The sequence below is a fragment of the Gracilinanus agilis genome, chromosome 2 (assembly GCF_016433145.1).
Source record: "Gracilinanus agilis isolate LMUSP501 chromosome 2, AgileGrace, whole genome shotgun sequence".
NCBI classification, from domain to species: Eukaryota; Metazoa; Chordata; class Mammalia; order Didelphimorphia; family Didelphidae; genus Gracilinanus; species Gracilinanus agilis.
In genome coordinates, this window is record NC_058131.1 from 468,976,648 (window position 1) to 469,092,381 (window position 115,734).

A 115,734-nucleotide genomic window follows, 5' to 3' on the forward strand; every position below is an offset into this window, starting at 1 on the left:
GAAGGAAGGAAGGAAGGAAGGAAGGAAGGAAGGAAGGAAGGAAGGAAGGAAGGAAGGAAGGGAGATAAGAAGAGAAGAAAATCTCTTATTCTGTTGATTTTGTTTCTCTTCAGGCTAATGAAAAATTAGCAATTATAAAGGCACAAAATAATGATCTTCTAGCAAAACAGAAACTCCTTCAGGACCAGTTAAAAAGTGTTCAACTTGAAGAACGCGACTATTATTTAGCACAGATCACAGCCCAAGAAATGTATGTTTTAATTTATAATTTACAGTTGACTACTTCAGTATGCTGCCACCAAGCGGTGGTAATTCATCAAGGTTTAAGTGGTCAGGAACCCCATGCTTTTCCTGAGATTCAAGCTGGTGATTATCCATTCAAACCCATTCCAGTTTTCACCTATAAACTTTATAATAATGCTATGAAATACTAAATTTTTAGCCCCACTAACATGTTATGACCAAAGTCTCATTGTCTGTTTAGTACATTTTCTTCCCCTAGAGCAGGTCAACCAGCTTTAGAACTAGACTGTTTTATTTCTCAGCTTTGTTCACCAAAACTCCCCCAAACAGTTACCCTTTGAAGCAAGAACTGGGGAGTTAAAAGCAAAGGCCTCTTAGAACAATATACAGTAAGCTTAAAAAAACTTATGTACAAACACATACACCCTGGAGGTGGGGAGGAATATTCTATTTATTGTTTGCAACTTAATTTTTTTTAATTTACAAAAGATAATAATTTTCCAATCTCTCTGATCAGAATAAATAGAAGCCCAATCAGAAAATGCCTTCTCAATTCTTATAATACTAACAAGAACTTATAAGTCATAGTAGAATTATGAAAGCAATAGACATTTTTCCTTTATCTCTTGCTTTATTTTTTTCTTTCTGTGATTTGGAATGTCAAAAGAATTTATTGAAAAGCCTCCTCAAATATAGAAGAAATAATAAAGGATCAGAAAGACCTTTCGGTTTTCTGTTTGCATATATTCATTTGACCAGATATCATGGATTACTGAATACTTTACACTTTTGTGGGGTAGGGGGTCTTATTTGGTGAGTGAAACTTTCTTCCTTTTGAGGAGTCAAAATGCCTTTTTAAAACTTTAAATCACTAAAATACAGGTGTTTTTCCCCCTGATTAGAGTGGACAGAATAGAAGAAACTATCCTAGAGAAAAAAGCCTTTTTAAGCAAAAGAGTGACTGACATCAAAGCCCTAGAAGAAGGGATAGATAATCTCCGGAACCTCTATCTGTATGTTACCTTTTAATTTTTCTCTTTAAACTGTGGTGACTTGGTTTATCTTGTTCATTTTTAAGTGTCGATAATAATAATAGCTAACTTTTATACGGTTCTTATCATGTGCCAGGTACTAAGTGCTTTACAGTTATCTCATTGGATCCTCACAACCCTGGGAGACGGGTGAGGGTATTGTCACCATTTTCCCAATGAGGCAGAGATTTTCCTGATTCCAAGTCTAGCACTCTCTCCCCTGGGCCCTCTTTCATCACAGATTTATGTCAGACCACAAAGAACTATAGAAAAGCATGTCTTTCTGTTTAACCACTTTGACAAAGTTATAGATTAATTCATTCCTTTTTTTGTTAGCATGGATATGAGTGCTCATTAAATGCATCTGCTATGGAAACAGAGGCTCAAGGTTTCATGAATGATGCACACTCATAGTCTCATTATTAGGATGTTACCCTATAATTTTATTTCTGCCCCAGCATTTCAGCGATTAAATTTCCTGTTCTCAGGGGCATTAACACTAGTTATCAGGTGTCAGTTGTGTGTCGCCAACCTATGGCTTTCAAAATATGACAAGTTCTTAATATTTGAAATGATTCCAAGATGGTACAGTAGACAGTGTACTCAGAAAGATTTGAATTCGAATCAGGTCTAAAGTCTCAATTTTCCCATCTGTAAAATGGGGCGACTAAGTGGCAGAACAGATAAAGTGCCTGGGCCTGAAGTCAGGAAAATTCATTTTCCTAAGTTAAAATTTGGCCTGAGACACTTACTAGCTGTGCAACCCTGGGCAAGTCATTTGCGTCTGTTTACCTCAGTTTCCTCATCTGTCAAATGACGCAGAGAAGGAAATGGCAAACCATTCCAGAATCTTTGCCAAGAAAACTCCAAACAGAGAAACAAAGAGTGAGAAACGACTGAGATAAACATTAATGACTGAATAATAAGTAGTATTTTGAAAAAAAAAAAAGAAAGCTCCCAACGTTTTTGTGAGAATCAAATGAGATAATAATTATAATGTGCTTTGCCCACATTAAAGGGTCATAAAAATAAATCCTATTGTTAGATTATCATTGTTATTAGATAGCACCTCCTTTTTCTCCCCATTAAGTTTTCAGTAAGTCAATTTCTTTATTGAACAACTGGAATTTAACTTTCATTGAAATTCCAAACTTTTAAAAATTTGTTCAATTGTTTCTAACTATTCATGATTCAATGTGAGTTAGTTTTTTGTTTGTTTGTTGTTGTTTTTTTGCAAAGACACTGTAATAGTTTATCATTTCCTTCTCCAGTTCGTTTTACTAATGAACAGGCTTAAGAGACTTGCCCAGGATCACACAGCTAGTAAGTGTCTGAGGTGAAATTTGAACTCACAGAAATGAATCTTCTTGACTTCAGGCCTGACACTCTTATTAGTTGAGCCACTTAGTTGTGCAGATATATGGAAGATGCTTTTATTGCTGCTGTTCAGTCCTTTCAATGTCTGACTCTTGTTTTCTTGGCAAAGATACTGGGGTGGTTTCTCATTTCCTTCTCCAGCTCATTTTACAGATGAAGAAACTGAGGCAAACAGGGTTAAGTCATCTGCCCAGGTTCCCACAGCTAGTAGGTATCTGAGGTTGAATTTGAACTCAGGTCTTTCTGACTCTAGGGTCAGTACTGTACCCACTGTGTATTATACAGAAAAATTCTTTACCCATGCTCTTGAAGAATGTGTCCACTCTACAAGGTGAAGGTAGATGCTTAGAAACCACTCTGAAATACTTTCAGGACTTTATTCTATGAAGTTGAGTTCTTTCTCAGTGCATTATTTCCCATTTATTGAACTAGTTTCTTGCATCAGAAATATCTGGTTATATTCTATAGGACAATTGTCTCTGGAATGAGATTCCTGATTCATAGACATGATCCTAGATGATCTACTTTTTGAAGGATGAAACTATCAATCCAGGGGAACAAAATTACTGACTGGAAGTCTATTGTGATAATTCAACCATGAACTGATGCAGCTGTTGGACTGGGGTGGTGGCAAGGAGAATAAGATAGGAGAGATAGCTCAAAAAGTTGATTGATAGAACTTGAGAGTACTGGATATGGAAAATCTGTTATTTCCAAGCCAGTTGCTTTTCCTGTGAGATACTTCACATTTTCTTCTATTTTTTTTTATTTTTTTGATTTTGTTTTATTGTTTCTTGATGTCTCATGGAGCTATTAGCTTCCACTTGTCCAATTATAATTTTTGAGAACTTATTTTATTTAGTTAGCTTTTGAAACTCCATTTCCATTTGGCTAATTATACTTTTAAGGTAGTTGTTTTAGCAAATTATTCTATGCCTTTTTCCATTTTCATGCTTCTTTTACCAAATTGTTGACTCTTTGTTCATGATTTTCCTACATGACTCTCATTTCTTTTCCCAATTTTTCCCTATCTCTCTTAAATTATTTTTCAAAATTTTCTTTGGACCTGAGCTTAATTCATATTTTTCTTTGAGACTTTACCTGTAGTTATTTTTTTAATTTTACCTTCTGCTTAGAATTAGTGCTAAGTACTGATTCCAAGGCCAGAAGAGTGGTAAGGGAAATGGAGTTAAGTGATTCATCCAGGGTCACATAGCCAGGAAGAGTCTTAGGCCAGATTTAAACCCAGGACCTCTCATCTTCAAGCCTAGCTCTCCTTCCACTAAGCCACTTAGCCGACTCTTTCCCGTAGTTATTTTGACTTTGTTGTCCTCTTCTGAATTTGTGTTTTGATCTTCCCTGTCACCATGGTAACTTTCTATAGTTAGATCTTTTTCGTATTTTTGTTTTTGTTCATTTTCAAAGTCTATTTCATGACTTTTAACTATATGCTAAAGTTGAGCTCTGCTCTGGGTTTGGAGAGGGCACTATCCCAAGCTTCAGATTTTTGTGATACTATTTTCAGAGCTATTTCTAGGGAGCTGTAACTTTTCAGTTCTTCCAAAATGGCATGATCTAAGGAGAGGTGTGTTCATTGTTCTCCTGATTTATGCAATGTGTATCTATGAGCAAGAAAGAATACTTTTTTATGCTCTGGAACTTTGTCAAGCGTTCTTACTTCCTGAGTTGTGAGCTCTAGTGTGCTAGTTCTCCTCCTCACCCTGGGACTGTGACCCAGGCTTGTGACCCAGATTCCATTATAGAAAATACAACAGAGTCCTGCACCCATGACAGCAAGGTGCCCCTGTCATCTGACATCCTCTTACTGTCTACGAACTGAGAACTTTGGAAGTTGCCACAACAGATTTAGTTGCCCCCAAGGTCTGCCCTGGTTTTCTGTGGTATAACCTGTTGCTAGCTAGCTTGGGCATCTCCTGTACTGAACTGTGAACCTTTTGAGATAGACCTTTCCTGTCAACCTTCTAAGTTGCCTTGGGCTAGAAAATTGTTTCAACCTGGTTCTGCTACTCTAGAATTCATTTTGAATCCTTGTTTTAAAGTTGTTTGGAAAGGAATTTTGGAGATCTCAGATACATTCTTGCCTTTATTTTGCCATCTTGGCTGCGTTCCATTTTTATTATTATTAAATTAAAAATATTCCATTTTATTTCAGATCAACAGTAGAATCCTATCGTAAACAAATAGATTTTATGAAAGGAAATTGGATAAGAGAAAGTCAAAAAAGGTAAATTTATGTTTAAAATTCATTTTGTGGAAGGTAACTTAGCAATTCTTGATGAGGACACAGTAACTTGTATACTCATAAGGGAGAAAACAGTTATTACTTACTGGAGTTCAAAAAGTCTAATTTCACAAAATGAAATTCTGTTTATCTCTAAGTCTTTTTATGTCCTCTTAAAATAATTGAGATTATCAGATGTAAAGAGAATAAATACTCAAAGAACCTTAATAAGTACTCAATTAAAATGCATACATTTGTGGAATGTTGATAGTGTGTTCAGAAAGTTATATTAATATATGAATGCCAATGCTCCTTGAGAAATATCCCATGTAGTTCCTCAGGGATCATTCTTTGTTGTGGTTCCATTCAATATTTATCAGTGATTTGTGTGAAAGCATAAGTGGCATGCTTCTCAAATTTAGAGATAACACAAAGCTAGGAGGTTTAGCTAACCTATTCGTTGACAGAATTGGAATTCAAAAAGTTCTCGATCAGATAAAATGAGAGAACAACACTCAGAAGTTGAAATTTAATTAGGATAAATGTAAATTCCTCTTTAAAAAGAATAAACTACATGTACAAGATAGGGGAGCCACAATGAGATAACAGTTCTTATGAAAAAGATCTAGGGGTCTTATTCAATTATAAATTCAACATAACATTACAATCTTTGTCTGCCTTAATAGAAATATGTTGAAGAGAATAAGGGCTTTGATAGTTCCCTTGTACCATGGCCCAGGTAGATCCCAAATAGAGTATAATATTCCAATCTATAGACTTTATTTTTAGAAAGATATTGGAAACCTGGAATGCAAATAGAAAAAAGCAACCACTATCTTGAGGGAACTGAAAAGGATGCCATTTGAATTATCCAGTAGAAGGAATTAGAAATTTTTGACTTGGAGAAGAAGAGATTTGAGCAAGGTAGAAACACAAAGGACTATATGTAGAGGAGTATTTACTTCTTGAGTCAATGAATACATCCCACCTATAGCCTACAGGTCTTGGCCCTTATCAGCATCACCCCTTTCACCTATACTGTTAGTAAGTCTTTAGGTTGCTCTTCTGTTTTCAGAACACAACTCTTAAAACTCTAAAACATATTCTAAAGAATATATCCTTAGGAGGAAGGTGGATGGCTCAGTGGATTGAAAGCCATGCTCAGAGACGGGAGGTCCTGAGTTCAAATGTGCCCTCTGACACTTCCTAGCTGTGTGACCCTGGGCAAGTTACTTAACCCCATTGCCTAGCCCTTACCACTCTTCTGTCTTAGAACCAATACACAGTATTGGTTCTAAGACAGAAGAAAAAAAGAATATATCCTTCATGTCTCACATTGGCAATGATAAAAAAAAGAACTCCCTTCCACTGATTTATAAACATTAAACCCAAGAATCCTAATCCCAGCCCTGGCCATTGACTCATGGATCTGAGGGACATGATAGAAAGGAAATTCCTTGTCACTGGCATGAGGTTCCAGCACTCAACCCTTTCTACATTCAGTAAAGGCAAGAAATCCTGTTCTCTCAGGTGCAATAGCAAATAGTCCTAGTTCTACCCCTGGTCTGTGGCTTTTGGACCTAAAAAGAACAGGCTTCCCTACCACTGAAGTTCAAGTTTCAGTGGTCCAGCCCTTGCTTCCTCAAGAGAAAACAAAGAGGGTAGCAGTGAGGCTGCCTATTCTATCTTGTCTGGTGAAGTGCAGTTGTCAAGAAACTTAAGTCAGCTTTGGTTAGCAGCTCATGCTCTGGAGGGAGGTACTGATGATACACAGGTCCAGTTGGCTTCTGAAAGGAAAGGAGGCTTTATTAGCAAAACAATGACCCTTTCTACTTTCAGAGCCTAATGGGAGATGTAGACAAGATCCAGAGACCAGAAGGCAGGCAGCAGAACCTAGAGAAAAGTAGAGTGACAGAGAGAAAAGAAAAATATTTAGAGGAGCTGTGGAGAGGAGAAATTCTGTTCAGGGAATTAGGTAATATGTATGGGAAGAAAAAGCTGATTCCTGAGCATCAACTGAGGGTAAAAAACCCTCATACTTTCAAGGAACTGACAGTAATTTCTCAACTAACCAAGAATTTGTAGGAAGGTTTTTTTTTCAATTTTTAAAAAATATCTATTAATATTTATTTTTTAGAAAAGTTAACATGGTTACATAATTCAAGCTCTTACTTTCCCCTTCACCCCCCGAGCTCCTCCCCCCCCCCATGGCTGATGTGTATTTCCAATGGTTTTAACATGTGTCATCGATCAACACCTATTTCCAAATTGTTGATAGTTGCATTGGTGTGGTAGTTTCCAGCCTACTTCCCCAACCATGTCTGCCTCAACCCATGTGTTCAAGCAGTTGTTTTTCTTCTGTTTCCACTCCTGTAGTACTTCCTCTGAATGTGGGTAGCGTTCTTTTCCATAAATCCCTCAGAATTGTACTGGGTCATTGCATTGCTACTAGTACAGAAGTCCATTACATTCTGTTTTACCACAGTGTATCGGTCTCTGTGTACAATGTTCTCCTGACTCTGTTCCTTTCACTCTGCATCAATTCCTGGAGGTCTTTCCAGTTCACATGGAATTCCTCCAGTTTATTATTCCTTTGGGGGCAGCTGGGTGGCTCAGTGGATTGAGAGCCAGGCCTAGAGACTGGAGGTCCTAGGTTAAAGTCCGGCCTTGGACACTTCCAGCTGTGTGACCTTGGGCAAGTCACTTGACCCCTATCGCCCACCCTTACCACTCCTGGGCTAAGGATGGTCCCTAGCCCGGATGAAAAAGGAGGAGGTTTGGGCGTGGGGCTAGCAACCCCACCCTGTAAAAACTACATCTGCTAAAGAAACTGCAACCTAAAGTAGAGGCAGCTGGGCTAGCTCAGTGGATTGAGAGCCAGGCCTAGAGACGAAAGGTCCTAGGTTCAAATCCGGGCTCAGACACTTCCCAGCTGGGTGACCCTGAGCAACCCATTGCCTACTGGTTGTGGCCCTATGCTCCTGAATGGAGTCCCAGGATAAAAAAAAAATTATTCCTTTGAGCACAATAGTATTCCATCACCACCAACATTTAGCACGATTTGTTCAGCTATTCCCCAATTGAAGGGCATACCCTCATTTTCCAGTTTTTTCCCACCACAAAAAGCCCAGCTATAAATATTTTCATACAAGTCTGTTTATCTATGATCTCTTTGGGGTACAAACCCAACAATGGTATGGCTGGATCAAAGGGCAGGCAGTCTTTTATAGCCCTTTGAGCATAGTTCAAAATTGCCAGCCAGAATGGTTGGATCAGTTCACAACTCCACCAGCAATGCATTAATGTCCCAATTTGGACACATGCCCTCCAGCATTCATCACTCTCCCCTTCTTTCATTTTAGCCAATATACTAGGTGTGAGGTGTTACTTCAGAGTTGTTTTGATTTGTATTTCTCTAATTATTAGAGATTTAGAACACTTTCTCATGTGCTTATTGATACTTTTGATTTCTTTATCTGAAAATTGCCTATTCATGTCTCTTGCCCATTTATCAATTGGGGAATGGCTTGATTTTTTATACAATTGCTTTAACTCCTTGTATATTTGAGTAATTAGACCCCTGTCAGAGTTTTTTGTTATAAAGATTTTTTCCCAATTTGTTGTTTCTCTTCTGATTTTGGCTACATTGTTTTTGTTTGTACAAAAGCTTTCTAGTTTGATATACTCAAAATCATTTATTTTACATTTTGTAATTTTCTCTAACTCTTGCGTAGTTTTAAAATCTTTCCTTTCCCAGAGATCTGACAAGTAAACTATTTTGCGTTCACTTAGCTTATTTATAGTTTCCCTCTTTATATTCAGGTCATTCACCCATTCTGAATTTATCTTGGTGTAGGGTGTAAGATGTTGATCTAAACCTAATCTTTCCCATATTGTTTTCCATATTTCCCAGCAGTTTTTGTCAAATAGTGGATTCATGTCACAAAAGTTGGGCTCTTTGGGTTTATCATACACTGTCTTGCGGATGTCACTTTCCCAAAGTCTGTTCCACTGATCCTCCCTTCTGTCTCTTAGCCTGTACCATACCATTTTGCTGACCACTGCTTTATAGAACAGTTTAAAATCTCCCTTCCTTCACATTTTTTTTCATTATTTCCCTTGATATTCTTGATCTTTTGTTATTCCAGATGAGCTTTCTTATAGTTTTTCCTAATTCAGTAAAAAAGTTTTTTGGTAGTTTGATAGGTATGGCGCTAAATAGGTAAATTAATTTGGGTAGAATGGTCATTTTTATTATGTTAGCTCGTCCTACCCATGAGCAATCAATGTCTTTCCAATTGTTTAGAGCTAGATTTAATTGTTTGGAAAGTGTTTAGTATTTGTTTTCTTATAATTCCAGTGTCAGTTTTGGTAGATAGATTCCTAAGTATTTTATATTGTCTAGGGTATTTTCAATGGCGTTTCTCTTTCTACCTCTTGCTGCTGTGATGTGTTGGAAATATATAGAAATGCTGATGATTTATGTGCATTTATTTTGTATCCTACAACTTTGCTAAAGTTGTTGATTATTTCTACAAGCTTCTTAGTTGATTCTCTAGGATTTTTTTAAGTAGACCATCATATCATCTCTAATTGCTACTGCTAGTGTTTCTAGTACAATGTTAAATAATAGAGGAGATAATGGGCATCCTTGTTTCACTCCTGATCTTATTGGAAAGGCTTCTAATTTATCCCCATTGCATATGATGCTTGTTGATGGTTTTAGGTATATACTGTTTATTATTTTTAGGAAAGAACCTTCTATTCCTATACTTTCAAGGGTTTTCAATAGGAATGGGTGCTGTATTTTGACAAAGGCTTTTTCAGCATCTATTGAGATAATCATGTGACTTTTGTTTGTTAGATTGTTGATATGGTCAATTATGTGGATGGTTTTCCTAATTTTGAACCATCCTTGAATCCCTGGTATAAATCCCACCTGATCATGGTGGATGATCCTCTTGATCACTTGCTGGAATCTCTTTGCTAATATTCTATTTAAAATTTTTGCATCTATGTTCATTAGGGAGATTGGTCTATAGTTTTCTTTCTCTGTTTTTGATCTACCTGGCTTTGGAATCAGTACCATATTTGTGTCATGAAAGGAATTTGGTAGGACTCCTTCTTTGCTTATTATATCAAATAATTTGTACAGTATTGGGATTAGTTGCTCTTTGAATATCTGATAGAATTCACTTGTGAATCCATCAGGCCCTGGCGATTTTTTCTTAGGGAGTTCTTTGATGGCTTGTTCAATTTCTTTTTCTGATATGAGGTTATTTAGGTATTCTATTTCTTCTGCTGTTAATCTAGGCAATTTATATTTTTGTAAATATTCATCCATATCTTCTAGATTGCTATATTTATTGCCATGTAAATGGGCAAAATAGATTTTAATGATTGCCTTTAATTCCCCTTTCATTAGAGGTGAGGTCAACTTTTTCATCTTTGATACTGTCAATTTGGTTTTCTTCTTTCCTTTTTTTATTAGATTGACCAGTACTTTGTCTATTTTATCTGTTTTTTCAAAATACAAGCTTCTGGTCTTATTTATTAATTCAATAGTTCTTTTACTTTTGATTTTATTAATTTCTCCCTTGATTTTTAGTATTTCTAATTTAGTTTTCATCTGGGGATTTTTAATTTGATCACTTTCTAATTTTTTAAGTTGTATGCCCAATTCATTACTCTCTGCCCTCCCTAATTTGTTCATATATGCACTCAAGGATATAAATTTCCCCCTGAGTATTGTCTTGGCTGCATCCCACAGAGTTTGGTAGGTCTCTTCATTGTCATTCTCTTCAATAAAATTGTTGATTGTTTCTATGATTTCTTCTTTGACTAGCTGGTTTTAGAGAATTGTATTATTTAATTTCCAATTAGTTTTTGATTTGCCTCTCCAGGTGCCCTTACTAATTGTTATTTTTATTGGATTATGGTCTGAGAAGTTTACATTTATTATTTCTGCTCTTTTTATTTGTTTGCAATGTTTCTGTGCCCTATTACACGGTCAATCTTTGTGAATGTACCATGTGCAGCTGAAAAGAAAAGGTCTATTCTTTTTTGTTCCTATTTATTTTTCTCCACATATCTATTAAATCTAATTTTTCTAGGTCTTCATTTATCTCTCTTACCTCTTTCTTATTTATTTTTTAGTTTGATTTATCTAGATCTGAAAGAGGGATATTTAGATCTCCCAGTAGTATGGTTTTACTATCTATTTCCTTCTTGAGATCTGCCAGTTTCTCCTTTACAAATCTGGTTGCTATGCCATTTGGTGTATACATATTGAGCAATGTTATTTCCTCATTGTCTATACTGCCTTTTATCACGATGTAATTACCTTCCCTGTCTCTTTTAATCATATCTATTTTTACTTTGGCTTTGTCAGAAATCATAATTGCCACTCCTGCCTCCTTTTCTCATTTGAGACCCAAAGGATTTTGCTCAAGCCCTTTACCTTAAACATATGTATGTCCACCCACCTCATATGTGTTTCTTGTAGACAACATATGGTAGGATTTTGGTTTCTAATCCACTCTGCTATTTGCTTCCTTTTTGTGGGCGAGTTCATCCCATTCATATTCAGAGTTATAATTATCAGTTGTGTATTCACCAACATTTTGGTATCCTCTCCTAGTTCTACCTCTTCTTCTTACACTATTTCCTTTTAAACCAGTGGTTTGCTTTATGCCAGTAACCCTTCTCCCCTTCCTTGATTTACTTCCCTTTCTACCCCTTCCCTTATTATTCCCCTCTATTTTTAAGGCCTAATGAGTTCCCTCCCCCATCTTCTCCCCTCCCTTTTATGACCTCCCCACTCCTCTGCTCACCTTGGTTTATCCCTTCTGACTTTCTCAGTAGGGTTAGATAGAGTTTTATATCACAATGGATAAAGCTACTCTTCCCTCCCTTACTGAGAGTAAGGTTTAAATATTACCTCTTAATGCTCTCTTCCTCTCCTTCTTATAGTAGTATTCATCCCTTCCCCTTCCCATGCCCTCTTTCTGTGTAATAGAATATCTGATTTTTCTTATTCATTCAAGTTTCTCTTGGTGTCCTCTACTATTCACCTCCCTCTTTCCCACTCCTATATCATCTTAGACCATTTAGTATTCCAAACTCTCCCTATAAATAATTCTTCTAATTACTATAATAGTGAATAGAGTTCACTACAGAGAATTATACATAACATTTCTCCACATAGGAATACAAATAATTAGATCTTATTGAAGCCCTTAAAGAGGCAAATTTAAAAAATATGAGTTTTCTTACTTTCCCTTCTGTTTCTTATTTACCTTTTCATGTTTCTCTTGATTTTTGTGGTTGGATATCAAACTTTCCATTTTCCTGGACTTTTCTGTGCAAATACTTGGAAATCTTCTATCTTGTTGAATGCCCAAATTTTCCCCTGGAAGTATATGGTTAGTTGTTTTTTTTTAAAAAAATTTTTTAAACCCTTGTACTTCGGTGTATTGTCTCATAGGTGGAAGATTGGTAAGGGTGGGCAATGGGGGTCAAGTGACTTGCCCAGGGTCACACAGCTGGGAAGTGGCTGAGGCCAGGTTTGAACCTAGGACCTCCTGTCTCTAGGCCTGACTCTCACTCCACTGAGCTACCCAGCTGCCCCCTATATGGTTAGTTTTGATGGGTAGGTGATCCTTGATTGTAGACCCAGTTCCCTTGCCTTTATGAATATCATATTCCAAGCCTTGCGGTCTTTTAGCGTAGAGACTGCTAGATCCTGTGTTATACTGATTAGTGCTCCTTGATATCTGAATTGTCTCTTTCTGGCTTCTTGTAAAATTTTTTCTTTTACTTGGAAGCTCTTGAATTTGGTTATTATATTCCTGGGGTTGTCTTTTCTGGGTCTAGTGTAGAGGGTGATCTATGGATCCTTTTATTTTCTATATTGCCCTCTTGTTGTAGAACTTCAGGGCAATTTTGCTGAATAATTTCTTTTAGTATGGAGTCCAAATTTCTATTTCTGCTTTTTCAGGAAGACCAATGATTCTCAAATTGTCTCTTCTAGACCTATTTTCTTGGTCTGTCACTTTCTCATTGAGATTATTTCATGTTTCCTTCTATTTTATCTTTTGACTTTGTTTTATTTGTTCTTGCTGTCTTGAGAGATCATTAGCTTCTAATTGCTCAATTCTAGCCTTTAGGGACTAGTTTTCCTTTTCAATCTGGTCATTTCTGGTGTTCAGTTTGCTTATCAGTTCATTTGATTTCTGAGCCTCATTTTCCAATTGCAAAATTCTGCCTTTTAAACTGTTATTTTCTTGCCAGATTTTGGTTTCCAATTTGCTTACCATTTCGTTTGATTTTTGGGCATCTTTCTCCAATTAGGAGTTTCTGTCTTCTAACCCATTAATTTCCTTTTGAGCTATTTCCTACTTCTCTTGCCAAATCTCTTCCATCTTTCTCATCATCTCAGATTTGAATTCTTCAATAGCTTGTGACCAGTTTTCATTATTTTGGGAAGGTTTGGATATGATTACTTGTTTGTTCTCCTCTGCTGTTTGCTCTTTTGTCTGGATTTTATCTGTGTAAAAGTTGTCGAGTGTTACAGATTTCTTCTTGATGATTTTTCTCTTTTGGGGTTCTTGTTTCTGGCTTGCCATTGTTAGAGCTGTGCCCTCTCAGGTTTATCCTCACACTAAGGGTCTATCTGCTCTCTTTAGGCTCCTGAGGTCTCAGGTCTAGTTGTTCTCAGGGTCAAGCCTCCTGGTGGTCCCCTTGCTTGTTCATCTGCACGAAGCTCCTTTAACAGACTCAGGGTGCTGCTTCCCCAGTTTTGCACCCCTTCAGCACTGGCTTCCCACTCAAGGTCCTCGCCTGAGCTCAAGATCCGAGTCCTCTCCTGTGCTCAGGATTTGTGTCTGGGCTTTTGTCCGCGCCCACACTTGTGCCTGCCCTCAGGGTCTGTGATCAAAGTCTGCTTGTGTTCTTTAGCCTCTTGGGGTCTTAAGTCTTGCTGCTCTCAGGAGCAGGCCCTGGTGACCCCAGGTAGCTGCCAAGGACTTAATGCATGCCCCAAACTTGCTCTAACTCTTGTATGCTGGCTTTGGCATTGTAGGTGGTGTGGAGTGGGGGAGGGGGTTGCTCAGCTCACATTTTAGTGAAAGCTGTTTCACCCCTCTATAGCATGGAAATGCCCCGATTCCCCGTACCTCCAAAGGTGCGCCCTGTTGTGGGGTCCCTTTGTTCCTCTGGATTTGTTTTTATGTCTTCTTGAGGAGTCCTGTATGTTTCGGTTAGGAGAGGTTAAGCATCTGCTTTTTACTTTGCCACCATCTTAACCAGGAAGTCTTCTGAAGGAAGGTTTTTTTATAGGGTTCTTCATAGAAATCCCCCTCCCTATCTATATAGTGATGGGGCTTATCTCCATGCACAGGGTAAGTGAAGGAATGTTCTGAACTTGGCCATATCAGTGATGATGGCCTTATGTCAAGACACAGTGTAGGCAAGAAGAAAAAAGGAGGAAAGGAGGAAGAAAGAAGAAGGAGGAGGAGGAGGAGGAGAAGGAAGAGGAGGAGGAGGAGGAAGAGGAGGGAGGAGGAAGGAGTAAGAGGAGAAAAGGAGTAAGAGGAGGAGGAGAGGAGGAAGAGGAGGGAGGAGGAAGGAGTAAGAGGAGAAGGAGTAAGAGGAGGAGGAGAGGAGGAGGAAGAAAAGGAAGAAGGAAGAAGAAAAGGAAAGAGAGAGAAAGAAACCAGTTCAGCTTATATAAAACTGAGAGTGCTCTAGTCACAGCCAGGCTTCTGAGTTCCACTATCCTTTCTAGGGGGGGCCTCCAAGTAATATTCTAAGACTTTGCTCTTGGACAAAGGCCAACCTTCTTTCCTTATTTCTATTGCTTGACTTTCCTCTTGAGCTATATTAATTCAATTTAATCAGTGGTAAATTTCTGATCTTCACCTTTCCCTATGTTCTTGCCACCCCAGTTGCACATACTTCCCAACTTCTAGGTTGAAGCATGTTCTAAAAGTTGCATATAGATGATGCCTGTGTATTTTAAGTTAATTCTACCTACTCTCCTTATGTAAAAAGTATATGGTATGGGGCAGCTAAGTGAATTTAAACTTAGCTTCAAATACTTCTTGCAGTCACTTAACCCCAACTGCCTAGCCCTTGCTTACCACTTACTTAATTAACTGATACTTAGTTTCAATTCTAAGACAGAAGGAAAGGGTTAAAAATGGAAATGCTATGAATTTTTGTTGTATTGTGATAGGTGTCTTCTGTCATGCATAAGGAATATAGAAATATGTATTGCATAAAATTGTTGGTATAATCATACTATTTACCATCTGGGAAGTGAAAGGAGTGAAGGAGAAAATCTGAATTACAAAATGTCAAAAACAATTGTCAAAAAATTGTTTCTTTGTGTGACTGAAAAGATATAAAAAGTTAATCTTTTTTAAATTTGTGGTCATTTCCGAGCTCTTCCAATTAAAGGGAATGTATTAATTTCCCCCATATTTTTGTTTGACTTAATTTGTTCTTCTCAATTAGCACCTTGTACTACTTTTTTTTAATTTTTGCAATTGTTATTTTTTGAAGAGAGTGTGCATCAGTAAGAGTAGATATTGACACCACAAGTTATTTTTAATTATAGTGCCGTGACAATCACAAAGCAATGCTTTGCTTTGCATTTTTTCTATTAAAACAAAAGTGTCCATTTAATTCATCCTGCTATATGTGCTTACTTCCAGTGTTGTAACTCAATGGAAAATATTCCATATTCGAAAAAAGCATGAAGTGTGGAAAAAAGAAGAAGAATCCAACATCCAAGACATCATTTTAAGAATTGAAGAAGTTGAAAAGAAGCGAGCTGAAATATATGAAGAGGTGGGGGAACTTTTTGAAAAAATTGTTATTTTAGAAAAATGAGATGTACTTCAAAAAATTTCTTGTTGATCAGTTAAATAACTATGATAACTATTACCTTTTCCAAAATATATTTTTCTGTTAATCCCATGCTTATTTTCTTAGGAAAAGTATCTATTTATTCTATCTCTACAATGGAAATTTACCAGAAGATAAAAGAGTCTGCTCAAAAATATGTGTATATTCACATATCTTTGCATCACTTGATTGGAAAACCATTTAGAATTTTCAGCAAGAGCAGTCTCTGAAAATGTCTTTGAGAGTTTGAGGAGAAAAATGATTTACCTGAATTCTTTGCATGGCCCCAAAAACCTTGTTCTGTAGTAGTAATAATTAAAATGGAAGCTAGCACTTATATAGCAAGTTAAGGTTTACAAAGTGCTTTACAAATATTGTCTCATCTCATCCTTAACAATTGTGAGAGGTAGATGCTATTATTTTCACCTCTATTCTATGAATTCTTGAATCACACACTAAGTATCTGTGATAAGATTTGATCTTGGGTCTTTTTAACCCCAAGACCAGTATTCTATCTAGCTGCTTCCAACTATAAGTCTTAGAAGAAAAATCCCTACCTATTGTTGCTGAGGACACGTACAAGGCAGATGGTAGATTTGCTATAGACAGAGACTACTCTTCTGAACGCTCTTATTTCCATTGAAAGTATCACCATCCTTTCATTCACTCAGTTCACAATCTTGACTCCTGACCCAACATTATTCCACATTCAGTCTAAGTCTTTTTATGATAGCTTCAAGGCTTCACTCCTACCTGTGAGCTGATGGGAGCCAGGTCTCTCATTTGGATTGTCCTTCCTCCTCACCAGCACTGGTACAGTCATCTCCTAATTGTCTGCCTTTCCTCAGATCTCTCCCCTCTCCAAACTATCCTCTACATAGCTGCCAACATGATCATCCTTAAGCAAAGGTTACACCATGCCATCCCTATACTCAGTTCATTATACATTATTCGCTTCTGCATAAAGAACTACAGCTGCCAAGGAGTCCAGTTTGAGTGAGCCTAGACAGGTTACACTGAAACCAGAAAGTGGAAGCTTGGAAAGGGGCAGCTCCTAAGGAGATGGGTTCCCGGATAATCCTTTATCCTGAAGCTGTGCCCTCTTCTTTGTTAGGTCAGATAAACAAGATATTACATTTCTCATCTCTGTGCCTTTGCAAAGACTCTTCTTGCCCCATCCCTGCAAAGTGTTCCTTCCTCCACCTTTTAGAATTCCTAGTTTCCCTAAAAACTTATCTCAAATATTGTATCTTTTATAAAATGACCTTTTCTATTGTCAAGCTTTTAGTGCTTTGTCTATCTTTAAAAACAACCCTTACCCTCCATCTCAGAATCAACACTAGGTATTGGTTCCAAGGTAGAAGAGCAGTAAGAGCTAGGCAGTTGGATAGGTGACTTATCCAGGGTCACACAGCTAGGAAGTGTAGCCTCCTCTCTTTTGTCCTCACCAAATAAAATCACCTGGCACTAATTTTACATATGTTTTGTTTATTTCATATTCATATGCAAATTGCTTAAGGGCAAGGAATATTCTTGTTTTTCTCTATGTCCTTAGCACCTAACAAAATGCCCAATGCTATAAAGGCTTAATAAATGCTTGATGATTGATTCATTGATGATAAAAAATAAATTAAATAAATACATTAATAAAGATAAATAATGATGATAATAAAAAGTTCATTCCAGCAAACACATTTGCATATCTGTTGGAAAATGTTATTTATATGTAAATGTTAATTATAGATTCTCATTCTTTCATTTTTTTAATAATTAGAATGTGGTGTATGAGACAAAAACCACTAAACATGAAGAAATTATCGAGGAACTTTATGAAGAAATAAAAGAAGAAGAAGAAATATTTTCAAAACTTGAGGAAGATGTATATGAAACAATAAAAATAATGGAGGTAAGTGTAATTTTAAATGAAAAAATAACTTGAAATGTTCCCCTAATGTAACCTTTATCAGATATTTAAGATGTCGACAACTAGCAACTTGCAAGCCTACTTTCTTTTCTTTATGACATCTCTGACAAGAATATTTTTAATTTTATCCTTTGATTTTTAAAGTTTGAGTCAAATTTTTACCCTCCCTCCCTTGCTCCTCCCTGTAATGTCACACAATCTGATATAGATTTTAATTTTACCCTTGTAAGTATAAAACATCTTTCCATATTAGTAATTTTGCGAAAGATAACTTGAACAAACAAAATAAAAATGATAAAACAAAGTAAAATATAGTATGTCTCAGTCTACATTCAGACTCACTCCATCAGGGCTTTCTTTGGAGACAGAGGGTGTTTTGTTTTTTTTTTATCATGAGTCTTTGAGGATTTTCTTGGATAAATGCATTGCCAAGAATAGCTAAGTCATTCATAAATTGTCATCAAATAATATTGCTATTACCATGTACAATATTTCCTGGCTCTGTTCACTTTTTGCATCAGTTCATGTAAGTCTTTCTAACTCTTTCTTAAATCATCATAATTTTATATAGCAAAATAGTATTCCATTACAATCATCAGGAATTCCTCAATTGATGGACATTCCCTCAGTTTCCAATTCCTTGCTATTGCAAAAAAAAAAAGTTCCTATAAATATTTTTGTAAAAACAGGTCCTTTCCCCCTTTTAAAAATCCCTTTGATCTATTAATGGTTTTGCTGAGTCAAAGGATGTGCACGATTTTAAATCTCTTTGAGCATAATTCCAAATCACTCTCCAGAATGGTTGGATCAATTCACAACTCTACCAGAACTGCATCGGTGTTCCAATTTCCCCACATCCCCTCCAGGACTTACTATTTTCCTTTTCTATCATATTAGCCAGTCTAATAGGTTTGAGGTGATATCTCAGAGTTGTTTTAATTTGCATTTCTCTTGTCAAGAGTGATTTAGAGCATTTTTCATGCAATTATACATAGCCTTGATTTCTTCATCTGAAAACTGCCTATTCATATCCCTTGGCCATTTAGCAAATGAAGAATGATTTATAGTCTTATAAATTTGACTCAGTTCTCTATATATTTGATAAAGAAGACCTTTATCAGAAAGACTTGCTGTATATTTTTCCCAGCTTTCTCCTTTTCTTCTAAACATAGTTGCATTGGTTTTGTTTGTGCATACCCTTTTTTAGTTTAATGTAATCAAAATTATCCATTTTCATTCTATAATGCTTTCTATCTCTTGTTTCATCATAAATTCTTCCCTTATCTATAGATATGACAGGTAGACTATTATAAGCTCTTCTAATTTGCTAATGGTAGTGCCTTTTGTGTCTAAATCATGTATCCATTTTGGCCTTATCTTTTTAAGTCTCTTCCATACCTTTTTCTAGTTTCCCAGTAATTTTTGTCAAAGAGTGATTTCTTGTCATAAAAGATTAGGTTTTTGGGTTTATCAAATACTAAATAACTATGGTCATTTGCTACTGTGTATTGTGTAGCTAATCTATTCTGCTGATCTAGCATTCTATTTCTTAGCCGGAATCAGATTGTTTTAAGGATTATAGTTTTGTAATATAGTTTGAGATCTAGTGCTCATAGGCCACCTTCTTACACTTATTTTTTTTTCATTGATTCCTTAGATATCTTTGACCTTTTGTTCTTTCAGATGAATTTTGCTATTATTTTTTCTACTTCTGTAAAATTATTTTTGGACAATTTGATTGGTATGGCACTGAAAAAGTAGATTAATTTAGGTAGGATTGTAAATTTTCTTATAGTGACTCAGCCAACCCATGAGCAATTAACATTTTTCCAATTGTTTAGATCTGACTTTATTTTTGTGAAGTATTTTGCAATTGTGCTGGGTTTGTCTTTGCAAGTAGATACCTAAGTATTTTAAATTATCTACAGTCCATATAAATGGAATTTCTTTTTCTATCTCTTGTTGCTGATCTTTGTTGGTAATATAAAGAAATAGATCTGATGATTTGTATGGATTTATTTTATACCCTGCAACTTTGCTAATGTTGTTAATTATTTCAATTAGTTTTTTTCATTGAATCTTTAGGATTCTCTAAGTATGTCATCATATCATCTACATAGAGTGATAATTTTGTTTCCTCATTGCCTATTTTAATTCCTTTAATTCCATATCCTTCTCTTATTGCTGTAGCTAGCTTTTCTTAATACAATATTGAATAAAAATTATGATAACGGGCATCCTTGCATTCACTTCTGATCTTATTGGGATGGCATCCATGACAAATAATGCTAGCTGATGGTTTTAGATGTATACTATTTATCATTTTAAGGAAAGTACCATTAATTCCTTTTAGCTTTATTTATTAGTTCAATGGTTTTCTTACTTTCAGTTTTATTAATCTAACCTTTGATTTTCAAGTTTTCCAATTTGGTGATTAATTGGGGATTTTTAATTTTTTTCCTAATGTTTTTGGTTGCATTGATCTATTCTTTCTCTAATTTAATGATGTCAGCATTTAGAAATACAAAATTTTCCCTAAGTACTACTTTGACTATATCCTATAAATTTTAGTATGTTGTCTCATTGTTAATATTCTCTTCAATGAAATTACCAATTGTTTGTTTCTATGATTTGCTCTTTGACTCACTTATTCTTTAGAATTAAATTGTTTCATTTCCAATACATTTTTTGATTTGTCTTTTTCCCTAACACATGGTTATTTTTCATGTAGGTGCCATACATTGCTAAGAAAAAATATATCCTTTTCAATACCAATTCAGTTTTTTCCAGAGGTCTATCATATCCAAATTTTCTAAAATTCTATTCACCTCTTTAACTTTTCTCATTTATTTTTTAATAGATTTATCTAATTCCAAAGGGAAAGTTGAGGTTCCCTATCAGTATAGTTTTACTGTCAATTCCCTCATGTAAGTGATTTAAATTTTTCTTTAAAAATCTGAATGCTATGCCACTTTGTGCATATATCTTTAGTATTGATTGATGTTCATTTTCTATAGTAAAAGTGATGATTTTTAAAGCTAAAAAGTTATTAGTTTTTCAGGTTAGTCATTTAAATGTGTAGTATGAATCTGAATATTTAAAGTTATTTTAAATAGCAGATTTTATACTATATATGATTGATACTATTTTTATTGTTCTCAAGTTCAATGCCCTCTTGTACAGTTTATTGAATATCATCTAAACTAATCTCATCATTTTGCAGTTGAGGAAATGTATAACCAGAGGCAAGTGACTTGACCAAAGTCATATCTTGTAACCATTTTTTAAAAGGAAAAATATACCGAAGAGGAGGAAATTACCAAAGAAAAGGAAGCAGAATTGGAAACATATGTCCCAAAAGTAAAAATGATCGAAGACACTTATGAAGAAAATGTCAAAGAGTATGAAGAACTGAAACATCATGTTTCAGGTACACTTTAATTGTTTAGCATTTCAATAATCAAGTTATGGTACAAATTTCATTGGTTTTAAAACAGAAGAATTATGTTAGAATTATGAAAGCAAATAACAATTATTTCTAAAGGGCAAGTGGTGCATAACTAAATGTGTATAGGTACTGACCATGCCTTGACTCTGAATGTCTTTAAGTATTTAGGATGCAACTCATCAAGGAATAAATAGAATTAATCCTCAGCTGCAGTTATAGTTTTATTTCTTGTTATTCTCTTCTAATCCTCATTCTTAACATTGTTAATGCTGGTATTCATTTTAATTTTTTTAAGAACTTAAACAAAGTCTTTAAAAGTATCTTTTGTCAGCTTCCTCCTCCCCCATGTCCTAAAGACACATGTTCCTTTATCAATACATTTAAAAAACATTTTTTCATTTCCACACTTGACTTTGTAAACTATACCTTAATTTTTATGTGGCTATTCATATTTCATAAAACATCACCTTTTATCATTATAACCATTATTGCTTGTTTTATTCATGATTCTATCATAGCTATATATTATAGCAATATAACATGTACTGTATATTCTATTAAATAGATATTTTACACATTATATATAATGTGTTATGTAATAATACAGGATAACCCTATAGCAAATATATTATTAATCATTAATTATACTAAAATAAAGCATTGTTAAGAGTCATTCTGAAACTTAAAGAGTCCTGGGTTCAGATTTGGCCTTAGACACTTCCTGCCTTTGTGACCCTGGACAAGTCACTTTATCTCCATTGCCTACCTCCTACCTTAGAGCTGATACTTAATCGACTCTAAGATAGAAGATGAGGAGTTTTTTGTTTTGTTTTTGTCTAGTTTTTAGAGGGATTTAGGTGTCATGATGAACAGACGGCTGGACCTGGAATCAGAAAAATCTAAATTCCAATCTAGCCTCAGACATTTACTGTCTGTGTGATCATGGGCAAGTCACTTCACCCCTGTCTCAAATGCTTTAACTCTAAAATGAGAGAAATAGCGCCTACCTCCCCAGCTTATTGTGAGGATCAAGAGGGAGAGAAGTTGTACAACACTTAGCACAGTGCCTGGCACATGTTGTTGATGTTTAGTCACTTTTCAGTCCTAATTCTCCATGACTCCATTTAGTGTTTTCTTGGCAAATATATTGGAGTGGTTTGCCATTTCCTTTTCTACTTTGTTTTATAGATAAGGAAATGGAGGAAAATAGGGTTAAATGATTTGCCCAGGATCACCCAGCTAAGAAGTGTCTACGGTCAGATTTGATCTCAAATCCTCCCGAGTTCAGCTTAGGCACCTTATCCACTGTGCCACCTAGCTGCACCTAAGTGCCTAGTGCATAGACGATGCTACATAAATGCTTATTCCCTTCCCTTAAGTCTTAGGTTATTTCTAATGGAGGAGAAGGTCCAACCTTTTTTACCTAGGATTACATTGAAGGCGTGCTAGAAAAGAAGGAACTTACCATAAGAGCAGGTGTGGGTATCCCAGAAATGACCAGGATTGGAGCAAAGTTCTCATCTGGGGCAAGAATGGAGCCAGCTAATAGAGAAAGGGTGCATGTAGAAATATGGAAGAACAAAACATGAAGCAGAAAGAAAGAAAGAAAGAAAGAAAGAAAGAAAGAAAGAAAGAAAGAAAGAAAGAAAGAAAGAAAGAAAGAAAGAAAGAAAGAAAGAAAGAAAGAAAGAAGAACCTACCATATGGAAATTAATTCAATATATTCAGATTTAAATCTGTAGAAATCCAAAAAGGGTCCAGCCAACTTTTAGTACTACCCTAAATTGTTCTTTGTGATTCTAATCTAGTTTCCACTTCACATTTGAGTTTCACCTTCTCATATACATCTTTATTTAGTCCCCTGGAGGGAAATCCTGCCTCAAACACCATTTTAGCAAACATAAAGTTCACAAAGCTCTGCCGTACATTTGTTGTCTCATTTGAACCTCACAACAATCCTGTGAGGTAGGTGCTATTACTGTTCCCATTTTATAGAAGAGAAAACCAAGGAAGTTGTCATTTAAGGTGGTATGGTGGGTAAGAAGTCTCAGAAAGACTGTAATTCAAAATTTCAGCCCTTTCCCTGGTGTTCAAGGAATATCTAGTCCACATTATAAGACTCCATGAACAGTTTTATTTCCATCCTATGAAGTGCTTTTCACTTCCCTGAACTTGAAGGAAAGGAAATGGAGCACATTCCTTTACACCCCTCTTGTTCTATGATTAGTCAGAGACTGGAAGATGTAGGTGGCACTGAGACATTGCCAAGTTAAGTGACATGAACTCAGCCTTGATTATCATCACAAGAAGAAAGCTAAAGGTGAATAACAAGGCAGTAGAAAAAAGAAAAAAGGACATGAGAGGGGCAGCTGGGTAGCTCAGTGGAGTGAGAGTCAGGCCTAGAGACAGGAGGTCCTAGGTTCAAATCTCAGACACTTCCCAGCTGTGTGACCCTGGGCAAGTCACTTGACCCCCATTGCCCACCCTTACCAATCTTCCACCTATGAGACAATACACCGAAGTACAAGGGTTAAAAAAAAAAAAAAGGACATGAAAACAGGCAAATGACAGTAAATTGGAAAAATAAAACATTAAAATTTCCCATAATATCCAGAGTTCCCAAGTAGTCAGACTTACAGATATGAAATTGATACCCCTAAGTGTATGACATACATAAATAACTGTGTTTGTGGGTTTGTTTGTTTTTTTTTTTAATAGAACAGACTCAAGAACAATTCTCATTGAAACGTGGCATCTCCATAATGAAAAAGGAAACAGTCATATTTGAAACTGACAAGGTAATTTTTTATAATTGACTCTTTTCCTATTTTTATAGAAATATTGGTAGTATAAATATAGTACTGTAGCATCTCTTTCTTTCTGGCATTGTCAGGGAATAAAATATTACACAAAAATAAATTTTTCTGGGGCAGCTGGGTAGCTTAGTGGAGTGAGAGTCAGGCCTAGAGACAGGAGGTCCTAGGTTCAAACCCGGCCTCAGCCACTTCCCAGCTGTGTGACCCTGGGCAAGTCACTTGACCCCCATTGCCCACCCTTACCAATCTTCCACCTATGAGACAATACACCGAAGTACAAGGGTTTAAAAAAAAAAAGATTTGTGGGTTGCTACAATCTGGCCTCCAAATAAGTAGGATGGTACTGTACTATTTTTATAAAATGATGATATATTATGAAATATCATTTTCAGGAGAGTGGGAATAGGTTGGTTATCCTATATGACTTCTTTATGTCCCATTCGCCTCCAACATTTTGAGGCCAAATATAAGTTATTAACTGCCTGTTGCTTGCCAGTTGGCTCAAGAGCCCAAACAGCTGTATGTCACCCTATGGGTGGCTTGGTGTAAAAGAAATGGGACTGAATGGGGAATCATGAAATTTCAACCACCTACCCATGGACTTAGGCAGCTTCATGTACCAATGGATTGAGCCTTGGGCTTAGAGTAAGAGTGACCTCAGTTCAAATGTAGCCTCAGACACCAATTAGTTATGTGATATCAGGCAAGTCACCATCTCAGTTCAGGATCTTCATCAGGAAAATCAGAGATTTGGACTCAAAGGCTTCTAAATTTGTGGTCCTGCAGCTTTGGGAAAATCTTAAATATTTTGAATCTTCTCTCTTTCCATTGGAAAAAGCCACAATGAGAAAAGCAAGGCATAATATGGGGAGAGAAATGTTTTCCTCTTCTCTCAAGATTATAAATAATGATCTGCAATTTTACCAAGAGGTGTATGGATGGAGTTGACTTAAAAGGAAGTCTTAGAAAACTACGAAATAAAATCAGTGTTTTTGATGGATATATTCATGTCCACAATGACTGTTAGAATATTATTATGACTTTAAAAAGTGTTTTTTTTGGATCAGGGCAATAATTGTATTGTCATAGGGACCTCCCAATAAAGAAACTCCCTCTAGCTTTGCAACTGATTATTTTAGAGCATTCCTTTGTATGCTTGAGTTGATAGGTTGAGTGAAATGCAGAAAATGAACATGTGCCAGAGAAAGGGCTCTAATACAGAGCTGTCTGACTCCTAGGGCAGCTTTCCATCCATTTGGTACCTTTTGTTATTGTTCAGTCATTTGGGGGTTGTAGCTGACTTCCTGTGACCACATTTGGGGTTCCTTGGCAAAGATACTGGAGTAGTTTTCCATTTCCTTCTCTAGCTTATTTTACAAATGAGAAAACTGAGGCAAACAGGATTAAGTGTCTTGCCTAAGGTCACACAGCTAGTAAATGTCTAAGGTCAGATTTGAACTCAGGTCCTCCAATTCTATTCTGGGGACTCTATCTTCTGCATCACCTGGCTGGTTAGTTACCAATCAAAAAAAATATAGCAATTTATACATTTTTCCTTCAAGTAAAACTCAACTTTTTGGGACTCAACCTGAGGAATCTCATACATTTTTTTTTCTTTCTTTGTACTTACAAATCAAATTTTCATTTGGTAAGTCAGAGTTTCTCTGCTTTTGCATACTTTTCACTGATTCTTATATATGCCTATACCTCCTTTTATATTTTAAGAAAAAGTAATTGTGGGCCTATTTACAAACAGGGACGTCTGAAATCCTTATTGAAGAAAGGCCGACAAGAGGAATATCAAAATTTTGACACTCGTTACTCCGCTTTAAAAGTGTCAGAAAGACAAGTTTATGAAATAGAGCAAAAATATAAACTTTTACTTCTGGAAAACTACAGATTAAGAAAAGTAAGTATAAGGTAGGTCACTTAAGCAGTGGGAATAGAGAAGGAAGGCACTGAATTGAAATAAGAGTTTTAGATGCATTAGTTAAAAAATCTTGAACCCTTGGACTCTATCTCCCAGAATTCTTTCCTCATCCCAAAATTCCTTTTCCCTTTTCAGTTATGTGCGTCTTTACATTATTGTTTATATAATTCTGTAACTCCTCCCCCTCGCTCTTTTTTTCTGTGTGCACTGCTGGGAAAGCGGACTTTTTACTCTTGCTTTTTGTGTTAGTTATCATTAATAAATCTTGTTAAATATAATATTTTGGAGATATTGTATATTAACGTTGAAGCTTACATACACAATACTTCTGCATGTCTTAGAAGAGGGTTTTAAAAAACTGGCCCCTTTGGGTTACTATCCACCAGATCCTTTGAGGCTTTGTTCACCACTTATCATCTTAAGTTATTGAAGCAGCACAGAAGACAAAGAGCTTGGCCTGGGATAAAGAAGACAAGTTCAAATCCAGTTTCAGACACTTAATCATTCAGACACATTTATTAGCTGTGTGACTCTGGGCAAGTCACTTAACATCTGTCTGCCTCAATTTCCTCATGTGTGAAAAGACAGGAGAAGGAAATGGCAAACTACTCCAATATCTTTGCCAAGAAAAGAATTGGACACTACTGAAAAAACTGAACAACAACAAAAATTCTAAATATAATAGAACATGCTAAATGTTTTTTTTCAAAGAGAATAGGCATAAGTTGGTAGTTTTTAATATCTTGGTCTGTTGGTGACAAAGTGAATAGCACATTGTTATGAGCATCAAATGAGATCTTCAAATTTGTAGATCAAATATTTGTAGAGCCCTTAACACAGTGTCTGGCATATAGTAATTGCTTTCCCTTCTCTCTCTCTCATGAAATGGAATGAATTACCCAGTATTCACTAAACCCAGGAAACATAAATTACCTAGGAAAGAATTCCTTTTTTGATAAGGATTTTTGGGAAAACTAGAAAGCAGTCTAATAGAAATTAGGCTTATATTGACATCTAATAGAATATAGGGCATCTAGGTGGCAGTGCATAGAGTGATGGGCCCCGAAACAGGAGACTCGTCTTCATGAGTTCGAATCCAGCCTCAGACACTTAATAGTTGTGCAGGTCACTTAACCCTCATTGCTTAGCCCTTACCACTCACAGCCTTGGAGGCAATACACAGTACTGATTCTAAGATGGAAAGTAAGCATTTAAAGATAAAAAGAGACAGAGAGAAAGAGAGAGAGGGACAGGGGTAACTCCCCAACAATATACAACTAGCTTTGCCAAAACAAATTGTAATAGCAAAAATGAGAAGAAAAAAAATCTTTTAATATTCTTCAGTTTTTAATACATTTTTTCAAGGTGCACAATACATAATTGTCTGGTATCATATCTAGCTATCCCAGTCCAAACCCCATCTACCTGAAGACCACCATGAAGACCTGGAACCAGAATTAAAAATAAGACTGGTTTGATGAAAATGATGGGAAATTTAGAATCTACCAAATGAAAAACAAGAATTCCACAGGGTTTACCAGCAGGAGAGTTTGTCCATTCCTAAGAAGGCAGTGTTTACCTCCATCAAAAACAAAATGTAGATGAAGCTTAGAGAGATATAAGATTCTTGGCTCTGTTCAAAGGCAGATGAAATTCAGTTTTGTGCTGATGGTAACTCTCTAAGCTTCATCTACATTTTGTTTAGAGATCTGAAACTGGACACCCACAAAGAAAACAGGTTCTCAATGCAGTCATTCTGATCCCCATGAAGGAATAAAGTTAGGCATAATGGACTTTTGGCAGTTACTGAATAGGAATAAAAAGGAGTATACATATTAATTAGCTGTGCATATCACCTTTCTGAAAATAAACCATGCTTTAGATTATGAAATCTCACAAATGCAAAGAAAATTAAATTTTTACAGACCATAGTGTGATTTAAAAAATATATTAAATAAAGAGCTCCTAAAAGATTAAAATTAATTGGAGACTGATGAATAGATAGCTCAGAGAACAAACCATAGCACAGAATAAAAACATATGATTTATCACTTGTTTATATGGGCATATGATTTGGGGTTTTGGTTTTAAAAGACTATTAGAAAAATGAATAATATGGAAATAGGTATCAAGTGATAACACATGAAAAACCCAGTAGAATTGCTTGTCAGCTCCTGGAGGGGGGAGGGAAGAAGGGAGGGAGAGAAAATGAATCAACTTTGGGAAAATCTTTAAAAATAAAAAATGATGTATTATTCACAAGGCAACCACAAAAAATAAATGATAGAAAATTAAGCTAATTCCATTAAAGAAAATGACAACAATTATATATGTGCCAAGATGTTTGAGACAGAGTCAAAAGAGTCCTTAGAGAAAATTGTATATCTCTAAGTATTTTCATCAATAAAAGAGAAAAAGAGTAGGTCAATGAATTGGGCATGCAGCTAAAAAAACCGAGAAAATCAACAAATTTTGAAATCTCAACTTTTTAAAATTCTTAAATCTACATCTGGATAAATTACAGTTTATTAATAGTCTTCCTAATATGTGGTACCTAGAACAAAACTCCATTCTCCAAATATGGTTTAACCAGGGAAGAATACAGTAGTACTCTCAGCTCTCCTCCAACATGAGTGGAAGTCTTATCCCTTCTTTAACATATCCAAATCCTAAAAATCAGAAATAATCAAAATGTTAAGTAAGAACCCTTTGAGTTAATAAATAAAAAAGAGATTTTAAAAATATGTCATTATCTAATTTGATCTATAGAAAGAGAAAAAATCCAATTTCAAAATGAAAAAAGGGAATTCAAAACAAATGTAAAAGAAATAAAATTATTAGAAAATATCTTGGCCAACCATGTGTCATTAAAACTGACAATTTAATTGAAACGAGTGAAATTTACAAAAATATGAAATGTCCAGATGAATAGAATAAGAAAGAAAACTTAAATGACCCAGTCTCAGAAAAAGCAGTTGAAACTATAAGATTCCAAAGGGGGAAAAAACAAACCAGATATAATTATGAGCCAATTGTTTCAAACATTTAAAGAACAATTTATTCCAATATTATATAAGCTGCTTCAAGAATAGGAAAATAAATTGTCAAATTTCAAATGTGGTCTCGATACCTAAACTGGGTAATCCATACAAACAAGGAAAATGACAGGACAACATCCCTAATAAATACTGATATAAAAATTTAAATAAAATACTAGCACGGAGAATACAGCAATATATCACAAAGATTGTACAGTATGACCAAGTTGGATTTATGCTAGGAATTCAGGACTGGTTCAATAATGAGAATTATAAGCATAATGGAAAAGGATGTCCATCAGTTGGGGAATGGCTGAACAAATTGTGGTACACGATAGTGATGGAATCTATTGTGCTATAAGGAATGACGAACAGGATGATTTCAGAAAAAGCTGGAAAGATCTTCATGAACTAATGCAGAGTGAAATAAACAGAACCAGGAAAACAGCATACACAGTAACAGCAGTATTGTGGAATGAGCAACTCCTAGACAGCTATAATTGGCTATACAATGATCTGGGACCCTTTTGAGGGTATGAAAAAGGATGCTGTCCAGCTCTAGAAGATCTGTTGGAGTCAGAATGAAGATGAAAGCATGTGATTTTTAAATGTTTATTTGGGTTTATGTTTTGGGGTTTGGGTTTTATAAGATTACTTACAAAAACAAATAATATGGAAACATATTGTCCATGAAAATACACATATAACCCAGATTGAAGTGCCTGCCAGCACTGGGAAGGGGAAGGGGAAAGGGAGATAAGTTTGATCAAATAACTTAGGAAAACCTGTGTGCAAAATTTGTTATTGTATGTAATTGGTTTTAAAAAAAAAAGTTTTTTTTTAAAATAAGGATGATCAACCACATTGATAACAAGAACAACAAAATCATATGATTAATATAAAAAGATACAGAAAAAGCTATTGACAAGATACAACAGTGATTCCTTTTTTAAGTACTACAAAATATATGGGCAAAATGATCTTTTATCAATATGATAAGTAATATCTTTGTTGTCTTGTTCAGTCATCATGCCCAACTCTTTGAGACCCTATTTGGGGTTTTTGTCACAAAGATACTGTACTGGTTTGTCATTTCCTCCTCCAGCTCATTTTACAGTTGAGGAACAGAGGCAAAAAAGGGTTAAATGACTTGCCTAAGGTCACACATTTAAATCTGAGGTCAGATTTAAATTCAGAAAGATGAGTTTTGTTGACTCCAGCCCAGCATTCTGTCCATAATGCCACCTGGATGCTCTTAAAGTAAAGTTTACACAATACCAAAAATTAGCATTCTATATAATAGGATAAACTAGAGTTCTTTCTAATAAGATCAGGAGTAAGTCAATGATGTCCACTATCACCACTACTAATTGATATAATGCTAAGAAATCCTAGTCATAAAAATAAGACAAAAGAAAGAAATTTAGGGAATAAATATGGGCAAGAAGGAAACAGAAACACCTTTTCTGCTGATGATTGTGACCCTTTATGTCAAGAACTCTAGGGAGTCAACAAAACATCAGTTGAAATTAATAACTTCAGGGAGCAGCTGGGTAGCTCAGTGGATTGAGAGCCAGGCCTAGAGATGGGAGGTCCTAGGTTCAAATCTGGCCTCAGACACTTCCCAGCTGTGTGACCCTGGGCAAGTCACTTGACCCCCATTGCCCACCTTTACCACTCTTCCACCAAGGAGTCAATACATAGAAGTTAAGGGTTTAAAAACAACAACAACAACAACAAAAAACAAACAAACAAAAAAAGAAATTAATAACTTCAGCAAAGTTGCAAGACATAAGTCCACATAAATATCACAATTTCTCTGCATGTTATCGACAAAACTCAACAAAGATAGAGAAATGTCAATTAAAATAATTACAAAATGTATAAAATACTTGACTTCTATGAATACTAGTATAAAACACTCTCCACACAAATAAAGACAGATTAAGTAGAGAAATATTAATTACACAAGCCGCTATAATAAGAAACAATTTATTATTACCAAACTACCAACGGATGATTTGGTAGAGCTAGGAAAAATAATAATAAAAGTCATCTGGAAGAATAAAATCTTAAGAATTTCAAGGGAGATTAACTAAAAATAGTAGGAAGGAAAGAAGCCTAGCAATTCTAGATCTCAAACTATACTATAAAGCAACAATCATCAAAATGATTTGGTACTGATTGAAAAACACAGTTTGATTAGTGGAACATAATAGTATGTATAGTAGCCTAATGTTCACTATACCCAAATATCCCAGTTATTAGGATAAGAATTCACTATTCAGTAAAAACTGCTGGAAAATTGGAAAGCAGTCTGGCAAAGACTCAGTGTGCAGACAATGTCATGCCATATACAAGATAAACACCAAATGGATAAATGACTTAGACCTAAAAGGATGACATATTAAACAAATTAGAGGAGCAAGGAAGAAATGGCCTTTCAAATCCTTGGATAAGGAAATAATTTATGACCAAACAAGGGCTAGAGAAGATCACAGAAGACAAAACGGACAGTTTTGATTACATAATATTTTTAAAGTTTTGTATAAACAAAACTTATGCAGCTAGTAGGGAATTAGAAAGGAAATATAGTTAAATGGGAAAAATCTTTGTGGCAAATTTTCTGATAAAGATCTCATTTCCCAGACATATAAGGAATTGATTCAAATTGATAAGAACAAGAGCAAAATTATTTTAAAATTTTTTTCCCATGGTTACAGGATTCTTGTCTCCCTCCCCCTTCTTGAAATTGACAAGCAATTCCACTGGGTTATATCCATGCATTATCACTCAAAATCTATTTCCTTATTACTCATTTTTGTAATAATCTTTTAAAACCAAAACTCCAAATCCTATATTCATATAAAAAATGATAAATCATATGTTTTCTTCTGGATTTCTACTCCCGTGGTTCTTTCTCTAGCTGTAGATAGCATTCTAAGACCCATTTCAGGCTATGAGCTCTTAGTTTTCAAAGGGAGGAATACAAATTATTCGCATCAATATGAAAAGATCTTCAGAATTACTGATAATGAGAGAAATGCACATTAAAATTACTCTGAGGTTCCACTTCACATAAAACCTGGCTAAGATGACAAAAAAAGTAGGGGGATAACAAGTGTTCAACGGGCTGCGGGAAAACAAGCAGGCTTTCTGTCCTGGGACCCAGTGTTACAAAGTCTCTCTCTCTCTCTGGATATTTGTGGGGCAAAGTTTCAGAGTCTCTCCTTCCCTCAAAAATGAATTGCCTAGGGGGCAGCTGGGTAGCTCAGTGAACTGAGAGCCAAGCCTAGAAATGGGAGGTCCTAGGTTCAAGTCTGATCTCAGACAGTTCCCAGCTGTGTGACCCTGGACAAGTCACTTGACCCCCATTGCCTACCCTTACCACTCTTCTGCCTTGGAGCCAATATACAGTACTGACTCCAAGACGGAAGGTAAGGGTTTTAAATTTTTTTAAAAAATGCCTAGAATGCCAAACTTGCTAGTTATGACTCTGAACACTTATGTCACTTCAAAGTATCCAGGTCCTGCATACTATTTAATCAAAGCTATTATTAATCAAAGCTTATGCCTCAGTTTTTAGTGTTTTCTCCATGCCTGGGATTTACTTATTCATATATATATTATGCCCCACAACCCAGTAAAATGAAACTTCTTTGATAGCAGAGCCTTTATTTTTTTTCTTTTTTTCCCCACTTCTTCTGGTAATGCTTAATAATGCAAAGCACTTTACGTATCAATCAATAAAAATGTATTAAGCACCAGCTATGTGCTAGGCAGGGGATACAAAAAAGAGGCGAAAGACAATCTCTGCCCTCCATGAGTTTATGATTTAAAGGGGAAGATAACGTGAAAATAAATGTTTATGAAACAAGCAATATTCAGAATAAGAAATAATTAACAAAGGGAAAGTCCTGAAATTAAGAGGTTGGGGAATTACAGGTAGGTAGCCCAATGAGTAGAATATCAGGACTGGAGATGAGAGACACTGAGTTCAATTTTTCCTTTGTGACAGTGGGCAAGTCACTTAACCCTGTTGCCTAGCCCTTACTACTCTTCTGCTTTGGAACTTGCTAAGAAAGGAAGTAAGGGGGTAGGGAAGACAGAGACAGAGAGACAGAGAGACAGAGGGAGGGAGAAGGAGGGTGATCCTTATAACAGCCCTAGGAAGTGGGTGCTGTTATCATCCCCATTTTACAGACAAGAGAACTAAAACTGAGAAAAAATAAATGACATGCTCATGGTCAAACAACTAGTACAGTTGTCAGATAATATTTCAAGACTCTTCTTTCTGGTTCCCAAAACAACATATCCATTTGCCCCATCTAATTTTCTAATGCTTAATAAATATTTGTTAAATCAAAATGGGTAATGAAAAATTAATCCTTAATCTGGATGTTCCACTATATTTAAAATGCATATTTTGTCCCCAGGCTATTACAGAACTAAAAGTAGTAATAGATGATTTTAGAGACGAAGGAAAAAATCTTATTGAAATAACAGCCCAAAACAATGCAGAACTGGTTGAGCTGGAAGGTAATGGACAATTCATTATAAAGATTTAAATAAACATTTAAGTTCTTTAGAAGAACTACTTTTTTAAGATTAGCAATGTGACCTTATTACTTTCAATATTTTTTTAATTTTTTGAAAAATTTCTCTTAGAAAAATATGCAATGAAGTGGGAAGAACTTCTTGAAGAAATAAAGGTGAGTTTTTATCTTCATTTACTTTAATATCATTCTGTTGCTTTATATACATCTTTCAATAATGCAAGTCCATAGTTTCTTTACAGCTTAATAGATAGTCTTCATGAACTACTATGCCCAAGAAAATCTGCCACCTGAGGGTAGAATTCAGATAAAAGCATAAGGTCCTTGAAAGAAGGGACTTTTTAATTTTTGTATCTATATTTTCAGTGCTTAGCAATATGCCTTGCACAGATCAATGCCCCCCACCAAAGTTTTCTGAATTGATTGAATGGTCAGAATTCTAGTGATGACCCTTTAAATTTACGTGTAGGTAGGGGTGAAATCCTTCACTCAAATGAGTTTAATCACAGAAGTCTTTATTGATTGAGTCAGCCAAGAAAAAGCAAAATATATGAGAATTTGAATAGATCATTGGGGCTTTGCATCACTGAATGAAAGCAGATGATGTCATTCAGAAAACATCTACTGATTGGTTGAAAGAATCAGACATTCCTCTAGGCTACACACAGTTTAGTGTCTCTCTGCAGCAACAGTAATCCAGTTCAATAGTGGTAGAATACAGTGTCTAAAGATTCCTGAGAAAGAATTGTCCTTGGGGATATGAGAAACAAGTTTCTCTCCTTGGCTCCCCTCACTGATCAAGTGACAATCAAATAACAAACTATAAAGTTTGCTAAGAAAGTCCACGAAAGCCATACAGTATCCCCAGAGTAGTAGTGGCTGATAATAGCCCCCTCATTAAAAGGGAAATGAAACATCAAGGACAAATTAGACCCAATGAAGAAAAAAATAGCTTTGGGATTCAACCAAGGGATTCTCCTCAGATTCCAAGTTCTCTCCTAGGTGCGGGATTGGTCCTTATATAGTCCAATCCCATGCCAGGGAGTAGAGGGGGCGTGGTCTCCCCTAGAATGAGATTAGTCCATTAAGGCCACGCCAGGAAATGGGGAAGGGGGGGGGGTCCGCTCCCCCAGCAGGAGATTGGTCCATTTAAGACCAATCTCATGCCAGGAAGCAAGGGGGAGGGACCCCTGGGGCACACTGGGGAATGTAGTCTCCCCAGCCACAACACTTCAAAACCCACACCTGAAATAAATACTAGATTCGTTTTAAGCAGTTAAGTCCATAGTATATCTACCCAATGCCCAAGTGGTACCAAACTTTGATTTCATCTAGATTTTCACCCAGATGCTCTTAATCTGGGAATAGTACCTCCAAAGTTGGCCTCCTCCCTCTCCCCGTTCAGTGTGGTAGGAAATTCCTAGCCCTCATTTCTAATATCCCATTTTTACAAAATTCAAGAGACTTCTAAGAATATTATATCTAAACCCACTATAAGCGCCAAGTAGCTTCAGAAAGTCACACATAAATAAATATTAGAATCACAGTTACATTTCTCAAGAATCAGTGTTCCCAAAAGCTCAATAAGTATTCAAATGAAATATATATATTCTACTTTTGAACTACATTCTAGGCATGATGTATCCTCATTAGCTATGGATTAGTCTTTGCCTAGACTCTAAAGAGCATAGGGCCTTTGAACTGACCATTTAGTTATCAATACCCACTTTGATCCAGAATTCCTTTGTCATTCTACACCCCATTTATTCTCCACCAGGTATCCACATCTCACAGTAGCCACCATTGCTAACACTGCTTCGGTTTCTATGAATCTGTAGCAAGTTTCATTGTATAACATATAGCACACCATCACTAGGAATCATAGTACTATTGCCACTGTCAGTATCCTCCCAGTGCAAGCAAAATAGAGAAGGAGGCAACAGTGGAACTATGGGAATTGAATGGGGAAACAAAGACCCACCTTTCCCTCATATTTTTGAAATCCATTGGCCTCATTTTACTGGTAATGCAAATGAAACCCAAGAATAGAGGTTAAGAAATCTGGCTAAAATAATAGTAGTTAGCAGCAAAGTCATGCTTTTATAACTCAAAATTTAGTGATTTATCCACAGCATCTTTGTTCCAATCCTCCCTTCCCTCTCACTATAAGAATGGAGAGAAGCAGTTGCATATGAGGGATAGTATGGATGTAGAATAAAAAGACTTGGCAATGAGGATGAGCTAAGGATGATCCCAAAGTTGTAAAGTTAATGACTAGAAGGTTGGTGATGACCCAGGGCCCACTCCAAGTCAATCAATCATCTACTAACCCATTTTCCTGTGCCCTTCAGAATCTCAGCTCTATTCTTAAATTCTCAAATTCAAAGCACCAATCCAAAGGATCCGCAGATTGCCTCCAGGAACAACACTTGCTTCAAACTCCAAGATTCAACAGTTCCAATGATAAATAGATTCTGCAAGTTATCAAGAGAAAAACTCCCATTGTTATTGTTGTGTTGTTTCTTCATTGTATTATCATATATTGTGATTTATGTTTCCTCCGCATCGGAAGGTCTCTTGATCACTTGCAAAGTAAATGGAATAATATATTCTGAAAAGTAAAGGAATTCAAGATGAAACCCCATATGGCATAGTGAACATGATAATCCATTTTTTAAAATGGACATTCAATAAAAGAAGCATCTAAAGCAATTCTACAAAGAAAAGAAGATATCTGATTTGCAAACATCCCAAATACTAAAGAACAGTGTAAATCAATACAATTAGGAAGGAAAGCACAAGTAATGTAATAAGTTATTATTTCATATATACTTCATCTACAGCTATTTTAAAAACCTAGAAAAACATCTATGAGAATTAAAAAAAAAAGAAATCTCAACATAAGGATCATTTAGATAGTTCAAAGGAGATAAAGATGGAAGTAGAACTTAAAGAAATAGAAGTGAAAGTGGAGAAACAGCCCTGAAACATTATTGAATAAGCCTTAGTTCCCTATCTCTTTATGGTAAATCAATTTATTTTGTGGAATTAAGCTTCAAAACGGGAGGGTACAATAAGAAGGGAGATAGAAAATGAAGCTAGATATGTAATGTTCCCTAAAACAATTGTCTGGAGGAAACTTGCATACTCTACAAAATTATGGAGCCCATTTTTCAGAGCTCTATGAAAAAAAGGTTTAGACATAGAAAGGGGGAGGTAGAGTGAGGCCACCTACTGATCCCCTTTCCAGTATTCTCTAAAATCCAAATTGATTTCAGAGTTCACTTGAAGGTATATTAACAAGAAGTCCTTCAAACCTGAGTTAGAAGAAAGGTATTTGTGAGGACGTAGAAATTAAGCAAGTGCAACACAGAGGATAACAGTCTCCCTCTCACAGATGATCAAGAACGGAACAGACTGAAAATAGAACAGCATTCCAGCTGGAATCTATTGGCTATATTCTGCCCTGATGGCTTGATTTGAGGACCATCCAGCAGCTAAGTGGTGCAGTGGATAGAGTGCTAGGTCTAAAGTCTAAAATCAAGTCATTTTCTTGAGTTCAAATCCAGTCTCAAACTATGTTTGTATGTAACCTGGGATAAGTCATTTAACCCCTTTTGCCTTAGTTTCCTCATCTGTAAAATGAGCAAACCACTTCAGTATCTTTGCAGAGAAAACTCCAAATGGGGTCACAAAGAACTGTAAGAAATGGAACAATGGCAAAAGTCAAGCCCTAGGAAGCTAGGAACAGAATTCTAGTTAAGCAATTATATATGAAAACAAATATAGTTGAACCTGCCTTGGAAATTTCCTCCTGTCCTTTTCCAAGGGGACTGAAATCCACTTTTCTGTTTATTCTCTAACTTTACTCATTTCTTAAGGGAGATAAATATGGAGAGGAAGCCAGTCGTGCTGTTTATGCCTCGCTCTATCCTTTGGCAATTGCACAGTGTCCTCCGTTTTTAAAACTGTTATTGGTGTAGATAATATTGTTTTAAGGTTTTCTCCCTTATGCGTGTGGTAATGTATTAAAGTATAGATGACTTACTTGAATGCTATGAGTAAATTGAGAAGAGCAAAGGGAATAGATTTAAAGCATCAATATCAATATTTTACTGGCATTTTGGATTTTGTCAGTGCAAAATTATTTTCTGGAGGAGAAACTCAAGCTGGAAATGAGAACCACTCTGCTCCTGGGCTCAGATTATATTTACCCAATTTGTTCTTTGATCAGTATTCAGAACCCATACTCACTCTCTATGAAATCCTCAATTCCTTGGTTCTAGGACCCAGACCTTTTGAGTCAGGCAACAGAGAAGGCACTTATTCCTGCAACCATCTCTAATGTGAGGGTGTCCTAGGAGCCCATTCTGCCATGATGCTCTGTCTCATCCTCCATCCTTCTATCCCTGGTGCCTGAAAGCTGCTTTCCATTATCTCCAGCCTATTCAAGGCTAGCCCTTTCCTCAGTATCTGCAGACCTCCATGACTTTCTTCCTAGGCTATCCCAGGCTAGCGAAAGGACTCATTGTGACTTAGTTATCCCCTTTAGAATTCATTCTGGTGCATTTTCTAGATTGATGTGAAGGAAGTGTGCTAGGCGAGCCGGGCAAAAATTCTTCTTGCTCTGCTGTCTTGAATCTGCCTCTGCATATCAACCATGTACATCAAATGATTAATAAGAAGTTTTGGTTCAATTTCTAATTATTTTGGAAGTCATTCTTAGTTGTTTTTAGGGAGGATGATAATGTAGCTTTAATTAGGCTAGGAAGAGCCATAATGGATTAAAAAATTTCTTCTTGAAAAAATGTCACATTTTATGTCACTTTTGATATTATGTATTGCCTTGATCTCTTTTGACTTGTTTTAAGTAGAGAACAGTTTTCCATGTGAACATCAAATACTCATGTTCTCACTATTCTAAGATCTATTATATTTTTGCATTATATAAAGAAACAAAGAGTGTAGAACTGTGACAAAGTTCTTTCCATCATCAGCAAAGTCAACATAAAAAGTGCTCTTAACATACCTGGAACTTTTTTCTACTTAAATAATTTTTCCTGTAAGTTTGTATAGATTGTTAAGAGATAAAAGTGGTAACATTTTATATAAACTTTTAAGTGGTCTTTATATATTTGAGAAGTCTATGGTTTTTTTTTATCACAAATTATTTCTTCGATTAGGAAAGGGGAGATCAGCTCTAAGGGGAAGGTGGTAAAATAAAATTATTTTTATTATTACTGTTATTATTATAGATGTTTGATGACGAAAATCAGTATACGCTGAATGACATGATGAGGCTAGTAGGAAAGCTCTGTCAAAGAGATATCAAACTGGAAATTATTTGTCTATGGCTCCAAAAACACATTGCGAATTTGACTTACATAATTGATTATAAGGAATCAAAAACTAACCTCAAGTAAGTAATGTTCTCAAAGTTTAATTCTGTTATTTATACATAGGCCTCTGAGTAAAAATAAGTAAATAAGCAAGAAAGGCAACTATCTAGGGGTGGTGATGAAGGCGATAAAGAGGGCCAAGTGTTATGGAGGCATAATGGACACATCATTTTTTTCATTGTTATAAAGGTCTATATTTTTCATTCTTCATGGCACAAAGGTCTTTATTTTGTGACATGTCCATTGACATAATACAGAGAGGCTTCAGATTTTTCAGAGCCTACAGTAAATATGGTTTTCAAATCTTGCCTAGGGCACACTACTCTTTTCACTTTATATCTCCAATCTAACTCAAGCCTCTGACAAAAAGCTCTGAAATGTTCATTATATAATAACCTGTCATAAATTCCTGATTAGAACCTTAAATACAATTGAAAAATTAATATTCATTTCTTCAATGGAAATTCTTAGCCAGCATTGCCAGGAAATGAAATCTTTCATTTTTGCAAAATTCAAGATAACTGAAAAATGCCAAAATATTTTCAAATTAATTATTTTTAATGAATATATTTTTAGAAAGAAAGGTGGAAAGAAGAAACAGATGGTCAATAAAATTGTGAAAAAACGTGAGTAAAAAGTTCATTACTAACAGAGTTCATTAAATAAGAGTCCATCAGATAATTAAAGAATGTAAGTTTCTTGAGAACAGGGACTACTTTGTTTTGGGCTTTGCATCCTGAGAAGCTAGCATAGTGCTTGGCACATAGTGTAGTACCCTTAGTTAATTCTTGTTGTATGATTGACTGAAAAATGGATTGCATTTTGTGTCCTAATATCTTATGTCATCTATAAGATAACATCCTCAAAAGAAAGACCTATCAAATTAGATTGCTTTATATTTTGATACTTCAATAAATCAACAAACATTTATTAAATGCCTACAAAGTGCCAGGCACTGTGCTGAGTGCTAGGGATACAAAAGGAGGCAAAAAGATAGTTCTTGCCCTCATGGAGCTTTCAATCTAATGGGGGAGACAAAGTTCAAATATATACAAACAAGTCACATATAGAAAACATGAGAAATAATTACTGGAAAGCACTAATATTAAGAGGGAGTTGGGAAAGGATTCTTGTAGAAGGTATAATTTTATTTAATTTTTAATTTTTATTTAACTATTTTTCCATGGTTACATGATTCATGTTCTTTCCCTCTCCTTTTTCCCTATCCCTTCCCAGAGCTGACAAACAATTCCACTGGGTTATACATATTTCTATATTATTCATTTTTGTAATAATCTTTTAAAAATCAAAACCCCACATCCAATATCCACATAAACAAGTGAAAAATCAGTTTCCTAGAAGATATAATTTTAGCTGGGACTTAAAAGAAGCCAGGGAAATCAGTAGGCAAAGTTGAGGAGAGAGTTCCAGGGATGAAGAAAGCTAGAGAAATGCCCAAAACAGAGACAGAGTGCCTTATTTGTCTGGAAGCTAGAGGGTAATTTATAATAAAATTGGGGAAAGAGTGAGAGACAGAGACAGAGACAGACAGACAGAGAGAGAGAGGAGAGGGAGAGGGAAAGAGATTGATTCTCCAGTAGAATGGCACATTCCTGGCCCACTAAGTAGGTTTTAAATGCTTGCCAAATTTAATTGAGCCTGAGCAACACACAAGGCCTGGGGAAAGAATGGAATCTATGGTGGGAAGTGACTATTGTTACTTAAAATTTGTGATGGAAGGAAGTTAAGTCTGTTATACACTTTCAATTTGAGGAAAGTGGATTTCAAATACTTCAGAAAGAGAATCAATAAGAGCAAAGTTCTGGGGTGGGGGAGAGTTAGCACAAAAGGGATGGGGAACATCAACTAGAATTCTGAAAGATGGAAACAAGCCCAATGAGGAGGAAATGGGAAAAAAAAATAAACTAAAAGGATGTATGGGGAAGTCTGTGACTTCAACTTTTTTAAAGACATACAAAATGGAAAGAAAGATGATGAAACGTGAATAAAAATAGTGTTAGGAACATTCAAACTCAGAACAGTTAGACTTGAGAAATATGCTAAGAAAAACAAAAAGGGTTTTCTAAAAGTTACCTTGAAGGCAAGAAAGGCAAAAAAGAGTTGTAAGTGCTGCTCAATTATGGTAAAAGGCAATGGAGAGAAGACACAATTCAACATTATTTTGCTTGTTTTCTCTGCCAAGAATGATCTTAGTCTGGAAAGGACTAAAAAAATGTATTAGAGTTCAAATCTAAGAAAGTAGTAAGAGCTTCTAACTTTCTTAGTTTGAATTCAAGTTACATTTGGATAAACATTTGGATAAACCCTACATAGTGGTAGTAAAAGACCAGGCAGAAACAATTGCTGACTCACTGTTAGTAGTCAAAGATGGACACTGAGAAAGGAGCTACAGGATCACAGATAGGCAAATGTCTTGATCCTCCACCACCTGTTACCTCAAGAGAGAAGTCTATAAGGCTAGTGACCTTATCATTATTAAAGGGATGGTTTATGAGCATCTGGAAATGGTGCAGGTATTAGAAAGGACTTCATTAAAAACATACTGCCAATGTAAACTCATTTCCATTTTTGACTGGTTTACGGGAAATCTGGAGGAATTTAGTCTATCTAAATTTTAGCAAAACAGTCTCATATAATTCTTATCAAAGGAGAGATGGAAGCTAAAAGATAGTTGCATGGATAATTAAGTTTGGGGGCTAATTTGGATGGCAAAAGTCAAAGTAATCAGATGAATTTCATCTTCCACTGGAGCACTTCAGGGATCTATCTCTCCTTGGACTCGGTTTATTTTATGTTTCCTCACCATAAATCATTTGTATAAAGGCTTGTTTAGCAAAACAAAAAGCACAAAATAAAAAGCTTGTTTAGCAAAATAAAGATAGCACAATGTCTTAAGGGGTAAGCTAATATATGGGACCAGTCAGGACTCCAAAAGATTTTGATTCTGATATTGTATGACAATGGGTCAAATGAAATTTAATAGAGACAAATATAAAATTCTACACTTGAATTCAAAACATTAACTACAAAAATAAGAAGGAAAAAAAACTATTCTAGAAGAATTCATTTTTAACAAAGACAATCAAAACTAATGTCAGGCCCTCTAAACAACAATCAGACCACATCTGGAGTACTGTATTTAGGTCCTGGCGCTAGATTTTAAACTAGGACTTTTGTAAGCTGGAGTTTCCTGATAATCCTGGTTCCTGGAAATAAGTTGTGCCCCAAATTCTGGCCCTAAGAGGTTCTAAAGGATAATCAGGGGAAAAGTTCATGAGAAATATAGTTCTGTACCATCCCAGGCAAACGAAAACAGGGTGAAAGCATAGGAAAGTAATTTTCTAGGTATCTTTTTATATCTATGTAGTGGGGATAGAAGGGAGAATCTGGCTTTTAAAGGCAAATTGTAATTATTTTTTGCTTCAGTTTTCTTTTTTACAAATGGAATTGCAAATGAAAAAATTAATTCAACCTAGGACCAAAGCACAAATGTAAAGTGTTAATGAAAAGCATAGTAACACAATTATTACATTTAAAGGTACTAGGATTCAGTAAAGATCCAATGCATTTTTTACCACAACTGGAAAGATCACAGGTAAGATATTTGATTAATATTAAGTTATTCCTTTATATCTGAGCTAATAAACAAGTGATTTTTTTTTGGCCACTGCAAGTTACTTTAAAATAAAAATCAGATAATTTCATAGAACTGACCTAACATTGTGAACTTATTTTCAAGGTAAGTTTGATATATCCCATTTTCAGGATTTTTATGATTTACGTTTGGAAAATTAAAATTACTGATTGTAACCAAAGCAAGTTTTACATTTCAAGAAATCTTTAGAAAATCATTTGCATATAAATTTTCCATTAAACTTTTTTTGGTTGATGTTGGAACTAATATGAAATATAATCAATGTAGACAATTATCTTTTCAATATATTTTGCATTTATTAATCATTATCAGATTTCAATATATATTGCCAGTCTCTAGACAAATCACAATTTTAAAGGATACAGATAACTTTTTAAATATTTAGAATATATCTAAAACTGTTGAATGAGGTGTTCAGGTTAATTATTTGCCATTGATGACTAACCCAGATTTGGCTTTTTAGATTAGAATATTTACAGAAAAAGAGACAAAGAAAATATGTTCCAATAGGGTAATCTTGCCTCATTTTGATCTAAGGACAAAAACAAAACAGAGCCAAATCACCTAGTATACACTACACTACCAAATTCAAACTGCATCAACAAAGCTAACAAAATAGTGCTCTTTCAATGCCCTTGATATTTATGAGACTCTAGAGAGACTATATAAAATTTTCCTTAAAAAAAGCAGAAACAAGAACTCTCTAAATTGTAGAACTCTTAGTCTTTTTTTTTTTTTTTAAACCTTTACCTTCTGTCTTAGAATCAATACTGTGTATTGGTTCTAAGGCAGAAGAGTGGTAAGGGCTAGAAAATGGGGATTAAGTGACTTGCCCAGGGTCACACAGCTAGGAAGTGTCTGAGGCCAGATCTGAACCCAGGACTTCCTGTCTCTGGGCCTGGCTCTCAATCCACTGAGTCACCCAGCTGCCCCCGTAGACCCCTTAGTAAGTTTATGGATTCTTTCTCAGAATGTTTTCAAATGCTTAAAATAAAATATATAGGAATACAAAGGAAATGAAACAGTGTAAATAAAGATGTTGAGTTTTTTTCTCACCCAAATTCATGGACCCCTTTAAAATATTTGGGGTTCATAGACCCCAAATTAAGAACCTCTACAATATCAATAAATATTTTCAAAATTTTTTTAATGTGAACTGCTAAAAATTATACTTTGAGTTACAATCATTAATCCTAGCTGCTGTCCCCACCACCCACCAAGGAGACAACTATAAAGAAAAAAAAGTCTATTTCTAGTCTTAAAACTTGGATATATGCAAGAAGGAAAATTTTTAAATAAATATTAGTCTCTCATTTAACTTGATAATGATTAGGATGTCTTTAAAATGATAAAATGAGGAACAGAGACCTTCCCATTATTTTAAATTCATCATCTTGGGGCAGCTAGGTGGCTCAGTAGATTGCAAGGCAGACCCAGAGACAGGAGGTCCTGGGTTCAAATCTGGCCTCAGGCACTTCCTACTTGTGTGACTCTGGGCAAATCACTTAACCCCCATTGCAATAAGTAAGGGTTTAAATAAATAAATTTATCATTTAAAAATTACTTCCAGGATAGCCAGGCAAGAAAATTCTTAATGACTGCAGTTGAAATGACACAAAATTCCAGAACATTTATTTTAGAATTTTCACTAAATTCTTTAATTTTTTTTTAAAGGAACAATAATTGCAGCATTTCTTCGATAAAGCTATCTAAACAGAAAACCTGTTCTATATTACTATTTTATTCTTTGTGTTATGTCAAAATACTGTAATTGGTGAAATAAATAACTAAAAAAACCATTTGATTTTATGTTTTATATATTTCACCATCAACTTACATACACATTCAGTTTTAGTTAACACACAATTCTAAGAGTAGAATATCATTCTGTATAATAACAAAAAATTAGCTGGAAACATACAAAGGGTCATTGTTTGCCTTTTTCAGTGTAACTGAAGCAGTGGTACAACATAGTGCTTCATCATAGAATTTTAGTGTAATATTTCCAAATATCATTTAGATTGCTTGCTTGATATTTTCCCAGTCCAGTCCACAAGTTTTGCTGGCTATCAGGAGGCATGAGCTCTTTCAGAGGATGTACCAGAGCATGACAGAGAGGCACGTGCACACATTTACATTTGATTCTCCAGCTTGTTTTTATCAAGAATGCTTCTTGGGTTTCTTGGCACATGTTGCATTTAACTTAATGTCCATTGGCTCCTTCTGAAAGTATCCTTGAAGGTTCAGTATACCTTGCCGTAAGTATGTAAAAAAGTGCAGGGGCCGGCACCAAAGCCAAGAGAGGCAAGTCTTGCTCTAGTTTATCTACTCTGGAGATGGAGATTATCCCATAAGCATGAAGCAACCAGTGGCTGAAGAGAATAATTAGCCTTTTCTTTCTGAGAAGAAGATCTTTGAAGGACTACATACAAATAAAACAAAAAAGAAATGCAGATATATATTTGACTGATATAATTTAACATACTATCTGAAGTTCAGAATTCAGAAAACTATAACCTATGTGATAAAGGATACAGAGTAGAGATTAGGACAAAATTTGGGGGGGGGGGAATGGGTTTTGCTTGATTATACAGGTATGTAAAAGGGTTTTGTTGTTCTTGCTTTCTCAATTTGAGAAATGAGGTGTTATGGAATGAGAGGGAGAGAAAGCAGATCTTAATGAAAAAATAAAATTTGATCCAAAAAAAGGGGAAAATCAATCTCCCTTTGGCATAGATACAGATTACAAACACCTTGAAAATCACAATTATTAAGAAAGCAAATGATTTCTTCACACCTGGGTAAACTGCAGCCATAAGTACTATGAGGGAAAAAAATAGAGGCACAACTTCATTCACCTTTCCCACCCTTGAAAGCCTACTAACTATAGAAGAAACTAAAATAACACATGAATATTACATCTTTTGTTTTAACTATATCACAATACGCTTTAGTACAAGACTTCCCAGCGAGCCAGAAATTATAATATTTTAAATTCCAAATAGGTTCTGAAAATAAGTTTTCACTCAAATTCTAAATGTCTAGAAAGCTAAAATCATTAAACTTAAAAAGACTATAATGTTCATGATGATTAAGGTGCTGAAAGATATCAAGATTAGGGACAGGGACTGGATCTATGCTATAATAATATGGGAAACTCCTGAATAAGAAAATTTCCTTTACTGATTTAGCTGAGTACCTACTCTGCAACTTATATTTTTAGAGTTGCCTAAAATACTGAGAAGCTGTGACTTCCCCAGCCAGTATGTGTCAGAGGCTTGAATCCAACCAAGTCTTCTAGGCCAGACTAAGTAATATTCAAGATAGTTGTTGTGTTAGATAATATTTGATCATACACTAATTAGTTGAAAATTGGTAACTATATACAGCATGTATGACAAATACAAACCCAGAAATAGATTAAGAAGAAAAGGGATGATCCATGGAGGGTATAGAGTAATGCCACAATTTTCTAAAGACTAGAATTCAGGCAATGTCAAACATCCAGAACTATAATGAACTGGGAAATTAAAAAAAAAAAGAGACTCTAGTCTATTTTCAGAAAAACTGCAAACTCCAAGACTGCTATCCTCTGCTTCCAGAAGGAGAGCTGCCATTGGTAGATAATGGTTCTAAAAGCTAACAAGACATGAGAAACCCCTAAGTACTAAGAAGCAGCAGTTGAGTTGGGAAACATTGACTGGGGAGTGAGCAGCAGACATTCATGTGGCTGAGAAAAGGGGAGCCGGCCCCAAGGAGATCAAAGATGGCATCTTTGTGATATCTGAGGATGGAGACCTACCTATCCTCACTCTGAAAGGAAACTCATTTTAATAGTTCCTGTGTCACTCTATGTATCATAATCAAGATTCATAATGACAACTCTGAGTATTTAAAAAAAAATGTTCAACCAGGATGGCAGTAGAATGATGAATCTCTTAAGAGCAATTACTAAAATTGAGGAAAATACAATCTGTTTTGAAGAAAAGACTATGTAAATTGAGAAAATTTTAAACTAAGTACTGAAATTAGTATTTTCCCTGTCCACAGTGGGAGGGAAATAAAAGATCTTGACCAAAATAGATTTAATGCTGAAAAGGAGTCTCAACTTCTATGTGACCACATTTCATCTGTGGTCTTGGATTACAGAGGTATGTGTTAAGTTCTAGTTAACCAGAATATTCTATTTACTGGAGCATCCTCTCCAGCTATTTTGGATGAATATGATTTCATAGTATTTTCTATCCTAAACTTACTAATAAGCAAAAGCTACTATAATGTACTGTGCTAGTATCTTTCAGCTGTTTATGTTGTGTAAAAAAAAAAGCTATAAATCATACATTCCATACAATCTTTAAAAACAGGTAAAAATGATCTTACCTCTATTTCTGAAGCAGACATATATACAGCCAGGGTCACCAAGGACAACACCAATACAATATATGGAAAGGCATAATCTACAAAGCAAATTTAATATTGTTTAAAAAAATTTTTAATATCATTTTAAGTATATTTTACCAGTACACAAAAAAATTAGATGATTATTTCACAAAGGCTGTCTAGCCATTCTATAGCTAACTTACCTTGGAAAAAGTTTGTTTACCAATGTGCTTTAAGAAAAGCAAATGACTATGCCTAAGGACTATAAAACTGTGCAGACCCTTTGACCCACCAATATCACTAATAGGTCTACATCCCAAACTAGGTCTATATCCCAAAGAAATAAAAAGAATAAGGAAAAGAACCTATATGTACAAAAAAAATTTATAGCAGGTCTTTTTGTGGTAGCAAAGAACTGGAAATTGAAGAAATGCCCACCAGCTGGGAAAGGGCTGAATGAGTTGGGTCACATGATTGTGATGAAGTACTATTATGTTTTAAGGAATGATGAGCAGAATGCTTTCAGAAAAGCCTGAATTGATGGAGACTTATATGGACTGATGCAAAGTGAAGTGAGCAGAACTAGGAGATTACTGTATATACAGTGACAGCAATATGGTACAATGATCAACTGAGAATGACTTGGCTATTCTCAGCAATATGATCCAAGATCTTTCTGAAGGACTTATAATGAAAAATGGTAACCCTGAGGAAGAGCCCAGATGGTGGAGAAGGTACACAGAACTGCCTAATTGCTACCCAATTACTCACCAACAACTTTAATTAAATGCCTCCAAACAAATTCTGGATTGTACATGTTAAATCTCTTTTAGATTGCTTATCTCAAGGAAAGAGGGAGGAAGTAAGAGAATTTGAGACTCGATTTTTTTAAAGTTGGAAATTATTTTTACATATTAGGGATAAAAGAAAATATATAAAAAAAAATTTAATTCACATACATCTATATAAAGGTGGGGCTCTTTAGCCACATTTGACAAGAATATCAAAGGCCTATACTAATATATAAATATAGAAAGCTGCTTGAGGAGGGGGTTTCTTCTGCTCTTCAAAAGGAGAGATTGCTATCTCCTAGTGGAGGGCACCTAACTTCACTATTTTTCTACAGGAATTTGCCAATCTATGAATACTAATACAAATAATACACAATTTCATACTATACAACACTATCTCCACTATTTAATAAGACTATGAAGGAGGCAAAAATAATTAAAGCAACTAACAGTTTTAGTAATGTGGCAATATGTATTATAAACCCAAAGAAATCGTGAACATTTCTGTATATCAATAACAAAAACCAGGAAGACATGAGAAAAAGAAATTACATTAAAAACTACAAAATGCATAAAGTACTTGAGTTTTAATCTATCAAGGCAAACAACACACTACAAAGAAATAAAGGAAGACCTGAATCATTGTGAAAGCATTATTTATGGTTGGACCATGTCGAAATTATAAAAATGACTATATGACCTAAATTAAAGATTTAAGTGTTATACTAATCAAATTTGTGTTATACTAATCAACTTAAAAGAACTGGACAAAGTTAATAACAAATTTATTGAGCAGAATAACAAATAAAATCTCAAAAGAAAATAACAAAAAAAGCAGGAGTTAAGGGAGTCTAGTATTATCAGATCTCAAATTATATTATATGGAACTAATAATACAAGTTAGAAAATAAAAAAGTAATTCAGAGAATAAGCCAGAGAAACAAGATCCAGAATCAGTCCGACAAAACCAAAAATATATACTACTAAAGGAAATTCTCCTTATTGGATAGGTGTTGATTAAGGAACTTTTTTTTTTAATTTTGGCATCAAATATCCCTGATCAAACTGTAACTATGATACAAAATATGGAGTTGTAAACTGATCTCGTCATTCTGGGAAACAATGTGTAATTATGATTAAAAAAAATCATAAAAATATCCATCCTTTGATCTCACTGCTGGGCATATATCCCATGGAGATAAAAGAATAAAAAAGAAATAAAGGTTACACATGCATAGCAGTTGGGTTTGTTTGTTTGTTTGTTTTTTTGTGAAAACAAAGAACTGGAAACCAAGAATATTCCCTTCGATTGGGGAATGTCTCAACAACCTGTGGTCCACTGATGTAATAGAACATTACTGTGCCATAAGAGATGATACACAGAAAGAATTCAAAGAAGAAATATACAGAATGAAGTTATATTTAATGCCCCCAACAATGCAAATGGAAAAAACAAAAACACCTCCCACAAAAGAAAGAAGCTAAACTCTGTAATTATAATGACAAAATATGACAAAATAGAAGAAGAGATGAGAAAATATGTCTCCCTTCTTAGCAGTGTGGAAGATTGCATATACTGTCACTCGGTTGATATGTCAGTTAGTTTTGCTGAACTGCTTTCCTTCCCTTTTTTAATTCTTTTTTATAAGGGATGGCCCACTAAGTAGGAAAAGGGGCAAAGAAATATATTAAAAAATGAAGATGTAAAAACAAAATATATCAACAAAAAATATTTTTAAAGTAAGATTGGCAAACTATATAACAAGGTAATACAATACAAATATATAACATCAAGTCATTCCCTCATAGATAAGTGATCAAATGATATAAAGTTTTTGAAGAAATGTAAACTATATGAAAAAAAATGCTCTATATCACTATTAAGAGAAATGCCAAATAAACTCTATGGGTTCACCTCTGTCACACCTTAAGTTCTAGCCAACCTATAATAAAATCACTGAGGCAGAAATCTGAACCAATAAACATTTATTAAAGGGATTTGGCCTCCTTTAATGAATGGGACCTTGGATCATTCTTATGATCTGAGATGCTCCCTTGCTTCCCAGCACAGATTTTATAACCTTCAGGTCCCAGACAGTTCAGATGATGTACTACAAAAATACAAATTCTTACTGGTGGAACCACAGTCACATCTATGGTTTTGAGACAATGGGCAAGCAGATCTCTACCAAAGCCCTAGCAATGGGAAGAAGTTGGACAATCCAGTGAGCAGAATGCCATCCAATGTTAGGCAATCAAAGGGAATGACGAAGGGTTCCCACAATAACTTGGAGACTTTCCATGAGTGGTCATAAGAGGGGCAAGATAAGGATCATCTCCACTCACAGGAAGGGCAGAATGTACTCTCATCACTGATTAAGGGGTCACAAGATGGGCAATGGAATGTTCAAGTTGGGTGAGGGAAAAATGTCAGAGGATGGAGGTCTGGAGATCCAGATGATCCCCTTTACTCATGTTGGCATTACTCATTAGGCCACACGAGTGCAGGTCCTCTAGTTGGACATTTCTGGGGTTCAGCAAGTGCACACATGACTCTTAGTATACAGTCTTAAATCTTCTTCTCATGGCCTTAAGTCTCATATAAGAAAGAATCCCTTTAATCTGAAGTGAGTATAATATAGATCAATATCTATATGATTGGTCTTGATTATATATCAATATGGGTATGCCAAGCAATTAACTTATATAATCACACTAAACAGTAATATTGACCAGAAATAAGCTAAATTATGGATAGATAATGGGTCAGTAAATTAATTATTTTTCATACCTCACATCAAGAAAGTTGGCAAAGATGATAAAATGTGGAAATGGTCAACACTGTAGAGGCTATGGAAAGGCAATTGCACAAATACACTGCTGGAAGAGCTGTAAGTTAGTCCAATATTTCTGGAAACAATTTGGAGCTATATGAGAAAAGTGATCAAATTATTGATACTCTGACTCATTAATACCAATGCTGGACATATATATCTCAAGGATGTCAAAGTCAAAAATATTTGCAAAAGTACTTCTTGTAGTAATGAACAACTAGAGACAGAGGGAATGTCCATCAACTGGGGAATGAGTAATTAGTATATCAGTGTAATGGAATATTGTAGTGCCAGATGAAAGAAAAGATAAAAAGTATTCAAAGAATATGGGTAAGACATAATACCCAAAGAATATGTGTGTGTGTGTGTGTGTGTGTGTGTGTGTACATAATACCCCAAAGAAGTAATGCAGAAGAAAGAAGAATAGACACAATAATACATCCGAAATGAGTATTGCAAGAACTATTCTTGATTCTAGAGAATTTTTTATTAAATATATTTCCCTCTCTTCAGTAAAAAGGTGGACTAAAGGTGCAAAACAGCATATATGTTGTCAGATATGGTTAATGTGCTGATTTTTTTTAAAACCCTTATCTTCTGTCTCAGAATCAATACTGTGTTTTGGTTCCAAGGCAGAAGAGCAGTAAGAGCTAGGCAATGGGGGTTAAGGGAGCTAAGTGACTTGACCAGAGTCACACAGCTAGGAAGTGTCTGAGGCCAGATTTAAACCGAAAACCTCCTGGCTGATATCTGATAACTTTTTTTTAAATTATAAGAGTTGGTTCTATAGGGGAAAGAATATTGGAAAGTGATGATAATGTAAACCAACCAAAATCCCCAAAACATTTTAAAAATAAAAGTACTGGTGACTAGATTTCAAAATCTAATAAATTAATATTAAAATTTAAGACTTAACAATTCTGAATAGGTATAAATTAAGACTACTTCTGGAAAATCAAGAATACTTATACATGTGGAAATGTTTATTTCAATTACTATTTATCTTCCAAATGAAAAAAGGTTTTGATTAACAGTTATTGCTTCCTTTGATATTTATATTATTTTCAGGGACTTAAAGACAAGTTTTAGCTATGTTTCTAAAATAAAATAAACTTGCATTTTTTATCAAGGTGTTTAAAACAAACAAGTACACTGACATTTATTATGTATTACATGTACACATTAAAAAAATGTATTTCACTAATATCCCACTTACATAGAAGGCCTCCTCCAACTGCTTGAATCACAGTTAAAATTGGAAAGAAGTAAAGAGCTGCATAAATACTTTTAAATCGATCAGACTTCCCTAAGCCACAGGCAATCTTCTTTACCAGAAGTGGTCGGAGCAGCATCATTAATACCAAGCAGAAGGCATAATAGATAAATACAATGGTATATCTATAAGATAAAATTTAAATCAATAAAATTTTTAGAGAAAAGATAGGTAGGTGCATAATAAATATGAAATAAAATCTACGAAGTAAAATTTCAAGTGAAAACTATTAGTTTAAAAAATTTCACAGATATTTTCAAATCAAAAAGTCTAAAAAAGTTTAGAATATACATTAAAAGTTCAATATTTGATGCGAGGATCATGTTTCCAGATCTTCTGTAAAGGCTGTACAGAGTCTCCTAGATTGGATAAAAGGCTGGTTTATATGATCTTATATAAGATTTTAGCTAATCTTGTATAAGGATTATAGGTAAGTAATATGTTTGTCTGATTAAAAGAACCAGAGGGTCACTTACTTCTACTTGATCTGTATCTTGGTAAAGCTCTACAGATGATGCTTCCCTTATGTTTACCATACGCTTATTTGCAAGTTCTAAGACAAGCCTTTCAACACTGGATAAGTTTTATAAGTTTAAAAGACTGATTTTCATGTGTAGTTTATAAAATTGATCTTGAAATCTTAGTAACATTTTGTATTTCTACACAATCCTCAATTTATTGGGTCTTCCAAAATTTCAGGGTCAAAAAAGTCCTTTAAGGCTTAAATAAAAATGAATCTGAATACTTGCAGTTTTAATAGCTTATTAAATTACTTAGTGGATAATAACTGCATGAAGCTATCAGAAATTGTTCTATCACTAATAACCACCTAACAAATTCTTCTAAATTTCAGGACCCAGTAGTAGGAAGATCCTAAAACATTTCTTTGGGTTATTTGGATTTTGTTATATATATATATGTAATCTGTATGGCTATACTTAACACCTTTAAAGGGTCATGTGATTTATCTTCATTATATTTATATTTTATTTATTACCACTTACACTTTTCATCTCTATTTCCCCCAAATCCATTTCAGGCTGGATTTATTTCTTTTAGTATGAAATAAAAACCTAAACTTACTATAATTCCTAGAACCCATAGACCAGGTTAGCCTATTTTCTTCACCAAGTAAAACATAACATCCATTATGAACTTCAAATCCATATTACCAAAATATTGTCATACAAGTTCTATATTTTAAAGAAGTATTTTAATGAAAATTAAACATTTATTATATCATAGGACCATATATTTAGAGTTGGAAGGACATTTAAAACAAATCTTCTCCTAATCAATCTTTAACTTTCATAGTTGTTTATGATCTTTGAATAGGGACTTTGATATTTGTGGTAACTTCAGTGCTTAGTACAGCACCTGACACATGGTCAGCATTTAGTAAATGTTTCTGCTTGACTGATTTTAACTAGACCTAATCACTTACCTTCTACTCAAAAATTGTCAAGTGATTCCCCAATGTCTACCCATTATAGTTCACATTTCAAAGGTAGGCATTCAAGACTCTTCAGAATAGTTACCAGCCTACCTTTCTAGCCTTTTCTCCTATTTGCCTTTATATGGTCCCCATTCAAATCAAACTGAACTAGTTGCTCTCTCCTAAACATAACCTGTGTTTTTCTGCCTCTAGGATTTTGCTCCCATGAATGTCTCTGTTCTTTTGTTCTCCTGTTGAAATCCTGTTGTTCCCAACTCTAAGAATTCATGAAACCCTTCAGATAATGTCTACAAAGTAAAGCATTTTCCTCCCAGAACTTGCATGAAATGCTTTGTTTGTACCTTTTGGATACATTTTTATATTATTTTACACTGTAATAATGTTTGTGTCATATTGTCCTCCTACAATATAAACTACAGGTAAGTAGGAATTGAAAGTTATCTGAAATTTTCTTCTCTGGCATCTAGACTAGTGTTCTATATATGTGGTTGGGGTTTAATAAATGTTAAAGTGAAATGAAATAACTGAATCAGGAAAACCTCTATACTTACAGTGGGTAGACAGCTTCATGAGTACAGTGTATTGTGGTAATATAATCAGGACTTGGGTTGTAGAGCATCGTGTACCAGTCAGAAAGCATTAATACTCTACAAGAACGAATCTGCAGAACACCAACTGGATCACTCACAAGTAAGGTAACAATAGCTGCAACACTGCATTCAAATAAGGCAGTTACATGTTGAAATAATGCACTGGAACTAAAGGGAGAAAAAAAAATAGCAAGAAATTTATAAAGCTATGTGTAGCATTTATAGAATCTGATTTCCAGAAACCTTTATATCAAAGAAAATTTTATACAACAGAAGATGCACATGTGAAATTTGGGAAGAATTTTAAAACAATTTACTAAAAAAAGAGATATTCTTCCCAGACTTGATACTAGTAAATGGCACAATTTAAATAAACATTTACATTGAAATTACCTTTATACCTTTAACAGGATAAGACTCTCATCATTAAAAAAAATTTTTAATGCGAGTTTCTAGTCCATATTTTAAAATATAATTCATTGTAGAACAACTCATTTCAAGCTTAGTTAAATGGATTCAAAATTCACTGAACTAAAAGAACTAGAGTATTAAATAATGACTTTATATTAACTGTGAGAGAAATATGTTCTGTTCTGACCCTATTAAATATTTTTTATCAATGTCTTGGATCAAATTTACAGATAACACAAAGCCGAGTGAGCAAGGTGTTAGATGGCAGAACTAAAAAGATCTTAATGGGCTGAAACAAATCAAATCTACTACATAAAATTTAATAGGGATGATTATAAAGTCCTGCACTGGTGATTCACAATACACTGAATCAACAATGTGAAATAGCTGCCCAAAAAAGCAAATGCAATTTTAAATGAATAAAAGCGTGGTACCCAGAATGAAGGAGGTACCTTATTATATCCTTGTCAGATAACACCTGAAATAATATATCCAAAACTGATTCATATATTGACAAGTGGGGAGGTGTCCAAAAAAAAAAAAAGAAGTAATTAGTATAAGGGGACTCAGAACTATGTCACATGAGGATTATTTAGATTAATTAGGAATGTAAGGCCTGGAAAACAAAATATTTGGAGAAGATAAAGATAGGAATATTATCTTCAGTTGTCTGAGGGGTATCAAGAAGATTCATAACTATTCTTCTTGATATCAAAGGGGAAAATCAAAGGAAAGTTGTGCAAAAGTGCTTCAAGAACGGGGCAGCTGGGTAGCTCAGTGGATTGAGAGCCAGGCCTAGAGACAGGAGGTCCTAGGTTCAAATCCGGCCTCAGACACTTCCCAGCTGTGTGACCCTGGGCAAGTCACTTGACCCCCATTGCCTACCCTTACCAATCTTCCACCTATAAGTCAATACACAGAAGTTAAAGGGTTTAAAAATAAAAACAACAACAACAACAAAAAGTGCCTCAAGAAGTAGTAATTTCACCAATACTACAGATGGATGAGCAAATGAGATGACCACCTATTAAGGATGTCATAAAATGGGTTTACATTAGACTCGACAACCTCTAATGTCCTTCTTGTATAATTAGAATTTGCTATCCAGGGACTCTCTCTCCCAGCATCCCATTTATGTATGTTACATAACTAACGTAGGGAAGATATAAGTTTTGTGTAGCTCCGCCCTCTCTGGCTCTGCTCCTGGCAACATGGCTGTGGCAGCTGGGTGAGTGCCAGGCAGGAGAATTTTACTAATGTGGCTTTACTCAGGCTTTTACTTTTGTTCTTGTATTTCTTCTACCTCAAGTGATTACTAATAAATCTTATAAAATACTTGGAGTTATTGGATATTAATTTAAATTTTACATTCCAAACTTGAAGATTCTATGATAAGGATGCTGCTTCAATACTTTTGGAATCTGTACTTTTTAACATTATAATTTTCAATGATTCAAACAACAACTCCTGTATGAAAACAACTTTCAGGTTATAGTGGGTGGTATCAATAGTGGGTGCTGTCCGAATGATGATGATGATGATGAGCTCTTAGTTAGGCTACTCCTCAGACAATATAGAATCCATTTCCAGTTCTATCCTCTTAAGAATTTTGAGGTTAACAGAGCCTGCCAGGGTTTATGTTCAATATGGAAACAATTTCAGTGGAAAATAAAGATGATAGCATTGAATAAATAAACTAAAAAAAAATTTTTTTATCATCTTAAACTTCCTTTTTGCCAACTAGTGCTACTCATATTTTTAGATACAAAATTGTAACTTCCAATAGTGGTCAAGTATGTGCTGCAACATAAAAGCAGAGGGATTTTTTTTCCCACAAAAAGGTTCAAAAAGTGATCCTTTCATTATTTATATGATAAATATCAACATGACAACTACAAAATATATACAACATGTTGTAAAAGGGAATTCTTTGTTCTTTTTGAGTTCATACTTGTGAAAAGGGAATCCTTTGTTCTCTCTGCTTAGTTAACACTTTTGTTGGCAATAACTTTGAATCAATACAAGCTTGAACTAGGTGGGAGAAGCTTGAAAGTCAATAAGTTCACACCTTACTTGATGCTAGGTGAGAACAAGCCAGAAACTTAAAGAGTTCACACACTCAGGAAGGTGTGATTCCAAAGGTGAGAACTCAGACAATTTGGAAGCTGTGATTGGCCCTTGTGAAAAGGGGCAGGGACAGGAAACCACCATAAAAGCCATAAAAATCCCTGAGTAGGGTAGGCTGGTGAAAGAATCTGGTGAAGGAGGCTAGTACAGAGTGAATTCCAAGAAGAGAGTCACTCCAAGAAGGAGAGAGTAAGCTCCAAGAAGAGTCATTCCAAGAAGGAAGTTGGCTTCAAAAAGAAGGTTGGCTCAAAGAAGAAAGCAGGCCTCAGGAGTCACTTTCAGTTCCAGTCACTGTCTTGGGTGAGTGGATAGCTGGTTTTCCCTTCCTGTCTTCTGGAGATAGTTTAATTCTGATTGAAGTTAATAAGTCCTGGCTAAGCCAAGCACTGGAACAATATTTAGTTAGATAGGTTAATGTCTTTTGTATTTCTCTACTTTCACCTCATTTATAAATAAAAGATTTATAATTTTCATATATGTAGCCAAACCATTAATTTTAACACTTACAATGTATAAGTTCATTTATGGGAGAACATGGATAAGAAGGTATGGCTAAGGTGTCATCAGCATGTAGCAATATAGAGCATACCAAAATCAATAAGATCAAAAATCCATAGATATAACATTTATTTTACAAAAACTTAAGAAAATATTTTCTTTTTAATAGAGTCATGCTTAAAAGGCCAAGATGGAATGAGGAATTTTTAAATGCACATAAAATTGTTAAGATTAAAATTCTCTGGAGGATGTTCCTTAATTTATAATTATTTATCAAATAATAAAAAGTGGGCCAAAAAAAAAGAAGGAATCAGTCACATGTAGCCAACTGTTTTCCCTTCCACGAGCTGGCCCAAAGCACAGGTATTCACTCTGATTACCAAGGAAAATAGTCCCTACTTCCACCCAGTACAACAAGCTTTGTTTCTACTCTTATTCAGAAAAGGGGTGGGGGAAGAAGCATATTGTTGCTTCAATCTTAAGATTAAAATTTTTTCCCCTTTAAAATCCAAAGATTGTCTTCAAGTATCAAAAAAAAAGGGGTATAGGCTAGTGTTAAATTTCCACAAGGTTTTTTTCTATATACTACACTGTTCAATCTTCTACATTTTAAAGTCCTGCAATCACCAGCACCACAAAACAGTAAATGTACCCCTAGAAAAACATTTTAAATAAAGCTCATTTCCTCCATTAAATTAATCTGTTTTATAGATATCTTAATTTCCGATTTTTCTTGAATTTATAGTGGTTTCAAATAGTGACATCTCTACCAAAAAAATCTAGAAATATTCTATTCAATAAAGATTTATAAAGGCCTTCCACATCACATCTAAGAAAGTAAGCCAGTGTACCAGATACCGTTGATACAAAAGCAGAAAAAAAAATTCCTAAATAAATTTGAGAAGGGGAGAAAGCATAACTAAAATTGGTAAATGTTTCTAGCAGGAAACTTGAGCCTGCTAACAAGTAGAGATGAAGTGGAGCTACATTTCAAGTATGGGAGACAGCTTGTGCTAACGCATGTAGGCAGGAGGAATTGGATTGCTAGTAAGGTTATTGAATAGCAAGTAGGCTAATTTTGCTGATATACAGAGGACTTGAAGGAAAGTAAAGTGAAATAAGTCCAAAAGGATAAACTAGAGCCAAATTAAAAATGCCATGCCAAGGTGTTTGTATTTTAACTAGAATGAAGTTAAAGATTCTAAAAAGCAGAGTTACGGTTAGCACACATACCAGGAATGGAAAAGAGCTTATAAAGGAAGGAGGCAGGAGATGGGCCTCCCATCTTACCCCTCTTCCTCTTTTTCAGCTGGTCTCTTGCCTCTACACAAGTTAACCCCAACCCAACAATGCATGCCCACCTAATTTCTTACCACTATTTCCACGTTCTCGATCTCCTTAATTGTTAGTGTTTTTTCCCTTCTTTCAGTGGGAAGAGGGAGCTACTGAAAATATATACAAATATATATATAATGTATATATAAATATATACAAAAAATACAAGGGAATCAGGTCCATTTGGTCAGCTCTTAGACTTGTGCTTTACAAGATTTTTTTTGGTCAGCTTTAACACATTGTAGAGGAGGGCAGAATAGAAGCAAGGAACTCAATGAGAAGGCTATTACAATAGTTAAGGAGTATAATTCAATCAAGACAAAGTTTAAAAACCACTGAACTGCACAATGGGAATGGTGGCATGGTTTAGTGTAAAGCATGCTGGACTTAAGAGTTGGGAGGTCCCTGAGTTCAAATTCTCCCTTATTTCAGACCTGGCAATTAACCTCTCTGCCTCACATTTCTCATCTGTAAAATGAGGATAATTATACCTTAGGGAACCTCATCCTTACAATGAGAATGAAATAATATACACAAAATGTTTTCCAAACCTTAAAGTTCTACATAAATGTATGCTTCATATTTGTATTACTATAAACAAATACTAATTATTTAAAATTACCATTCCAGTAAATTAAAATATTTGCCAGTCATGTGATTATAAGCATTAAGTCCAAGCAAGTTCTGTACTATAATGAGATACTACATATGGCCATAAAAACTATCTCCTTTAATACCCTCAAAAGTAAAACAAAAAATGTTATTAAAAATTAATCCAGCTTTGGATGGCTATAACTATCAATAATTACTAAATTATATTGGTACTTATAATTTGAAGATAAATAACAAAAGATATTTCATTTGAATGCTATAAGATCTTCTAGAACAGGAATTTTTAACCTTTATTTTATCATGGACCCCTTGAGTTCTCAGGTAAAGCAATATGGCTCTCTTCAGAATAATGCATAAAGTACATAAGATTACAAGGAAACCAACAATATTGAAATAGTCAACATTTTTTAAGGCAAATTTCATGGATGCCAGATTCAGAATCCCTGTCCTGGAAGATCCTTTTCCCATCCAGATAATTTTTATTGATAAGGAGTATTAGCTAACCTCTTTTTGCCTGAGTACCACTCAATGAAGAACCAATGGAGAACAAGAGGAAGCAGGGCCATAAATCCGAGGTAGAGCCAGTCATAAAGTTCTGGAGACTCTGTACATGGCTGACAATATTTCTGAGTATTCGTTCTCTGTCCTCTTGGGCACACCTGAAAAAAATAAAAACTTTTTATTTATAGAATTATTTTGGGAATATTACAAAAGCATAAAAATATTACTTTATTTCAGGCTAAACATTTAATTATTCTGCAGCCTTCAGAAACTTAGAAAAGACATTCTTAAGCATAAATGTGCTTCCTTCATGGAACCTGAATAGGATTTTTCATAACTAAATTATTAAATATTTTATAATGAATGGACTCCATTTGGTAAGGTAGTTGACAAACAATGGAAAACCTACTTATTCACTTTACTAAAATAGGGGTAATCTGAAGGCATAATGCTAATAATATGACAAATAATTAAATAATTGGAAATGACTATAAAAGATGATTTAATATGTGCTTAGTAAATATAACTCTGCCACAAAGAAATGCACCATTCTGCAGATAACCAATATAAAGTACGGATTTTTATATCAATTAACTTCTAATAATAGTGGAAACTTTTAAGTAAGGTAGAAAAACAAAATTCTACTTTTGAAAAGATTTTAAAAGCAATGAAAAGCAAAAACTTACCCCACATTCTCCATATATTTCGGTTGAACCATTTTTATATATTAGTGTCTTTCCACAATAAAGTCCAAGGCATGCTGGTTGAATATCAATAGCTTTTTAAAAACAAATGCCAAAACAGTAACCTATTATTAAACATACTAATGAAATAATAACAGTGAAGCATTTTGGTGCAAATATTAGAATATATTTCAATGTCCCCTCACTATATCACTATTTCCTTTAGTTGAATGCAAACTATACAGGCATAGAATGTCTTCTAGACAGCTTTGGTGGTGATGAATGTGTAGAACAAAGTCAGTACTCCTGGTAACACCTTGTCAGCCACCCTTTTAAGTGTACCTGCTTCAGAAGTCAAAGGATTCTGACAAAATATATATATATTAGATATATATGTGTGTGTGTATATATATATACATAACACACACACATATGTAAAGAGCTTTACAAAACTTTAAAGCATATGTAAATGTTGTTCATGTCTGACTCTTCATGACCTCATCTGTGGTTGTCTTGGCAAAGATACTAGAGAGGTTTGACATTTCCTTCCCCAGTTCATTATACAGATGAGGAACTGAGGCAAACAGGATTAAGTGACTTGTTCACAGTCTTACAGAAAGTAAGTAACTGAGCCTAGATTTGAGTTCTGTGTTCATGACTATTGGCTGCCCACTACGCTTACAGTCAGAGGCCATAAGGACCATGACATAGATCTTTCAATCTTATTTCTATGCAATTTAAAAATTTTAGATGAGATATTCCTGTCTGAATATAGCCTTCTTTTAGGACAACTGAGCTATGTAACTATTAAGTATTTAATAATGCACATAGTACAATAATATCTTTTCCCCTTTCTCTACCACATAGCACAGATTCTACCATCTTAAATGCACTATGTGTCCTGATTTGCCAACCTCTTCTACTGTGCCCTCTAGAAATCCCAAACCATATTAAACTTACTCCTTTTTTTAAAGAGGAAAGAGAAGATAAAAGAAAAGGCGGATTAGAGGCAGAGGATCGAAGTAAAACAAGACTTTTGTAGAGAGAGGATAAAAAGAGAAGAAAATGGGATGAAGGGAAATACACAGTAATCATAAATGTGAATGAGATAAGTTCATCCCATAAGACCAAAACAGAAAGCAGAATAGATTAAAAACCAGAATCCAAAAATATGTTGTTTACAAGCAACACACTTGGAAGACACACACAGAGCTAAAGAACTGGAGCAGAATCTATCATGCTTCAGCTGAACTAAAAAAAAAAAAAAAACCAAACAGGAGTAGTTCATGATCTGAGACAAAGCAAAAGCAAAAATAGAACTAATTAAACGGGATGATCAGCCTTTTCTCAACCTCATCCCTACTGACCTTTATTTACATTATAGGCTACCTTCTTTGACGGGATACTTTCCCCTCTAGGTTTTCAGGACACTGCTCTCTGTTCTCCTTCTACCTGTATGACCACTCCTCAGTCTCCTTTGCTGTATCTTCTAGGAGGTCATGCCTACTTATATGTGTGTCCTACAAGAATCTTTCCATAACCCTCATCTCTTTACTATCTTTGATTAGTGATCTGATCAGTTCCCAAATATTATCTCCATGTAGATGATTCCCAGATCTACACATCTAATCCTTATCTCCTTCCTGAATTCCAGGTTCATATCACTTCATTACTGGAAATCTCAAGCTGGACACTTCATAGACATCTCAAACTCCACAGTCCAAAACAGAACTAACTCATTTCCCAATTCAACCCATATTAAAGAGGATTTTAGGTACCTATTCTGTGATCTATAAAGTCTGTGATTTGCATGCTGTCTCCCCATAAGAATAGGGCACAGGTGGTGTTTTTGTATCCCAGGGCTTAGCCCATAGCCTGGCATATACTAACTGCTAAATAAATCCTTGTTGAATGACAACACTGGCTTCATTTTGTATTTTAAAAAACAGTTTCCTTTATTGTATTTTTATCATCATATTCTACAGCTGAGTAATGAAATGAATGTGGTGTTGGACCTGGAGTCAGGAAGCATTCAAATTGTCTAAGTCTCAGGGTTCCTTGTCTGTAAAATGAGGATAATAAACAGCACCTACTTTATATGGTTCTTGTGAGGATTAAATGAGATAGAAGATAAATGTGATTATTTATTAAAATTATTACTTGTTTTTTAACTTGTTCTCTACCCCCCCCCCGGGCAACCTTAACAGCTATAAAAATATTTTCAACTTCAAAATCATTTCCCTGAACCCCTGAAAACTTTAAAGTGCTGTACAAATATTATTAATAAACTTATTAGAATCAGTGCTACATAAACATTATTGATAATAAATTGTACAATATTTAAATTTTTGCACTCTACCCCAATCCATGCAAACCTTAAAGCGCTACATAAATATTATTACTAGTAATATTTATTAGATACGGCATTTTAGTTTTGAAACTGCCGTTCTCAACCCCCACACATACACAGATCGCCTAGTAAATGAATTTACTTATTTAATTTTAATTCAGTTCAGTTTCACCCGCTTCCTCCTCTGCTCAGGTTGCATCCCACTATGGACCCCCAGGAATCTCTGCCTCTAGAAGGGCTTATTCTCTGTGCAGCTGGTGCAACTGATGGTCCAAGTGGGGGGGAGGGGAAGGAGAGGAGCGCGAGCCTCAGGATCAGGCCCGAGTCCTGTCATCCTCCTCCTTCCCTGACCTCGGCCCACGGCCGCAGGGAAGAGTGGGGTGGCGGGCGAAGATACAGTCACCGCAGAGAGCTATGGTCACTCACCCATTTGGCCTTTTGGACTGTGAACCGAAACCAGCCAAAAGGCTGCACCAGCTAGGATGATTACATCCGGGAAGCAAGAGCTCCCAAACCCGGTAACTGTGGCTGCAGCTTGACTAAAACCCCACCCCCTGCCTACGGCGGCCAGTACGGAACTCTCACCCATAGGCCTTTCGGAATCTGGACCCGGATCTGCAGAAAAGTAACACCACCAGGACGATTACATCCGGGACTTCTGAGCTCCTATGACTCCTCCTCTTGGTAACTGTGGCGATGTTAAAGCCCCGCCCCCTACCTCTTCCAGCGGATTTTGGTAATTCTTGATTTCAAAGCTAATCCTCCCTTAGTTCACTTGAATTCCAGGGCTTGTATTCTGTTGTGTGACTTAATGGAAGTCTTGCGGGAGATTCCCCAGCTACCCCCTCACGCTTCGGGCACTCCGGTGCTATCGGTGCTGGACATGCACACGGGCGGGGAGCCCCTGCGGATTGTGCTCGCGGGATGGCCCGAGATGGACGGCTCTACCCTGCTGGCCAAACGCCGCTATGTGCTGGAGCACCTGGACCCGCTGCGGCGGCGCCTGATGCTCGAGCCGCGAGGGCACCGGGACATGTACGGGGCGCTGCTCGTGCGCAGTGAGCTGCCGGATGCGCACCTGGGCGTCCTGTTCCTGCACAACGAGGGCTGCAGCTCCATGTGTGGTCACGGCGTGTTGGCCTTGGGACGCTTCGTGCTCGATTACGGACTGGTGCCCCCGCCCCCGCCCGGTGCCCGCGAGGCCACAGTCCGCCTGCATTGCCCTTGCGGTATGGTCACTGCCTTCGTGGAGTGCGAGGGTGGCCACAGCCGGGGACCGGTACGCTTCCACAGCGTCCCGGCCTTTGCTCTGGCTACAGGTAACCCCCATCTCCCTGCTGACGCCCCTCGGGGCCCGGGGCCTGGGGTGAAGAAGAGGAACCGAGTAACCCTATTAACGAAGACTTTGTCGCTTATTAAAATGCTTATTTTGATTAAAGTGATGATCGAATGCTTACTAATTGCCATGCACAACACAGCTAACCTGCAGCCTAAGGAAATTAACGAAATATAATTATTATATAAAATGTAATAATCATATTAATAATATATAAACAACCACAAAACGCAAGGCGGTCTAGAAGTACTCCTTGCTTGTTTGGGAGGCCTGAACAAAGTTATTATATTGCTACACTATAAGCCAGCACCTAAAAATGAGGTCTTAACCTTGAAGTCCTTGAATTTGATGGGGGGGGGGGGGTTAATTATATTTTGACAACTTTAAAAAAGTATAATATATTTAATCTGATCAAAATTAAAATACCAACTAGTATGTGCCAGACACTTTACATTTGACCCTCACAACAATCTCATGAGATAGGTACTATTATTACTCCCATTTTACTGATACGGAAACTGAGACAAAGGGGTTAAGTTCATACAGGTAGGAAGTGTCTGGGTCCAGATGATTTCAGACTCAGGTACTCTACTGCTCTATCTTATTACTTCTAATATAAAGGATTTCCTTTATAACCTGAGGTTTTTTTTATGCATTTAAAAAATATCTTGAAACAGGTTATAGCCTTCACCAGATTGCCAAAAGAATACAGAGATAGAAAAAGTTTTAGGAACATCAGCAGTAGCCTACAGAACACTAAATGATAGTAAGAGCAACGTAGCAATTATCTGAATTTCATAAAAAAGATGAGATAACAAAACAACAATAACCCTTCCAAAGTCCAGCCAAACATCCATGCCAATGAAGAGAGGGAAAAATTGGGAAATTGGTGCCTGAAAGATATAAAACCACTTGTGGGTTTCACAACAGTCAAAATAAGGCCCTGACTTAAGGTAGAGTGGTGGAGAGAAGGAAGGTAGGGAGGAGGACAGTTCTAGAGAAACAAAAGTGGAGGGAATAGTTTCAGCCAGTAAAGAATTTACTGTCTATTAGAGGAAAGAAATGCACATAAAAATTGTAACAGAAATGGTATATGATTAAGTGTCATATAAAAAAAACATTCAATGACATAGAAGTTCTATAACCTTAAGTTGGGAAAACTTTATAAAGGAAATGGGCCTTGAGCTGGGATTTGAAGGACTAACCAGTTATATATAGAAAGAGACAAGAAAGCAAAATGCTACATCTTTGCTGGAAAGCAAAGTTGGGAATGACCTATATGTGTATATTCTGTGGAAGAGTGAGACCAACCTAACTAGAACAGAAGATACCTATTAGAAAAGGATAGGTAAATAATGGTTCAGCTCCCTAATAGAATTTATTTTGGAAATTTTTCTGTAAAAAATTCTGAGAATTCAACATGAAAAATAGAAAGACTATATAGATCTGTGTTGTCAGACCTAAGATACCATCTGCTGGAGGGGGTTGATCCCTGTCCCCTCTCTACTTGTGCCTGAGGACATTTCTCACATGACCTGCTCCTCTGGCCAGTGCCCAATGGGAGTGCTTCCTCCCTCCCCTGTCTGGGATAAGATTTAGATTGCATCTTGCCACCAACTCATCCAACTAGCAAGCCCCTTTATTTACCCCTCTAAGATATCTACAAGATTGGTGGTATTGGTACAGTACCTGTTGGCCTTGTGGAAACTGGTGTCCTAAAACCAGGAATGGTGGTCACCTTTGCCCCAGTCAGTGTTAAAACTGAAGTAAAATTTTTTGAAATGCACCATGAAGCTTTGAGTGAGGGGATAATGTTGGCTTCAATGTCAAGAACGTGTCTGTCAAAGATGTCTGCAGTGATAATGTGGCTGTTGATAGCCCATGGAAGCCATCAATTATAAAGATCATCCACCTAACTTTTCCACTCTATGAGCAGAAAGTAGGAGGAAATCCAACATTTTAAAAAGTAGCATGGAATTATGGGAAATGCAGTGTAGGAGTCTTTTGATACTGGATTAGTAGTTAGAAGACATGCGATCCACTGAAAACTAAAGGGATGCCCATCAATTGAAGAATGGCTGAATAAATTGTTTTATCAATGTAATGAAGTATTATTGAACTATAAGAAATGATAAAAGAGACAGTTTCATGATTCTAGAATATGGAAAAATGGCATTTATAAAATTAACTTCTATTATATATATCTTGTATTTTATTAAAGAATATAATAATTACAGACTAAAGAATTAAAGAATATAATAAAAACATGTTTATTTCAAAGTTAGTTTTCATTAAGTCTTAAACTAGTTTCAAAGGGTCACTTCTGAACTTTTTCCAAAATTAAGATTGGGGCTTACTTGTTTGGGACTTGTAGCCCTTTATTCATAGACTACCCCTACTTGAAAAAAATATTCATGATGTCAAAAATAAATATTAGCCCTATCTTTTGGTATTAGAATAATGTAATTTAACAAACTTCATTATGAGATAATGACAACATATGCCAGAGGCAAACTTCTTTGTTTCTTATATTTATGACACTATCTCTCCACTTTTACTATGCTTTTTCTGTATTCTTCCTTCCCTTTGTACTTGGTTGCCCTTTCTGGCTAGCTACTTTTTCTCTGTGAGTCTAGAATAACATGTCAAAGCTGAAAGGGATTTTATAAGTCATCAAGAGAACACTTCCCTCATTTTACAAATGAGGAAACTGGGACCTGGAACAGTGAACTGATCTGCTCAAGTTTAAAAAGCCAACAAAATATTGTTTTGGGGTTGATAATATCAGCTTAATATAGTGCTTCCAATATGTCAGAAACTGTGCTACCTTATTTTTCAATTATCTCATTTGATCCTAACTACAGCTCTGAGAGGTTGGTATTGTTATTCCCATTTTACAAGTAAGAAAACTAAAGTAAGAAGAGTTGTAAATGACTTGCCCAGATTCCAGGTCCAGACTGCTGAATTTTTCTTGCTTTGATTACCTTCCTCTCTCTCGTAGTAGTTATAACAGCCTGAAAGTCAGAGATTGTACAATATCTGCAGTCAGGATTCTCATGGGAGTAAGGTCAGTCTTAGTCCCCCCTAGATCAGAGGAATCTATCTGAACATAGAGCAGAATGAACAAATGCATGTAAAACTGAATTAAATTGAGCCAGAACTTTTATTAACCTCTGAAGTAGAGTAGAATTGGCCCATCCAGTTAAACTCTGGAGCACACCATTTCAAGAGAAGAATGTTACGCTTGCAAATAAAGTACGCTAGCTACACTCTCCAAACTTCCAATGAGTCTAAGCCTATCCAAAAGCTAGCAGATAAAAGGATTATCTGCTTATACATATCCTCCTTTCAATTTACTAATAGTGGAAGACACTCCCTCAAGATTAAGAAATATTCAAATGAGCAATGAAGCTACTTTATTTAGCCATTCCTGTTTTTCAAAAGTACTGCTACAGAAGCCTCATATTTTCTCTGATCACCAGCAAAGGAACTTATATTTCTGATTTGCAATGGAGTCATAGTATGAGAACTGACCAAGTGAAAATACTATCTATAAAACCCTACCTATAACACACTTAGACCACTAATAACTTGAGCTACTACATAACCTATAAAAGGTAGAATTTGGAACTAACATAAATATATGCCTATGAAATTACTTTTTTTTTTAAAGTTGACACCTTGGGGGATCATAAAATTCTTAAATTGAGATATGATTTAGAAATAACTACATGATCGTGTCTGAACCTAATTTAAACTAGAAACATGAAGATTAACAGGTACTGAAGGACTTTTATACCACTTAGAACTTCTTCATTTTGAAAGTGGGTTTCCAGTTTTATATTGCCTTTTAAAGTGACAACAGGTATTTCTGAACCTCTGAAAAGGACTTATTGTAAAAATCCTGAATGCAAAATGTTTTTCTCTTAAACATTTTTAGATCTGATAGTGGATGTTCCTGGAAAAGGAAAGGTTGTGGTTGACATTGGATATGGCGGTGCATTTTATGCATTTGTTAATGCTAAAAGACTTGGACTAGATGTCTGTTCTTCAAAGACAAAGGATCTTGTAGATGCAGCAACTGCGGTTACAGAAGCAGTGAAAACACAGGTATGTAGCATGCATATTGGTAGCTTTCTTCAGACCTTCAAGAATCCATGATTTTTTCAATATGGGCATTCCTTTGACTCATACATATCACAATTCCTTCATGCTTTAACAGGGAGTCTTTGTCAATTGTTCTAGTGGTCAAAAAATTCATGACTCTATGGCTAACCTGATGATACAACTGTGCTAAATTCCTATTTTTTGATTCCTCATCATGGTATAAAGGTGATGCTGGTATTTTGAAGTGTAATATTAAAAATTAATATTATGCCAAATGTAATATTTAGAAATTGGTTTAGAAATATAATATTCATTTTAAAAAAAGGTTGTTGTGGTTGCCATTTATAAAGTAGTTAACCCTTAAGTCACAAGGATGATAGTATCTTTTAACAATTTAATTTTAATATAAATATAGCCTAAGAAAGAAATAAGTAGGGAAGGAAATATGAAAAATATTTCCTAGCCTACCATCCTAATCTTACCAGCCCACAAGAATGTCTTCTGCCCACACCACCAAGGCTGAATCACAGGAAGACTGCTAGCCAAAGACCTCCAGAGAAGACCCACCTCTCCTCTACAATCTCATTTTTTTTAATTCTTCTTTCTCCACATCACTTCCTTTCTCTGTGCATTGGCCTACTACATCTTAGGAACCAATCAAAGTCTCTCTGTTTGGAGCATCCCAGCCAAGTTATTGGGCTGGTTTGAATGAGCAGAAAGTTCATGACCCTGGGAGGAAAGGGATTCCCTTTACACAATCCCCCCTGTGATTCTTTTGGGAGATGAGCATGTTGAAATCTCCCAGATTTACATGCCTAGTCTCCCCAACGAATCATTTCACATAACCAGCTTATATCTCTAAATATTTCTTAATGGAGGTACATACAATATTGCACTTTCTAAGAAGAAATTGTAATAATTTGGGGATAAGAGGGAAATAAAAGAGAAAGAGAGTAAAACCAATGATTGGTAGGCGCATTGACAAAAAACCAATTGGGGGCAATCCCCTTTGGCATAAGAGTTTACATTCAGAGTAAATGTGTTCAACCCCCTTCAGTTCTATTCACTACTTACCAAAGTTCATTCTGAATCTTTTGATGCAGTGTGTGGTTTCTGCAGGCTTCTTTATGGTGCCTTCTTCAAAAAGTTCACTTTCTTGATTCAGAGAGTTAGCAAGCTTCTTATCCTGAAATTTCTCTGAAAAAAATTTTTTTTAATCTTAAATTTTATGAAAATTATACAATCCCCGCCCCCAAGGAGGATGTTGATCAGCACCCAGATCAACCCAGGATACGTGCCTGAGTTATAGGGTATTTAAAACAATTGTCAAAAGAAAATCTAAAAACATTAAAAAAAACAAATGAAAGAGAAAAAAATTAGATTGGAGGGGGGGAATCAAGTTGTATGTAAAAATTCTGAGTATGCAAGAATAAGCCCATAACAGGTCCTTAAATCAGAGTCCAATTAATGTGATTTATGTCCCACAAGCCTATAGGACAATTGTAACAATATAGTACTTGCCCATTGGTAGCCAGGACTACAGAAAATTGCCATACTATAAAGAGAGAAAAGGTACTAGATTTTGAAGTAAAAGGGAAGTGTAATTCTCTGGTCTGATTTTACCTTTGTTCTCAGGGATAGGGGTGCCAAAATGGCAGCCAAACTGAGGTGCTTGTCAGAAATCTGGCATGGGGAAACTCTGCATATGAGGTTGTCAAACAGCCACTTCCTCGAACCTCAAAACAAGTCCTCTATCTTGGTGCATATTCTCATTAATCCCACCAGGATTGGTTGGTCTCTTTGACTTTGTGCTTCTCAGCACTATACAGAGTTTCTTATGTGATCCCTTCTTCTGAAATCAGACAAAATTATTAGTAACAGTCCCATGATATTTAACAATTAATGGCAGGTTTCTATAGTCTAAAGTTTTGGGGTATGCATTGATATTAGGGCTAATGGATATTTTTAACTTATCCTTCAATATAAAAAAACATTAATACTGGTTACATGTACTTTAAGTACAAAATATAAGAGAAGAAAGAAAATTCAAATATCTTATTGCAAATAAAAGGAAGAACAATAATAGAATAGAAAAAAAATTTAAAAATTCATAGTTCACATTCCATGGTAATGTGTCAGCCAAAACAGTGTCCAACTTGCCTATGGACTTTTGTAATGATATTATCTCTGGTAAAATCATAGGAGGAGAAAAAATAAAAAACAATTGCATTACAGGATACAGTTAATCAGTGTCGATAGAAGATCCCTTTTTTACATGTGAGCAATGAATCTAAGAGTCCTTTTCACAAATTTTGATAGCTATTGGAGTGGTTAATAGGACATGGAATGGACCTTCCCAGGCAGGCTGAGTTCCTTCAGTGCACTGGAAGTTCTTTGTGTACACCTTGTCTCCTGGATGTAGGCTATGGAGCAAGAAGTCTATAGGTCCTGCTTGTACAGCAGCTCCGGATTCATGGAGTTCTTGCAAATTTGATCTGTAAGTCCTGCATATGTTAAGTCCTGTATATAAGCTCCCTCATCCCCATAATGATGTATATGTAGGAGAAAAAGGCTTAGCCTGTATAGGGCTCAGATGGTGAGATGTGTAGATCTCTCTGGTCCTGCTTCAAAGATAAAAGAGAGCCCTTAGAGGGAGAACTTCAGGCCATTTTAAGTGAGTCTCAGAGGTGCACAATTTTCCAATCATAGTCTTAAGATCTCTATTCATTCTCTCAATTTGGCCTGAGCTCTGGGGATGATATGGTACATGGAATTTGGGAGTGATCCCCAAACAAGAATAAATCTGAGACAAAACTGAATTGGTAAAATAAGTTTCCCTGTCTGAATCAATTAATGCTCACAGGCCAAAGTGAGGAATAATCTCTTTTAAGAGCACCTTGGCAACACAAGCCTCTGTGGTTTGGGTGATAGGAAATGCTTCCGGCCATCTGGTCATCTGATCCACTATGACCAGACAAAATTTATAATGTCTAGCCTTTGGCATCGTGATAAAGTCAATTTGTAAATGCTTAAAAGGTGTGTAAGCCAGAGGACATCCACCAAAAGTTTTGCCACGAAAGGCATATTGGTTATAGACTTGATAGGTGGAGCAGGCTGCACACAATTTAGAGGCTATGGGAGTTATACCAAAGGCTCTCCATACTCTTTTAACAGAGTCTAAAATGCCCTGGGTGCCAAAGTGACCATTTTTGTAAACAGATAAGCATATTTGGTGATAAAAAAATTCTAGGGATGTAAGGTTAAAATTTAAAGGTTCTACTAAATATATAAAAATGTGGTCCCTGAAAATATATTACTCAAGTCAGAATGACTTTTTATGGTAGTTTATTCACAAAAGGAGAAAGAGTGAAGGGCTTCAGAGGCCCCAGCAAAAAGGAGGGCCCAGAGATAAATTAAACAAGGGTTCTAGCCATGAGGCCTCCTCCAAGATGAGGGGCCTCTCTGGAGACTAGTACCTCCAGAAAAGCCAGGAAAAGGAGTCAGCCTTTTTCACTCACCCACATGGTAGTTCTAAGGGAAAATTCAAGAGCAGTCCAAGGCCCCAAGCTGGAGCTCCTTCAAGGTCAAGTTTGAAGGCAAAAGAGCTGGTCACAGGACATTTCTCCCACTTTTAAAGACCATTCCTTTCATCACTTCCTTTGCCTTTCTTCCACTTTACATGGATCAATTGCAGCTTTAGCTTTACTTAGGACTTCCCAGAGGGCAGGGAGTGGGTTTCTGATTTGTCACCCACCATAGCACACGTAGGTCACAGACCTCCCCATACTTAAGAATAAGTGCGGTATATACACTTCTGGTGATTAAATCTAAAAGTGGGAGAGGGGAGAGTTAATTCCATCTTCACTGGGAGTAGGGGTTTTCCTTCAGATAACACTCATACTCCATTGATCTGTTTTGTTTTAAACTTCTGCTTCCATTTTTCTACTTCCTGTTCATTATAAGAAAGGGATAAATTTGAGTCGTTACTAGTTGCGAAAGTTAAAATTAATTCAGGTCCTTCAGAGGCAGTGAGCTTTGCTTTCGTATCTGCCTGGTAGTTCCCTCTAGAGACAGGGTCAGTTTCACCTGAATGGGCAGAGCAATGAACTACAGCTAGGGCTTCAGGTAGCTGAAGAGCAGAATGCATTTCATTAATGATCTCTGCATTTGCAATACATTTTCAAGCTGAGGTTAAAAGCCTCCTTCAGAGTTATAACATACCCACTACATGACATATTCCAAATGCATACCTAGAGTCTGTGTAAATTGTTGCCTTCTTTTCTTTGGCAATTATACAGGCATGTTTTAGAGCTATCAGTTCTGCACCTTGAGCATGTATATTTGAGGGCAGTGAAGCTGACCTCACAGTGGCAAATTCTGTGACTACAGCAGCAACACTGTAGCGTTTGCCATTCCTCATGAAAGAGAACCATCAGTGAATAAGACTAAGTCTGGGTTATCTAAAGGAGAGTCTAGGAGATTATCTCAAGGCATTTCAGCCACGGACACTAAAAATTCAGAACTGTGCAATGGTTCTCCTGAAACTGGTAAATCTGGAAGCAGGGTTGCAGGATTAAGAACTGTACAGCGTTTTAAGGTAATATTTTCATTACCTAACAAGGTTACCTCATGCCTTGTAATTCTTTGATCAGAAAATGCCTGTGTTCTATGCCTTAGCAACAAATGCCTCGACTTCATGTGGGCATGTTATGGTTAATGGGCATCCCAATACTAAATTAGTAGATTTAGTTACTAACAAAGCTGTGGCAGCTATGCCTCTAAGACATGATGGGACTCCTGAAGCTACTGGATCCAGCTGGACCAAATAATAAGCAACTGGAAACTGAACAGGTCCTAAAGTTTGAGTTAAAACACCTAAAGCTACCCTAATCTGTTAATGTACATAAAAAGTAAATGGTTTTTTGTAATCTGGAATATCTAGACCAGGGGCAGGCAGGATAGCCTGTTTTAATTTTGAAAGAGCTGACAGGTGTCCCACCTCTAAACTAAGTGGTTCATGGACTGAATTTTTTTGTCAGAGTTATAAGGGATTTAGTGACTTCCCCATAGCAAGGGATCCACTGTCTATAAAATCCTTTTGCTCCTAAAATTACCCTTAACTGTTTCTTAGTGGAGGGGGTGCTCAATTTCTGAATATTTTCAATGAACTTAGGGGAAATGGAGTGGGTACCAGCATTTAAAATAATCCTTAAATATTCCACTTTGAGGAGACACCACTGAAACTTTGCCTTTAAGACCTTGTGGTCTCTCTTATGTAGCTCCAAAAGAAGATGTTTGTTTTCTTCCCGGCAAACTGTGGCATTTGGTGAGGGCAAGAACAAATCATCCACAAATTGTACTAAACAGCTCTCCTGAAAACTAATATTTTCTAAATCCTGTTTTGAAATTTGTGAGGCAAGGTAGGGCTATCCATGAACCCTTGTGGTAGCCGGGACCAGGTCTTCTAGGAACCTTTCCAGGTAAAGGCAAATATATTCCTGGAATTTTCATGAATAGAGATAGAGAAGAATGCTGAGCACAGATCTATCACAGTAAAATATGTAGCTGTGCTGGGAATAGAGGAGATAATTGTGGCTGGGTTGGGAACCACAGGATATCTTTTTATGACATGATTATTTATAGCCCTTAAATCTGTACAAATTGATATACAGGTTTTCCATCTGCCCCTAATTTCGGCATTTTTACAGATAGAATAGGTGTATTATATTCATCTTTGCATGAAATTATTATTCCTTGCTCAATTAATGAACCTACCACTGGGGTAATTTCCTCAATTGTCTCTTTTGATAGGGGATACTGAGGAATGGAAGGATATAGACCTCCTTTTGTCTTAATTTGAACAGGAGCAGCTGATTTGAGTAGGTCTACATTGGAAGAAGATGTGGCCCAGAGAGACTCAGCTGGGATTTCAAAGGTGGGAGGTTCCTTCACCTCCTAACTGTCTAAAAGAAATACAGGAAGCTAATTTAAGGATTCCTCAGGCAATTCTAGCATCATAGAGCCATCTTGAGAACATGTTATTGTGGCTCTAAGTTTGCATAAAAGATCTCTTCCTAAAAAATTTATAGGGGAACCAGGCATTAAAAGGAAAGAATATTCCACCAAGAGGGGTCCCGAAGACACCATTTGAAGGGAAAGCTTTGGCATCTTTAGAAGTGCTCCTGATACACCTACTACATTTAAAGAACCAATAGAATTGCATTCAGAATCAGGTTTATTCACCAATACTGATCTGGAAGCTCCAGTATCTAAGAGGCAATCATAATATGTGTTCCCAACCTTCAGGGTTACATGAGGTTCATTATTATGGGGGGACAGGGAGAGAATTGACTGGGATAACTGGTGTTAAAACATCAGGGTCTGGGAAATCAAAAGTTTCACTCTCTGATTCCAGAGCCCTTCCCCCGCCCTCCCCCCCACTTCGTAAAGATTCTTGGCTATTTTTCTGGGGTCCCTCACACTGAGGGGGATTTCCACTCTGAGAATAGTGTGGATGAGCCCCATTTTGGGTATTTTGGTGCGAGTTATCATTTGCCTCATTCAAATTGTTATTTCTATAATTGTTATTATTTCTAAAGTTGTTATTATTTCTATTTGCCTGATTCTACCTCCTACAGTTCATCATTACATGACCCCTTTTTCCACAGAAGTAACACATTAATGGTTGATTTGTGGGTTCCTGCAAAGGGGCTATGACCACTCCTTGATTTGCTTTTGCTTTTTCAATTTTTTCAGTTGAAGTTTTTATTTCCTTCCTTAATGCCTCCACTAAGGTATTGTTCTCTTCATCCTTCTTTTCATGGCAGTTAAAGACATAAACTGCTTCTCTTCTCAATTCCTCAAGATCCATATTAGCTGAGTTTGGGCAGTTAGTCTTAAAATAGTCTTTGACCACTTTACAAGAGTTTTTTTACAAACTGTCTTTTTATTAGTCCAATATTCCTTTCTCTGGAAAGATCCAGGTATGTGTATATATATATACCTCCCAGCTCAATAAGTCTATCCATAAATTGGGAGGAATTTTCATCATTTTTCTGCTGAAGATTTTCAAATTTTGTCCATGTAACTGGCCTGTCAGAACAATCTCTCATTGCTTTTAGTAATGCCTCTCTAGCCTGGCATAGTTTTATGTAGTCTTCTTCTTTATCTGAGTTCCATTTTGGGTCTTCCTGTGGCCAATGAATTGCTCTCTTTGTTATGTGCAGAAATGAGCAGCCATACTTCTGGGGGTGCAAGCTGGCAGTTGTCACTTTAGAACACAGAACCTGGCAGAGCACCCAGGCCATGTGCTAGGGTGTCAGTTAAGAACAGGGTATAAAAGGAAGTCTCAAAACCCTGGGAACTTCACTTCTCTGACTCACCTGCAGGGTTAGGGAGGAAGGAGGGTTTTTTGGGCCCCAAGGGTGGTTTTGGGGAGATTCTGTTAGGCAGGTAGGAACTATTCAATCATTAGCCAAATATTCAATACTTCCTTGGCATAGATAACATCTTACATACCAGCTAGTGAGAAAGCTACAACCAAGAACAACTGCAACTGACCCAGGGGCTGCCTAGCCTCTGTGCTCAGCAACAAGCTACAGAGTTGGGATTTGCCCTCAAGGCTGTCTCATTTCTCTGCTCCTAGGAATATCAACTTGTGCTCCAGGATTAGTCAACAACAATTTAGGCAAGGTCATAGGGTTTCCTTTGCCCACCTACCTTCCCTTTCCTCAATTATTTACAAATAAACCCTGCTTAACCTTGAGCTTGAACAGTCTTGGATCCTTGTTTACCTACCAACAACCATCCTTAATAGCAGTCAGATCTGAGTTACAGCTTAGTTGAGCAGGCCATTCAAAGCCAGTTATCCATTTCCAACTTGAGGTTTCTGGGAGTTTCAATCAGCTTCCTGGAGACATTTTAACTGTCTTGGCTGGATTGGTTCCAAGCCCTGGGCCTATTAGCAGAGAACCTTGGGCTTAAAGGGGACCTGACCCAGCTGCTGTGGGAGGTCATCCAACTCACACAGCCTTGGTTTGGGATTCTCATCCTTTCATATTCCATCAACAACATCTGTTTAGGCCCCTTGGCTGCTCCTATAGTACCCACATTATACCTGCATTACAGGGCCCTGGGCCTATTAACAAGAGAAAACAATTTTTTTTCTATTTCTGTTAAAAAGGCTTGGAGCAAATTTTTCCATGTCAGTCCACATGGGATCCTAAGTGTGTTAAATACTTTCTAGCTTTTTTATAACCACAATGGGATCATCTTCAAAGGAAGGTCTATTTTCCTTGAATCTCTCAATATCTTGTGGAGTGAAAGGTGTATGGTGCCTAAGGGTCACTAAATCTTCACTTTTATTTTAAGTGGGTACATCCATTAAGGGAAATAGGCCTTTAACTGAATTATTTTTGATTTTTCTGTTGTTTGGCCAGTTGTTTGGGTTGCAATAGAGTAGTTAAGGGGAGAGGGAGAAGTGGGTGAGCTGAGAGGGAGGGGTTGACCTGGGGGCAGTGGGTAGGGTGAAAGGATTAGGGGCAGAGATGATCAGGGATGGAGTTGTGGGTGGGAAGGCGGGGTAGGGGGGAGGTGGACCTAGTAGGGAGAGAGGGGCTGGGGTAGGGGAGGAAGAAGAGAGGCAGGGAAAAGGGAGATTGATCAGGGGTAGAGGCAGGGAGGAGGATGGGGAGAGGAAGGGGACTAGGCCAGCTGGGAAAGGGAAGGGGGAAGGGAAAAAAGAGGAAGAAGTTGAGTGAGGGGGAGGAAAGGCTGGGTTGGGGCCATGGGCAGAGAAAAACTGAGCAAGGTAAGAGAGAAGGTGGCTATGGCAAGAGCAAGGGCGGTCAGGGTGAGGCAGAGGTTGGGTAGGCTTAGATGGTAATGGGGTATAGGGAGATGAATCTCCCTTCTAAATCTTGAGATTACTCTTCTCAAGGTTTTCTATCTGAGTCTAGAGATTAATCAAGCTAACTTTCTGTTGTTTTTTCTTGAGGAGAAATAGATAAACTGTAAGATATCCTATTGGTATAAGCACACCCAGGAACAGTAATAAACAAAGCTATTCTGAAATTGTGAGCTGTTCAAACTCAGTAAAGTTCTCTGGGAACAGGAGTTGTTTCAGAGTGTGGACCATGCTTTTCAGCACCATACTCAGAGAGCCCTACTCAAATAGCTTTAGAATGGAGGATGGCTAAAAGGCTTAGCCAGAGGCTACATTTGGGAGGGAAAGCAACCTCTTACACAGAAAACTACAACACTAGAACTTAAGTTCTAGCAAATCTTACCAAAATGGAAGGGTTAAGCATGGAAACAATAGTGATCTATATATGTCATCTAAGGACTAGCCTTATTAAATTTAAAGAAGCTTATTATCAAATTTCCCCTAAAAACACTTTTAAATACATAGAAATAGTACCAAGAATAAGAAGCCTCATATTTACTCATCCTAAAGATCACTGTAATGAAAATAGTTTAAATTCCTGTAAAGGATCGTAGAAAAGAATGAAAATATATGTGTTCTCATTCTGTTTGTTGAATGTGTTTCATTGGGTTTCTTCAACACTTACTCATTTATGATATATGTGACTCATATATCTATACTATATATACATATGTATATACATATATACAACTATATAATCATATAATCAATTTGGATCCCACTAAATCTGAAGTTCATGATTTTTGTATATAAGACTATATATGTGCTTTGTATCTTCTCATGTCACTGAGCAGAACTTCAAAATAATTTCATGTAAATGTAGTTAAATGCATTCTGTCATCTAATTTAATGAGATTTTTCTAGTATTATACTAGTAATAATGTATACTGGAGCAGCTAGGTAGCACAGAATATAAAGTGCCAAACCTAGTCAGGAAGACTCATTTTCCTGTGTTCAAATCTAGGTTCAGACACTTACTAGCTATGTTAACCTAGACAAATCACATAACACTGTTTACTTCAGTTTCCTCATCTATAAAATGAGATAGAGAAGGAAATAGCAAACCACTCCAGTATCTTTCCCAGGAAAATCTCCAAATGAGGAGAATATGAAAAGTTAGACACAACTGAAACAACAACAAATAAAGTATACTATACTTCAGCAGCTTGTCATCTAGGTGTTGATTTATGTAAACAGTTTAGTAGTCTAATCAACAAAAGTTCACTGTATGAGTGAAATAACAGATTTAGTCCAAAAAACCCCCCCCTAAAAACAAGTGGAATAACAGAATTATTTTGAATTCACCAAATAACCAAACAACCCTTTCCCCTCACGTTTATATACTTCTTACAATCTCAAATGCTTAGCATAGTACTTTGTACATAGTAGGCACTCAGAAAGTGAAAAGTAATGTCTTTGAACATCTACATCTATATTATATTATTTTATAAAGATCCATTTGAACAAAAAGCCATTTTACTACATTTTGCCATATATTAATAAACATTTTATTTGCTTTTTCCCAGGTTAAGCTTCATCATCCAGACAATGAAGAACTTGCATTTCTATATGGAACTATATTAACAGATGGAAATGATGCTTTTAGTGAAGAACCAACAGCCAATATCTGTGTGTTTGCACGTGCACAGGTATTGAAACAAAAGCTTTTGAACATAGAAATATATTCTACTTTAAGAAATAGTTTCAGTGGAAAATACATTGAACTAACTGTTCAAGAAATCAGAGTATTAGATCCAGTTTTTCCATTAACTAGTCACATTGCTCAAACATTTTGTGCTACTGGTTTCACATCTATAAAATTGGGCTAATAATAATCATCAAACTTTTTATAAATTGAGATAAGAGAAATGAAAGCATTTTGGAAAGTAAGAGGCACCATAATAATTCAAGCTATATTCTATTAATGTTAGCTTAATTTTGAGTTATATAATATAATGTGTGATATATAATTATCCTTTTTCGTTCCTGAGAAAGATAGAAAGATGTATAAAAAGATTTTTGCTAAATGATTTTAAGCCTCGGGAGCTAGATAACAAATGAGATATAGATTATGTTAAAAACATAAGGTTAAATACAATTGTTTCTACTTCCACATCATCTTTTTCATCTGTTCTTTTCTCTCCACTCGTGTAGCTTCCACCCCATTTGAGACTCTCATCTCCTCTTTTTTTTTTTAAACCCTTGTACTTCAGTGTATTGTCTCATAGGTGGAAGATTGGTAAGGGTGGGCAATGGGGGTCAAGTGACTTGCCCAGGGTCACACAGCTGAGAAGTGGCTGAGGCTGGGTTTGAACCTAGGACCTCCTGTCTCTAGGCCTGACTCTCACTCCACTGAGCTACCCAGCTGCCCCTCTCATCTCCTCTTGATTGGACTATTGCTATAAGACTCTTTGGCCTATAAGTTCTCCCTATTCCAATCCAAGCTCAAGATTCTTAAAGCCCAAGTCAAAGATAATCTCTTTCTTCTGCACAAGAAGTGCAAACAATTTCCATTTGCCATTAGTATAAAATATAAGCTCCTCTGGGTTGCTTCATAATCTAACTTAAGACTGCTTTTCCAGATTTATTGCACATTAATACCTTTTATACAATCTATTTTCCAGCCAAACTGTTCTACTGCTATTCTCCATAACTGACATTACATCTTCTACTTATGTACCTTTGCACAGACTACTTCATATGTCTAGAACATGTTCCTTTCTCACTTTCACCATATAGAGTCCCCAGCTTCCTTCAAGCCTCAAATCAAGCCTTGATTCCTAAGGAAAGCCTACCCTGATTACTCTCATTTATGGTCCCACTCCACCCTAGCCCATCAAGGATTTGTTTTTATGTATTATATAAATTATATATATAAATATATCATTCATATTATATATGTAATACATATCTTTGTTTTATATATACATATATATTTTTGTCAAATGATGCCTTCTCTAATGCAGGGGGAGGAGGAAGAGAGGAAGATACTGGGGAGTTTTAGTATAACAAACAAACAAATTAATTAAGAAAAAAATTGAGGGCAAGAAAAGATTTATAACAGTCACTGTGGAGAATGAGAGAGGGAGATAATTGGGTTAGAATGGAAGCATAGAAAAGGAACAAAGACCTAATTCAAGTTAGGTATAATAGATTTAAGGTGGGCAACATCAGCTCAGTTTTGTGATATTTTTCTCCAGTATTTCTCAACATCCCTAGATTAGGAGCAGAAGAACTGGAAGGTACACATTATATAGAGACAATTATCCATGAATTACAAAAAGCAGACGAACAGAAAATTAAGAGAACTAAGTAGGGTAAAAGCTAATGAAACATTAAAATGGCAGTCCAAGGGGCAATGCCCAGCACAAAGGCAAGGAAAGCCAGTGTGAAGAATATATATACCAGGAGAAAAGGGGTGAGTGAATATGATAAAGACAATGAGTTGTTTTCCTCTGAGAATGTGTAAGAATACTGTAGGGGCAGCTAGATGGTTTAATGAATAGAGTCAGGCCTAGAAACGGGGAGTCCTGGGTTCAAATGTGACCTCAGACACTTCCTAGATGTGTGATCCTGGGCAAGTCACTAACACCCACTGCCTAGTCTTTACCACTACTCCACCTTGGATCCAGTTCACAGCATTGATTCTAGGATGGAAGGTGAGGTTTAAAAAAAAAAATAAAAGTACTATTTTTTACTTAAAAGTAATGTAAATTAAAAGTGTGCTCAATTTTTTTTTTCTTTTTTAATCATCATGAGACATTTTTAAACTTGGGAGTTATGCCTAAGGAAATGTGAACTAAAGGGACTTTGTTCAAACTTTTTAAGTTTTAATCACTTCAGTTGAAGGGATAATAAATAGACTGAAAATTAAATATAAAAGTAAATTTATTTAGAAATTAGTGAAAATTAGTGTCTATGATGGAAGGTCCTATAGTCTTATCTTAGATCCTGAGAATGACAAAAGGGGGCTTACCAATACAATAAGGTAAACTGTGCCCTGTGTTCTACAGAATTGAAAAATGTAACTACTATGAAAAGATGATTCACTGCTCTTTACCAAGAATGTTCCAGATTGCTTCAAGACCTTATCATACCAAAAACATGGCTAAAGATTTTAAACTTAAAATATTTTTAGACAGCATAAGGATTCTAAAATAGATGAGGAATTATATGTTATGGTATAAATGAGTGTGATGATACATTTGTAAAATGCCTCATTTTTTTTTTCTTTCAAAAACAGGTTGACCGAAGCCCCACAGGTTCTGGAGTGACAGCTCGCATTGCCTTACAGTATCACAAAGGACTTATTCAACTGAATCAGACTAGAACCTTTAAAAGTGGTGCAACGGGCTCATTGTTCACTGGGAAGCCAGTGAAGGTGAACAGAAAAATCATCCTAATTTTTTATTGTTAGATTTGGTACCATGAGAAGAGGACACTTAAATTAGATGTCAAATGAATTTCTTAACCTGGTTTTGCCAAATTTATCCTATAAGATTATTATAATCTCAGTTCAATTAGGTTTCTTATACATATTAAAATTGCCTCACCTACATGATATATATGTTCTTAAAAAGTTTGAGTTACATAGAATTTTTAGAAATTGGCTCCCTTTACATGTTCTAAGAAAAACTAAAAAAAAAATCCTTATAAGTATGCTGTCAAGCTTTTTTGATCACACAACCACTGTGAGTGAAAAAAAAAATAAGAATGTGTCCAAAACATTTGCATATTTACTTATAAATCATGATGTACTAATATATGTATACATTATAAAACACACAAAAATAGAAACATAAAAGATGAAATATGTTAAATATTACCTATTTTATATTTTAAATTAATAGTACAAAAAACCTTTTGTTCTCAAAATATTAGGAAAGAATTATTTTTGAAAATGCTTTGTTCTGAAAATCTTGGTTTAACATTTTTGATACAATAATTCAAAGGTCTCATTTTAAGAGCAATTTATTTTAATCTCACATTTTTTTTTAGTTGAAAAGAATTTATTAAATTATTACCAGGTGTCAAATATTCTGCTAAGATTTGGGGATAAAATTACAAGTAAATATAATCTCTCTCTTCAAAGAATATATAATCAAATATAAGAAAAGAACAATAAAAAAGAAATGGAAAAATAGTAGGTATATGAGGGGAAACAAGCTGTTAGGAGTATGGTAATAGAGTTTCCAAAGGTCAGAGACAGGTCATAATTGTTCAGTCTTGGAAATTTTGTTTCCTCTAATATAACATCTCCTTAGACCTTTGATGGCATAAGTCTTTATTCTTTGTTTGATTATATTTTCCAAATTATATATAGATACAATTTTAAATCATTGTCTTCTGGCATTTTGCAATTCATGTTCTCTCCTTTCTCTCTCTCCTGAGATACAAGGTAATTTGATATAGGTTATGTATATATTATCATGAAATACATATTTCTATGTTGGCCATGTGAAAAAAGACATATATCACTTATATAAGAGGAAAAATATTGATAAAGGAAAGAAAGTGAAGAATACTTTGCTTCAATTTCATAGTTTCCTAATCTCAGTTTTAATTACAATCATGTCTGAAAAAGCACATCACAAAGAAACATAGATCCAAGTACATCATTGACTATCCTTATTAAATTATTATGCTCATTTTTCAGTCCCATTTACCAGTTATACAGAAGTTTTAGTTGACATTTGGCTCAGTAAATTTATGTCTGTCATGATGTCAATTAGATGTTTTTGCAAAGAAATCAGGTGTTGATTTAAAGGTTTGGTTTTTTTTTTAACACATAGATTCCCAATCCACAAACTGCATTTAGAAGATTTTTAAGTAAGCTAGGAAATTCTTTTTCCAAGTTGAGATATGAGAAGTTTTCTAGGAGATATCTGTCATTTGGGCAAAAAAAAAATCTTAGTTTTTTATTATCTTGCTAATCTTACTGATTTCATACTATCACTAACTGATATCTCAAGATATAGCATAGTCAGAGTGAGTCATCATTAATGAGTGGATATAAATCTATTTCAGATAATTTTGAATGTTTTGGACCAACTTCTTGTCAGATTCATTATTTTTACTTTTTAGCTATTTGTCCATTTTATGAAGGCTAATGTATCTGTAAATCAATTTTTAAATTATTATTATTATTATTATTATTATTTAAAACCCTTACATTCCTTCTTGGAGTCAATACTATGTATTGACTCCAGGGCAGAAGAGTGGTAAGGGTAGGCAATGGGGGGTCAAGTGACTTGCCCAGGATCAATCACACAGCTGGGAAGTGTCTGAGATCAGACTTGAACCTAGGACCTCCCATCTCTAAGCCTGGCTCTCAATCCACTGAGTTACCCAGCTGCCCCCTATCTGTAAATCAATTTAACTGGCCAAATGTCAATAGTAATACTGTATGTTACACTATGCTGAAGGTTACATGAATGAGGACACTGTGTTGCAGAATTTCCATTCTCCCCTCATAATACTTTGAANGAAACTTCAGGGCTTAAAATGGTAGAGATAGAACTTTTTTTGTTTTTGAACCCTTATCTTCCGTCTTGGAGTCAATACTATGTATTGACTCCAGGGCAGAAGAGTGGTAAGGGTAGGCAATGGGGGGTCAAGTGACTTGCCCAGGATCAATCACACAGCTGGGAAGTGTCTGAGATCAGACTTGAACCTAGGACCTCCCATCTCTAAGCCTGGCTCTCAATCCACTGAGTTACCCAGCTGCCCCCTATCTGTAAATCAATTTAACTGGCCAAATGTCAATAGTAATACTGTATGTTACACTATGCTGAAGGTTACATGAATGAGGACACTGTGTTGCAGAATTTCCATTCTCCCCTCATAATACTTTGAATATAGTATGTAATGTGTGACTATCTAACATTAGACCCTAGTGGGGGCACCAGTATCAAGTCATATATTAAATATTAGTAAAGCTTTCTTTCTTTTTTTTTTTACTAAAAATGGTCCTAATAGTTTCTTCCTATGCCCCAATATATAATTTTACTTTATTTTAAAAATGTATTCGTATTTTAATAAGCATTTTAAAAATCAATCTGTTACTCCCACTATACCTACCCTCAAGAGACAAATTATTAAAAATGAAAAATAATGTTACATGGTAAAGAAAAAAATTGTTTTTCTCTCATTGGCCATATCTGAAAATGTATGTCAATTTTCTGTATTTTAAGTTAATCACTTGTCTGTCAGGAGGAGAGTGGCTTGTTTCATTTTCAATCTTTCTTAACTCTTGGATATATACACTTCACTTTGGAGATCACAGGTGTAAAGCAGGATATTGGATTGCAGGCCTGTCAGTTCTGCCATTACCAAGATATGTGACCTTGGACAAGTGACTTTCCTATTCCTAGGCTTAAATTTCCTCATTTACAGCCTAAGAGAAGAAAACCCTCTCTTAGACTTACCAGTCTTGTCTTTTGCTGTCTTTCCTAGTTAAAGAGAAACAGGCAAAAGGCTAATTCCTGAAATGTTTCTTTTTCTCATGCTGTAGGTGGCACTAGAAAGCAATCCTGACTTTCTTTAGCCAATCAGCTTTCAGACAAACAATTCCTCTCATCATGATTGGCTCCTAGAAGAGTTTGCTTATCAGCTCCTGTTGACTTCCCTTGTCCTATCTATCTCCCTGACTCCTGAGCTCAGCTTTTTCTTCTGTTCTGTCTTTTTCTGATCATCTCCTCCTCCTTTCTCTATTTCCCCTAGTTTCTAATGCCTCAATTCTAAACCTTCTCATAAGGAGTGTCCCATCTCTAGTGTATAAAGTGAAAACCAAAAAATCCATCCTTTCCCTCAGCTCTGACCCAAACAGATCTTATCATAAGCACCTCAGAGTCCAGTGATGGGCAAACTACGGCCTGCGGGCCAGATGCGACCCCCTGAAATGTTCTGGCTGGCTGTGTGACATTATTCCTAATCTGATGAATACAATGAGTAGGATACAATACAATGAAACTTCAAAAGAGTTGCCTTAGAAACAGGCTGACAGATGAGCATTTCCTTTCCTTTGGCCCCCTCAGGTTGCCCATCACTGTCATAGTCCCTAGTTATTTGATTTATATTTATATATATATACATATATATATATATATTTGAATTGTGAGCTTCAAAATTATGAACATAATCACATGCAAATTAAGTCACGTACCATGGTGTGTTGCAACAACCATATATACCTCAGCCTGTGCTCTGCCTTCAAATAGGGCATCTTGGACCATTTATCTGTCAGGTCTTCAGAAATGTCTGTCTTTCCTCAGCATTTCATCAGAGATGCTGTGTTTTTTCTCAAGCTGATTCAATTTTCTTTACACAAATGGTATTTTTTTTGGCCCACACTCAGAATGACTATATACAAAAGAAGAAATGTCTGCCTTGAGAAAAGGCACGTTTTTTAAAATATTTTTTTCATTTATTTGATGTGATACTAACCCATGTTTTAGTTTGGCAATTGTGATATAAAAATAAACTGTTTTCTTTTTAGAATGTGTAGTATGAATAAAGTGATCTATCTTAAATTAAAGAACTATTCTTAGTTTTGTGTTAAAATGCCCAAACTAGAAGGTAAAATTTTTTACACTAAATATAAAGATCATTTTTATATTAAATTCCTTTCATTTTTCTTTTAAGGAAACCAAATGTGGTGAATTCAAAGCAGTTGTAGTTGAAGTATCAGGACAAGCCTACTACACAGGTACAGCAAACTTTATAATTGAAGAAGAGGACCCACTGAAAAATGGATTTCTTCTCCAGTGTCTTTAGTCATAACCTCTTACTGCTCCCTTTTAAAGCAACTGTAATCTAAGAACTAATTGTCTTCATGTTCTATAAAAAAGTATATCATCTTATACATGTACTTTGCCATCCTGTCTAATTAATGTCATAATCCTTGATTATATACAATCATGCTTATAAATAGGTAATATATAGCTCTTTGTGATTTGCAAATCATTTTACATTTTTATCTCATGACATTATCTGTATGAGCCAAATTAGCTAGAAATCTCTTTAATATATTAGTTTAACAAAGGACTGGAAATAATAATATAATGTTTCTTTTACAGTGGCACTTAGGATAAAAGATAATAAAAATGAACCATTTCAAATAGATTTATAAATTTTGGAGTTTTGAAGGTACTATCTTATCTTTCTCTTTTTAAAAAAAATTTTTAAACCCTTAACTTCTATTTATTGGCTCCTAGGTGGAAGAGTGGTAAGGGTGGGCAATGGGTGTCAATTGACTTGCCCAGGGTCACACAGCTGGGAAGTGTCTGAGGTTGGATTTGAGCCTAGGACCTCTCATCTCTAAGCCTGGCTCTCAATGCACTGAGCTACCCAGCTGCCCCTTCTATCTTATCTTTCAATGTGGTGCTAACAAGACCATTCAAATAATCAGATACTGTTTTGAACAATATATTGTACCTTAATTCTAACAAAAATATAGTACAGTATCCTTAAGCAATGTCTAATAATCACAACAATCAACAAGGTTTTATTAAATGTTTATTACATGCCAGACACCATCCTAAGTGCTGAGAATACAAAGCAAGGAAGAGTCATGGCCCCTGCCCTCAAGAAGGTAAAAAAAAATGTGTGTATATATTCATATATACATTCAAATAAGCTATATGTATATACCTGACCATCCTTATAATATACACATATGTATATTTCTGACCATTACATATATAACTACATATGTATTGTATATGTATACATAATATACATTTAATAAAGATATACACATATATATCTGACTATCCCTACTAGTTATTGTCTTAATACCTCTCTTCTCCTTAATGACTAAACTCTTTGAGAAAGCCATTTACACTTGGTGCCACTTCCCTCTTCTCTCACTTGCTTCTCAGCCCTCTGCAGTTCAGCTTCCAATTTCATCATTCAACTAAAACTGCTCTCTCCAAAGTTACCAGTGATCTTGTACTTGTCAAATGACCTTTTCTTAGTCTTTATCCTTCTTTACCTCTATAGCTTTTTCACAGTGTTGATCATCCTTTTCTCCTATGTATTCACTCTCACTTCTCTAGGTTTTCATTATAGTGCTTGGTTCTGGTTCTGGTTCAGCTCCTCCATCTGATCCTATCTCAGTTTCCTTTACTGGATCTGCATTCAGGTCATGTCCACTAATCATATGTGCTCCCCTATGCTCTGCACATATGTATGATATGAGTTTGTATTTATAGGTGTATATACATATATACATAATGTACATGTGTTCATATATATATATTTATATACATATATGATATATATCCACTAACCATGGATGGTCCCTGAGACTATGTGTGTGTATGTACATGTATATACATGGATGCATACACAAAATTTTGTGCACTTATGCTTTGCATGTATATCATATGTGTTTATAGATACATAGTACATGAATTGGTAAAATATACACATATGTTTGTATATACATCTACATACATATACAGTGTAAACAGAAGGTAATTTCAGAAAGAATATGCATTGAGTAAGATGATGAAGTATTATGCAAGTAGGTTGGTGTTGCTAGATCATAAGAGTACAAAGAAATACAAGAACTCTGATAAAATAGGAAGGGGCTAAGCTGTAAGGGCTTTAAATAATTAACAGCATTTTATATTTGATCCTAGAGATAATAAGGACTCACTGGAGCTTATTGAATAGGAAAATGACATAGTCAGACCTACATTTTAGGAAAATCGCTTTGGTAGCTGAGTAGAAGATGGATTGGAATGAGGAGATACTCAAGGCAGAGAGATATACCAATATTGTCATAAAAGATTTCATCAAAGGGGCAGGCAGTTATATGATAAAGGGAATGGGGCTTATCCAAGACATGCTACTAAGGTACAAATGACAAGATTTTACAATAGAATTTTTGTGTTGAATGAGTGCAAGTGAGGAGTCAAGGATGATTCTAAGATTGGGAGTCTGGGTAATTCAGAAGATAGTTGTGCCCTTCACAGTATTAGAGAAGTTCAAAAGAGGGGAGGGTTTAGAGCAGTGGTTCCCAAACTTTTTTGGCCTACCGCCCTCTTTCCAGAGAAAATATTACTTAGCGCCCCCTGTCACATACTATCACTACCCCCTTAAAGTTATTCACCGCCCTCAAATGCACCTATGGCCATCACCGCCCCCCTGGACCACTGCAGCACCCACCAGGGGGTGGTGGCGCCCACTTTGGGAATCACTGGTTTAAAGGGAAAGATAATGAGTTCCCTTTTAGAAATGTTGAGTTTGAAATTTCTATAAAACATTCAGTCCAAGATGTCCAACAGGCAGTTGGTAATTTGAGTCTGTAGTTTAGGTGAAAGGTGTAAGGATGGGATTTGTGCAAGGGGGATGGGACAAAAGGAGCCAGAGAAGGAGTGGCTGACAGTTGGTGACAGTTACTGGCAGTTGAGACCAGAGAGATTTCTGGGAGGTTCTCCGGAGGAAGGAAGGAAGGGGGGCTGCCGGCAGAGGACTGGAGAGAGAGAAGGTAGACATCCCAGCTCGGATCCAGTCCTGAGGGCTTCCTGAGGATCTTTCTTAGGACACTGAAACCTGGATTTCCTGGTCAGTCATTCCATCACATCTCACCTGTCAAGACTTCAACCATCGAGTCAGCTAAGTTTGGACTCCATTTTGGGAGCGATCTCTTAGTCTCCTTCTCCCATTACCCAACCTTGCTGAGAGACCCCCTTTCAGTCAAAACTTACAATTATAGAAAGGGATAGAAATAGAATAATAGAAATAGAATCAGAAGGAGAAAGGGAGGAGAAGAAGCTTAGGAGTGGGAACCCCAAAGGTTCCCACCTGAGTAACAGATCCCTAGAAATAGAGAAGAGGGCACCCCAAAATCCCTCTGCTCTTCACCCCTTTCCCAACCCCTAAATTGCGAAATAATAAAAGCCATTCATTAGTCAGATAGCATTCTAGAGTGCCTGAGAGACAACAAGGGAGAAGGGAACCACAGTTTAGTCTGGTTGCCTCCATCTTGAAGCCAGACCACCTGCTGTGAAGTTGGTTGACCTCGGGGGAGGCTTGTGTGAACCCCGACCTCATTCAGAATCAAATTGGAGTACCACATACCTTGTATTATAGGGAAGCTTTTCCCCTAACTCCTGTGGGGCAGCATGACCATCCAGGTCACCCAGTTTCAGGGTGACACCCCCTCAAAGTCTCCCAGTGTATATTTGACAGAAGGGGAGAGCTAAAAGAGAGTCTCACCATATAGACTCTCTCCCTCTCTCCCTTCTATCAAATATTGGTCAATTGTCTCTCTTTATTATTATAAAGGTCAAGGCTTATAAATAGATTTAGTAATCATCCATATGGAATTACCAACCAGGAAATCATGAAGAGAGAAGCTATAAAAGGAGAATAGAGGAGAGCCCAAGAGAGGGCTTTAGGATGCAGAAACTATGGTTAGTTGACCTGGCCTGGATGGAGATCCAATAAAGGAGCCTGACATAGGTTGGACATTCAGAAGAAAAGGACTATGAAAAGCTGCTGAGATTTAAAGAAGGATAAAAACATTTGACAATTAAAGATCATTGGTTACTTTGGAGGGAGCAGTTTCAGATGAATGATGAGGACAGAAGCCAAATTGCAAAAGGTTTTTAAATGACTGAAAGGAGAGGGAACTCAAGACATCAAGTGCTGATGGCATTCTCCAAGAGTTTAGCCATAACGGGTAGGAGAGATATGGAACAATACCTAGTGGGAATAGTCAGATCAAGTGGGGATTCTTTAAAAATGGGGAAAAACATGAGTGTGTTTATAGCAGCAGAGAAGGAGCCAGGAGATAGGGAGAAAATGAAGATAAAGAGCGAGATATACTGGGTGTAATCTGCTGGAAAAGACAGAAAGAGATGGGTTCAAGGGTAGACGTAGAGGGATTTTCCTTGGCAAGGAGAAAAGCCACCTCTTTATGCAAGATAGGGATGAAGGAGGAGTTAGAGGAAATATCTGAGTTGTATGAAATAAGGAGGTGGGGGAAAAAAGGGAGATCTCAGTAAAATACTCTTTTTTTTCACTTAATATGAAAAAAAGGTCTTTGACTGAGAGGGTGGGGGTGGGTAGTGCCTGGAAGATTTGAGGAGAAATTATTAAAGTTTGGAATGACTGTTGTGATAAGCAGGAAAGTGAAGCAATGCAGGAGATTTAAAAAGATTTTCTTGCTACAGTGAAGGACAAACTTAGAATATGTAATATAAATTTGTAGTGGACTCAGTAATCATAGTTTTGTGACTTTCTGACTCTATTCAGCAGCTTATGAATTGGAGAAAAGGCAATAGACTATGGGAGCAATCCAAGTTTGAGTTTGGCAAGGAATGGTAGGTCAAGGGGGCAAATATAGAAGATAGTCTAAGATTGAACTGGGAGGAAAGTACAGCCAGTATAAGATCTGAGGGGTGGAGGGAGTGAAAGTCATGAGGAGGAGAGGGTTAATGGTAATAAAGCAAAGGCAAAGATGACATAACAGATGTTGAAATAAAAGAATTTTGGAGTTCATGAACATGGAAAAGGAATACTTGTAGATAATGGAAAGATCAAGGGTGTGATGATCTCTGAGGGGGAGTAGAGAAGTAGATTATTAGAACTGAAGAGATTGAGGAATTGGGAAGTTACAATTTTTGAGAGCCTATTAATACTTATATTGAAGTTTACTAGAATGATGCCAGAATTTGGAGTGAAGAGAAAGACTATGAAACGGACAAAAAATATCTAAAGGTTATAATTAGATAACAGGATCTGGATTGGAAAGTAAATTTGAATAGTCAATAAACTCACAGCAGAGGTTATTATTCTAATTCTCATTCACTAAACAACACTAGGTGGCACAGTGAGTAGAGTGCCAGGTCTGGAGTTCAGAAGTGTTATGAGGAAAATTAAGAATTTAGACATTTAGTGAAATTAGCACCCAGGCTATCAGATAAGACCTAAAGGTTCCAATGATGGAATAGTGGCAAGAAAGGAAGGGATTCCTGAGATACTCTGTTATGGCTGAGAGCAGTTGGATGCTGGTGAACTGTCTCTAGTGGAGAGTCCAGGAGAGTGGATTGGTCTCTCAGAAGAAACACCTGCCTGTGGGAAATTCAAGTTGAGCAAGAGGATCAGACTTGGGTGGTGGATATCCCAGGCTGATTCAAGCTCCTTGTATTTACCTTTGTGGATTTATTTTGCTGTGGACCTGTGTTCCTAAAATCTGTGATCATCACTGGAACAGAAGTGGGCCCAGTTGTGAGACATCCATTTTTCCTTCCAGCCCCCCAAGCTGACAGCTTGTGCTAGCATAATGTAGATCCTGACCCAACTCCCAGTCCCTGAGTTTTGTCCTTAGATACCTAGGTCAGGGTGACCTCTCCCCACAGCTCTTATCCTTTAAATTCATTATTAAAAAGTGTTTTTTTTTAACTTCCTGTTGTTTCTTTCCCATAGTAAGTAAGATATTCCTGGCTGATGTAGTCTGCCACTCACTCAAATTATCACAGCCCATTTGTATTTATCTAAGGTAGTGATACCTCTTCACCCTTCGTTCCTCCTTCAGTCCTTTTCCACCCTAGAAAGCCCTGTGTGTTTATTTACCCATAAAAGAAGGTTAATCTTCTCAAGTTCAAGTGTAGCCTCAGATACTTACTTACTAGCTGTGTGACCCTAGGCAAATCACTTTACCCTGTTTGTCTCAGTTCCTTATCTGTAAAATGATCTGGAGAAGGAAATGGCAAATGACTCCAGTATCTTTGCCCCAAAAAAACCTCAAAAAGGGGTCATGGAGTCAGACATAATTGAAATAATTGAACAACAATCACACAGACAAGGCATTGTGCTTTATATTGGATCTGATGCAAATCAGGTCTGATTTTAAGCTTCCTTATTTGATTATAATTACTTTGCAAACTAATAATTGAGCTTATACTAATTTCTTGAGCCTTTGGTGAAATTATGATGTCAAAGAATAAATTATTAATTGTTTACAATATGAAATATTTGATAATTGAAAGACATCATTGATCCGGTTTATTGATTACTGCTATCCTAACTAATAACTTGATAATGCTCAGATCATTGTCTCTAAGTTTACTTTAAGTTTGAAAAGTAACAGTTGGGTTAGTTAAGCAGAGAATAAAGTGTCAGACCTGGAGTCAGGAGTTCAAATTTGACCTTAAATACTTATTAGCTGTGTGACCCTAGGCAAGTCACTTAATCATATTTGCTTCAGTTTCCTCTTCTGTAAAATGAGCTAAAGAAGGAAATAGCAAACCACTTCAGTGTCTTTGCCAAGAAAGCCCCAAAGAGGTCACACAAAGTTGCACATGATTTAAACAAATGAAAATATTAACACAACAATGAAATATATACATATATATGTATACACACACACCCTCTTAACTCTTCAGACATTGGTTTAGTCTTTTAAAACTTAGTCAAAATTACTATGATGCATATTAACCTGTGTTAGAGCAGAGAAAAACCAAATATAGTCTAACATGTACTCTAGATTTTAGAGAAAGAGCTTATAGATTTTAAGGAGTTTTTAAAGCAGATTTTAGATAATATAGAAGAACAAAGTAGGTGAAATCCGATTGCCTAAAATTCTGAAGGGGAAGTCATACAAGAAAGATGGGAAAAGTCATCTACAGAAGGGGGAAAACAAAATATGTCATGGTCTTGAAATGATAGTGTCAGGGGTACTAACACTCACAGTCAACTAAGACTGGAAGAGAAAAACGAAGGATAAAAAAATTATCTGACAGATTAATGTTTTATATTTTTAAAGCAGTGTTGTCAAATGTTGCTTCAAAATTTCTTTATAAAAACTTATCACTCCATAAATAAAACCAGGATGATTCAGAAAGGTGGGGTTCAGTTAGGCAGCTGACTCTTTAAGCAACAAAAGTAAACTAATAACTAACACTTACATAATGTTTTTAGATTTGCAGGACTCTTTAGAAATATTATTTCATTTTATCCTTACAGTAGCTCTGTAAGAGATTGCATGCTATTCTTGACCCCATTTACAGATGAACCAAAGTCTGGTTAAGTGATCACACAGGATCACATAGCCAGGAAGTGTCTGAGGCCACACATGAACTCAGTTCTTCCTAACTCTAGGTCACTGCACTTTCCAAGACACTGGTTGTGAAACTTAAAATACTCTTGTTTCATACAGCAGTTTGTCAAAAGCTTCAGGTCCTTCCTGCCCACCCTCATGCCTTCCCTCACTGCTCAGTGAACACTCATTTAACATGATGTTCCCACACTCCTAAGACATAATAAAAAAGGGTAACAAGTTTATATAGCTCCTTATGGTTAATGTGTGGAGAGATAAATAAAAACACATAATACAACATAGAGTTATGCCAACTTTGTCAATGAGGAAACTAAAGCAAGAGGTTGTACTTGGGCAAATCAGAACTTTTGTGAGATGGAGAGGATCTGGAAATTAAGGAAAAGCCAATCACCTGGGAAATGGATAAACAAATTATGATAAATAGATATAATTAGACACTCTGCCATAAGAAACGAAGAAAAGGAAAATGGCAGAGTACAGGCTGGAAACCGCTGAACCCTTCCAACATTTCCTTCCAAACAACTCTAAAAAACACCTCAAGTCAAATATTGCAATAGCAGAGGCAATAAAAGGTCAAGGTGAGATATTTTTTTCTGCCTAAAACAACTTAGGGAGTCCTCAGAGGATATCAGTAACACCAGGGTGGAGTATGGCCCAGAGTATGGCAGGAGCACCAGTGGTGGGCCTTGGAGGCAGCCTTGATAGCAGCAGCTGCAGCTTTAGGAACTCTCAGTCCAGAAGCAGTAAGGGGATCAGACAACTAGTCAGAATGATAGTACAGGGCAGCTGGATGGCTCAGTGGATTGAAAGGCAGGCCTAGAGATCCTAGAGGTCCTGGGTTCAAATCTGTCCTCAGACAATTTTTAGCTGTGTGACCCTGGGCAATTGCGTCACTTAATTTCCACTGTCTAGCCATTATGGCTCTTCTGCCTTAGAACCAATACACAGTAGTCATTCTAAGACAGAAGGTAAGGGTTTTGAAAGAAAGAAAGAAAGAAAGAAAGAAAGAAAGAAAGAAAGAAAGAAAGAAAGAAAGAAAGAAAGAAAGAAAGAAAGAAAGAAAGGAAGGAAGGAAGGAAGGAAGGAAGGAAGGAAGGAAGGAAGGAAGGAAGGAAGGAAGGAAAGAAGGAAGGAAAAAAGAAAGAAAGGAAGGAAAAAAGAAAGGAAGGAAGAAAGGAAGAAAGAAAGAGAAAGAAAGGTATTACTAGGCACCATTTGCTGGCACAGGGTGCAATTGATGCTCATTGGCAACTCTATTACTTATAAGCAATTCTGAGTAACATTTCTAGGATATAGAAGAGTACTTGTGATCAATTACAAGGCAGCAGATCTCCTGATCACAATTCCAGGGCCAAAAGGAGGGCAAGTACTTGTGGCTGCAGGGAGAAGGGCCCTTTCTAAGTAAAAAACAAGAGCACAGACCAGAGGACCAGTGACTTCACCTCTCCTGGGATAATGCCACCTTGGAAGCACTGAACGCTTGCAGAACATCAGAACTAGCTCAGAAAACAGCAGTTCAAAAATGCCTGAAGCATGACACAGTACATCCTCACCACTAGGTAAGCAGAGTCCAAATAAAAATAAAGTTCATAATGAAGAAATAGCCAGAAAAAAAATGAGTGAAAACCAAAAAAGAACATGACCATAAAAAACTACTATAGTGGGAGGCAGTGGTTGGAAGCAAGACAGATGTTTATGAAGCATAAACTGGAGGAAACTAGGATGGAGAGAGAAAAGCACAATTAGTGATCTGTAATTATGAATGTGAATGGAATGAACCCACCCATTAAAAAGAAGCAGCTAGCAGAATGAATTGGAAACCAGAATCCAATAATATATTATATTCAAAAGACAAATTTGGGACAAAAAGACACATACAGAGTTGAAATGAAGGGCTGGAACAGTCAAGTGTGCTTCAGGTGAAATGAAAAGGGCAGAGGTGACAATAATAATCTCAGGCAAAATAAAAGCAAAAATAGACCTAATCGAAAAAGACAATCAAGGAAACTACATCTTACTAAAATGTATCATAGATGATGAAGTAATATAAAAACATTTTACATCAAGTTTCTCTGATAAAGGAATCATTTCTCAAATACATAAAGAAATGAGTCGTTTGTTTTTTTTTAAAAATCAATAAATGGTCAGAGGAGATGACTAGAAAGTTTTCAGAACATATGAAAGAAAACTACTAATAGTCATATGAAAAAATCATTGCAATCACTAGTGATTAGAGAAAGGCAAATTAAACAAACGCTGAGACACCACCTCAAACCTATGAGGAATGACATGCTAGATGGGATGAAGGAAAATTGGTACATTAATGAATTGTTGGTCAAGTAGTGAACTAACCCAACCATTATAGAGAACAATCTGGAGCTATGCTAAAAGGGTTATTAAACTTGCATACTCTTATACCAGCAATGCCACCACTAGGTCTAAACACTTGAAAATATCAAGGAAAAAGGAAAATGACTTATATGTACAGAAGTACTTGAGGCAGCTCAGGGTAGGAAAAGAATTGGAAATTGAGGGGATGTTCATCAGTTGGATAATGGCTAAACAAATTGTAGCATATGATTGTGATGGTATATCATTGTGCTATAAGAAATTGTGAGTGAGATGGTTTTAGAAAAAAAAGAAACTTGGCAAGACCTGTATGAACTGATTGATGCAAAGTGAAATAAGAACCAGGAGATCATTGTGCACAGTAACGATAATATTGTAATTATGATCAATTATGAAGATTTGTCTACTCTGATCAATATAGTGATCCAAGACAATTACAAAGAACTCCTGATGAAAAGAAAATGCTACCTACCTCCAGAGAGAACTGATAAACTATGAGCACAAATTGAAGTATAATATTCTTGCTTTAGTTTTTGCTTTTTCATGATACAATTTGCATGATTTCACAGGTATAATTGATATATTGTTTGCCTTCTAAGTAGATGATGGAAGTGGGAGAGGGAGGGAAGGAGGAAGAATATGGAGCTCAAAATTTAAAAAGAAAAAGAATGTAGGGGCAGCTAGGCGGCTCAGTGGATTTAGAGCCAGGCCCAGAGACAGGAGGTCGTGGTTTCAAATCTAACCTCAGACTTCCTAGCTGTGTGATCCTGGGCAAATCACTTAACCCCCTTGCCTAGCTCATACCACTCTTCTGCCTTGATTCCAAGATGAAAGGTAAGGGTTAAAAAAAAAGAAAGTCAAAATAAATATTCATTTTAAAATAAAATAAACTTCATATAGTTATACAAAAAGAAATGAAAGGGATGGTTTCAGAGAACTCTGGAAAGACTTGTCGCAGAAAGAAGTGAGCAGAAATATTTCTGAATGTTTTTAAGAGCTCTGATCTATGAAATTATCAACTATAATTCCAGAGAGTCCATGTTTAGGAATGCTACCTATCTCCTGAGAGAATAGTAATGGATTTAAGATATAGAAAGTGACATATATTTCTGACTATGATTAATGTGGCCATTTATATTGCTTCATTATACATATTTGTTTTTAAAATGAGTTTTCTTTTTTCTTTTTCGAGAAGGGAAAATAAGAAATGCTTATTAATTGAAAAAATTTCAGCAGCATCATCAGCATCTCCAATAAAAATAGTAATAACTTATTAGACAACGGGGTAAGGCATTGAAGATATAAAGATAGAATGAAAAAAATAGGTTCTGTGTTCAAGGAGTTTACATTTTGTTGAAGGGGTAATCTCAAAGACTTTGATAAACCATTTCTGTGAGTCAGTTAATAGTATATTCTCATTCCACACACACTGAAAGTGAAGCAATGTTTTCAATGAACCAAATTTGCCACCCAGACAGAATTAAAGAAGTCTGGCAAATATGGGTCTAATTCAATTTAACGCAGGAAACGTAGAGTAAGCAGATACTTTCCCCCCAAAGGCTACAGCAGGAAGATCAAGGTCAGCCCACCCATCCATTATCAGTCCACCAGCCCACCTCTCTTGCTCCCTCCGACCTGGGGTCAGGTGTCAGATGGGTGTGTCAAGTGAGCAAGAGACAGTGCTTCCCAACACTGGTTGTGCGTAAACACCCGGTTGGCATGGTAACTGCCTGAGCCCTCTGCAGTCAAATTGCTCAGAGAGTCCCCAGTGGCGGTAGCCCTGGAGCGATGGGCAGGGGGACCGTGGCTCCTCCTCCTCTCCCTCCTAAGCCGCCTGCCCCGCAGGCCGAGGGGTGTCCTCTCCCCCTCCCCGGGGTTTCAGACCGGCAGCCTTCGCTCCGGCTGAGCTGAGGCATGAATGGTCTGGTCTCCGCTGAGCCCCATGGAGGAGGAGCCGCCGCCGCCCACGCCCACGCCGCCCCCTCCCTCCTCCTCCAGAATGGCCCTGCTGAGCAACCTGACGAGCTTGGGCGCCGCTCGCGGCGGGGGCAGCCTGCGCCCAGAGGAAGCCCTGGGCTCGGGCGCCTCGGCTGGCGTAGGGCGGGGCGCGAGCTTCCACGCGGCCGTGATCTCCTTCACCACCGTGGCGGCCGTGGCGGCAGAGGTGCGGGCGAGCCGGGGCGGCGGCGGCGGCAGCGGCCTGGCTGGGGCCGAGAAGGCCGGGACGGGCAGCACCATCCACAGCAACAGCAGCATTCCCAGCAGCGGCAGCATCCACATCAGCAGCATCCCCAGCGGGGATCCCGTCCCGGCGGGGGCGGGGGCGAAGCGGCTGCTGCTGGAGCCCTGGGTGGCCGTGGCGGTGCAGGCGCTCGTGTTGCTGCTCATCTTCCTGCTCTCCAGCCTGGGCAACTGCGCCGTGATGGGGGTGATCGTGAAGCACCGGCAGCTCCGAACCGTGACCAACGCCTTCATCCTGTCGCTGTCCCTGTCTGACTTGCTCACCGCCCTGCTTTGCCTGCCCGCCGCTTTCCTGGCTCTCTTCACTCGCCCCGGCGGCAGCTCCGACGGGCCCCTAATCGCCCGACCCTGGCAGCGCTTCTGCGCCGCAAGCCGATTCTTCGGCTCCTGTTTCGGCATCGTGTCCATCTTGACGATGACCCTCATCTCTCTGGACCGCTACTACGCCATCGTGAGGCACCCGGGAGAGAAGATTGGCTGGCACAGGGCCCTGCAGTTCTTAGTTGCCGTTTGGCTCGTGGCAGTGGGTATCTCTTTTCCCTGGGATTTGATGTGGGACTCCAAGGGGAATTGGGACGGGGATGCTCAGGTGGGGTCAAGGCAGAGTTTCCACCGCTGTCTGTACGTGTCTTACCCATCTCGCTTGGGTCCCACCTACAACATCTGGCTGATCGTGACCTGTTACCTGTTTCCCTTTGGGATCATGTGCTTCTGTCTCTGCCGGATTTGCCGGACCGTGAGATTGTCGGAAATTAGAGTACAGCCAGTAACAACCAACGCCCACCTGGTGCGCTTTTACAGCGAAATGCGCACGGCAACCACCGTGCTTATCATGATCATTTTCATTATTATATGCTGGGGACCCTACTGTCTCCTGGTACTATTTACATCTGCAGCCGGGGCTTTGGATGCCCAGACACCCCCATTCCACCCAGTACTGGATACCGCGGTCATATGGATGACCTGGGCAAATGGGGCCATAAACCCTCTTATCTATGCAGTTCGTAACCCCAATATTTACATACTGCTGAGGCACAAACGGGAGGAGGGCTACAGGACTAGAAATGTAGCCACCTACTTGTCAAGCCACAGCCGAAATCTGGAGTCCAGAAGTTTTGCTAACCGTCTCAGAGAACACTATGCCCACGGGCAAGGGGTGTGTGGTAGAGTGTCTTCTTCCAGTTCTAATGGAGAAGGAGGAGGGGATGGGGTCATGTGGGCTTGTAGAAATCCAGCCCTACTCTTCTGCCGAGATGGGCTACCAGACACTGCATCTGAAGTAGCCAGGCAGAGTAAAACAGCAGACACTAGTCTCTAAAACAAGTGTGTGCATGGATGGAACCAAACACTAGCAAAAGAGTGCTCCATCCTTTACATTTTAGGGCTAGGGGAATTCCATTGAGAATTACTGGAGTTCCTGAGAACCAAACATTTTATACTGAAAGAAATCAAGAGTGGGGAGGGCTTGCCATTTCCAGAAAGGCTGATTAAAAAACAAAAAACAGAAAAAAAAATTATCCGTTTCTGCAAAAGTGCCGCAAAATGCAAATAATTAAACCAACGTGACTGACCATTGTGAACTGTAAGTGCCAAAAAAAGAGACCAAAACCAAATACCAGACCACCTAAAGCCCATATGTATAGGAATCACACTGTGAAAAACAATAATACAATGTCTATTATTATTTATTCAAATGCACAAAAGTTCTCCAGCTAGGAGATGTAAATTAAATACTTTTGATCAACTTGTATTAATATTGCCCTTTAAATGACCATTATCTAACAAACTGACAGTCAGAAGCTATTAGTAGAAAATACTATTTGTGTGTTTGGGGGATAAGGTATAAAGAAAGAGCAATTATTTTATTCATCTTAAGTATGCTTTCCCCATAGAGTGATGGGACCAAATTTAAAAATTGGAAATTATCATATTTATATATTAGGTGCATAAAACAGTTTAGGAAGAACAAAAACTGAAAGCTAAAACTATAAGAAAACGTAATCAATTTGATACAAAAAATGCAAACTACACCAATGCCCTTCCAAGTAGTAATATTAGGAAGACTTGAAATATATTTGGTGCTCCCTTCTTTGGCATGATCTATAAAATTCCCAGCCTATTCTTTTGAATATCCTCAGTAGCAGCAAATCAGGATTCTTTGGAAGTGGATGTGACTTTTGGATAAAGTAAAAAACAAGTATGATGAATAAGGTGAGTGATCAAACTGACATAATCTCATATCTGACCAATATTACTGTAAAGTAATGATAATGATTTTGTTATATAACATAAAATTTAACTCTGAAGGCGCAGTTCCAAGAGAGGAGTTTCATGAACTTAATAGTGTTCCAGGTTGTGTACTTTGAAGGACAACTGTCATTTGAATGTAGGCATTCTGACATTAAACAAACAAACAAAAAAAGTCAAGTTGTTTTATGATTAAATGGTCCCAGCAGTGAGGTGGCTCTGTTGAAAGAGTGCCAGGCCTGGATTCAGAAGGACCTGAGTTCAAATTCAGCTTCAGACACTTCTCAGTTGTGTGATCTTGGGCAAGTCACTTAACCATATTTGTCTAGTCCTAACTGCTATTTTGCTTTGGAACCTATGGATTCTAAGACAGCAGATAAGGGGATTTTTTGTTTTGTTTTGTTTTTGAATATTAATTAAATGGGTAATGTAACTCTCATTTTTAAGTCCAATGCACAACCTACACATATCTTGGTCATATTCTTTACATAGAGTTAACTAGAAAATGGCTATGTTTCCAGGGTATTAAATTGTAGATCTAGAATGTGATCTAGAACCGTGCTATTCTAGTCAGATGGTTAATTAAATGTATCCAGAAATTGCTGAAAAGTTCTCTAACTGCTTAGCTACAGTTAAAAATAATACCAAAAAAGCACAAACTAAGAAACTTTTCAAATGAAATGCCCACAAAATCTTTGACTCAATTTTTTAAAAGATATTTTTGTGTTTTCTCCCTATTTGATTTTCCTTTCCCTCCTTTCCCTCACCCCAAAAAGGCTCAGGACTTCAAAGCTTTAATTTAAAACTTTAAATTAGGCATGAGAGTCATCATCCTGCTACTTTCTGAAGATTAAATGTGAAATGGTATCCAGTATTTTTTCTTATAACAAAAGATGTTTTAACATTTTTTTGTTTGTGAGGTGTTTTGTAATAAAAACCTAAAATAAATGGTCTTTTATGGAAAAGTTACAAATGTTCATTTTTTATTTCTGTGCAGATGATGAGATAGTCATCGTGACTGAACAATTAACTAACTTCAGAGTTCAAGTCTTACCTCTGACATGTACTAGCTAAGGAGATCCTTCTTGTTGCCACAGCAATTCCCTGAGACTAAAAGTTATGCGTGAATTGCTACTCTGAAAGTTTCTACTCTGGGAGTTCCCCATGCCAACTAAATCACAGATTTAGGGAAAATAAGATAAAAATAACAGTCGAGGGAAGGAACACTTATTATGAGTATACATTAAGGATGTCTATGTTTTAGTTCCTTGCTAAGTCATGAACAAAGCAAATTTGGACAGTCTTCTCATAATTTATGGTCTTTCCATAGAGAGAAAAATAGCTTCAAGTGTGATCAGAAGTATTGTTATGTTGTATAAATGCAAGAATTTCAGTGCACTTTATGGGGTTATGATTTGGAAAAAAAGGCACATGGTTGTTCCTAAGGATAAACTGCTATCCCAATTAGAGAAAGATTTCACAAAAGAGGGATTTTAGTCGCTGTTTGAATGAAGAATGAAAAGAGGCTAAGATAACTTGGTAAAGCGGGTAATTGGGAGGAGATTGAGATGTTTCAAAAATAGGGTACTGCTTGAGAAGAAAGTTTGGAGGAATGAGATAGAGAAGAACTAATAAAGTATAAATTTAGGGAGTCAGAATATAAAGGGAGACTCTGAAATCACAAGAATTTGTGCTAATCTGTCCTATATCCACCACATATGTCTAGGAAAAGGGGAGGTTAAGTCAAAACAACCAATAGAGAAAACATTGATGATTTTAAGGTGGGTGATAGATGTGAAATTTCAGAACAGCAAATTGCATTAGTTCCTCATGGCCAGTAAGAAAGCATGTATGGGGGCAGCTGGGTAGCTCAGTGGATTGGGAGTTAGGCCTAGAGACAGGAGGTCCTAGGTTCAAATGTGACCTCAGACACTTTCCAGCTGTGTGACCCTGGGCAAGTCACTTGACCCCCATTGCATACCCCTTACCACTCTTCTGCCTTGGAGCCAATACACAGTATTGACTCCAAGATGGAAGGTAAGGGTTTAAAAAAAAAAAAAAAAGAAAGCATGTATGGCACTATAGGGTGGTTACTGGGGATATTGGGTCCTGTCCCCAAGAGGCTTCTCTTCTCTTGCTAGAGAAATAAGGCTGCAACTGTAGGCAAGGAAGTGATAAAGAAGTCTTGGGAGGTGTTAGCAAGAAGTAAAAAACAAAAGTAGAATTTGGAAAGGGATTTTTTCAGCCTCTTAACTGTTCATACCTCATTAAGACTATACTACTTGCATTCATTTTTCAACTATATATCAACCCCAATTTATTCTTTGTCTCATCAGTCTACTTAGAAGACAATAAATTGGTCAGTTGTACTCTACTTTGTAGAGAGAATGTGACCATGGCATCTGCTGATATGTAAGTGACCCAATTCTTTTCTTATGTACACAAGTAATAAAAATGATTTAACTAAGCCATGAAAATGAAGAAGTTAATCCTTTGACAAAATAAACTAGAATGTGCCTGATGTTCAATGACTTTATTGTTAGGGGACAACAAGGAAAATTAAATTAGGATCAAATGTGGGATTTGAATCTTAGTCTTTCCGACTTCATGCCAAACAACCTATCCATTATGCCTTCTTGCTTCTATGACACCTCTTATGCACATTTTTAAAATAATTTGAAGGGCAGGTAGATAGCACGGTGGATAGATCACCAAGCCTGGAGTCGGGAAGACCTGGTTTCAATTCTAACCTCAGACACTTCCCAGCTGGATGATCCCTGGACAAGTCGCTTAATCCCAATTTCCTAGACTATACTGATCTTCCATTTTAGAATTGATACTAATACAGGAGATAAATGTTATTTAAAAATATCATTTGAGATTCAAAGGTAGATATGACTATGTAGGTAATAACAATAATAATTATATAGTGCTTTGAGGTTTGCAAAGCATTTTCTTCACAACAGTCCTGTGAGGAAGATAGTATAAATGGGATTCCCATTGAGAATAAAGAAGTGGGCTTTGAGAGATTAAATAGCTTGCCTGTGATCAGCTAGTTAAGAAGTATTTTGAACCTAGTTTTCTTGATTCAAAGTCCAGAGTGCAACAACAAGTGTTACATAAAACAGGGAGCTAAGCCAACTATTGATATTTTTCAGTATTGTGTAGGATAGCTTGTTTATTTGAAAGAATACTGGATTTGGAATCAGAGGATCGGGACTAAAGTTTTAATTGATCTCTCATTCAGTTTAAATAATTTGACCCTAGATTCTTCATATGTTCATTTTCATAAGGACATTGTGTTGAATATATGGAACAGTGAAACTCCAGGACCTCTTTGATGAGATATATGAACATACAGTCTAAGAGACATGTGATAGTCAATTAATTAAAAAGGAATTGCCTAGTAATCTACAAAGAAAGATGAATCTAATTACCTAGATTACATCATGAAATTGGACAGTCTAACGAATTAGTTCATCAGTATATGTACTTTGAACAACTTTTGGAGCTTGGCCCAGAAATGAATAGGAAGAATAAAATAGACTGAATTTCATTTGGAGTTGCTTTTGAAGACCCCCAACTTTCTAATTGCCCATCTTTTTAATGCCAGAATTTTTCTCATATCTCTATAAATGTCTCTCTTCAGTGCCTCAATATGTCAAACTGTTGACCCTGGCTTCTTACAAGCTTTGCTAATATGAATAATTAAAAAAAAACAACTCACAAGGTAGCTTCATTGAAGTAATTTTAATGGGCCTAATAACAGTGTTTTGCAGACAAAACACTTTTACAGAAACATTTTACAGAAAGTTACTTTTATAGAAAATGGTCTATAGAATTTTTAATTAGAAATTCAAATTTGCTAGATAGGCACAGAAGAGGTCTATCTATGATAGACTGCAAATTTTATGAGGGCAAAGAAATTTTGTGGCCCATGTGTAGAGAGACAGAAAATAGAAAGACAGGAGAATAGAAAAGTTAGAGATTATCTTAACGTTGTTAGTTATAGTGGGTCTTTGGAAAATATTCAAAATATCTGGGGTCACATCTTATATCAATGTGACTTAGGGCACATCACAACCTCTCTGGTCTTAATTTCCTGCTCTATAAAATGAGAGACTTGGAATAGATGACCTTTGTACCCCAAAGGGAATTTTGCATAGGGGCTCATTTATTTAGACAAAGACAAATCAAAGAAAAAGCCTTTTTCAATTTCAAATATACAATGACCATTACTTCAACCAAGATACTGGAATTCCTTTCTTAGGCAAGCCAACCATGCTGAAACAGCAAGGCTACTTTAGGGAGCAGCATGTACCAGGCAAGTCAAGTGACCATCATTAGCTTGATTGTTACTTCCCCTCAGACTTTAAGGGAGACATCCCAGAATCCTGAACCCAAGAGCCTTGGGAATAGCAATGCTTCTAGCCTGCTGCCTTCAGTCATCATCCTGAGAAGCAACACCCAAAGATTGCAAGCAATTTGATAGCGATTATATGTGTGCAAAATCATGCAATACATATTTCCATATTAGCATGTTGTGAAAGAAAACAGATTTAAAAAAACACAAAAAGTGAAAAATAATATGTTTTGATCTGCATTTAGGATCCATCACTTCTTTCTCTGGAGGTGAATAACATTTTCCATCATGAGTCCTCTAGAATTGTTTTGTATCATATTGCTGAGAATAGCTAAGCCCTAAACAACTGATCATTGTAAAATATTGCTGTTAATGTTGACCTGGTTCACCTCACTTTGCATCAGCTCATGTAAGTCTTCCCAGGTTTTTCTGAAAGCACCTACACACATTCCATCACAATCATATACTACAACTTGTTCAGTCATTCCTCCATTGAAATCATCCCCTCAATTTCCAATTTTTGCCACCATAAAAAGATGCTATGAATATTTTTATATGTATGTCCTTTCCTTTTAAAAAAAAAAACCTCTTTAGGATACATATCTAGAAGTGGTATTGCTGGGCCAAAAGGTGTCCATAGATGTATAGCCCTTTGGACATAGTTCCAAATTGCTTTCTACAGTGGTCAGTTCACTTCACAACTCCATCAACAATGCTTTAGTGTCCCAATTTTCCCATATCACCTCTGACAGTTATCATTTTCCTCTTCTCTCCTATTAGCCAATTTGCTGGGTGTGAGATTGGAACCTCAGAGTTGTTTTCAATTTTAACTTCTCTAATCAATAGTGATTCAGAACATCTTTTCATATGACTTTGATAGCTTTGATTTCCTCATCTGAAAACTGCTCATTCATATCCTTTGACCACTTATTAGTTGGAGAATGACTTGTATTCTTATTCATTTGACTCACTTCTCTCTCTTGATATATATATATGTCATTGCTATGTATTTCCCTCCATCCTACTCCCCTCAACCCCATTTATCCTTCTTTCTCTTATTTTCCTTCCTCAAAAGTATTTTGCTTCTGATTATTGCCTCCCTCCATCTGCTCTCCCCTCTGTCAGTACCATTCCCTTTCCCTTAAAGCCCTCTGCTCCTACATTCCAGTAAGATAGATTTCTAAACCCAAATGAATGTGTATATTATTCCTCTTTGAGATTCAAGTGCCTGCCACTATCTTATCTTTCCTTCTATGGTAAAAGCTTTTTTTGAGCTTTTTTTTAAATGTGAGACAACTTACACACTCTACTTCCCCATCCCCTCTTTTCCCAGAGCATCTCTTTCTCACTTCTTTATTTTTTGAATATCATCCAATCATAGTCAACTCACATCTGTGCCCTCTGTCTATGTATACTACTGCTAACTGCCATAATAATTATATTTTTAGGAGATGTATTATCTTCCCATGTAGAAATGTGGGTGATGAATAAGAATCAACCAACTGCCCCCTGGGCAGTCCTAAGCAAAGCTTTTGTTGTGATCAGTACATATAAAATGGGAAGAAGGCACAGGAAGTGATGAAAAGAATGGTCTTTATAAATTGAATTGGATCTGGAGGAGCTCTGGCTGAGACCTTGGACTGCTTTATATTTGCCTTATTGAATGCCTTATTTCCCTTTCCTATTTACATTTTTATGCTCCTTTTGAGTCTTGTATTTGAAAGTCAAATGTTCTATTCAGCTCTTATCTTTTATCAAGTATATTTAAAAGTCTTCTATTTCATTAAATATCCATTTTTACCCTTGAAGAATTCTTTGCTGAGTAGATGATTCTTGGTTGTAATCCTAACTCCTTTACCCTGCATAATATTATAGTCCAGGCCCTCCATTTCTTTAATATAGAAGCTTCTAAATCTAGTATTATGCTGACTGTGGCTCCATAATATCTCAATTGTTTCTTTCTGATTACTTATTTTCTTTTTAACCTGAGAGCTCTGGAATTTGACAATAATATTCCTGGGAAACTTTATTTTGGGAGCTGAAAGAGATCTGAAAGAGAAATATGTTATTGGTAGATTATTTCAATTTCTACTTTATCCTCTGGTTCTATGATATCAAGACAGTTTTCTTTGATAATTTCTTAAAGTAGGCTATCTAGGTTTTTTTTTTTATCATGGCTTTCAGGTAGTCCAATAATTTTATTTTCTTCTTGATCTATTTTCTAGGTCAACTATTTAAATGAGCTTTCACATTTTCCTCTTTTTTAAAATTCTTTTTATTTTGTTTATTGTTTCTTGATGTCTTCTGTAGTGAAAAAAAGTTATTACCTGATGGTCAACTCTTGGCTAGTTTTATGAGCACAAATATACAATTCATTTCTGGATCTCTGCCCTTCAAACTTTTTCATCTTGATAGGTCTACTAGTGCTTGGGCTTCATCAGCATAGAATTTTAAGATATAATCATATATAAATAAGCAGGAAAGGTAGTTTGAATAGGACAAAGTAAGAGATGAGAGAAGCAATCTTATTCATTTTGCATTGGTGAGAATGGAATGATTTGTTGGAACTTACTGAATATTATAAGTCTCTTGTCTATTTTTGACTTTCTCTCTCTTTCAGCTGGCTAGTCACCTCATTTTGTATAAAAGTCCTGGCAGATCTTTACATTGTTTTTGTTTGCTATCCTTTTAATTTGATTTTAAACATTCTCAGGATAATCTGACTTAATTGGTCCTGTCAGTTTTTTCCTTTAACAACTTCTCATGAATTTATAACTAATTTAAGCCAGTGTTACCCTTGGCTGCCCTGTTTCTATAGCCAAGGAGATAAAATTTTTGATTAGAAGTTTACAGCAGTTATATCTCCTTAGGAAATGGTGACAATCAGTGTCAATATCCATTCTTTTATCTCATTTTCTCCTGCATTGGTGCTTTGTTTAATTAGGTCAGGTGGGAGCTATTTTAATTGCATACTATATCTTCTCAGCTTTCTTCTAATTTGATATTTACTTTTATCTCTATTCAGCAAATTGATGATCTGTCTGTATACAGAGAGCTGATATGGAATGTACTTATGTTATCAGTTATCAAATATAATTAGCTTTATTCTTATGTGTGAAGGGAAACCCCTGGGGTTTTTCCTGTGTCCCCAGACTATTGGCTTTATATCATGTGAGTGCTAAACATAGGTCACAGGAGAAGTGACCTAGGCATAATGACCAGGAAAGGATAAGATCAGGATCTGTGGGGTAAAGGAGAAGAAATAAAAGAAGGGGTTCCAGGATATACTTGGGCTCTAGTTCCTCAGACAGGGTGTTGAAAGGACAGTGGCTGAGATAGAAAGCCATGAGGGCAAGATTAGAATAGGGATAATCTCCCTCTATCTCTATGTTTTCTGTTTCAAGTAAACATTAATAAACTATGGAAATTAAGGGTCAGAGTTTTAATTTAGGTTTAACACATAGCAATGTTCACCAACATCTTCTTATTGAAAAAATATTAATTAGTTTTAGATATAGTTCACAATATATCATAAATGACTCATACATTTCTTAATTCATGCCATTTTTTCCAGTGTACTTTTTGCCATCTTCCCCAATATATCTTTGCATCAAAGACACCAATTTGACTTGAAGATTCTTATTGAGTTCTTCATTAATTTTTTTCTAGGCCACTTCCTCTTCTACAGGACATATTGGTACATAAACTGTAGTTATTTTTAGTGTGCTTCTCTATATCCTCATCTTTGTAATGAAGTCACCAGGTATCAGAATGTATATTGATTTTAATTTGTGAGGTCTTACCAATTTCTTCATAGCATTTCTGTTAGAGCATAAATTTCAACTATTTTCATGGTGGTCTTTTTAGAAATACTTAGCATTAGTACTACAAAATGAGATGACCAAATACCACATGAAATAAAAATTTGCCTTGCCTTTGGGTATACAATAACACTTACTGTGTCAATTCCTTTCTTTTCCTTTCTAAGAGTACCTGTGTACTATCTTTCTATTTAGTTATAGCTTTTTTCTTCCTTTTGGTTACTAACCATGTCTCTCAGTGTTCTAGGAGTAAGCCTAAGATGTTGAGGAGGGCTCCTCTCCACTATGGAACTGCAATCTAGAACTGTATGTGGGTGACAGATATCAGTCAGCACCAGTTACACCCAGTGCAAGCAGAAGATCCCCTATAATCTCTTTCTGACCATTTCCTTGCCATCTCTGGGCTGAGAGCTCCTTACACTTTTACTGCTGCTATCTCCTCCAAGGACTACCATTGGTGCTACCACCACATGTGCTCTAGACTAGCCTCCATTCTTGGGTCACAGAATCCTCCTGCCAACTCCCTAAATTTTCTTAAGCTGGAAAAATGTCTTACTTTGACCTTTTGTTGCCTCTTCTGCTCCAAAATTCCATTTGAGGCATTATTTTAAAGTTCTTTGTAGAAGAATCTTGAGACAACTAGGATGGGTTACTACATCTACTTTGACATCATTGCTCTCTCACCATCATACTTTAACACCTCCGCCCCCACCAATCTAAGCCCTCTCAACTGAATTTGTCCCATGCGCCAACCCTTGCCTATTTATGAACTATGAAACAAATAACTCTCAGAGAAGGTGAAAAATTCTGAATGACAGAACACATTAGACAGAACAAGAATGTCTGAGAGTCTTTACATTCCAAGAAATAGACAGTAGATGGCACCGTTGGCTCCTATATTGTGGCCTCACTCTAACCAGATAGATTATTACATACAAGTTCAGTCTGGCTTATTCAAAAGCATCTAGAATAAAACAAAGTAATTAGCCAGTAGAGCACATGTAAAGGAGTAAATTTTTTCATATCAAAAATAATTAGCTCCATTTCTCTGTTGCACACTATAGGTGAAATAGGAGGGGGCTGGTAGGAATTTGAAGACTATTGAACCTCAAAATAGTTCACCAGAATAGGACTTAATTCTCATTACCTGAGAGATAGACACCTAAACATATGATCTGAATAATGTATAAACATTATCCAAGTCAATTCTATATTGAAGGGAGGGCGGGATTCTCTGTTGGAGTACTATATATTTAGAAGTGAGACAAAGAATAAGGAAATCTTTGTTAAAACTTTTAATGAGAAGAGGGGCAGGAGGCAGTACAAAATGTAAACTTCAACCAAGGAGCACCTGGTTTATTTCTTAGCATAGTTTATTAACTAAATTAGACAAGGATTCTCTTAGGGAATCAAAGACCACAGATGCTGACTCTTCTATAAAATCATTGTGATTTAATACCCAGATCATAATCTGTTAACAAGGAAATTATGTAACAGTGATAGCAGGATTGATTTTTCTTAAACTCACAGGAAAATCTCTAATAAGTATTCTCTTTGCCATATGTTCAACAACTAGGAAATTTGTGGGTTTGCCACCCTTCCATCCTACTAAAATTCCATCATAATCATCCTGTAGAATTAATGGCTATCTTGGAAAGAAGTACAGTACAGATGTTCATACAAAGAAGTACAGTACAGATGTTCATACAATAGAATAATTGTATGAGACCTCTAGAAAACCCACTTTACAAGGAAAATTCAACATTAGATGAATGGGTATGGTGGCACAGGCCTGAAATTCCTGGAACTAGAATAGGCAAAGGTTGGTTGATCACCTAAGCTCAGGAGTTCTGTAAGTCTAGTACCAATATGGTGATTCCCTGTGCCCAAGGAGGATGTCAAACAGAGCTTATATATCAACAAGCAGTGGAATTAGACTATTAGTAGTCACTGCATTCCCAGCTTGGGTAAAACAGGGAGATGAGGAAGGAAGGAAGGAAGGAAGGAAGGAAGGAAGGAAGGAAGGAAGGAAGGAAGGAAGGAAGGAAGGAAGGAAGGAAGAAGGGGAAGAGGAGGGAGGAGGAGGAGGAAGAGGAGGAAGAGAAGAGAGAAGGAGGAGGAGAAGAAGAAAAGAAAAACACCTTAGAAGATTCCTTTTAAATTCATTTCTCTTCCTCCTCTCCATTCCTCTTTTCCTTCCTTCCTTCCTTCCTTCCTTCCTTCCTTCCTTCCTTCCTTCCTTCCTTCCTTCCTTCCTTCTATCTTTTCCCCCCTCTCTCCTTTCCAGACTTTAATAAGGTTGAAAAAAACTTCTAATGGCAGATTTTTAGAAGAGTGAATTTTGTTGCTTAGGATTGATCATCTTTTGGTATTTTTATAAAAGTTGTTTTAAAGTTATTTAAGTCTCTAAACAGTTAGACTTATACATTAAGGCTCTGAAACATGCAGCTGTGGTATTAATGACCATTACAGATGCCAATTCAGCTGAAGCAGAACAGATATTGGATCACAAGATGTGTATTAAATGAATAACATGGGAAAACAATTTATAAATAGCAAGAATATCCAATATCTGCCAAGAAACAAAAATTCCATTTGTGACCACACAGAATGGAGGATATATCCAATAAAATTTTTGATGTGCTGGGTGAATCTTCATATAGTAATCACCAGGAAAAAGTTTGTGCTCTATTAATTCGAATTGAGGGACTATCTCTATTCTCAAAAGGACCATTGTTTCCAAGCTGTAAGGAACTCTAGAAATCATCTAGTCAAACTTTTTTCATTTTATAGATAAAGAAATGAGGACCAAGAATGGTTCAGTGATTTCTCTAAGGCCACACATATAGTAAGGGGAAAAATCAGGACTAAAATGCAGGATCCTCTTCATCTTTTTTTTTTAAAACCCTTGTACTTCGGTGTATTGTCTCATAGGTGGAAGATTGGTAAGGGTGGGCAATGGGTGTTAAGTGACTTGCCCAGGGTCACACAGCTGGGAAGTGGCTGAGGCTGGGTTTGAACCTAGGACCTCCTGTCTCTAGGCCTGACTCTCACTCCACTGAGCTACCCAGCTGCCCCCTTCATCTTTTAATTAGATGACTTTCTCAAAGAGAAGGAAAGTAGAACCTGGGAAATCTAAAAGCAAATGTACATGGAAATGGCAATATGGTTGACTGGTCATTTTCATTTTCATTTGCAAGAGGGAGTTGTCATTTGAAACAATCAGAATCTCCTATGAACTAGGGACCATTCATTTTCTTCTTATTCTAGAAATGCAGGAGAGTAGCTGGAAAATTTCCTCTCCAGGTTTAGATAAAAAGGTCGGCCTGATCTCATTATACTTCCCCACCACATATAATCTTTCCAAACTCCATTTTTTCCACATTCAACCCATCCTTTAAAAAATTTTTAAATATACCCGGAGTGAAGTGAAACAAATTTATATAATGACCACATCCAAAATTAAATGCCTCATTCTGAATCTTGAGTCTATCCTCTATTTGTCAAGAGGTGAGTAGCATGCTTCATCAACAGTCTCTGGAATCGTGGTTGATCATTGTTGATCAGAGTTCTTAAATCTTCCAAAGTTATCTTTATAATGTTATTATATAAATTGTCCTCTTAGTTCTGCTCATTTTACTCCCTACCCAAGTTTTCTCAGGTTTTTCTGAAACTTTTCCTTTTGTCATTTCCTATAACAGAAGAGTTTTAAAACCTTATATTTATGTACCATAATTTATTCAACTACATAGAAGCTAGATGGTATAGTGGATAAAGAGCTGGTCCTGGAATCAGGAAGACTTGATTTCAAATCCAGTCTTAGATACATAAATGCTAGGTGACTATAGACAAGTCACAACCTCTGTCTGCCTCAGTTTTTTTCATGTTAAATGGGAACAACAATAACCCTACTTCCCAAGGTTTCTGTAAGGATAAAATGAGATAATATTTATAAAGCTCCTTGGAAAACTTAAAGCACTATATAAATAAGTATAATTGTTATTATATACCTGTTGAAGGGCCTTCCCTTAGTTTTCACTTCTTTGCCACTAAGGGAAAAAAAGCTACATTTCCTTATTTCTTTAATTGCTTTGAGAGGCTTAGGCCCAATAGTGGGATTACTGAGGCAAAGGATATATGTATATACAATTTAGTAACTTTGGGAATATAGTTCTAAATTGTCTGCACCAATTCACAACTCCATTCACAGTGCTTAAAGTATGCCTGTTCCCAACATTTGTTATTTCCTTTTTTTTTTGTCAATTATGCCAATTTTACTCCATTGTTTTACACTATAGACATATTCATGTACTAATAATAGCCTGTAGCTTGTGGGCCTTAGCCAAAATGATAAAGGCATAGTGGGTGCTTAATATTTGAATTTTTAAATCCTTATTAATTTCCTGTACTTACCTGTATATTTCAGTGGACTTAAGATTTCACTGATATGAGTGTTTCAGTCACTGCCATGGATCCATCACTGCCTCTATAGTATATGATTCTTAACCATGGTTTCCTATATTCTAAATAAGGTCTAACCAATACATGGGTTTATTCTATTTTTTTATTTTAACCTTATGTGGATTCACAATTCAGGCACTTGAATTTCCCACCTGTAATCTCTTGCTTCTTATTACCTCATCTTTTCTAACTATATACTTCTTTCTTTCTTTAGTATTTTATTTTTCCAATTATATCTAATAACAATTTTCCACATATATTTTTTGAAATTATAAGATCCTATTGTCTCCTTCCCTTCCTTTCCTCCCCTATCCTGGAGATAGTAAACAATTTGACTTGAGTTATACATTTATTATCATGCAGCACTTAGTTTCATATTGGTCATTGTTGTAAGAGAATACTCATAGAAAACCAAAACCCTAAAATAAAAACACAAATAAACTAAAGTGAAAATAGTATGCTTTAATCTGCATTCTGACTCCAACAGTTCTTCCTCTGGAGGTAGAGAGCATTCTTTGTTATAAGTCCCTCAGAATTGCCCCCTATCCCTGTATTGCTGAGAGTAACCAAGTCTTTCACAGTTGATCATTGTACAATATTGCTGTTACTGTGTACAATGTTCTCCTGGTTCTGCTTATTTCACTCTTCAGCAGTTTAGGTAGATCTTTCCAGTTTTTTTTCTGAAATCATCCTGTTTATCATTTCTTATAGTATTCCATCACCAACATATACCACAATTTGTTCAGCTATTCCCTATTGATGGACATCCCTTCAATTTCCAATTCTTTGCTGCCACAAAACGGGATGCTATACATATTTTTGTATAAGTAGTTCCTTTCCCCCCTTTTAAAGATATTTAAAATATCTTTGGCATATAGACTTAGTAGTGGTACATCAGGATTATATGGTCTGTATAGTATTATAACTCTGAGCATAGTTCCAAATTTCCCTCTAGAATGATTGGATTGTTCACAACTTTACCAACAATGCATTAGTGTCCCAATTTTGTCACATCCCCTCCAACATTTATCATTTTCCTTTATTGTCATATTGACCAGCCTGATAGGTGTGAGATGGTGCCTCAGTTGTTTTAATTTTTATTTCTCTAATCAAGAGTGATTTAAAACATTTTTCATATGATTATTGATAGTTTTTATTTCTTCATCTGAAAACTGCTTGTTTATATCCTTTGACCATTTGTCAACTGGAAGAATGACTTGTATTCTTACAAATTTGACTTAGTTCTCTATATATTTGGGAAATGAAACCTTTATCAGAGAAACTTCATGCAAAATATTTTTCCCAGTTTGTTGTTTCCCTTCTCTTGGTTATATTGGTTTTGTTTGTACAAAAGTTTTAAAATTTAATATAATCAAAATTATTCATTTTTTATCTTGTAATGCTATTTCATTTTTTGTCATAAATTCTTTCCTTCTCCATAGATCTGACAGAGAAAAACTATTCTATGTTTCCCCAATTTCCTTAGGATATCAACCTTTATTTCTAAATCACATACCCATTTGGACCTTATCTTGGTACAGGGTATGAGATATTGGTCTATACCTAGTTTCTATAATCATATTTTCCACTTTTCCCAGAAGTTCTTGTCAATTAGAGAGTTCTTATCCCCAAAATTAGGATTTTTGGTTTTATTAAACACTAGATTGCTAATGGTATTTACCCCTAAATATTAGCTAACCATATTTTCTTAATGAGATACCTTATGGCCTTCCAGTTATCATTAGATATATGTTGTAACTTATTTGTTTCTACTATATCTCTAGTGACTCTTTGGGTTCAAACATAACTTTAATTCTATGATGATTATGACATTCTGAGTATGCATTCTCCAAACTAGTGTTTCCCTGTTCCTTACTGCCCACAAATCCTCATCTTTTTAACACATAGATTCTTCCAGAGATGTTGAATACGTGTGAATCTTGGAATGCTTCAGGCAGATGATTACATAGGCTGCCTAGTGATGCATATCTTGCTTTTAATATCTCTCTGGTCATCTCATTTATACTTGGTTTAGTATGGAAATTTTGGAACCAAAGGGACCTCCAGTATGGTCTCCACTATAACCCAAGTATTTTGGAACCAAGAATCCTTCACTTTATGCATCCCACCATGGTTCTTTCTTTAGTATGAAATTGGGCATCTCCATAGCAAAATTAGGTTTAGATATTCAGTTATCACTGTGCTAACAAAATTATCCAAACAAATCACAGCACAGAATTATTAAAAGCATGTCAATGGAATAGAAAACATATTAAAAAATATTCTAAGTATGCATTCTTCAAATTCTCACTTTCTTCTTCCCCAATCCAACCTGAAAAGTAAACGTCCTTTTATGCAGGCTCCCTCCTTGGACTCTTCCTTTTTCCTGTGTAAAATGAATTAAGAAGTTGGAGAATAATATTCACAATAACTACAACACTGTAAATAGCAAAAAAAAAAAAACCCAGCAACCAAATAAGGGAAACAATGCTGTGAAATCATAGTGAACAAGCTTATCTTCAAAGAAGAGATAGGATGATTCATCTCCCTACTTCTTTTTTTTTTTTTTTACATTTATTAATATTCATTTTTAACATGGTTACATGATTCATGCTCCTCCTTTCCCCTTCAACCCCCCCCCCGCGCCCCCCCTACCCATGCGCATTTCCACTAGTTTTGTCATGTGTCCTTGATCAAGACCAATTTCCAAATTGTAGGTAGTTGCATTGGTGTGGTAGTTTCGAGTCTACACCCTCAATCATGTCCACCCCGACCCATTTTTATGAGTTCACTAGTCTGCCAAAGTGACAGACACACATTTAAAAAGTTTAGAAGGCATGCTCTAAGGAGAAGATCCTACTTTTTTCTTTATTTAGAAAACTGAAGCAATCTGTAGTGAGCTTCTATGTAGTCAGTCTGAAGCATCTAGAAAGTGCCCTTTAATTATATCGTTGTGCCCAATGAAATCTGAATAATCCAATGAAAGTAATATTTTTTACTTTCAACCAGGGATCTTTAACATAAATTAATCTATCAACAGAAGATATATGCCAGTTTGTCACCCCAAATATAAGGTTTCTATTTAAAAATTAAAATTCATTATATGTTTTTAAAAGTATTTAGAAAAAGGATCATCAATTGGAAGTGGACATCAGTTTTATAAGCATCACAGGCTCTTTTTAATTCTCTTAGGATTTGTCAATATAAACAAGTAAGCACCTATGTGTCAGGCCCTGTGTTAATTATAAAAAAAGGTAAAAAAAAAAGTCTATATCCAAGGAATTCAGACTAATAGGGAAGATAACATTCAAACATACATGTACAAAATAAAATATATACAGAATAAATTGTAGGGGAT

General features: G+C 36.2%; 3 protein-coding genes and 1 long non-coding RNA gene across 6 annotated transcripts; 3 read left to right on the plus strand and 1 right to left on the minus strand.

Annotated features, from left to right (window-relative positions):
* Positions 1–44,390: 44,390 nt before the first annotated feature.
* On the minus strand, positions 44,391–63,098 carry LOC123237761 (JNK1/MAPK8 associated membrane protein). 2 transcript variants are annotated; one of them, XM_044664876.1, is made up of 7 exons: positions 63,018–63,098; positions 60,086–60,177; positions 59,403–59,557; positions 53,877–54,083; positions 51,813–51,994; positions 46,972–47,048; positions 44,391–45,013 (listed from the first exon to the last, which is right to left on the minus strand). In XM_044664876.1, exons 1-7 carry the CDS (start codon positions 63,019–63,021, stop codon positions 44,795–44,797), a joined length of 936 nt encoding a protein of 311 aa, XP_044520811.1. In that variant the 5' UTR covers positions 63,022–63,098; the 3' UTR covers positions 44,391–44,794. The 2 variants fall into 2 exon arrangements, with proteins under 2 accessions (XP_044520811.1, XP_044520810.1); XM_044664875.1 differs by having other exon boundaries at positions 62,859–63,041.
* Positions 56,713–61,993, plus strand: LOC123237763. Its single transcript, XR_006505478.1, has 2 exons — positions 56,713–56,753; positions 61,737–61,993. It is a non-coding gene; the product is annotated as an uncharacterized LOC123237763 (long non-coding RNA).
* Positions 63,078–85,950, plus strand: L3HYPDH (trans-L-3-hydroxyproline dehydratase). 2 transcript variants are annotated; one of them, XM_044664878.1, is made up of 5 exons: positions 63,078–63,116; positions 67,709–67,878; positions 78,346–78,468; positions 81,063–81,200; positions 85,463–85,950. In XM_044664878.1, exons 1-5 carry the CDS (start codon positions 63,101–63,103, stop codon positions 85,592–85,594), a joined length of 579 nt encoding a protein of 192 aa, XP_044520813.1. In that variant the 5' UTR covers positions 63,078–63,100; the 3' UTR covers positions 85,595–85,950. The 2 variants fall into 2 exon arrangements, with proteins under 2 accessions (XP_044520813.1, XP_044520812.1); XM_044664877.1 differs by lacking the exon at positions 63,078–63,116 and adding an exon at positions 63,153–63,751.
* An 11,211-nt stretch (positions 85,951–97,161) lies between these two features.
* GPR135 (G protein-coupled receptor 135) lies at positions 97,162–99,619 on the plus strand. The gene has a single exon (XM_044662027.1). The coding sequence runs from the start codon at positions 97,162–97,164 to the stop codon at positions 98,800–98,802; it is 1,641 nt and encodes a 546-aa protein (XP_044517962.1). The 3' UTR covers positions 98,803–99,619.
* The last annotated feature ends 16,115 nt before the right edge of the window (positions 99,620–115,734 follow it).

Coding starts and splice junctions, on each gene's coding strand:
- LOC123237761 (XM_044664875.1), bottom strand. CDS start 63,021: ATGGGTGAGAGTTCCGTACTGGCCGCCGTAGGCAGGGGGTGGGGTTTT. Junction 59,558..60,085: donor AAATATATGGAGAATGTGGG/GTAAGTTTTTGC, acceptor TATTTTTTTCAG/GTGTGCCCAAGAGGACAGAG. Junction 47,049..51,812: donor AGTTGGAGGAGGCCTTCTAT/GTAAGTGGGATA, acceptor TTTGCTTTGTAG/ATTATGCCTTTCCATATATT.
- L3HYPDH (XM_044664877.1), top strand. CDS start 63,244: ATGGAAGTCTTGCGGGAGATTCCCCAGCTACCCCCTCACGCTTCGGGC. Junction 63,752..67,708: donor GGCCTTTGCTCTGGCTACAG/GTAACCCCCATC, acceptor AAACATTTTTAG/ATCTGATAGTGGATGTTCCT. Junction 78,469..81,062: donor GTGTGTTTGCACGTGCACAG/GTATTGAAACAA, acceptor TTTCAAAAACAG/GTTGACCGAAGCCCCACAGG.
- GPR135 (XM_044662027.1), top strand. CDS start 97,162: ATGGTCTGGTCTCCGCTGAGCCCCATGGAGGAGGAGCCGCCGCCGCCC.